This window comes from Sinohyriopsis cumingii, chromosome 5 (assembly GCF_028554795.1).
Source record: "Sinohyriopsis cumingii isolate HCF-2022 chromosome 5, ASM2855479v2, whole genome shotgun sequence".
NCBI lineage: Eukaryota > Metazoa > Mollusca > Bivalvia > Unionida > Unionidae > Sinohyriopsis > Sinohyriopsis cumingii.
In genome coordinates, this window is record NC_142965.1 from 37,585,925 (window position 1) to 37,712,738 (window position 126,814).

The following is a 126,814-nucleotide window of genomic DNA, read 5'->3' on the forward strand; positions in this document are numbered from 1 at the left end:
TGATAATTAGGATTAATTTAATGTAATGTGTCTACCTGACAATGATTAGTTTTATTCTAGGTTCAATCTTGAAAGTGTTAGTGATGATAATTACGCTTATGTTCGATCGATTTGGGTGTAAAAACTTAGGAGATCATCATGATTTATATCTTATCACATACGTTCTGTTGCTCGCAGATATATTTGAAAATGTCAGAGTTGTCAGCGCTGATAACTACGGACTCAACCGAGCTTGATACTATTCGGCATCCGGACTAAGCTGGTATCCATTACTCAAGCACAGTAAAATAAAACTAGAACTGTTAACAGACCCAGATATGTTCAACTCTATAGAACATGGAATCCAAGGCGGAATAAGCGTCATAACAAAAAATATACCCAAGCTAATAATAAATATCTACCCGACTATGATAGTACAGTTCCATCAAGTTGTATAGCGTATCTAGATGACAATAATTTATATGACTCTGGAATGTCCGACTCTATGCCATATGGTCCGTTTAGTTGGATCAGCAAAGAACAGTTTCTTAAAGAAACTGATAAAATCGTAACACACGACGATGTTAGTTATCTCACAGAAGTTTACATTTGCCATCCTTTTGAGTGTCATAATAAGCATAATGATTACCCATTTTGTTCAGATATAATGCTGATCGATTACAGTTTATTATCTGATGAACAGCGAAATTTTTCAAGTGAGTCATGAGATTAACTTTCTACCTCTTGTGAGGGTGGCCTTGGTTTCGGTTGTCCTGGGCTAGCTCGCCAAAGAACAGCTGCTTTGGGGTTTTGTTTTGATCCATGCAGATGGCATGGCCAGTCCAATGAATCTGGGCCTGGATTAGTTTGGCTTTGATGCTTGTTGTGTTGGCTCTACCAAGGACTTCCTGGTTGGTGATTCAGTCCTGCCACTTGATCTGCATGATGGATCTCAGGGAGCACTGGTGGAATTGTTCCAGCTGACTGATATGCATTCGGTAGACAGTCCAAGTCTCACAGCCATACAAGAGAGATGTGAGGACAACTGTATTGTACACTTTCATCTTTGTTGACAGGCATATGTCCTTGTACTACAAGATCTTGGTCAGGAGTCGTCCGAGTGCTTGGTTGGCTTTTTGGATCCTCGCAGTGATCATTGTCCAGGAACCATCACTGGATATTGTGCTGCCAAGGTATTTGAAACAATCCACATTCTTCAGCTGCGTGTCACCTGATGCAGGGTTGTGATGGGACAGTGTTTGGGGCGGGCTGGAAAAGGACTTCTGTCTTTCCCAAGCTAACTGTGAGTCCAAACAGACTGGAGGCTTTCGAGAACCTGTCCACGATTGTCTGTAGGCAAGTCTCTTCATGGGCCATGAGGGCACAGTCATCTGGTGTACGACTACTAGAGACTTTAAACGCAAAAAGGTGTACGAATGAGAGCTTTCATCATATTTAAAAGTGGCAGCTTAAGCTTAAAGCACTTTAAAGATGAAGCGGTCATATCATGATGTCACCCAAATGTCACCCAAAACTTGTCACAGGTGTATGGCATTGTCCAATAAAATCTGATTGTTCCACTGTAAGATGTTTCTAATATATTACAAGAAGTTTCCAAGTGTGATATTTGATAAAAGAGCAACAGATATGTTATATTTATTGTTTGTTTGTTCATATATGACTATATATAAATTATAATGTATGATCCTGATATAAGCTAGTAATTACTTCATTTATTGACTTTAATTCACATATGAATAAGCTCACTCAGACATCACCTACTAAGACAGAATCACATGACCTGAATGCAGACATATGATTTACAGTTTCGATCTTGTCTGTCTGCCACTGGTGGAAATTAGCAGTTATAAATATTGGAAGCAGGTAATAATAATTAGGTATACAAAAAGAGGAGACAAAATACAACGATAACTTTAGTCTTTCTGTTCTCTTACATTTTCTGACTCTCGTGTTAAATATTTGGATAGTGGTTTTAGATGTCCCGCTCAAAGAGTAACAATCCAAACTTCTACCTTAGGATGAGAAAGCTTAGATGAATATATAATAAATCATTCTTGACTTTTTCTCTCAAGTTTATTCGCCCTCAAAACCATGTCAGCCTCAAAAATAAGCTTCTCAAACATTTAATGCACATGATTTGCTCTATGCTTTGTTTTCCTGGACACAAATCCGTCTGTACAATAGGTATTGCAAGGTACAAGTTACTACATCTGATAATATGCATCTTTTGGGAAAATAACATACATAGTTTTCAAGGAGAAACAAAATATATCATCGATAAAGCATACCCACTGGTATGGTGTAACTTCAACTGATGCTAAAATTTAACCCTCCAGTTTTCCCATAAATATATTAGCATACAAAGAGGCCATTTTTGTACCCACTGCATGCAGTTCCATTGATTTGGAGTTAGTTTTCTTCATTAAATTTAAAGTTATTTAGTTTTAGGACAAGCTCCAGGAATTGGACTAAGATGATTTCATATCAAAGGCAAACAACTTCCATCCTTCAATAAAATTCATGGCAGAAGTCTCCATCTCAAGGCTGATTTCATATCAAAGGCAAACAACACTGCATTAGGAACACCCCATATAGCCAGGCACTGAAGATACACAGAATTTGCTCCGACAATGATACATTCCTAAAAAGGTCTGAAGAGCTATCTAAACATTTAATTTACTGAGGCTATGAACAAAACCTGATTACAGAAGCAACCCAATGGGCTAAATAAACAAACATCGATGACCTACTAAAATATGGAAAGAAGGAAAAGGCTGATAGGATACCATTTATCCTGACCTACCATCCAGACAACCCCAAAGTAGGTAAAATCATCAGGAAACACTGGCCCATCGTGGAATCGTCGGATGTACTAAAGTTAATCCTCCCAAACAAACCTGTAGTAGCCTACTAAAGCTAACGCCAATCACTAATCAAGACCATCCTAGTCAATCTGGCCCCTGTGGTGATAAAAGGTGCAAAAACCTGTCAACATATGATAGAGACTAGGACATTTTCTAGCACAGTGACTAAAGAAAAACTAAACATCCATGTTCCAAACAAAACATACAAAACAGAGAATGTAATTTATCTCATCACATGTAAGATCTGTAGCCTTCAGTATGTCAGAGAAACTCAAAAGCTGTACAAAAGGATCAACCTTGAAGTTCAATGATCTGATCGGATGACAAAGAAGCTGTACAGAATACAGAACAGCTCTCCTCCCCTGGCCACACTTTCAGTGATATAACACTTATTGAAATTGCTCACAACCCGAATTGGAATTCTGAAATCAGGAAAGAAAAGGAATCTTACTGGACACGCCACCTTAGAACATTGAAGCTAATTGGTTTAAACCAAGAAGACTAGAGAAAAAAAACAGCCATGCACAAATAAAATTATCTTTGCAGCCGACACATTTTCTTTTAAATAATTTTCTAAATTTACTTAATAACCTATAATTGCTATTATAACCATGAAATATCCAGGATATAATTTGCACTTACATAAATTTACAAAAAACAACAGATGTCATTATGGCTGACATCAATTTCTAGGTCAAAAAATATTTTCTGGCATATGCAGCAAGTTGAAATAAACTAGCTGAAACATGATCAACTAAATGGACAGCCCCTTACACAGCTCACAAAGCTTACATATTGCCTTTCTGGCATTATTTGCTTTGAGATTTGGCAACTGACAGTTTATACCATGATAAACTCAGTAAAAACAACATTAAACTCTTTCATATTTTCATGTCAGAACTTGCCAACTTGTTGCCTAGGATTGGAATGGAAAGAATAAATAGTATTTTTACCTTAGGGAAATGGGAAATGCTTTCCATGAATCTCTGATTCTTTTTCCACTCTTGCTGCCACTTTTTATGGTTGTACACTGGCTTACAATCAATAACTCTATACAACATGGCTAGATTCTCTTCTGTTACCCTACTTAAATAACGTTGTCGTTTCTCTCTATTTAAACTGCAAAGAGAACATTTTATTTTATTTGGTTATTTTCAAATTTTAATAAACTATAAATATATAAGTAGGTAATATCATGGAACAACCCAAACCAAGTTACCAATGAAAATTATATTGCTCTTTAACTTGGACAATATTTTTAAAATAAAGGAATAAATGTTTTATATTATGGATTAAACTTTGATTACCATTATTCAGCTGGACATTACATTTTCTATAAACAAATATGAAGACGTATTTATATAAGTTGCACTTTTATATCTACATGTATGTACAAGAAAAAGAAGAAGCAGAAACCCACGTCAGTAAGGGACAATTGACTGGTTTACAATGGCCTTAAATGGTTTATAGTGGTATGATCCCTGTTAAGACTTCATGAAAATTGACCCAACAGCAATTGGGGAACAGTTGTTTTAAATGTGTTTTAATTCTTCCTTAATTTCAATGGGACCATTTTTAAAATGGCAGATTAGCATCACTGATACAAATCTGAATGGCCTTCATTTTTATCAGGATGTCTATAACAGTGAATATTTGATGGCAGACATGTATGAACTGTATGAATATAGAAGGCTTTAAATGTCAGACTGGTAATAAACTGTATGGATAAAGAAGGCTTGAAATCTCAGAGTGGTATCAACTGTATGGATATAGAAGGCTTTAATTCTCCAATTGGTATCAAATGTATGGATATGGAAAGCTAGCAATCTTAGATTGGTATCAACTGTATGGATATCAAAGACTTGAAGTCTCAGACTGGTATAAACTGTGTTGATATGGAAGGCTTGCAATCTCAGATTGGTATCAACTGTATGGATATAGAAGGCTTTAATTCTCCAATTGGTATCAAATGTATGGATATGGAAAGCTAGCAATCTTAGATTGGTATCAACTGTATGGATATGAAAGGCTTTAAATCTCACATTGGTATAAACTGTATTGATATGGAAGGCTTGCAATCTCAGATTGGTATCAACTGTATAGATATGGAAGGCTTTAAATCTCCAATTGGTATCAAATGTATGGATATGGAAAGCTAGCAATCTTAGATTGGTATCAACTGTATGGATATAGAAGGCTTTAATTCTCCAATTGGTATCAAATGTATGGATATGGAAAGCTAGCAATCTTAGATTGGTATCAACTGTATGGATATCAAAGACTTGAAGTCTCAGACTGGTATAAACTGTGTTGATATGGAAGGCTTTAAATCTCAGATTGGTATAAACTGTATAGATATGGAAGGCTTTAAATCTCAGATTGGTATAAACTGTATTGATATTGAAGGCTTGCAATCTCAGATTGGTATCAACTGTATGGATATGGAAGGCTTTAAATCTCACATTGGTATAAACTGTATTGATATGGAAGGCTTGCAATCTCAGATTGGTATCAACTGTATGGATATGGAAGGCTTTAAATCTCAGATTGGTATAAACTGTATAGATATGAAAGGCTTTAAATCTCAGATTAGTATAAACTGTATTGATATGGAAGGTTTTAAATCTCAGATTGGTATCAACTGTATTGATATGGAAGGCTTGCAATCTCAGATTGGTATTAACTGTATGGATATGGAAGGCTTTAAATCTCACATTGGTATAAACTGTATTGATATGGAAGGCTTGCAATCTCAGACTGGTATCAACTGTATTGATATGGAAGGCTTGCAATCTCAGATTGGTATCAACTGTATGGATATGGAAGGCTTGCAATCTTAGATTGGTATCAACTCTATTTATATGGAAGGCTTTAAATCTCACATTGGTATAAACTGTATTGATATGGAAGGCTTGCAATCTCAGATTGGTATAAACTGTATTGATATGGAAGGATTTAAATCTCAGATTGGTATCAATTGTATGGATATGGAAGGCTTTAAATCTCTAACTGGTTTTAACTGTATGGATATGGAAAGCTGGCAATCTTAGATTGGTATCAACTTTATGGATATCGAAGACTTGAAGTTTCAAATTGGTAATAAACTGTATGGATATGGTAGGCTTTAAATCTCCAATTGGTATCAGCTGTATGGATATGGAAAGCTTTTCTCGTTAGTTTCTCACTATAATGATGTGGGAAATATACTGCATAAGTGAGATCCATTTTATTTGAAGGATGGTGCTGTTCTGGTGCATTTTATAGTGTGGATCATTATATGTAGTAGAAAATGATTTGATTTGATTTTAACCTCACTTTGTAAATCTGTAAATCTGTCAGCTACATACTATTACATCATCATTTTATACCAATTTACATCAGTTTCAACCAGACAAACATATACACACAAAAGATGATGCAAAAAAACATCGTTTCAGACAATTAAAAATCATTATAAAAATAAATTGTTGTCTCATGTAGGAATTTCTAAGGTCAAAATGCTGTTGCTTTTTGTACATTTAATTATTGTATTTTTGATAACATTTTTGATAATCCCTTGAAAAAAACTGCATTCTATTTGACGGGAAAATTCTTTTTTTCAAATGACAAACATATGTATATGTAAATTTTATACCTGAAGGAGTGTGTGTGTGTGGTTAGGATTTTAACATAGCTTTAACAATTTTTCAGTCATATTGCTACAATGTCTGCAGTGTGGCAGTTTATAGCGATGTCTAGCACTGGAGCATCATGCTGCAGACATGTAGTGTGATGTCCCCCACCCAGTCACATTATCCTGACACCAGGCTGACCAGTCCTAACACTAACCTCTTAATGCTGAGCACCAAGCGAGGCAGCTGTTAGTACCATTTTTGTAAGTCTTTGTATACCTGAAAGAATGTGTTGTTATGCATCATGGCTGACACAAATGCACACAATTCCATACACATTATATATATATATATATATATATATATATATATATATATATATATATATATATATATATATATATATATATATATATATATATATATTATATGCTCATTTTTTTTTCTCCGTTAACTTTACATTGTCAGAATCGTTCGGTATTTTACAATATTGCACACCTTCATTTTCCATTCACATGCATAAAGGAACTACTTTCTATTGTAAACAAACAATGGACGCAGATGCCAGCACTTTTGATTTGTAAACAAATCATGTACACTCGCATAGTAGGAGTTTTATGCTGTGGTTGTTTAAATTTGTTTCTGAATGAAGTAAAGCATTGTTTTGTAGATTGCCACATACCAGTTGCTTTGGCACATTCAGATGCAAGAAAGGGTCCTTACAAATAACATACAAGTGTCAAGACATAAACTGTCTTCTTTAGCTGGTGATAAGAATGGCAAAAAATACACTTACAGTTTTACATCCTGAATTTCCTCAAAATGTGCTTTCTTAGTTCTGCAAATCCGAAATACATTAGCCATGTCATAGGTTCTCAATCTTGATTACACATTTCGAAATTGTACTGTAATTTTGATGATAAGTGCAATTACATCCTCCTTACTGCACTCAAAATGAAATAAGCATTAAATTCCATAGCGTCTTTTTGATGCTTGCAATTGAAAGACTTCTTCTTTTTCCCACATTATGATTTCAAACATTCAATGACAGAAACTGAAACACATTTGCAGATGTCGACATGCTTCTCCCTCGCTTCTTCAATCCAATGTATTTCATGTGGAACTGTCACATATAAATCCAGTCCATAATCACAGAATTTCAAAGAATTAAAACAAAATATCAAACTCTATTCATTCTAGGTCAAACGGAAAAGTTGTTGCAATGTGCATTCATTCACAATATTACTCCAAATTTCAATTTTAACTAGATGTGCCATTTTCTTTTGAAAGTTATGTTGAGTGCACGACTAAGTTCAAATTTATCTGGGTGGAATTATGTGCGCAGTAATAATGTTGTTATTGTGTAATGATGAATCTGCGCTTGTGTATTTAGTTTGGAGTATGGCATACATTCAGTTATTTTGTTTCTTGTTGTGTATTTTGTTAATATAATTAAGCATTAGGTAGAATTTTAAAAAATTAGCATATAATAAAATGGTTACTGCATTTGTATAGGGAAAATATGAACTCGTTATGTCGGATGAATATACTGCACTCCCAAGGTCATGCAGTATTTACATCCGAAAAAACTCATTCATATTTTCCCATACAAATGCATATATATATATATATATATATATATATATATATATATATATATATATATATATATATATATATATATATATAGGTATTATGGGATTCTGGGGAACTTAAATACTGAAATCTGATCCATAACATAGATCCTACTAAATAGAATATCTTTGATGAACACTTGCAGTTTACCATGGTAAATGAGTAGCTGAAATTTTTTACAGATGACTGATTTACTGTATATTATAAAATAAAAACAGATAAATGACAGACCTTTTAAATTCTGTATTTTTATTGCTATTGTTCTCTCCACTTCTTGTTCTCTTAACATATGATATTTTCTCCAGTAGAATTCTGTTGTGTCTTTCTAATGTTGCCAGTCTCTCTTCTTCCAGCTAAAATGACAAAGAAATATGTTTTAATTAAATATCTTGTATCCATTTAACTAATACTTATATTATCTGACTTACTGGGTCTATAAATGTATACAATATAATTGGTTTTCACTTGTTTTTTTATTTTATTTTTGGCATAGCCCTGGAAAGACCAATGAGGGGTTGCAATTTTGTTTCTTTCTTCCTTTGTTTCCTTGTGTAATTTTGTGTTTTATTGCAATACTGGCTTATATCATCAAGATCTTGGATGGATTCAGTAATGACCAAGATCCATGCATATCAATGATGTAATCTTACATAGGATTGACTGAGCTTGTTACCATTCTGGAGGGAATATTTCTCCTCTGACTTTGATCAAACTTGGAATGTATGCTAAAATTATTATGATCTCCTACAAGCTCAGTAATGAGAAAGGACTACTCTTGATAATGGGGAGATATTGCATTTGACTGACTGAACTTGCTACCCCTTGGGAAGTAACATTTCTGATCTGATTTTCATCACACTGTTATATAAGCTTGTGTCATCAAAATCTTTGAAGAGTTAGATAATGAGTGAGATTCATGGACGAGTCTGATAATGAGTGAGATCAATGGATGAGTTAGACAAAGGGTGAGAACCAAGTTAGGATAATGAATGAGATCAATGTATTAGATAATGAGTGAGATCCATGGATGAGTTAGATAATGAGTGAGATCCTTGGATGAAAGTAGATAAAGAGTGAGATCCATGAATGAGTTTAATAATGAGTGAGATCCATGGATGAAATTAGATAAAGAGTGAGATCAATGGATGAGTTAGACAAAGGGTGAGAGCCAAGTTAGGATAATGAATGAGATCAATGTATTAGGTAATGAGTGAGATCCATGGATGAGTTAGATAATGAGTGAGATCCATGGATGAAATTAGATAAAGAGTGAGACCCATGAATGAGTTTGATAATGAGTGAGATCCACAGATAAGTTTGATAATGAATGAGATCCATAGATAAGTTTGATAATGAGTCAGATCCATGGATGAGTTAGATAATGAGTGAGATCCATTCAAATGAATGATTGTGATGATCATACACCTGATCCTGTTATCATTCTGGAGGCCATAATTCTGATTTAATTTTGTTCAAACTTGGAATATATGTGTATATCATCAAGATCTCTGATGAGATAGATTCACCATACCAAAGAGGTGGTCTTACATTTGACTGGCTGAGTTGTTATCATTCTGGAGGCCATATTTCCAATACAATTTTTATTAAACTTGGAATATATGCCCTTGTACAAGTTTGATCATGAGTGAGATGCATGCATATTAATGGAATGATCTTAAATCTGATTGGTTCAGCTTATTACCACTCTGAAAGCCATATTTTTTATATGAATTTGATCAAACTTTATATGTATATATATATATATATATATATATATATATATATATATATATATATATATATATATATATATAATTTTATATTATTTTATAGATGGGCTCAATAATGAATGAGATCAACATGTTATATCTTTAACAGGTGTGATCTCAGAGGTCAAAAGTCAGCAGGGTGAGTGAGGATTGATAGAATTCCAAATTCCTGTGGATTACCTGAAAGTGATAATGTATAAATACATACAGATTTTAAACATTTTGTAAAATTAAGCAGGGGGTATCATCCCTCATGCCAGTTTATCTTGTGACAATAATATTACTATGGCAGGAGACCCAAAAAATAGAAATTACTTTATATTTCTTTTCATTATAAGTACATGTAGAATTACATCAAAATAACCTTTTCCCTTATAACAAGATTAGAAAAAGAACATATAGTGTGATAAATGAAGTGGTTCTCATATCATTGTTTCATGGGAGCCATGAAAGTTTATCAGGATATATGCAAGGTCAGGTTACATTTTACTGATATGCATTATATTGAATAATACAAGTCTGCTAGTACAATGGGATTCATGACTGTATGCATGGCATTCCATAAACACCATTAACTGAGTAATTTACCTGCCTAGATCTGATCAAGCAACCAGATAATTTTGCATCCCCTACCTCTGTTACTTTAAAATTTTCACTGGCTAATCCCAGTTTTATGGACTATTCTGTAAAACTAAGGACTATATTATAATGATGCACTTCATCATGAGGGACCACTGTATATCATGTGTAATACATTGCTCAGGTAATTTATAATGGGGGTACTGTATATCATATATAACGTTACTCGGGTAATTTATAGTGAGGAACAACTGCATATCATGTTTGATATTTGATTTTGTAGAACATTGTAAAGAGGCTTTTCATTATGGGGGCCAATGTATATTATATTTTCTAGTGTATAACATTATTCTGAGGAACTTTGTAGTGGGGGACAACAGTACATCATATTTACTTAAGTATAACATTATCTTGAGGTGAACAGTGTAAATTCAGATCTGCCATCACACCAACACTGTCCATGTAAACACTGCATTGACCCAAATCTGCCATCACATCTACACTGTCCATGTAAACACTGCACAGACCCAGATCTGCCATCACATCTGCACTGTCCATGTAAACACTGCACAGACCCAGATCTGCCATCACATATATACTGTCCATGTACACACTGCACAGACCCAGATCTGCCATCACATCTGCACTGTCCATGTAAACACTACACAGACCCAGATTTGCCATCACATCTGCACTGTCCATGTAAACACTGCACAGACCCAGGTCTGCCATCACATATATACTGTCCATGTACACACTGCACAGACCCAGATCTGCCATCACATCTACACTGTCCATGTACACACTGCACAGACCCAGATCTGCCATCACATCTACACTGTCCATGTATACGCTGCACAGACCCAGATCTGCCATCACATCTACACTGTCCATGTACACACTGCATAGACCCAGAACTGCCATCACATCTACACTGTCCACGTAAACACTTGCATAGACCCAGATCTGCCATCACATCTACAATATCCATGTAAACACTGCACAGACCCAGATCTGCCATCATATCTACACTGTCCATGTAAACACTGCATAGACCCAGATCTGCCATCACATCTACACTGTCCATGTACACACTGCACAGACCCAGATCTGCCATCACATCTACACTGTCCATGTAAACACTGCATAGACCCAGATCTGCCATCACATCTACACTGTCCATGTAAACACTGCACAGACCCAGATCTGCCATCACATCTGCACTGTCCATGTACACACTGCATAGACCCAGATCTGCCATCACATCTACACTGTCCATGTACACACTGCACAGACCCAGATCTGCCATCACATCTACACTGTCCATGTAAACACTGCACAGACCCAGATCTGCCATCACATCTGCACTGTCCATGTACACACTGCATAGACCCAGATCTGTCAATGCATTCACACTGTCCATGTAAGCACTGCACACACCCAGATCTGCCATCACATCTACACTATCCATGTAAACACTGCATAGACCCAGATCTGCCATCACATCTACACTGTCCATGTACACACTGCACAGACCCAGATCTGCCATCACATCTACACTGTCCATGTAAACACTGCACAGACCCAGATCTGCCATCACATCTGCACTGTCCATGTACACACTGCATAGACCCAGATCTGTCAGTGCATTCACACTGTCCATGTTAAAACCATAGACCCAGATATGCCAATGCATTCACACTGTCCATGTTAACGGCACAGACCCAGATTTGCCATCACATCTACTCTACCAATTTTATTTGAAACTTCAACTTAACTATGTAAACCCCGAGCTGCCTGCAAATTGTGACAGCAATTATAGATCTAGGAATTTTATGTTGCATACAACTTTATGCCCAATATACATGTGTAAATAGACATTCAGGGTTTATTATAGAACAGAAAATTGAGGGAGTTAAATAATTTAAAATTGCTACTTGTCCCAGGAAAATAATGTAGTGTGACACTAGCTTTATTGTGTATAAACTGATACTCATCTTGTGGGATGTATGGTACTGTAATGTGACTCTAGCTTTGTGATGTTTAAATTGTGATTATTTCTTGTCTTTCTTTCTAAAGTGTATTCCATCTCTTAAAGCACCATTTACATTGTCTAAGCTATTAAATGTACTTAATATTAACTGTAACATTTGTTCTACAACTGATATCAAATATATATACTGAAGTCTCAATAAAATCAAATTACAAAAGTCTTTCTTTATGCATTAATTCTTTATGTTCAAATGACCATGCTGTGTAGCAATTAGTCTCCCTTTATGCACCAATTATTCCTGTTCATTGTCTATGCTGTGTAGTAATCAATCTCCCTTTATGCATTAATTCTTTATGTTCAAATGACTATGCTGTGTAGTAATTAGTCTCCCTTTATGCACCAATTATTCCTGTTCATCGACTATGATGTGTAGTAATCAATCTCCCTTTATGCATGAATTATTTATGTTCATATGACTATACTGTGTAGTAATTAGTCTCTCTTCATGGATTAATTCTTTATGTTTATATGACTATACTGTGTTGTAATTAGTCTCTATGCATTAATTCTTTATGTTCATAGGACTATACTGTTAAGTAATTAGTTTCCCTTTATGCATTAATTCTTTATGTTCATATGACTATGCTGTGTTGTAATTAGTCTCTCTTTATGCATTAATTCTTTATGTTCATATGACTATACTGTGTAGTAATTAGTCTCTCTTTATGCATTAATTCTTTATGTTCATATGACTATGCTGTGTTGTAATTAGTCTCTCTTCATGGATTAATTCTTTATGTTCAAATGACTATGCTGTGTTGTAATTAGTCTCTCTTTATACATTAATTCTTTATGTTCAAATGACTGCTGTGTAGTAATTAGTCTCACTTTATGCATTAATTCTTTATGTTCAAATGACTATGCTGTGTAGTAATTAGTCTCACTTTATGCATTAATTCTTTATGTTCAAATGACTATGCTGTGTTGTAATTAGTTTCCCTTTATGCATTAATTCTTTATGTTCAAATGACTATGCTGTTTAGTAATTAGTCTCTCTTTATCCATTAATTCTTTATGTTCATATGACTATCCTGTGTTCTAGCAAGTCACTATGCCTGAATTCTTCCTGTTCAAATAACTATTGTGTGCAGAATTTGGGGTCCATGGCTTTAGTTTTGGATGGAACTTGAAAATGTTCATCAATAAGGACTTTACACTGAAATCTAACAACTGAGAATAATGGACACTCAAAGACAAAGAATTGTCACTTCTGTACTTACAAGTAAACTTTGTATTTAAAAACACTCATAAATGGAAATACAACATGCACAGTGAGCAGTGTCCTGTTCAGTTAGGTTTCATGAGGCTATTTTTTACATTCTTACCTTCAGTTTTTTCAACTTTAAATGAACATGCATGTAAGTGGCAGGAGCTCTGGTATCCACCATGGGTTTCACCTCTCTCAACTGAAGCACATAAATAATCAAAATAAATAAATTATCACACCATAAGAAAAAAATTCTTAATGATGTAAATTGACCAAAACTAATCTTCAGTGCAGTGTTTCATTGATTTGAGAGAGCAATGTGTTATTGGAATACATTTTTGTTATATTGAGACACTTCATACTGCGAGACCACTAATTATGGATGTTATTATGAGACACTTTCATACTGCGAGACCACTAATCATGTAATATGGATGTTATAATGAGACACTTTCATACTGTGAGACCACTAATCATGTAATATGAATGTTATAATGAGACAATTTCATACTGTGGGACCACTGTAAACATGCAATTTGGATGTTATAATGAGACACTTTATATTGTTGGACCACTTTAATAATGTAATATTGATCTGAGCAATAGAATTATTTTGTCAGATAATAATGCCATATTGACTAATTGCTTATCCAAGTCAAGCAAGCTAAAAACCAAGGGATCCTAATCTGTCATCCCATATTGTACTAGCAAGTAGGGTCCACCGTGTTTGAAGTGATCATAAGTGAAACAAACTGATCTGTAGGTACATTAAGCAATGACAAATCCAAAGGTTGTTCTAGAACTGAAAGGTTGTGGGTGGGGATGGGTGGTATATCCCTCTAAATTTGAAAAGGTAGACATTTTCTAAAAAATAAAATGGATTTAATGAGAATGCAATTGTAAGTAATATGATTTTTCATGCATCTTTTTGGCACAATTTCTTTGTAATTTAGCACCACATACATCCTGCAGGTCTAGATCTGTGTTGTTTCCTAGAGGTACATGGTATTACCAGTATGCCATTTACCATTATACTGTTTCCAGTGGTATGTACCATGGTACTTTTTCACTGTACCATTATGTCAGTAGTTTACATCAGTAAGGAATGTATGGAAATTCTAAAAGAATCTTGTTATGACTTTGATGATATCAACAGGTGTTCTCGTTATTCATCAGAAACAGATTTTAAAATTATCTTTTGATTTACAAAGCAGTTGTATCTGTCACAAATTAATAGTAACAAAAATATTTCTATTAATGATCCATTAATCACATCTTTGACACCTGTCATATATGCCAACATGGTGGTGAAATGAATTTGTGATTCTGCAAAATCCAACTTTCAGAAAAATTTCAGATTTAAAAAGAAAATCCAAAAAAGAAAAAACCAAATGTCACATTTTAGTTGTTTATGTGAATGTGTAAATATATATTCCTTTCAAGGAATGAATTATATGCTATGATTTTCATAAGTGCACTTGTTTTCTGTCTGTCTATATGTCATTTCTCAAGTCCACTAAATATATTCTTGTTTGTTGAGTAAGTGTGTTTTATGTTTACTGGTCCTCTCTGATTAATATCTTGCCCAGGTATTGTCATCCTGGGCAAAGTTTCTCTGCCTAATAAGTAGCGTAGCTAGAAAATAATTGTAGGTTTCAGCATCAACACTTCTTATTTTTATTAATGGGCCCTCCAATGTCAGCATGATGTCTTTCACAGTATCAGCTATAGTGTAAGCTTAATCATCCCACTCTAGTTACAGGTTTTAGATGACAAATTACACACACTGAGAAATACTGCATTGTTCATGGTACCCATGGTACTGCACTGTTTGTAGCTGGGCTCATGTTATACACAAGTTGTTGTTGTTGTTGTTGTTGTTGTGGGGTTTAATGCCATTTTTCAGCACACGATAGACTATACATGGCGGCCAGTATTAATGGTGGAGGAAGAACCCGGGAAAACCTTGGAAAGAACCACCGACCCACGAGAAACTACTGGCAAGCTTTCTCACATACCCACATTGGCTGAATCTGAGACTCGAACCTGCGCAGACAGAGGTGAGATGGCAGTGATCCGTAACGGACAGCGCTTTAGACCACTCGGCCACTCGGGGCCCCTTATACACAAGTTATATGATGGTATTCAAAACTATTTTAAAAATTACATTGCTGTCATAAATTATAGAGCTGTTTTATTTCATTGACTGACATGTCATGTGATTAAGAATTACTCATGATGCAGCACTGTCTTGATGTCAAGCAGATGAAATTGTATTTTCAATGTACTTTGACAGAGTTTATAAACAATGGCCAAAATATAGTTTTTGTAATTTATAGGGATCATGAAGTCAAGACATTTAAAAATCATTTCCACAAAATGCATGAATGTCCTTTGATTGACAAGTCATTCATGCAATGTGTAATTGACTTATAAGCTTCATGGCTTTATAACTATTGTGAAATATGAATTCAATCTTAAGAATCAATTGTAATTTCACAAGTTTGCATTAAATCACATAATGTAGCAATTGTATACCTCTGTTTTGTTGAAGTTGCATGAACTTGTGAACCTCTCTTATGGACCTTTGATTTGTGTCAGTCAATATGAAGTTTAATAGTACATGAAACTTTGTATCTTCTGAAACAATGGCCTATGATTGTGTATTATTTTACAAACTTCAAATGTGTCACAAGTACAGGGTAGCAGCTGCAGTATGATACAGTAGCTAGTCATGTTGTATGTAATCCAGGGCCATTAAAACAATTTACTCAAGGTTGAGTCCCTCCTTCATGAAGCAGCAGGACTTTTGGAAATTATTGACCATTCATATCCCATTGTGCATCCATAATTTTCAAAACACGTTACGGTGTTCATGTTCATTTAATCTTCTTAGTTTCAATGTCATTCACAGCGAACTTAAATGATCTCATCAAACTGTTCCCCAAGTAGTACTCTCACTTTTCTCAATGTTAGGGATTTCTCTGAGCCTGTTTGGGGCCAAAATGTCAGCCCCATTTACATTGCCAATAACTGTCCATTTTTCATGTAAATTCCCAAAAGAATCTTTAAAACATTGGATGCAATTTGCCAAGATAATTGCTATAATGCGAGTAACAAGGGATCTAAATAAACAAAGCAACAACTTAGGCTATTGAATTATTTATATTGTCAAGAATCAGCTTTATTCTCTTGTTTCTTAGTCATTCAGAAAATTCACAAAAAATTAAGGAAAATTTAGAAATGTTACACCTCGAGCTACGAAGTCAATCACTGTGATTTTAATTTATCAAATCCAACGCAAAAATGAGTTAAATAGCAATTCAATATGAGGTTGACCCATTGCTGAAATGTCTGTAAAGGGCATGGCATAATTTATAATGTAATTTCAAGCACACTTTGAAATTTTCTATTACTGTAGTCAGCAATAAAACAGGTGCCCCCTACACAGAACTGCTTATACTCAATCCTGGCTCAGGTTAAAATGGTAAAAGGTAATTGATTACATAATGTAATTTTATCAATTACATTTATCAATTACATTTGATTCTATTATATTATTTATTCATATATATTTCTGTATCTTATACATTTTAATGTGACACCAAAAAAATACTGACAGACAAAACATCTTTTGATTCCACATCTATATCACTGAGTCTAAAATAAAAGTTTGTATTATCCCCCATTCAAAGCAAAGGTGATTTTCTTTCTTAGGACAAAAGGAAAAAATATGTGTGGTTCTTGTAAAAGTGTGAACAAAAAAAGGACAGGAAGGTTAGTGTTAAGTTTTGCTTTTGTTACTTCTTTTTTAACCAGCTCATGTTAACTCATGTCACAGTATCCAGTCTAAAGTTACCAGATCAGATGTGAAAAATGAGGTATGGTTAGTGATGAAAGTTATAGGGTCAGCCAATAAATTGGGAAGGTCAGGTTGCCAGAACAAAATGTATTTTTTCTTTGCTCATATTCAACTGTAAATACAGGTTTAATTATTTTTTCTGTGTAAATATTTGGACTTGAATCTGTGATCATCATGAGCATTTTATATCCTGTGTAAATATTAGGACTTGAATCTGTGATCATCATGAGCATTTTATATCCTGTTGAACCATATTACATAATGAAATAAAAGGTGGCAAATGAGGCCAACTGCAAAACTGAAGTTATATAAGTTGTGTCTAAATTGCCAAAAATAACAAAATATAATGAATTACTTGCCACACATGCATGTCTTTTGGTTTTGAAAGAAGTTTGTTCACGAAAGTGATGTCATGCTGCAACAAAAACTAATCTTAATTACAGGATTATTACTTTCACAGCAATAACTTAAATTATTACTTGTTAAAAATTGTGATTATTACTTGTGACTACTTCAAATACTTAGATAATTAATTACCAATGATTATGATTACTGATTACAATTACCCCAGGATCTGACATACCCATATTAAGAGATGATTATAATTACCAATTACAATTATTCCTTGTTTAAAAGAGCCAGATCTGTAGATGACTTTGGCTACTGATTACAATTACTGCAGATCTGACTGACCCAGATTTGTAGATGGTTATCATTACTGACTATAATTACCCCAAGGCTAACTGACCCAGATTTGTAGATGATTATAACTACTGATTACAATTACCCCAAGACTGACAGACCCAGGTCTGTAGATGGTTATCATTGCTGATTTAACAATTACTCCAAGACTAACAGACCCATATCTATAGATGATTATGATTCCTGATAATAATTGCCCCAAGACTGACAAACCCAGATCAGGAGATGATAATGATTACTGATTATAATCACCCCAAGACTAACAGACCCAAATCTGTAGATGGTTATCATTACTGACTATAATTACCCCAAGGCTAACAGACCCAGATTTGTTGATTACAATTACTCCAAGACTAACAGACCCATATCTGTAGATGATTATGATTCCTGATAATAATTGCCCCAAGACTGACAAACCCAGATCAGGAGATGATAATGATTACTGATTATAATCACCCCAAGACTAACAGACCCAAATCTGTAGATGGTTATCATTATTGATTATCATAACCCCAAGGCCAACAGACCCAGATCCGGAGATGATTATGGTGGTGCTCTACAGTTTTGTATTTTGCACAGGGTTAGAATTTTAAAGAAAAAGAATTTCCCCAGCTTTCCTCACTGGTTATACTGGCTATTTAAAAAAGACCTTGTATATCTTAGGTAAAATTCAAAAAACCCTTAATTCCCTTTATTTAGGTGTATGATTGATGGGTGTAATATGGGTTATAGCATATACAGCTTGGCCTTACTGCAGATGCGCACCTTTCAAAAAAGTGCAAGCTCCACTTGGTCATTTTCACTTCCTGAACTTCAGAGGTAAATTGTATAAAAATGAGCTGATAGCTTTTTTACATTTTATATATTTGTAATTCATTCATTGCACTTTCAGAATCTGGTATTGTCTAGTCTGGCAAAATTCATTTTCCCTATTTTAATAGCTGCTATGGATAGTGTAAGTTAGACTAATTCAGGCTGATTTTTTAGCACAAGTGAGCAGTCATTTTAGTTAGCAGTATGCTTAGATCATGTACAATTTCCAAAAGTATAATATCCAAAGAAATATCATCCACATTACAATAGTTTAGCATAGAAGTATGCCAACATTCTCTCCACTGTGCATGTTTTAGATGCAAACAGCTTCACCTTACATACGCCACTCTCTCAAAAGTACATAATAACTGGTGAGCGCCCCCATATGATTACTAATTAAAATTACCCCAAGACTGACAGAACCAGATCTGTAGATGATTATGACTAATGATTATAATTACCCGAAGACTGTCAGATGGTTATATGATTACTGATTACAAATACCCCAAGACTGACAAACCCAGATCAGGCAATGATCATGATTACTGATTACAATTACTCCAGGACTGACAGACCCAGATCAGGTGATGATCATGATTACTGATTACAATTACTCCAGGACTGACAGACCCAGATCAGGCAGTGATCATGATTACTGATTACAATTACTCCGGGACTGACAAACCCAGATCAGGCAGTGATCATGATTACTGATTACAATTACTCCAGGACTGACAGACCCAGATCAGGAGATGATTATAATTGTTGATTACAATTACCCCAAGACTAACAGACCCATATCTGTAGATGGTTATCATTACTGATTATAATCACCCCAAGGCTATCAGACCCAGATATGGAGATGGCTATGATTACTGATTACAATTATGCAGATCTGGAGATGACTTTGGGTACTGATTACAATTACCCAAGGTCTGATACTCCCAAATATTGGAGATGATTTTGATTACTGATTAAAATTGCTCCATATGTTAGACTTTGATCTGGAGATGATTATAATTACTGATTACTATTACCCCACTTCTGAATGACCCAGACCTACCAATGCATACTTTTATTTTCTGACAGACCCAGACCTACCAATGCATACTTTGATTTTCTCTTAGATTTGTGCATCCAATGAGCAGAAAGGGAAAAATCCTGATTGCTAATTGAATGTGATCAATGTGACATGCAGGAGATGATGTGATACATATACTTTTTCTCCCAATTACAATTTGATCAATGAAAATTGGCACCATTTTCCAATGCAATGATTTGCAATGTGAAGAAATTTTCCAGTGTATTATTTGAATAATCCAAGAAGGAATCTCTAAATAGATAGATACAATTACTCCCCTAGGATAAGCTTAAGTGTGTGGAGTCACTGGAATATCATGACATATCGTTGTCAGCTTATTCACTCAGTTTTGTACTGTATTTACACAATTTAAAAATTCATGTCATATCTGACCAGCTAAAAGTCACTAAAACAAAGTAACATGGTTGTACCTGACTTGCTTTCACACTTTGATTGCTTACTCCTCAAAGCCAGTTCTACAACTTATGGCATTATAACATTTTTTCTAGACTTAGACAGTATTTAAAAAATTAGTGCCGTGGCAGTTTCGTCTGCTGCAGGAACTGTACCCATAACTCTTTATGCCATTTTTGTTATTCTTAAATGCATGCTGCTTTTGTAGAAATATTCCCCCCCACACACACCCAAATCTTGGTAAGAATAACTTAAATCTACATTTATACTTTTTAAATAATATGTTCCATCTCGACAGAAAAAATATTTCCAGTCCTGTTGAAATCATTTAGAAAGTATTGTAGTAATAAACGTAGCCATATCTTGCACAGTGAATTCTGAAGAAAAATGTTATTGCAACACATACATGAATCAATCTTGTCGCAGTCAGCTTGACAGGTAACAATTAACTTTGATGTATGGGCTAGGCCCATGATTAATCTCTTGTCTGAGATGAATGTAATGCTCATGTTTGGGAGCACAACTGATCTTTAATTTGAATCTGCTGAGAAAACAGTCAGTGGCAGAGAGAGAAATGATGATAACTTGGGGTTAAGTGGCGGGAAACGACGACACAGAGACAGTCCACAGACAATTTTGGGCCATTTGAAATAATTGTCATAAACTGAGTCTTTCCAGAAATAATTAATAATAAAGGTGGAATATAGAGAATTATTCTAACTTCAATGGGTGTATTAGATAAAGTTAATCCTGATTGGTTAAGCTAGATGTGGGGGATGGGGTGTTTCCCAGACGAAATTCAATGCTTTAAGTAATTTCTCTCACAAAATTAGTCAGTCCATTTTCATTTAAATAAATTTATAAATATTTGTTGCATGTATTCATTTTAATTTCATACATCAAGTTTCCTTGAGTTCAAAGTTGATTGTCTGCATTCATTTGTCTTGAATGTAATATGACTCATGTATTTCAAGAATGTCATACAATATTACCTTGATATGAATTTGAGAGAATTGTTTGAATTTACTCCTATGTAATAGGAATCATGTAGTCTACGAGTTTCAAGTGTTACATATGATACTGACTGTGAGAATTGTGTGGATTTATCTGTCTTAAATTATATCAATCATGTATTCTATGAACTGACTTTAATATATCTGTAAATGTTATGTCAATGAATTACTTGTTATCAAGTAATGTAGTTAGGACAAGACGTGAAGTCCATTAATTCATTCTGCATATGCTGACCGACACCTATTCCAGTTAGTCCATTATCTCCACACAGAAAAGTTGGACAAATTACAGTTACACCAACAGCATGACTGCCATACTATGTAAAGTATGAAAATTGATGTAAACTATATGCATTTGATAGTAATAAGTATAAATAATAAAATAATAATGTATAAAATAAGAAAACATACTTACTACACAGGTAGACGTAGGACAGTTTATTGTGTCTGCATTATGTCATAGTCATTTAGAAATGCAGGAATGACATTAATTTAATGGTAATAAGGTTGTGTATCAGCTTCACGTCACAAACTGATGCATATAAGTATTAGTTTTGTTGAATTACGATAAGACGATGTATTAGCCTTTGTTGTGTTGAATTACGATAATATGATATGTGGCGTAACAAGGATGGGGATTATTGTTCGACCCCAGAAGAAAATAAATAAAAACCCTGACAAATATTTAGGTTGCATATTTATGTATTTATTTTAAAGGGGAAAATAGATCCATATATGCACCACGCAGTGGCAAAATTCAGCAGACAACCAAGCTATGGTTGGTGACTCAAAGGGGCTGGAGTGATATAGAGAGGAGGAAAAAGGAACTCCGACCTGTCACCAACAATGAATTTGGAAGGACTGGAGGCAACCCAGGTATGCTGAACAAACGAGTCCGGTCATTCACTCGATTTCATGATAAAAATTTGTTTTATCTGTATAACAGAACACGTAATTTCATATCTTATAAATTTTGTAATTCTGTTTCTAAGAGAAAGTGTATCATTCAACTGTCACGTTCATTTTCATTTTGTTTATGTGATTGATTAACGCTTTAACACCCTTACATCGTGCATAGCATGACTAGATCCTTTAAACATTATCAGCGTGCCAACATTGTCTGATGCCCCCACGACACTATTCTCTCTGGTCACTCCAACGGGTGTTCATAGCTACATAGGTTTACAATCTATTTTTGGGCAGACTAAGTAAATAAAATCGTTTCACCCTAATTTCACCCTGAGTGTCTGACCAGTGTTTAGTGTCAACATAAATGGTTCTACAAACCTTTTCCTTGTGTTCCTTGCAACATTTCTGGTCCCATTTCACCCGCAGTGGTTTATTGTAGTTTGGTAAAGTTGCGTTGTCCGGCCTTGTATCTACTGAACTGGTCATCGCGAAGAGTTGGCCTAGCCTCCGTCACTTATACCTTGTTGAAATTGAAAGTGAAACTGAATTACTGAGTATTGGAGTGCATGCCGGCAACACTAGTCACGTGATCAAACGGTATCGCCATAACAACACCAGGCTTATAAATGGACAGGTAATAGGCAGAATGAAGATGTTTATACGATATGTCATATATTTTTTTATCATCCTTTCCCACCCAAATTTTACTGTTATCCCTGTATTTCATTAATAATTAATTTATGTAATAATATTTTATATATACATATCTTCCAATGCTAAATTGGGTTTTCATTTAGACTTCTAACATAGTTTAAAATATTCGTGATATTTTTTTACATCTCATGTTCTGTATATTTATCCCTCCCTCTTCTTTACTCCTTCATGTATTCAGTAGGCAGATAGTGGAAGTGTATCATTCTATAAACAATTGATAAGTAGCTTATCTACTGTGTTCGGCCATTTATTCTCTCTCTCTCTCTCTCTCTCTCTCTCTCTCTCTCTCTCTCTCTCTCTATATATATATATATATGCCACATGGGTTCGCTCGATAATGCTAAGTGGCGTAAGTGCCCAGATTGTTATGTTCTCTTCTATCTTTTATTTTTTTCTTCATATTTTTGTAGTTTTCTACTGCTGTATCTTTGCCAAAGGTAATACCTAAGGCTTTAACCGTCTCTTTAATTAGATGTGGGTAAGTCCCGGGTGATATCCTCGCCAGTTTTTTATTAGTAAGCTTTCTGTTTTGTCATGATTACTCCTGAACCTTGAAGTTTTCCCAAATTTTCAAATTCCCTTTTGTAAATGATTAAAGGAGTTTGAATCGGTTATAAAATTTGTACAGTCGTTATCATGTTGGAGCATTTTTAGTTCCTGTTTCGAATTCGGTATCCGAAATACTTGTGATATTTGTATTGTTTCTTATTTTGGAGCTCAGTACTTCTGTAGCTGTTATGTATAATAGCATGGACGGTGGGCAGCATTGCCTCACTGACCGTTCTGTATCGAATTCTTGAGTTTTCGCTCCATTTACACGTACTCTCGGAAAGATTTGAATGTACAGTATTTTGGTCCATTTTTGGAAATCGTGCCTGAAACCAACTTTTTCTAATACTCCATCTTGGTAGTCATGTTCAAGTCTGTCAAAAGTTTTCTCGCTTTCCGTTTTCTTTTGTCGTTTTCCGAGGTGCTTATTCTCGCAAGTTCCCCTTTATTTTCATTCGGTTTCTTTTTCCTTTCTTATCCTGAAATATATTTGTGTTATTGTTTTTAAATCTTGAATTTGAATTCCTCCCATTCTTTCCTTATGTTTCGATGCTACTTTTCCATAAAGTTGTTCAAGTCCGCTTCATTATTTCTTCATATCCTATATTAAGATGTTACTGTTCGGCTTCCACGTGCCGCCCCCCCCCCCCCTTTTTTTTCCCCCGCTATTTTCCATAGTCAGATTTCAAACTATCAATGTATGGTCTGAAACGTTACAAATGATTCTTTTACGTTTTATACATATGCCATCCCATTGTCGGATATGGAAAATTTGTCTGTTGACCTGGTTATCTCCATAATGTAAGTATATTCTCTTCACATAAAAGTTTGTTTCCTATAACCGTCAGTCAGTTTATTTTTCTTTGTGAGATTTTTCATAATCTTATTTAGTAAACTGGCATTGACTGTTGAATCAGTTTTTCTGTATATTTCATCTTCTACTCAGTTCAAATCTCATATTAGAAAATTTTCCATTGTGAAGTTTTGAATGTGCACCATTATTTTTGTATAAAATATGCCAGTCGTTAATTTTGACACAGAGTAACCTTCCTCTGAAGAAGTCCCCGACTTCCATCGAGTCCCACTGCATTGGGGTGTTTGATAATTCTATAATAATTGCAACTCCTACTTTACTCACCCCCTGTTGTCATTAGTTAATACTACTGCTTTTAGTCCTTCTTCAATTAGAATTTTCATTTCATTATTCATATTATGTGTTTCTTGGAGCAGTATTAGGTCATAGTGTCGTTTTTTTAATATTAATTTGATCAATTTTACCCTCGCTTATATCATTAACATTTATGCTAGCCATAAGTAAGTTCGGTCCTTCTGTTTCTATGGTTATTGGGTGTAGTCGCGCAAAGTTTTGCTATATATTACCGTATCTGCTTATGTTTTGTCTAAATCCAATTTATATTTGTGACTCAGCCGCAACCGGCCGTGACAGTCTTTGTTACTCAGATCTGACTCCTCTGTGTCTCATCTATCAGAACTATCTGTCGAGCGTTCCACATACGTAAAAATTGTCCCATGTTCATTAGTATGGTCTTGTCTGTCGTCTTTGTTTATCGTTTCCGTGTCATCCATGTTCTGTCTTCGTAATGTTCGTTTCCATGCTCATGTTTTTGTCATCATTTGCCTGCCCCTGTTCTTTTCCCTGCTGCTCTATGCTTAATAAAGCAAAGGATTGATATGGTGGGGGAGGTATCTGTTTTTTTAGGCTTTACTTTCTCGCGGGCTGTATCACTCTTGCACCCATTCTCAAGAGTTTGACTATTTCCGTTTTCTGTCTTTGTGGATAGGAGTTGACGTCAAGAGATTCATCCCTATTAATTCTGCTGACACATCTTCAATCGTTATTTCACACTCGGTCGAGTCTTTCCTCGTCTGAGGATGAATTTTCTATATATGGTGACATATCCTGCAGAATGTAGTATTTGTTCAGCAGGAGCAGTTTTTTTTCTATCTCTGTTGGACTTAGTCCTTCTGCTTTACTTCAGCAGCAGATTTGTCACCCGCCTCGTCAAGCACAATTAGTGCTTGAATGTCATATGTTTGTTCCACCACCCCCCACCCCTTGGGGTGTCTACCAGCATTGGTTCTATACTTACTGCACTTATTGCGGGCTGTCTTATTATATCTTGAATCTTTCTTGGTTTGGAGTTTCATTTTGTCTCCTCACTTACCCATTTCCATTGCTTGTCAATTCACCCTCTTACATATCAATCTCTAATATTTCCTGTTCGGTATTCGCCTTGATAAACTTGCTGACGAATGATTGGCGTATGATGGTTTAGTTATGGGATTTGGGCAATACCTTGGTGCATGACCAGTTTCCTGGCACCTAGAGCAATTTCGTTTGTTTTCATATCGCCTATGCAATGTCTTTACAAGTAAAACTGTCGCATATAAAAAAGCAGGATATTCAACGAGTATCTTCTTTGAGTACGGTAATTATCCGTAACCGGGCTTAATGGTCTGGAACCCATATTGTCGATGAACACTGTTGCCTGACCTGAATTTATAGTTTCGTTTCCATTTTGTATGAAATCTCTTGAGTGTCAATTTCCATGAGGAGGCCAGATATACGGATATCACTTATTTTGGCCTCAACCTCTCTAATAATCGAGAGTGGGTGCTAAATGTGGAGGGCAGTGGCTCTCATTTATCACAATGGAAACGCCTGACCATCGACCTTACACTTTGTGGGAACGCGAAGGTTAGAGTTCTACGACGGTGTTGTCTGGAAGATCATCCCGATGGCCACGGCTGCCGTGTAGGTCATCGGCGGTGGAAAGGCAATAAGCAAAGGATCCCAAGATCGTGGAGCAGCTACTACTGACGGATGGCCAGTGCTACAGAAACCAAGAATATAATCAAGCGAAACCGGAAGCCAAAGTCACCAGAGAAGCCTCCACTGGTACAAAATGATGACCCCAGTGGCAGTCCACTGGACACTTTTTGATGATGACCAGTTGGGATTCGAAAAGCACCTCTCGATTCGTCAACCGACTGCAAAAAAAGTTATTTCCTACTGCTTTGATTGCCAAGAAGCCGATAAGGATCTGGTTGCCGGCTGGTCCCTGACACAAGGAAGTTGGACTATATGATGCGCACCAGCAACGAGACCAATGTACTGCTCAGTTATAACAGGGCCCCGCTGTCATTACAAACGACGAAAGCTTTTAGCCGCAGAATCCGCACCATCAGGCGCACATGCTAAGATACACGATCATCAGCTTTATCAACACGCTTCAAACATTTCCAACGAGGTTTTGTGGGCTGCAATCGACTATATCTTTATTAAACACGTGGACCTGACCCACCTGGAGGGAATCGAAGCCACCAGCAACGAGACCGATGTACTGCTCAGTTATAACAGGGCCCCGCTGTCATTACAAACGACAAAAGCTTTTAGCCGCAGAATCCGCACCATCAGGCGCACACGCTAAGATACACGAGCATCAGCTTTATCAACATGCTTCAAACATTTCCAACGAGGTTTTGTGGGCTGCAACCGACTATATCTCTTTTAAGCACGTGGACTTGACCCACCTGGAGGGAATCGAAGCCAAAACTGCTGGGAAGCCATTCTTCTCCGACTGTGCCTTTAATCAATGTATGTAAGGTTCAAGAAAACAATCTACGACTACTTACAACTTTTTTAGATCTGTCATGCTCTTTCAGTAACCTCTCGGGCTAAAGTATGTTGTCGCGAACTTTGTACCCATCAAAATTTCGACGTGCCTTCCTGACCCATGGAATGTCTGGTCTTTCGTCGACTCATGTCGATAAAGAGAGCAAATCAGTTCATCTAGAAGGCGCCAATATCAAATTACTGCAGTTTTGCGTCCTTGATAGACTCTCTCGCCATTGCTTTTAAAACCTGCTTACACTGCAACCTGGACCAACCTCAATGATCACCGTCATGTTGCTAACTAAGGCGTGTAGAAATGCTCATTATCTTGTGTGAAATATGTGCTCCCTGGTGGATCCTTGCAGAACAATACCAGCACCATCATGCTTTTCGCCGGCGTGTTTAGGTTTGTGTTAAACACGATGTCTTTCCAGTCCACCTCTATCTGGCCTTCGTTGCGTCGCTCTGCCCCGATTCTGGTATTGAACTACGCCTTGTAAAACGTAAAATATGCAAAGTCGTTTTAATCAGTTCGTTCTGTTTGATATATTCAACGTACCATGCTAATACGGTTGTAAGTCCCATAACAAAATAGTATGTACTAAGTCCCAAGAAGCATGGCATAAATATATATCTTGTCTTGGAAGTTGTTTAGGCCATGATACTTATGCTAGTCCGTGAATTAATCCCCATTTAATTCGTTACAGAAGCCCCGTAGGTAACGATGCCAAAGTATTCAACTGTTTGGCCTTGAAGGGAACACCACACCCGAAAGAGAAATATTGTTCATTTGGTAATCATGGAAAGTTCCAGCTGCAAAGAGCTCTTCGAGATTACTAACAAGCTAATGTCAAGGAACAAATCAACACCACTTCCAACTACCTTCTCTCCAGTTGACCTTCCGGACATGTTTGCAAATTTCTTCCGTGACAAAGTACAGACCATTAGACATAAGCTTGACACCACAATTTCAATTGACTCGTCGTCACCATACAGTTGTGATACAGAATTTGAGCGGCAACCATTAGCAGCATTTGAACGTGTCTCTATGGATTTCGTACGTACAATCCTGATGAAGAGTGCACCAAAGTCATGTGAACTTGATCCAATTCCAACATCACTGCTGCTTGAGTGCTTAGATCCAGTATTGCCTTCACTAACTGATGTTATTAATACCTCTCTCTCATCCGGGGAATTCCCATCATTCTTCAAAACTGCCATTTGTAAAGCCTCTGCTGAAGAAACCAACACTAGACCATGACAATTTAAAGAACTACCGTCCAGTTTCTAATCTCCTATTCATATAAAAAATCTTAGAAAAGGTTGTTCTATCCCAGCTTGTATCTCATCTAAATTCAAACAGTCTTTTTAGCAATGTACAATCTGCATATCGCCCTTGCCACAGTACTGAAACTACTCTTCTAAAAGTAGTTAAAGACATTCTCTCTGCGTTGGATAGCGGAAAGATTACAGTCCTCACCCTCCTTGATTTGTCTACAGCATTTGACACAATAGACCATGATATATTAATTCACCGTCTCCAGCATGTGTTTGGCATTCATGATACAGCCTTATTGTGGTTCAAGTCCTGCTTGGTCAACAGGACACAAATTGTATCTGCAAATGGAATACACTCCAGCCCAGTTGATCTATGTTGTGGTGTTCCACAGGGGTCTGTTCTTGGACCTGTTCTCTTCATTCTGTAAACTCAGTCGCTCTCAAGTGTCATAGATCATCATCCAGTGTCTCACCAATTGTACGCTGATGACACCCAAATATACAAATCTAGCCACCCAGCTGAAGTTAATGCTACCATCCAAGGTGTAGAGAGGTGCATTTCTGATGTGAAATCATGGATGACATGTAACAAGCTGCAGATGAATGATGATAAAACTGAGGCCATTCTGATCACAGCACAAAGACTTTCTCATTCACATACTTTACCTCAAACAATAAATATCAGTACGAAACCTAGCTGTTACTCTGGACAGTACCCTCACATTGTACCAACATGTCATGGACATACGCAAGGCTACATATCTTGAGCTGAGACGCATCAGCTTAATTCGCAAATATCTTTCAGGTGATGCCACTAAAACACTTGTGTGTTTATTAGTACTTTCAAGACTGGACTATTTTAACCCAGTTCTGTCTGGTTCATCTCAATATCTATCCAGAAACTTCAAAAAGTTCAAAACACAGCTGCTCGGATCATACTTAGAGTACCACGATCAGAGCACACCTTCCCCTCTGCTCTGTACCCTATACTGGCTATCCATTCGATCCAGAATCAAACACAAAATTTGGTCTCTGTGCTACGTTTCACTGTCGGACTCTAGTCCAACATACCTATCCGATCTCACCCATGTGTCCACACCAGCAAGATACTTACGCTCCTCTTCTGACAATCGTATGCTCATTATTCCCATTATGAAAACAAAGTCATATGGACAGCGTTCTTTTGCATACCAGGGCCCAGCAACGTGGAATGAATTACCCACTGAACTTAGACACAATGACACAGTGATCACCTTCAAGAGGGCTCTCAAAACTCACTTATTTCGACTGCAAGAACAAACTTAAAATCCTAATAATGTTTCCTACCTGAAATATTCTCAGCATGTTTTTATTTTTCAATGTTTTTCTAATGTCATGGTGTTTGTTTTTGTAATAATATTATTATGTTTTTTATCTTATAGGTGTTGTCTAATGTTGTAAAGCGCTTAGAGCTTCTAAAGATTAGGCGCTATACAAAGTCCTCATTATTATTATTATTATTATTATTATTATTAAGCATGGCACCTATAAAAACTGCGCTGTATCTTTTTAAAAAATCATAATAAGCTGTGTTTTGGCCATCGAACAACACGAATCACTAAAGCAACAAAACTGTTGATACAATATCCTCTTGACTCAATGCCTACCCCTGGCGCATCTCCACCAAATGATGCCATCTATTAATAATGGGAATGGAAAAGTAGGTTTTTAAGCACATCTGAAAGAATGGTTGTCGCCTCAATTTGTGTAACATTTTTAAAGGCTCTGCACCGGACATGTCCTGTGATGTTCTCCAGAAACTGCAAATACATCGGTAGCGATATTGGTAATATCCAGTAATCTCTTAAGAATGCTAAGGAATTCGGCTAGGTACAGCTGAACACTTTTGTGAAGCAAAGACTCGTTGTCTCTAATGATGGGCATACACCCATAAAGCTAAAAGATCCCCTACAAAATTCACTGACACAGACCTTTTCATCCTTCAATGCAGCCAAAAGAGATGCCGAGGGAAAGGAATGCATTATGAAGGCAGACAGGAATACACCTTAGCACCTCATCACTGTTTGCCAGGTTGGTATGAAGGCAGACAAGAATATACTTCCATGCTTCATCACTGTTTGCCAGCTTGGTGTGAAGGCAGACAGGAATATATTTCAGCGCCTCATCACTGCTTGCCAGGTTGTTATGAAGGCAGACAGGAATATACTTCAGCGCCTCATCACTGTTAGCCAGGTTGGTATGAATGTGGATCTACACAAGATATTACAAGATGAGCTGAAGACTGTGCCAGTTGCCCTTGCAAATACAAATGACGGTTTAAGGACTGACAACCAAGCCATTTCAGCCGATGTGATGACTAAGGTGTGCCCTGTCCACAGAAGCTACCCTTGATAGAAAATGGTGCATGGTCAGGAGGGTAGTAGTTAATAGGTCTGTGCCAGTTCCCAACAACTGGACTGACTTTCTGTCCGTGCCTGCTAACAAGGCAGACATAGCACGGTTTCTCTCCAGCCATCTAACCACAAATGATCCTACACACAAAACACACTCATAGCTGTTGGTGGATTCCAAGCACAGAACGAAGTTCAGACATCCGACCCCGACTTGCACATTCAACAAGTACCAGACTATATCGTCGCTCCAAATCCTGAGTTGTGCAAGGATTGTGCATCATGTGGATGCACGAACAGATATACAACCAACAATTGCACCTGCATGGAATTGATATACCTGTTTATATTCACTCAATAATTCAAGGATCAGCAGCATATTACATCATTTTCCATAACTGTTATCAGCTGCACCTTTCTTCATAATAGTTTTCACTCATTTTAATTATTACAGCTGTATTTTGATGTGTCCAGCGTGTTATACAGCACTTTCCAGGGCCGGTGGGGGTGTGTGGTAGGGTGTCCTGGAATTCATGAACCCCGCCCACCCACCCCGCTAAAGAAACGTACACACACATAAACGTGCAATCACTTGTCATTTGAAATTTGACCATCCTTTATTCTTGTGCACGTTTATTTTATATTATGCACACTTTGAATAAATAGACACATAGGCTTTAGCTTTGGTTCATTTCGAGGAAAGTCAAGGCTCTTTTTTAAATTTTGGACACCCCCTTCCCCCGCAAACACTTGAACTGATCCAGTTTCGTTTCCATAACAGTAATATTCCTTTTTGACGCTTTTCACATTTTACTATATCTTCTTCAGTTCTGAAATGTATGACCTAAATGTTGAAGGTGTATTATCTATATTTTAGTCAGGCTTGGAGAACTGGACATAATTTATACATCATTGCAACAATTTTGGCATTGTTTAGTTTGGAAGACACCAAAAAGGATCTTAACGTATCACAGCCATTATAGCCACTCGCCGGAAACACGAATAAAAAGTTCGGAAGCAATAAGCCTAGAGAGAACCATTAAAAGTACAATTCCGATAATTCTGATGTTGTTTCATTATTTTGTACAATAAAATCACGTGGAATGTTATGCGTTAATTTTGGAATAAATAAGTATGAGATATTGTATGATCGAAATAGTTTGAACCTTCAAGAGTTGTATCTCTATTGTACTGTCAATACAGGCATGCCTATGTAAGTGACTTGTTGGTTTGGTACTGAGGAACGTTGATGCTATACTTTCTCCTGGCTTGCAAATCATATTACCATATATTCACGCTTATAAGTCAAGTCAAACTGGAAATTGCATAGACCCTCATCTTCCGTCTCATAATGCACTTACGCATCTAGGTGTACGCAGTTTGTTACGAGTAATCAACAAAAAAAAAAAAAATCATAGACCCTTATCCGCCAGCACATTATGGAACAGCAGATCAGGGTTTATGTCGTTTGCAGTTGAATTCGACTTTTAAGGAAGTACATACGATAACATGCATATACTTTACCCAAAAATATTTACTGTAACAGAGGTAGTTAGTCAATATTGTGGTAAAGTATTAGGTAGAAGTTGAAGACTACATAGAACCAGTCATCTTCAGCAAAAGTATCTTATATGAACACTATGCATTATTTTATAATTGTAGGCAAAGGTATGTGTGACAATGAAATCATTATTTTATGTATACATTATTTTGTTTGAATTAATCAAGTGTCTTGGTTTCTTCATTTCTTATGTAAAATAATTATATTTATTTGAGTGAGTTTGTATCATGTACTGTCAAAAGTTGGATATCTCATCATAGCCCAAGGACACAAGTTTAAAGGGTCGTCAAAGGCGGAGTTATTCTCACATGTATCGGTATTTAGTCTGAGTTTTATTTGTGAACATTAAATATCTTTGCACAGTATTTATATTTTCCCCATTTTAAAAATTCTATATTTCACTACTAGAGGTGCCGAATTTTAAAGAGAATTTTTGCCGTGTATTAATTTTGAATTTGTCCTTGATAGCTGGATACGTTTGGACATGTACATATCTGGATACAACTGGACATGTTCGTTTACATTGAAGTTTTGGTTAAAAACAAACTATTCTGATTCGGATAGTTCATGCAAGCAATACACAATGGAAGAAGTTGAATCTGAATTTGATTGGTCGGCTCGACTACCATAAATATGATTCAGCAAAAAGTACTATTTAAAAAATAAAACAACAAAATCTTAAAATTACAACGGTCTTCAAAACCATAACTATTTCAAAAGCCATTATCGCGTTAATTTTCTTTACCTTGGACACGAAAGACAAATTCATCAGTTTTCTTTCCCTGTTTCACTGTCTGCGTGTTTTCGTTAATTTCTAGAGAGTTGCTGCTCTCATGCCATTTTGTGTCAAAACTATCACTTTCAAACTTTATAAAGATTTTATGTTAATAGCACTATTGAGTCTGGGACGATACTATTTCATTTAGTTCATGCAATTTGTGTTTATTTCAAAAAAATAATTGAATTTGTAGCATCACAAAGAATCGTATTGCTACTCTTTATTTCTCATCACATAACTATTCTAAATATCACTTTAATTTGTGCTACTTAGCATATAAATACTAATCTAGATCTGTGCAGGGGCTTTGTGGAGTGTTAATGAGAAAGGGCTATTATATTTAGGCATATTAAGGGCTTTGTGGAGTGTTAATGAGAAAGGGCTATCATATTTAGACCTATTAAGTGCTTTGTGGAGTGTTAATGAGAAAGGGCTATCATATTTAGACATATTAAGGGCTTTGTGGAGTGTTAATGAGAAAGGGATATCATATTTAGACATATTAAGGGCTTTGTGGAGTGTTAATGAGAAAGGGCTATCATATTTACGCATATTCAGGGTTTTGTGGATTGTTACTGAGAAAGGTCTATCATATTTAAGCCTATTCAGGGCTTTGTGGAGTGTTAATGAGAAAGAGCTTTCAAATTTAGACCTGTTAAGGCTTTGTGGAGGGTTACTGAGAAAGGGCTATCATATTTAAGCCTATTCAGGGTTTTGTGGAGTGTTAATAAGAAAGGGATATCATATTTAGCCCTATTCAGGGCTTTGTGGAGTGTTAATGAAAAAAGGCTATCGTATTTAGGCCTATTCAGGGTTTTGTAGAGTGTTAATGAGAAAGGGCTATCATATGTAGGGCTTTGTAGAGTGGTAATGACAGAGGCCATCAGACCAAGTAACAAGACATTCTTAAATCCTACATGAAATAGTATAACCTGACTGCAATTCACTTAAAGCGGTCCTTTACTGTTACCATTCGTCACTGAATTAAATACCAAAATACATAATTCCTAAAAGCCGTATCACGGAAACATTATCCTTTCGAATTCTTATGGAGGAGTGCTGATACTTGGCAAATTTTCTCTTATGTCCCTGTTCCAGTCTAGCTGTCCATTGCATTGTCTTTTCTAACAAAATCACATGTTCGGTACCTCCTGATCACAGATGCCTCTTGCTCAATTCTTTTGTGTCTCACCGCTTCTCGCAAAGTCGATGCCGTTTGGACCAGTTTCTTTCTCCTGGCTGTGTGTGTGTGTGTGTGTGTGTGTGTGTGTGTGTGTGTGTGTGCAAACAGATTAATGTATCTGTAACGTCGCCTTCTTAGTAAGAGGGGTGGTTAATTGGATTTGGCTGGCGTTATCTAGAGGATGAGCTCCCTCGATGTTATAGCCCGGTGGGAGTGAAAAGGAATAGAATTTTAACACAGAGAACCGAGCAAGAATATTGGGAAGAAATAAAACAATAGGAGCCCCCTTAGACAAGAAAAATAACAAATTTAATCAAAACAAATTAATAACGGCAATTCAAATTCAATTTAAATTATTTCAACAAATTGAATAGTGTCCAATTTGGATTTGTTCCATCATAATAACGAGTGGTGAAAAGAGCTCAATGTCCGCGACCGATTTGCATCACCTGCAATTACGTGGGAAATTAAAATTGCGTACCTAAATGTTGCTCTCTTGCAGAGCGTTGCGTCCTAGCACTAAACCCTGTCTTTTCTCACAAGACCGCCATCTGGTCCCTTTCTTGTTTATCGAAGAAAGCGCTATTCTCTTTAGGCTTCCCCCGTGTCAAAACTACTCCTCTCTCAGGAAATTAAGACTAAAGAATTCCGAGTAAGGTCGTCACTTTAAATTCACATTGCTTGTAAAGTGTACGCCTTAATTTATTCTGCCCAATCATGGGCAGTGGTTCCTAAATTTTCCCCAAGATAATAATTTCTTCCACCAGATTTAGACAGCATAGAACCTGTGAACTACGGGTTATATCATTTCACTTTGAAAATGATAATTTGACAAGGGTTCCTATCAAGAGGTTATGGTTGGTAGCTCAAATGTTTACATTCTCAGGTCATCGTAGCAATGCTTTTGGTCAAATCTCACTCAGTCAAAAAATTTATCCCTTAAAGTTTTAACACTAACACGGAAGGTGGGAGAAAAGAAGAAAGGTCAAAGTGACCCTTCACAAAGACTTTTCTGGCTTAAATGGGATAACATTTTAATACTTAACGCATTCAACTTTAAGGTTCAACACAATTCAAAATTCGACACTTCGCGGTATCTCAATATGGTGATCATGACCAATAAATAATGTTTTAGTAAATGAAAACCTATCGCTATGCAAAGTATTTCAACACACCTAGTGAAATAGTATTGAAATTATGAAAATAATCAACCACACAATATTGACACTATTTTCAGTCAAAGAACTATTTTATTTGCGTAAATTCAGCAATTTTCATCGCTCGCTATGTTTGAGGTACTAGCACTTCTGTTTCATGAAAAATGGTGGGTGGGGGCGAACTACTGTAATCAGATTCCTGTTTCATAGAGGGGGTAGTACTCCGGTCTTCACAGATGAAGCTTTCTTCCAAAATCCTTAAGTGTCGGATTTTTTTAAGTGATCACTAAATTATGTCAATTGTCTTTCAATGACAGAATTTGAATTCACATAATTTGGACATTATATACATGTATAGTGCCCTTCCTTTCGTGATTTAGATTTCTCTAATTTGTTAGTAATATTGGATAATTGTCATTTTTATTTCTATGTTTTTTATCTGTGCATTTGTTTATGGTCTAATGAACTTTTCAATCATAAAAGTATTTAATTTTCGTTTTGAATTTATTTTTAATGAGATAATGTAAACAGGTATGGCATTGAGTTTAAATTGATAGTTCGGAAAAAAAAAGCAGTTAAAGCACCTCTGTGCCAATATTTAACCTAATTGTTTACTGGAGTTCAATTTCTAAAACATTAGCATAATACTTGGCAAATAACACAAGTAAATTAGTATGCCCTATGTTTGTACTCAAAGGCAAAATATCCCCTACACAAAGTTATGTCTCAAACCCCTCTTCTTTTTGGGTCTTCAGTTAGGCCATCACAACATATGCACCTGTTGTCACAGCAGCCTTACAAAGACGAAATTAATTTATAGCGTTTTAAATGAAACTGTAATTTATTCAGCACTCTTTGCATTCACAAAATAAACAGAAACAGATATGTTACACTCAAAACATAACAGTACCATATCACCCTTATAAACTATATACACTAGATTCAGTTAATTCCGGCAGAATGTTACCGCGTGATCAAAATTAATTGCATTTATTTCAGTACGAACAGTGAGGAGAACTACTTTTCCAACAATACCCACGTCTAAAAATAGAGTCAAGTGTACAGCAGAAGATGAACATTGCCAGTGAACGCAGACACGAAATAAGCATTTGAAGAAAAAAAAACATTATTAGAATATTTTTAAAATAAAATACTTGAATAAATTGAATCTGAGATAATAAAGCAACAGACATTTCTCATCTTTTATGAATAAAATCATTCCTTCTTTGTCGAAATTGTGAAAAATATTGGCATTTTGGCATCAGTTTTAAACGTTTTAATGGGCTAACAAATGCCTTGATTTTTGGACAATAAAATAATCTCGGTTACTACGTAACATCAGTAAGAACATATAGCATGTTTTGTGTACATGTATATACATTGTTAAGTTCAATTTATGATACGATTTGCTACGGTATAAGATACAATTCACCATGGTATAAAATGCTTCAATTTAATAATGATCATTTCTTGGTCGATTTTAAAATTGTATCATAAGGTTCAAGCAATACCACGTGGAACATGTTTCATAATTTGATCTGTTTTTGTTATTTGGAGTTTCCGAAAGAGGCATCTACATTCTTGACAAAACTAGATAATGGAAAATCTGTTTTAGGTATTAACTGTCACTATTGGGAAGCAAATAAGAAAAAAGGACAAATGAATTATCAATCCCGTGGACGAAAAAAATTTTCGACAATAAACCAACATTAGAGTCGGATCGGGAGGGTGGGGTCAGGGATTGTCGGACCCTCCTGAGGCTAATAGAGACGAACACACACACGAAGGTACAGTCACTTGCCATTTTAATTTGACAATCATTTTATTACTGAGTATGCCTTTTAGGTATTGTGCATGCTTTGAGTAAAAAAAAACATAGACTTTTGCTTTGGTGTCCTTTAGAGGAAAGTCAGGGCCCGTTTGAAAGTTTGGACCCCACCCTCAACACATGACATGATCCGGTCCCGAATATATATAGTAAATTATTGGAATAAGATATAACAGAAAAATATAAATAAAAAAGGACTCAAAAAGTTTAAATAAAAGTTGATGGCATTATTGGTACGCCTGTAGTAAACCGTATCCTTAGAATATATACTGTACATGTAAACATTGTAAATAACTATTGCATTGCATATCGTATTTCACATTTTTATACACAGAATGTTTACAATGGTAATTCCCTGTAATCTAATGAATATAGTTAGAATCAAAATATCAATTATATAAGCCAGACTTATTTATATTCAAGGAATACTTGACTTGGACCCCCCCCCCCCATAAAAAAAAAAATATTTGGTATCTCTGTCGGAAATGTCTATGATGTAGTTGACTTATCATTGGGACCTGGTCGCTTTGGACAGACTGATATTGAGACTTTACGGACGTCCATCCTAAATCTTACGTAAAAGTACAGAACTGTCGATACAATTTTATTGCCCATAAAATATTCTATAAATAAAAAGGTGAAAATTAAATAAATATGAATTTATTTGTTTGTTATCAAAAAGGCCAATACAATTCAGTCTATCACCTGATGTCTTAAGTCAAATGTACATGTTTATATATGGTGAGTTTAGGATAATATATACATTTATTGATAGGTAGATGCGATGGTCTGCTTGCTTTTTTAAGAGTTTAGATGCCAGAACCCTAAATATATTTACATTTGTGTTTTTCTGTACGAATTCAGACATTTTCTGTTATTTATCGCCTTCCTTGCTGAATGAAATACGTTTAAAACAAAAATCTATTTGCCTCTTCTTTCTATCCATACAAAATAGAAGAATTACTTCCTGTCATCCATCAAACCGTTTTAACCGAATCTCTAGTATACAGTTTATAAAGAGTGGATACGTTAACAAAAGTGTCTGTAGACATAGAAAGATGCTGGCAACTCTTGTAATAACCTTGACATGAGGTCGTTATTCCACAGCACTTTCAGGCCGACGCTTGTCACACACAAGCCTTCCAGCAACGAAGACAGCCACAATATTTCTATCATCACCTGAAATAGTATGTACAAATATCGATGACATTCATTTATGATAATATTTTGTCAAATGTTTGATGAACACGTTTACTATCCACATCAGAATATAATCTTAGTAAGTAATTGAAATCAAGTGATTATAATCCGATTTCAATAAACTGAAACGCTTTTCAACATGGGCTGCTAATCTTAAAGTGTTATCATTTCTGGACAGATTGACCTCCCTGCCTCTGTCGCCTAAGCGGTATTTCTGTCAGGGATAGTAATTTTCAGATATTGTCATATAGGACCACCTTTTTGACTCTATATTCTAAGCGACCACTCCTGTTGCCTACGTGTTTAGAGCGACGCCTCGGATGTGTGAGGGCGCTGGTTTGAACCCCAGTCGAGTCATACAAAAGACTTATAAAAAGGGTACCAACAGCTGCCTTAGTGGTAAAGGGGGATACTTTGGCGACAATGGAAATCCCAGTCAAAAAGGTCGTGGGAACGTTTGGCGACAAGGGAAATTTAACACGGGGAAATTTAACATGGGTGGGACTATAGAGCGACATAAAAGTATTGGGACTGTCTAGCGACAAGGGTAAAATGGAACAGGTGAGGTGACATCACGGTACTAGACATTGGCAACAATGTGGCAAGCGGCTGATCTGAATACGTGATATCTTAAGTAAACACATATATAATATTCTTCTTGTTGTTGTTGTTGTTGTGGGGTTTAACGCCATTTTTCAGCACACGATAGGCTATACATGGCGGCCAGTATTAATGGTGGAGGAAGAACCCGGGAAAACCCTAGAAAGAACCACCGACCAACCAGAAGCTACTGGCAAGCTTTCTCGCATACCCACATTGGCTGAATCCGAGACTCGAACCCACGCAGACAGAGGTGAGATGGCAGTGATCCGTAACGGAGAGCCACTTAGGGCCCCTCATATATAAGAAAACAAATCTTTTCGAGGCAATGGAGTGGCACTGAAAAGAGTCTTTGGCTTTCTTCTTCATCTTCTAGTTTCTTCTTTTCCTCATCTTCTTATTTTTGTTATCGCTGTTGTCTTCTTCTTTTATCATTTTGTCCTCTTGTTTTTCCTTCTCCTCCTCTTTCTACCTTTTATTGTATTCTTCCTTTTCTATTTTATTATTGCATTCTCTCATCCTCTTTTTGTTCTCTTCATCCCCCTTCTCCTTTTCTTGTTTAATGATATATGTTAACATATCCTTACACTTTCTCAAGGTGTTTATCTCCATCTTAACTCGATGGGGACTTTAATAATAATAATAATAATAATAATAATAAAAACCATCGCTTTGTTTTGTTAACATTTCCTCTATCATCCACAAATTGTCTCGAATGTCTTGTAACTTCTGCATCTTTTTAATGAAGTTAGTTGTTGAATGGCGCAAACACAACCCAAATATACTATCCACACACGGGAAGAGAAAAAAAACAAACACAAATCCACACACCTGACGAAAAAAAAGAAAATCTACTATCCACACAACGTACGCGCACGCATACAAACCCCAAATCTACTATCCACAAACGGGAAGGAGAAAAAAAAAAACCCAAAATATACTATCCACACACGGGAAGGAGGAAAAACAAACCCCAAATATACTATCGACACACGGGAAGAGGAAAAAACAAACCCCAAATATACTATCCACACAGGGGAAGAGGAAAAAAAATATATACTATCCATACACGAGAAGAGGAAAAAACAAGCCACAAAAATACTATCCACACAGCGGAAGAGGAAAATACAAACCCTAAAATATACTATCCACATAGGTGAAGGAGAAAAAAACACAACTCCAAATATATTATCCACACAGGGGAAAAGAAAAAAAAAACAAATATACTATCCACACAGGGGAAGAGGAAACAACAAGGAGATCCCAAATCTACTATCCACATACGGGAAGGAGAAAAACCAAACCCCAAAATATATTATCCACACACGGGAAGGAGGAAAAACAAACCCCAAATATACTATCCACACAACCTTTATATGGCCTTTCCACCCATCACACAACGGTACGGGTATGACGCTACCTTAGAGATCGCAGTACCGTTGTCCAGGAAGACTTCCAAAACAGGGCATAAAAAGGAACTATGTACAAGCTCGAGACTTCATTATGAATAGTATTATAAAGGTCAACGTCCAAGGCCGAAAGTTCATTGTAACTACAAAGACCAAGCTACAAGGATGAATACTTTTAAACAGACATCATTCAAGTTCGGGATTCTCAAGCGGAGTGCGATGCTGTACCTTGCGAATGCATGGATGCCGTACACTGTGACCTCAGCGATTCAGTACCACAGCACGGCAATTTTGCTATGACCACTAGTACCACTACTACTGTACCTACCAGGGAAAGTGATGATGTGCGTGTCAAACCTGACGGATACGAAAGAGATGCTTCTCGTTATCGTAGACTCTTTACTGGTTTTCATGGTGGGTGTCAACCTCCACGCGAGACCATGCGTCTACCACCCTACGGACGTCATCCAACCCTGAGCAAACTCCTGCGGATTTCACCGTACCCACATCGAAATGAGCATGTGAAAGACGAATATTTGTTCCCTGTGCGTTTGCTTGAATACTACGACATTGAAAGTCGTTTTCAAACGTTCCAAGGAAAGTGGCCTAAATATCTGGAAGGAACTACCCCTGAAGAATGAGGTTAAGCCGGATTTTTGTACTTGGACAATGGGGATAAAGTCAAGTGCCTCCGTTGCGGTGTGTTACTTGCTAGTGGAAGCAGAAAGAATCGGCTTACCTGGAACATGCTCGATGGCCTCCGCATTGTCACTACCTACCGTTAGTGGGACCCTAGTAATTCAAGTGGTATGCCATGTCGTTTAAGAAACCAGCTTGGCTAGGAGTTAAATCTATGACAGCAACTAGACAAGTATTTAAACCCAATTTATAAAATAATATTCAACAAGGATTACCAAACGAATTGTAAGAGAAGATTTACAAGAAAGTTTGGTAGGGACTTGCCAGAGCAAAATCTCATTTGGTGACTGAGGAACTTTTGTGTCGAGACATTCACAAGAGGAAATTGACAAAAGTCAACCAACTTGTCATATTGTTCTGGATCAAGTTCATCCTATTATTCCACTTTAGACCGATGTATGTTTATTGAGAAGATTTTACTACCATTCTTGACCGTTACCCTGAATAGCAGTGGACAGAAATTACTCAGTATGTCCATTACTTTTCCGCTAGGAGAAGATTTTAAATAAAATAAGGACAATTAGAAGTGACCCCAACATGGGTATAAATATGACTGACATGATCATGGAAACGTTACAAGAGAACATTCGTGGTTTGCCTCTTGAGTTGAATTGGTCAAAGTTCAACGCAAAGAACAATTGCATCCGTTATGTAACCGATGTTTAAATCAATGGTACCTGAATGATATAAGAGGACTTATTCAGATGAAACTGTTCCAGTGGTCAGACATTGATCAACTACTCACGGACAAGAATGGTTGGATTGTTAGTGATTTTATTTTACTACGACGTAGACATACTGCAACGAATTCCGAAATAGTTAGAGGATTACCAAACTCTTTTACACAACGTAACCTTAGTTCAAGAAGCAACTTCTGAATGGCGTGTGATGTGCATGTTATTGACTGAACCATTTAGATTTTCCACTCGAGTACGATCATCTCTGTGCAGAAAGTACATTTATTGCTTCTGAAAAAGAGCGTATAAAAACGTCCTACCATGCCACCACCTTTATCAGCTGTGATACAACAGATTCCGTGGAAGGTAAGCAATGAATGAGAGCATACAAACTCTGGAAGATTATCAACACTTATTAAGAGAACAATGTCCCACGAATTGGGGTCGACGTGTGGTGTATGTCTTAGTGACTTCCTTTCTGGGATTTCGTTTACAGCCAATTCCTTGTAGACTCTTCACGAACAGTACCTACCACCAAATAAAACATGAAAGCAGTCCCTTTAAATATCCACGAGAGATTCATTCTGTTAAAAGTCTGCGCTTTCATCTAGATACTTCTCGACCTCTACGGGAAAAAAAGATTCGTCAACTTTTAGCAACTGAAAATGTGGACGACGATGTGTGTAGCTTGTGACTTAGATCCTCACTGGACAAATGTGTGGGTATGTGAGAAAGCTTGCCAGTAGCTTCTCGTGGGTCGGTGGTTCTTCCCGGGGTTTTCCCGGGTTCTTCCTCCAGCATTAATACTGGCCGCCATGCATAGCCTATCGTGTGCTGAAAAATGGCGTTAAACCCCACAACAACAACAACAACTGGACATATGTACGTGACTGGAAAAGTTTGGGTTTAGAGGCTTGGACCAAATAAGTGGCCAATTATGCCCAAGAGTTGTGATCCTACATTCAAACATTCAGTGAAAAAGCACAATTTAAACCTGTGTTAGTGACAGTGTCAAAAGAACCCGTCACCGAGGACAACCACTCCCTTCGGGACAGAATTGTGATGGACATTCTCAAAAGGCCATTCTGGAAGGACAGCGGTGTGACTGTACCCAATGTAAAGACTGTAAGACCATTACATACTGTCCCTAGGACACCTTTGTTACCAAAAACGTGTTGTACAGTCATTTGTTTCTATTCCACTTTGATCGCTTTAATGTGTATTAAATCGCTGTACTTAACCATTTGGCTTTATGTATTTTTGTCTTTCGTGTTGTTCCATTTTTAAGAAACAACAATAAACGTGTCCTGAAAAAGTATAAAAATTCTTGTATTGTCTGTATTCGTGTAAAAAGTAACATTCTCTACAATGGCAACCTCTGCTGTCTCTGCTCCCTCTTCCTCTACTTTCAAAGTCATCGACGAAAACTTAGATCGTGCCAGTTGGGAAGCCTTGTACCTTCGCCATCCGTTAAACATGTTAATACTGGACCTAGCGGTTCAGGCAAAACCAAATTTGTCAAATGTTTGATCAAACATAAACATCATTTGTTCGATCGTCCACCTCAATGGACCGTATGGTGTTACAAAGTATGGCAATCGGAGAACAGTCTCTGGTTAGAAAGTCTAAGCGATTCCATCGTGGTTGTGGAAGGCATTCCTGGTGAAAATGACGGTATCGTGTCTGACCACAGTCATACCCATCTGGTGATCTTCGACGACATGTTAGGAAAAGACGAAGAAGAAATTAAACTGTGGTTTACGCGCAAAGGGCATCATCGTAATTCCAGTGTCATTTCAATCACTCAAAAGTTTGTTTCAACAAATTAAAGCCCATCGCACCATCAGTGTCAATGCTCATTATGTGGTCTTGTTTAAAAGCCCTAGAGATAAATTGCAAATGTAAGTCTTAGCCAAACAGTTAGGAACGCCTTGGATGACTCATTCGTACGACGATGCCACTCAAACCCCACACGCCAATTTACTCACGAAAACAATCCAAAAATATGTGCTCGTGTCTTAGAAGCCAGTCTCAAAGAAGTCCTACGATGGCTTGTGTTGACAGCACGTCAATTACTGCAAGACATCATTCACATTCTTCATCAAACCAAACGCTTTTTTGAGAAAAACAAAGTAGCCTTGACGCAACCTGTTGATCTCCCATCGACGCTCAAGCCAAAAAACAAAGCATTTTGAAACCTGTAAGGTAGCGGTTCTCTAGGATTTATCATCATTCGATCCCTCTTAAAATGGGACCCAATTCCCCAAAGTTCTCCCCAAGAAAAAAGCCACTCCCCCCAAAAAAAACAATCGGACCCAGAAGATAAAGAGCAGTGGTGTCAAGACCTGGTCACAGCCACATAAAAAGAAAAGCCCACAGAAAAAGAAAAAGAAAATCCCACATAAAAGACCACATAAAACAGCTTGTTTCCGCAAAAGGTCACGACCTACAGCGACGGTGACCGCGTCTCCTGTAGCCTCAGGTTCTTCCACTTCTCCGTTGCTGGTGATGCCAGCCAAACCCGATTTGACGCCCGTTCTGCCTCATTTGATGAAGCAATAGAAACCCGCGTCTCCAAGAACGTCTCCTCCAGTGATGACACCCTCCTCCTCTTTAGCTGCAATCACAAAGTACCTGCCCCAAAAATCAAAGTCAAAGAGAGACCGCGCATGTTACAGAGTTTAATGGATTGTTCCAAGGAAGAATTTACCGATATATCATCAAGTTGATATGACGTAAAGACAATCAGTGGCGACGCTTTCCAGTATAAAATAGACCTGCGGTACAGGATGGGGATCAGTTATTTTGAGCCCCTGAACGCCCAAAGATGTCCCCCCAAAGACACACCGTTATCACCATCGTTGTTCTACTGTCCTAAAAGGAAAAAAAATGGAGTCTCGTCATCCGAAAAAAATATTTAAACATCTAAGCATCGACGTCTACCCATGAAAAGACGCAGTCGTCCAAAGAAAAAGAGGAGCAACCAAAACAGAGGATTTATTCCAACATTTTCAGTCAAAAAAGATAAACGGACGCATGTCAAGCGATGGACATCAGTGTATTGTTTGCTCCTGAACAAAAATTCACTGAATTTGAAATCAAAGGACGGCCCGATGATTACATCGATCTGAATATCAGCTACTTGTACTTGAAAGTCAAAGTGAACGATACGGATGATACCAAACTAGAAGACGATGACAAAGTAGCTCCATCAACAATTTCATGCATTCTTTGTTCAGCTCAGTGGAATTGTACTTGAATAACAAATTTATCAGTAGTAGCATGGATAGGAACCCTTATCGAGCGTACCTGGAAAATCTAATGACGTACTGAAAAGAGACCAAGAACACTCATATGGATGCCTGGGTGGTATGGAAACCTGACACACTAGGCAAGTTTAAAAGCCTTGATGACCACAATAATGAGTTTAAAGACCGCAAAAAGAAAAGAAAAGCAAGCAGTAGTTTAGAACTGATGGATCGTTTGCATTTAGACATGTGGTTGCAAGAGAAGTATTTGCTGAACGGCGTGGATGTCTGTCTGAGACTGAGTCGCAGAAGTACCGCTTTCCACTTGATGTTTGAAGCTGCTGTTACCAATTACAAAACCATCATCCAAGAAGCCAGACATTACGTGCGACGCGTGGAAGTGTTACCTAAAGTGGGAAACGAAATCAGTCACACTTTGAGCAGAACGACTGCCAAGTATCCGATACGACGCGTAGAAGTTAAAACTTTCACCATACCCGCTGGACAGCCATCCATGATTGAAGATCATCTGTTGCAAGGACAGTTACACAAACGTTTATTAATTTGCATCGTCAAGAATTCATCCATCAATGGAGCCTACGAGGAAATTCTCTTCGAGTTTAATCACTCCGACGTGTCCAAGATCGAAGTCAGTCGCTATGGCAATATACTGTGTACCAGACCCTTCGAACCTGACTTTGACAAGAAAAATTACTCGAGATCGCACTTGTCCCTGTACGAAGCCATCGGACAGTTAGGGACCAACACCAGGCTCTGCATTACGTATGCTTTGTGGGCTTTTGATTTCACTCCAAACCAAGGCAGCGACGAGGGAAATCTCCATCCTATAAAATCCGGCCAGATTCGTGTGGAACTTCAGTTTAAAGCACAACTGAAAGTGACAGTGAACGTCATCCTGTATGCCGAATTTGATAATTACGATAGAAATCAACAGTTTGAGAGAAGTCATTCTAGACTATTAGAAGCAACGGAAGCCCAAATGGCCAGAACAAGAATAACTTTTAGTCTCTTGTTTTGCCTAACACCTGGCGGATACAATTAAGGAATTGATCAAGAAAGATTGCTATGGATGTCAAAAGGATCGTCCCAAATTCAACACGATAAATGTCTGATGCTGAGTCAAGAAGAAAACTTGGACGAGAATCTGACTTCAGAAGAAGCAGTGCTGCATCAGTGGTATAAAGACTAGCGTGATCATTCCTCTTCTCCACTGACTGCTCTAGAGATCCATCACATCGAAGATCTCTTGGCTCAGGGTGCGGAGACGAATAGAAGAAACGGTTACTTGTCAGAGGTTTTTAAGCAAAATGTTCGGACTGAATTGATGCTTTATCATTACCTGTTAAACAAAGCAAGAAAAAACAACAACACAAAAAATAGATACCTGGGAACTTTATTACCTTTTGAACAACAGTTCGTATATCTCTTCTTGGAATCCTGTCGTGTGTGCTAAAGATGAACTGCCTCATCGCAAACTTCACGACCATCAAGCTTATGTCATCAACACGGACGACAGTCATCTCCCAGGAACCAAATGCATAGCCGTCTACTTTACCCGTGATCGTTCTGTGGAGTATTTTGATTCGTATGGCCTGCTTTGGAAGACGATATCGTCGACTTTATGAGAAGAAATGCCCAGACGACACGATTCAATAATGTGAAATTAGAAGGCACAGATTCCATGGTGGTGGACAATATTGTGTGTATTTTCTTCATCGACGCAGTCTTGATATTCTTTAGAACATTTAGTGACTTATTTTGATCGTTACTCTTCCTTCTAGAAACGATGACAAAGTAGATCGATGGTTTTATGACCGTTATGGCTATATTTTGTCTTTAGCTAGGAAACTTAGTGTACTTCAATGGCCCACCTAATGACTTGCATTCGTGGAAATTTCACTTCACTTTGCAATGTTGTAAACCTTGTCAAAAATAATATGTTTGCTTGTTTTATTGTTAATTGTTGGTTGTTAGTTATTTTAATAAAAATGTTGAATTTTGTAAACAATTGTGTCTGTCGTTTGGTATTAAAATTGTATCAATATACATGGTCTTTGACTTCTCTATATCCCTTTCCCGACGATTAACTCTAATAATGTTCATACCCAACGAAACCATAGGGGTGTTTCCTATCGCGTCCGCGCTTGAGCCATATAAAGCAAGGCAGTATCAAGTCTGACCATATATTGTTGACTCATCTTCCAATGAAGATGTGTTCAAGACTAGCCAAGCTGAATGAAGCTTACGTGAATTTATATCGTGTCAGGCAAAACCTGATACCGAAGCCTAAAGAGACAGAGAATGCCAGAATGTTGCAAGTGACCGATGACCTGATAGAAGAGCTCTTCAGAGAGGAAATCAAGAAAGAACAAGAAGAGTGGACGGAGAAGTACAGACTTCAAAAGCACAGAAAGCAGAATGAACAGCAGCAACAGCAGGAACCATACAGAGGATTTGTTGACTGCCATGTAGACAAGAAAGAGTTCTCCTTCTCTTTCCGAAGAAGCAGACCTTTTCCTATGGGAAAGCCTGCCGCCAGACGGGGACGCAATCTCAGACGATAAAAGATTGCCATAACTCCCCGTCAACAAAAACAAAACGTTGTGTGTCTGCGCTTCACAAATATAAAGGGAAGCGTTCGTCAGTCTGGCTACACATCGTTGAATCATCAACTTTTAGAAAAAAAATAGCAGAATTGCAAAATTGATAGAACTTCAGATGCATCTGGAGTATGCCAGGCGGCTACTGGATGAGCTGGTCATGGAGGCATTACAGGAGGAACCCAAGCAAATGAAGCTAACGTTTAACATTGCAAATGAAGTCAGCGTTTAACATTGCAAATGAAGTCAACGTTTAACAATGCATGCAAATGAAGTCAACGTTTAACAACGCAAATGAAGTCAACGTTAAACAATCTAAATGCATTCAGGACACACGGTACTAATAATATGGAAAAATGGAAACCAGGCTGGAAATGGGTGAACTATATAGTATATATGGGTTTGGCTGACCAGGATTGGTTAATACTGTAAGTTATATTTTAGGAAAAAAACTCTTTTGAGAGCTTACCCTAGCTGTAAGTGAAAAAAATAGTGACATTGTTTTATTGATTGAATTTCAGTCCTTTAACAGTCTTGACTTTGGAACACTCATTACTGAAATTAGCACCTGACTCTTTGGTGCGGAATTGAAAGCACATTTTTCAAACACATGCAGGTCCAGAAAATGCCACGGCTCATATCCTTTCCTCAACAAAGAAGCTGACATCCAGGTTTTATCTATACTGATAAATATATGCTTGATCATAAGCACTCAAAAAAATCGTGGTGTTTGCATAGGTTTACTATGGGAACTTAATTAGTACCGTGAGTCCTTCAAGAACATGCACAATTTATGAGCCACAATCATCACTGATTCAAATGTTCATATTTCTTTTCGATGTCAATTTTCGATTAAATATATGTTCGTGCACATTGTGTATTCTGTGTGTTGTAAAATTGGAAAATATAAGATTTGGACGATGCATTTTGATCTTTCGCTGTTTTCCGGTGTTGTCTGTAAGATCAATTTCTAAAACACATATCAATGACATATTAAATATAATCAATGTCCTAAATCAGATAGAACTTTAGGTGACATAGTTTGTGTTAGCATTTACACAAATTTCTCACACACAGATGTACATTCCTGAAACAAATATGCTGCGTCTCTCTGATCATATGGCAAAAAATATTTTGCAGTTTAGCATGATTTGCCTTTAATAATAATAATAATAATAACAAGCATCATCGTCATCGTCATCATCATACGTAGACATACCTAAGTACATGAATTTTTCCACCATATCCTCAAATGTATCTTCTTTAAATACATCTAATGGTGATCCAACAACTTTGGCATCTATTAGCACTGCATCAAATTCCTTCCCAACCTCAAAATTGCCAACTTTGTCTTCTAAACCAAGAGCTAGAGCATAAAAATAAACCAATATAAAAATTTAACAAAAAAAGGTTCAGGTGATTATTCAATCCTTTTATTTCCTTATGCCAGTTTATCTATTGTTTGTGGCAAAGTCTACAGTATTTTCGTTCTTATATGTGTTACTTGAATCCCAATTCGACCATAAGATGACCCATCTGCAAATTCACAGTGAGACAAAATATGAGTTACGTCCCTTCACATAAATCCTACATTCTTCGAAAGAATTATAGTACTAAATTCAAGTACCAGCTAAAACAATCTAAATCAGATTTGATAACTGGAGTACAGATAGATATTTGAAACTGAACTTTCTAGTAGAAGAAATGCAGTAATGAAAACTAAAATGAACGTTCAATGTTTGTCATTATAAGTGTACTCAATGTACATTTGAGGAATGTAAAAATGTTCCGACTTATAGATATTGCCTGAGTTTTAGATTACAAATTAAGAATATAAGACCAACCCATTGCTTTTTAGATTGAATTCCATTATCGAAAATGGGACCACCGAGACGCATTCATACGTCTTTCAAGACACAATCCACAAAACGTGACGATTACAAGTGTACAAATATGCCGTATTCTTTTTTAATCAGTGACATACTGATGGTAAATGGCGTCCGGTGCGACTATGAAAGCCCATAAGGTTTTGGCGCCTCAAGAGACCTCTTGCGCTCGTGGTTTTGGCGCCCCAAGACCTCTGGCGCCAAGGGAAACCGCCCCGTCTGCCCCCTGCTCCGTTAGTACGCTGGTGGTAAACTATGATTTTCCAAATGACTTTTAGGCATGCCAGTACACTAAGGAACATAACATTAGGTGTATTTATTCTTAGGAATGGATCTACTTGTAAAATATTGATCTTGCAATCAATTTCATTTGGCATGTCTAAAACTCAAACCAGATAGCATAACATTTAAGCAGGAAATCTACAAGGAGTGTGTCCTATAAATAGTGGTTAATCATTTGGCAATATTATCGAGCACGATTTAACCCTGACCTTTGACCTTGAAATAATTTCTGCAGTTTTTCTAATCTCCAACAAGTATTAAAAGTGGCCTTGTGGCCTTCTAACTTAACAATCTCCAAAGCTGTAGAATGTCTGAAATGAACTATTATTTGCATATATTTCATAAGCAAACAAAGAAACAAAAAAAAAAAAAAAAAAAAAAAAAGCAAAAAAAACAACAATCCTACTGTCTAGTTTATGCTGTTTAAAAACTACAAAGACTAAACTCATCCAAAATATGAGATTGTAATAGCAAACAAAATATAAGCATTACTATTTGCTCGTGCATTATGCAGCAGAGGTACATGGTTGTTACTGGTATACCAGTTTACCACGGTATTTTTTTTCGGTGGTACATACCACGGTCCTTTTTTACTGTACAGAAACTTCGGTAGCTTCCGACAGTAAGGAAAATTGCAAAAATTCCCCAAAAATCATGTTACAGATTTAAGGATATTAACAGCATGCTACTGTTGTATATAACAAAATCATTCATAAAAGTATTAATTTTGTTTTACAACACAGTTGAAATTGTCACAAATTAATGTTAAATATTACAAATAAAAATATATATATATATATCAGTCAAAGCGCATTATTCACGTGAAACCTGTGCGCTGAATAGTGCAGTATTAGAATCTATATCGAGCTGATCACCCCCATTTCACGGCCAGTCCATGTTTTGTTGACAGAAATGTTTTCTTATGTACGCTACACGTACGTGCCATTAGATCTGTGTTATATGCAGCAGACATAACTTCCATGATGACAAAATTATTAAGACAAAAATTAAATGCTTGCCTTCGCCTCCTCCGAGTGTCGCCATCATGAATGCTTCGTTGTGGCCGATTTCTCTATACGAATCGCCGTTCTGAATTCCAAGAGTCCTGGAGACATGAATCGCGCTGCGCATTGCGTCCAGCATAGAAGTGCTATACCCACCCGAGACATCTACAAAAAGAAACGGTACTCAACTTACATGACAAAGCAACACTGATATTATCTTCATTTTCTCTCTCCGTCTTTTTAGTTATTGAGTTAGCTTTGATATACTTTTCATGTTTGACCTCAGGAAGAAGTTAAAACATTATCAGGCAGAATGGCAATAAAATGGTTAGCTATGACAGAACGAGCTGGAGAAGGCTTATAAATCTCGAAACTGTAAAACTTTTTAGGTTATCATAATGTCAGATTACTAGACTTAATTATTATTTCAGCTCATTAGAAATTTGTCAAACTATTGATTTTGATACATTCTAGCAAAAAATCTTCTAATTCACACAACATCTATATTATTCTACAACTATGGTACTATTCAATCACGAATTGATGATAATATCAAATGGAAGAGTATATTATGTTGTTTGTGGTGTTTGTATTTTAGTCTGTTTACTATTGATATTCAGCTACATAAGAATTGTAATATTTGTAATCCTTATTGATTGGTAAAGTGAAAAACGAATGAGCTCAGCTCGTCATGAAGGTTTATATGCAATCATTTCACGCGCCATCTCGTGCACATTGAGCAGCAGAGATCATATTTGACAGAAACGCTATTTAGACCCGCCCCCGCCAGCAGCAACTACTTTGGAATACACCACATCGGTAAATTCCCAAAAGTCAGATTATGAGGACAATTGCGAATGTTATATGACACAAATTAGAAAATGCAAAAGACTTTTCGAATAAATCACGAAGTCATGGATACTTTACAGAAACTAGCAAAAGATGCGATGCACAAAAACATTTGCAAAAAACACATAAATACTGTCAGGTCATTGTACATTATTCCCAACCATTTGCAAATACACATGGACCGCGTGATTTATATGACGTACCATCGATGTTGTGTTATTTGTCTAGTTATGTACTCAATACTATTATTACAAAATAAAGCAACAATTGTATGAATAATAAAACATAATTGATCGAAAATTCAACACGTTGTATAAAACGCTGCATATTAAAAGAACATTTACAAAGCACGTTTAAAAGGTCAGACTTTAGCATACGTTATATAGTTGTTGGTTTAAATTTTGAATGATCTCATCTTAATTTACTGAATATTTCATAATTTACGCAACTATCTCTAAATTCGTTGTGTATTGATTATTTCTTTCTTTAAATAATAGAAGAAATCTATGTTTATTCCTTTGTTTATTAACTTTAACTACATGTTTACTGTATCGAACAAGTGAGCCTTTTTCTTGTATTATTTAAAACCAGTTTTCTCTACTAAAAACATGTTTCTTCAATAATATTTACCCGAACATAATAACTTAGGTGAACTACAAGTACCTCGCAAATCCAACCCTCCCAGACTAACATTTTAGTTAAAGATCTAAAGGTTATCTGCCCACATATGTGGCAATTTTACAGAGTGATCTCCTCTTGATACAGGGATTGGCGCCAATTCACATGAATACTGCAGTTACTAAAAGTGTGGAAGATACGCTCTCTGTATGGATGTAACTGCGGAGAGGTTGGGTAGGTGTGTGTATATTGTGAACGAGTAAGCATTATCAAGAAAACGTATTTTACTAGGGAAAAAAATGGTTTATTCTTCAGATAGGTTACCCCGTCATAATACCTTAGAAGAATAGGCAAGAGGTGGAGGGGGTTGCATCCCCTTACCCCAGGGATGCCATCTCTTGTCCACTAAGGTATGTGCGACAGCTTCTAAATACGTCGACAGAAGAAAATACTCCATGTGATAATGAGCAACTTCGAAAGAGATTTTGTCCCTTCCAAAAATACAACGGACGTCGTGAAGCCGGGTCTTTATGAAACTGTCGAGCCACCCGCGGAATCTTAACCTACATTGCCACAGCAAACAGGTCTCGCCAGTTTGAGCTTAACCATTTGAGGTGAAATATTTAATTTTAATGCTGAATAAAGTGACCATAGTCACCGTCCGACGGCATGGATAATGTACGTTAGTGAACAGTTTCTGCTCTTGGCAACTGCCGTAACTTTGAGTGGAAATGCGTAGCAAATTCATTTGATCTGTTAGGAATTAATTTCCCAATTTGCCGGATGAATAACCCAAAGTGTCGGTGCTGGTGTGTAATCGTTTTACTCTGTGAGGGCTAAGAAAAGGCGTGATCTAACTCAAAGCACCGGCTCCGACGTTCAAAAGTTCCACTTTAGAGCTTACACTTGATCTTGTAGACAGCCACTAAGTTGAAGAGATTTCACTACAAAAGTCTGATTCCCTTTGAACGGGAGCCTGTTCTTGGCAATGAAAGCAGGGGCCGTCATGAATGATATTGATCCACTCTGGGCATAAATCTAACGCCTTTGGACTTGTGAACTCGAAATGTCGGATATCGTGAAACGTTAGCTTTTTATGATTGGCCCCTAACTGTTTCTTGTCAATGAGCCAAAGCTTTTTGTGCTTTGGCTCATTGTAGTATTGATGCGTTCAATTGCACAATGTGTTTACGCTCACACGATTCTACGAAAATTCTTCATTTCACTCGTACGCGTCAAGTAGACAGTCGTCTCTCTGGAGAGCTTCTCTCCACCACTTGATGAGAGAATTGTTCTTAAGGACGAGCAGTTTCAACAACTCTAGATTGGGATGGAAGGCCTGATGTCGAGGTTGCTCGAGCAGATGATGAAATATCTCTATTTTCCTGAACATTTCCGTCTCTAGATTGATGAGGTGTAGTTGAGCCAGAACTTTTTCCCGTTTGTGAGCGACAAAACAGGATGAGACGGCGCTCATATTCTCTTGCTTTTTGTATTATGTTCAAAAACAGGTTTGTTGAAGGGTGAGCGAATGGGAAAAGCTTTGACTGAGACCCTCGGATCCGGGACTGACGAAATCATGGTTCGGAGATTTGCACTTTCCTTCACGCCAATAGATCCACCAGTGGCTGATCCTAGTGGGCACATACACTAGTGAAAACCGAAGGATGAAGCAACCAGTCTGCTTATATTAGTTGATTCTTCTGTGACAGCTAGTCTCATAATATTTGTATTCGGAATGGAATATAGCAAACTTGTCGACGCCGTTGCATTGTTGGCAGACTGCATGAAGCATGTTGATAAACGAAAGCAGGCCCATAATTAAATATAATAGGCATTATCGGCTTCGTTACTGATCTCATACAGCCCGAGTCTGATAGCGACGGAACGGGGGATAATTGCATTACCCATAACCTTGTCAAATTTTTCATTTTGGAGCTGGATATATGATATTTATCCACGAATGACGCTCGGAAGACAGTGTCCTCTTTTTAGTGAGATCTAGCCAAGACGACGGAGTATACTTCGTCGTCTCTAGGTGAACAGGGTGACGATGACGGATTCAGTAAAATCTGGGATGAAACTGATAAAGATGGTGCAGCCCACCACCATGCTCAAAAATCTACCTGACTGGGGATACAATCACTTCGCAAACGTTCCAAAATCATAAGAAGACAGGGAATCCACATCCTTTGTGTATTGGGGCACTAAACAGGGTACCAGAAGCAGCAATGAATAACCTGTGGCTGATCCATGAGTGGGTTTAGTGGCGTAAAGTAGGTAAATTAAACAAAGACCTCCCGTCGTTTGGTTTAAATGGCTAGATCGACTGTGAAAGCGGCTTGTTACTATCTAAGACAAATTTCGTTTTATACGTACAGTACCATTTTTATATTGCATGATATATATTGTGCCGTTATTTTTGTTAAGATAAATTAGAGGATATTTGATACAAAAACCCGGTCCACACAGTTGATTTTCGCGATAATATCTACTTAGACTTGTTTAATCTTGATCTCGCTCCAATATAGTCGATAAAGGCGTTCTGTCTTGTGTTTCAATGTACAATAGGCTGTGGTGGTGAGATACGATGACTTCTAAAAGAGGGATAAATAAAGGCCCCCAGTTAGTAGCATAGACTTGAGAACAAAGTGAAGCGCCATCCCTTGGTTACAGAAGCTGACAATCCTTTTCAGTGAGTGTCTTATAGCACTACGCCGGTTAGACCGATCCACACGAGTGCCTATAAGGCTTGGCTTCGGCAAACTTCTGGTGACTAACAATGGACGGTCGAATGTGGTATTGACTCGTTGCGATCAGAACATATGGTTGAGACCGGTCGAGACGGAACAGTGACATCATAGTTGGCATGACGTTTTCTAGTGCATTAGGTTAGGACAAGGTACGAGATTTTTTTTATATACGTAGCCTGTCCCTACGTTTGAAGTACAGTAACTTATGTCGTTTGTTTTTTTTGTTTTTCTTATCTTGATCGTGCTCAATGGCAAGTGATGAAGGTTACTGAGCGCCGAACCCAAGTAATAACAGACCTATTGATTCTTCGGTGAGGGAAGAGTCGGAGCTGTCACTGACCGTTATAGTTTGGATCAATTTGTGGTTGATGAACTGTGTTGAGTATACTGATGAGTCTTCATTAATCAAGGTGCGCTTCTGCGCCTTCCCCTTTAGCAACCCTAGTACTGCAGCTCACTGACATTCGATCCACGCAGTGCACGTCTGACATACATGCGTAGACTGGCAACCGGAACAAGCTACACATGTAGAGTGGTTATAAGGACCGTATTTCTAATATTTCCATTGCTTCCACTGGTTCTAAATCTTTAAGACTAAATGGACCAGTCAATACATACAGGTATAGCGCGGCGAGCATCCTATGAACTTGGAGTGTGTGTAAAGAGCTAAACGCTGTGATAATTTACCTGTCAATTGGTGCGCGTGGCACCTGCTATGTGTGTCCATATTATTAATATTATTTTCATAATACTGATTTTAGTAAGGGTCATTTAGTTAATGACATTTTAATGCTAATATTCTATAGATAGATTGTCGCGTAAAGTGTGATGTACGATTTTATTCATAAAATTCCAAGGTCGATTTACTATATCAGTGTAAGTAAACATTACGTTATCCAACAAGGACATTGGAACTTGTAAAAGGATCAGACCGACCTAGCTCCTGATTAGCTAGAAGAAACTACATGACCCTTGTTGACTAAAATGATTGATTTCGAAATGCGTAAAATGATTCACTTAAGTCTTGAGTTGCAATTTCAAGCAATAGCGTGTTAGCTTACTATATTATGCGAATCATTGTGCGGACTTATTTATTCTTCATATTAATACTCTAGGAAGAGATACATTGAGTGGATGTATTTATTAAATATATTATATGTTGTAACTGCAGTGCGTTAACATTTGTTCAAAATCATTTGGATATGTAAGTACAATACAGGCTTTATTCAGAATACCTTTGGAACAGTTATCATTCAAAATACCTTTGGAACGTATTAGGATTACTTGGAACTGTTATATGTGATATAATAATGAGGATTGTTAGGAATTCATTAACAACTTAATGTATTTTAAAATCTTTCACTTTGAATATTAGAAAAATGAATTCTATTTTAAATTATTTAAAACATGCTTCTGATGATGCACCTGTCGTTCAGTATTTCGTGAAATAGCAACTTAAGTAAAAGAACAAATAGGTGTACGAAGTGCGATGTTAACTTTAAATGTGAACTCTTACCAAGAGTTAAAATGTCCCATCCTTTTCATACAATTATCATAAGAGAATTAATCTGTCAGGTTAGAGGAAGTATCACCCATCGGTTTAAACCCGAGCAGCTTATGAAAGTTAGATGGTTTACAAGCCTTGCCTTTATATTTGCGTGCGTTATCCGCAATAGGTACACTCGTTGCTTACAATAGTTTTTCAGGTCTGAATACGGAATCTGAACAGAGATCTTGTGTGAGGACTAATCGCAACAGAAATTACAATAGCTAGAATTATAAACAGACATAGAGATAGACGAACGAAGAAGGTCATAACACTTTGTTCACGCTTGTAAATAATATTATTTTAATCAACAAACGTACTTACCTGTTCCCAGTCCGAGTTTAATACCAAGGTCCAATAGTTCTCGTACGTCTAAAAGTCCACTTTTTATTCTAAAAGTGAAGAAAGAAAAAACAGGTGAAAGTATTACTATGTTATATGAGCGGTGTTTAGAAAGGTCTGTATATCAATACGCTCTACAACATAAGTTCTGTATTAGTTCTGTATTAGTTATCTATTAGTGAACAGTGGAATAGCACAACCCTCTGTCCAACGATGCAATAACCACAATAGATAGAATTTCATTCTGTGCAAAATTACATCGCCTCTCCTCCTATCGAGCATGATATCAAAAGAAAAATCAAAGATAACACTGATCAGATTAACAGTTACTTGAACCTGAAAGTCAAAGAGCTCAAAAGCGACAAATCCAGTACATGCGTTAATGTCAGAGTGGCTTCCCTCAACAACTGCCTGTTCTTTTGTTTTTGTTCAGCGAAGTGAATTTGTACTTGAAGAACAAACTGTTCAGCATGAGCATGGATACTTCACTTTACCGAGCTGACCTTGAGAACCTCATGATGTACGGAAAGGAAGTCAAGAACTCACTTATCGTTGCATCATTGGTGTGGAGACCGGCACACCATGAATGTAACCGGCACAGAGTTGACAGAAAAGATGATCCTCACAATAATGTATTTACAACCCCTCCTCCCAAAAAAGCAAGATCAATCAAAGACGAAATTTCGAAATGATGGATCGCTACACATGGCCATGTGGTTGCACGACAGGTGTGGATGTACTGCTGACATTGATGGCAAATGCTAACGAGTACAAAATCAACATTGAAGAAGCAAGAATTTACGCGCGTCTCAGAACAAGAGAGTGTTGAGGTACATTTAATTAGTTCAGTTTGAAGACGCCCTGAAGCATTGAATGACCTTTTTCATTTCTTTAGATTCGTTGGTGTGTGGATAATGTTGTATATGCATTTTCTGTCATCAACATAGTGTCGGATTCTCATTAAAATATGTACTGTCTTCAATATGATTTTTCATGAAACGATACAATAAAATAAATGTTTATTGATCACTATGGATATCTGTTTTCTTCAGCTCAGAAACGTAGTATAAATAGATGGCAAAATGACACTGTACTTGATGGAAGAAACTCTTGGTCTTCTCTTAAAATTGTAAAAACGTTCTTGTTAAACGTGGCTTTTCTTTTGTATTTATCAGTTCTTCATGGAGAGGGAGGGACTGGACCAAATCTTTACTTGTTTATAATTGAGTTAGCTGGTATTATTATTCTTGGTCAATTTTTCTTAACAAACTTTGCTTTTGACTTCTTTACTTTCTTTAACTGTCCAACTTTGAATTTGTTTTTAATAGGATGTTTTATTCATGTCCGTATCTACACATTCAAGAATATTTACTTCACGTCCGTGGTTAAAGAATATAAAGTGGTACATCCATCGGTCTTGATATTCAGCATGTACTCGTCGAGGAAAATGAGAGAGAACCAGCAAAAATAGGCAACTTAAGTGAAGCTATGTGCTTGTTTAACAGAGTACAGCACCTCCTGGGAACAACATTCTCAACTCCTCACTCAACGATGGGAGACGGTACAGTAGCGGTTGATACAGAGATGGTGAAGTAGAAGAAAGCAGAGACGAGAAGAACAGAGGGAGGAATTTTCAGTCCCCATAACATACGATTGGGAAACGGAGGCAGATGTGACTATTTTAGGATGTCAGTCTCCGGCAACTAACATGTCCAGATGTACCCCTAATGTCGAACCTGGTATGGAAGATGCAGTTACCCTGGGTATTGATAACATACGACATCCGGGATAAAATCCAACGACCCTGTTGTTTTTAGAAACAGAGATAATACTCAAGTATTGATAATGATTGGAATTTTTTTAAATGTTATACGTGTCTTTCACAGCTTAAACTTAAATCCACGCTCCATTATTATCTCTTGTGATGATAGTGTGATAATTTGTTTGAGTCTATAGTGTGTGAGACCATATACCCTTTTTATGGGTGATGCTATGTTTTTGTGTGAGCATTCTTACCCCACCCATGGATGGCAGTGTGTGCATTTGTGAGTACACCTACCCTTTCCGTTAGTTAATAAGTGTGGATACTGATCATTTAGGCGGCGTATTGGATAGTAGGTATGCCTGTGTGAACTTTCCTACCTTTCTCAGGGGTGATAGTATGCTTGTGTGTAATTGTACTCCTTTGCTTTTCGTCTGTTAGGATGTGCGGGTGCTGGTCAGTAGAGTAGATAACAGTGTAATGATCAGTGAAAATGATGTGGTGGTTAATCAGTGTTGTTTTAACATCACATGTTCCCTTATATCCAGATGCCATGTTTTACTGAAGATCAAAAAACCATTTGTATATACAAAGGGAAATGTCACATTCAATTTTAACAATACATTTCCGCTTGTACCGCAGGCGCCTTATTAATGTTGAACCTGTATAGTTTTAACATTACGAAAGCGCCGTTGAACCTATGTACATTTCTTTTAACATTACCGTTCTCTCATATTCTTTTAATCAGTGTCAGACTGTTAGTCAGACAGATTATTGTTAAATTCCCCTTGTGCCCAGACTCCCACTGTAATGGTGCAAACGTTCGTAGAAATAAATTAACTGTCCATTCTGTCGCAATCAGCGTGACATGTAACCATTAGGTTTTATGTATGGGCTGGACTCTCAATCTTTTGCTGACTGCAAGGTATGGAACTGGCTCTGTTTGGGGAATGAACTGACTTTTAATTAGGGTCCGTTAGATAATGGTCAGAGACATGGAAGACGTCAGTGTCAACGCAAGTTCAATAGCGGAAAATGGCAACTGTTGAGACAAATCAAGAAATATTTTAGGAAGTTTGGCGATTTGAATAAGTGTTAAAAAATGATATTTTCCAGCAAAGTTATTAATACGGCGGAATAGAGGATTATACTGACTTCAATGGGAGTTATACAATTGCTGGCGGGTAAAGAAAAAGTAATTCTGATTGGCTAATCTAAACGAGATTATGTTTTCCCAGACGGAGTTCAGGCTTTTAAGAAATTCTCCCGGAGAAAGTAGTCAGTCTAAGTTCTGAGGTAAACCAGAATTTAAGCTCCGGAAAATAATAATTATTTTTCGTTAGATTGTCTAGGGGAGGCGAGTTGGAAAGTGAGGGATACGAAAAGAGAGAGGTTCGGCTTCATAAAAAGTGTGCGAGCCTCGATAACGCATAAGGTTTGTCTCAATTGCATACAATATATGTCCATTGATATAAGTTTGTAATTATTCGTTGAATTATCCATTTAAAATGATAAATCAATGTTTTTCTTTGAGTTCAAAAGTAATTGTTTGCAAATTCAAATGTTATATGTACGACTCATTCATTATATGAATGAGTTCGGATATAGTTGTTTTGTATGTAATGGAAATCATGTATCATAAAGGTTTCATGCATTGCTGGTGAGAAGTAAATTGTATCTCTTAAATGATTTATATAATGTATGCTGAGAATTGATTTTTCTATGTCAGGAAACGTATGTCAATTTATCGCTAATTAGTAAAGTAACGTAGTTATGATAAGGAGTGAAGTCCATTGATTCGTTGTGTAATTAAGTTGTGAATTCTTTCAAACCGGGAATCGAGGTTGTAAACATTAGGAGTGTGTATCGACATGCATAGCTCAGCTGGTACTTTTTAGCTACCGCGGGATAGTACTGGTTACCCGAGAGTTCTAATTATGTCGTAGTTCCAATTAAGAATGCAATGAGCGGCTGGAAAAGTTATAAATTCACATTAACATGTTTGTGCGTGTGTGTGTGTATTATGTTGCAAACTGACCATAGCTTAGTTCTGTTGAATTACGATAGAAGATATCTGACGTAAAGAGTATGAATATTGTTGATCAAAGGAAGAGGAAAAACCCGACACGTATTTAGGTTGGGTATTATATTTTATATTTGAAGCGAAAATAGCTTCATAATGTATTGCACGGTCGAAAAGAATACAGTCTAAAGAAATGGCAGTTGGTGACCCGAAGAGGCGAGAGAGAGAGAGAGAGAGAGAGAGAGAGAGAGAAGAAGAAGAAGAAGAAGATGATGATGATGATGATGATGAAATACGGCAAGGCCGACCTATCACCACTGGGATTTGGAAAAGATAGGAAGCACCAGGCGATGCTGACATGCCCGCAATTTCAGTTCGATCAGTCATTCGAATATATGATGAAATTTCTTCTATCAGTATAACATAACGGCTAATTGAATTTCGCATAAATGTTTTAACTCTCTTTCTAAGAGAAAGGTAGTCAGTCACATGTCATATTCAATTTCATTTTGCTAATGTAATTAATAAAATTGTTACATTTCAAATACTGGGCCTAATGTTATTCTATTCTATATCTCTGCTCAGATCTCTGTTATTCCATTCATTAATTTCATATTCTAATGTATTGCTTACTCCATCTAGCCAATAACACCGTGGTCGATCATCTCATAGATTACGATAGCCAAAACCCATAAGGAATGGGTGATATCACACATTATCATTATACCCCCGACACCAACTCACATGTTAAATCTGTGGGCATTTCGACATAGAATTTCCGCTGGACCCTGATTCTCATCATTCCAAGATGTTTGCCCAATGTTAGTTTCCCTTGTACCGATACTCATCTTTTTCGTACCCTTAGTAATTCTCTTAACTTCAGCGGTTCGCCTTCTCCGACATTTTTACATCACTGTCATTTCCCTATGTTAGGTCAAACACATTTCTCTTCTGGTGTGCGGTTTGCTGCACGTGCAACTGCAGATAGTTTTAGAGAGGTATTTTGGCTTTCAATCGGCATTAGATTTATTGATAGGATGAAAGAAACAAAACAGCTATACAAATAGTAAGAACTTTTCAAATACTCATCGAATCCTACATTAAACACCATTGCAACTAGAATTTATGACTGAGCTGCACTCGCAATTTCAAATGCGTACAAAATGTAATATTATATTTATCAAATAGCAGATATTCAATGAAACCGTGTAACACTGCAGCGAAGTACATTCGGATGTCTTCGATGTTATGCTTTATTGCCTTTAACTCGTCCTTTTGTCCTTCCCTATGCTCATGGGAATGTTCTTCCACGTGGTTAGTATGTAAACAATATATGTGTTTATTTAGCTTAAAAAGACAGTAGCAAAGTGAGAAAAAATACTTTCTAGTTCAGATCTAAAGTAATGGGGATTTTTTTCTCAAATTGCAATTATTTTTCACTTAATTAACGTTGCACTCAAATGATCAAAGTAATATGACTGATTACAATTTTTGTGTTGGTAATTCTGGTACGATATTTTTGTTGCATGTTATGTTAATGTATAGTGCACAAGTATTTGCGAAACGTAGAGACCCTTACACGGCAAATATAGTATGCAGTATTATTATGTGTGTGAGTGTGTGGGTTTTGGATTGTCAACGTAGTTGTAACAGTTTTTCAGTCATATCGCTACGATGTCTGCAGGGTGGCAGTTTATAGTGATGTCTAGCACTGGGGCGTACTGCTGCAGACATGTAGCATCATGTCCCGCCCATTCATATGATCCTGACACCAGGCCGACCAGTCCTAACACAAACTCCTTAATGCTGAGCGCCTAGCGAGGCAGCTGTTAGAACCATTTTTATAAGTCTTTGATATGACTTGGCCGGGGTTCGAACCAGCGACCACTCTAACCACTAGACCATCGAGTCTCTCTCTCTCTCTCTCTCTCTCTCTCTCTCTCTCTATTTGATTGCAGAACTCGCATGCTTCTATTGCAGTCACGGACAAGTACCAGTTCCCCAACCTCCTAACTACCGGTATTTATAATTAAAAATTGCGCGAATCTTTACATGGCAAAATAATACTACCAGGCAAGAACGACACAGACAGACGAACAGACACACAATACCAATTTAAGATGCTCCCGCTGCGATTTCATAGGGAATTTGTTATGGAATTGATATTCTTGTCACTGCTATCAAAGGCTTTCAGTTTGTTATGGAATTGATATTCTTGCCATTGCTATCAAATTCTTTCAGTTTATTATGGAATTGAAATTCTTGCCATTGTTATCAAAGCTTTCAGTTTGTTATGGAATTGATATTCTTGCCATTGTTATCAAAGGCTTTCAGTTTGTTATGGATTTGATATTCTTGCCATTGCTATCAAAGGCTTTCAGTTTGTTATGGAATTGATATTTTTGCCATTGCTATCAAATGCCTTCAGTTTATTATGAAATTGAAATTCTTGCCATTGTTATCAAAGGCTTTCAGTTTTTTATGGAATTGATAGTCTTGCCATTGCTATCGAAGGCTTTCAGTTTGTTATGGAATTGATAGTCTTGCCATTGCTATCAAAGGCTTTCAGTTTGTTATGGAATTGATAGTCTTGCCATTGCTATCGAAGGCTTTCAGTTTGTTATGGAATTGGTATTCTTGCCATTACTATCAAAGGCTTTCAGTTTGTTATGCAATTGATATTCTTGCCATTACTATTAAAGGCTTTCAGTTGGTTATGGAATTGATATTTTTGCCATTGCTATCAAAGGTTTTCCGTTTTGAGTTTTGAAATTCTTGCCATTGTTATCGAAGGCTATCAGTTTGTTATGGAACTGATATTCTTGCCATTGCTATCAAAGGCTTTCAGTTTGTTATGGAATTGATATTCTTGCCATTACTATCAAAGGCTTTCAGTTTGTTATGGAATTTATATTCTTGCCATTACTATCAAAGGCTTTCAGTTTGTTATGGAATTGATATTCTTGCCATTGCTATCAAAGGCTTTCAGTTTGTTATGGAATTGATATTCTTGCCAATGCTATCAAAGGCTTTCAATCAAAAGCTGAGGTTTTGTTTACCTTAGAGATGATATGACATAAAGCTACGTGAAAGGTTAGAGATATGGAAAATGAGATGAACAAATGTCACGTGAAAGAGTCAGTGATGAGGAAAATTACATGAACTAAGGTCATGTGATTAAGTCAAATATAGGGAAAATTACATGAATTAAGGTCGAGCGAAAGAGTCAGAGATGATGCAAATTATATGAATTAAGCTGAAGTGAAAGAATCAGAGCTGTGACAATAGAGACTTACGAAATATTCGAATTGGGACAGTGCGACAACGAAGTTCCCATGGCTTTGATCAAAGAAAGTTCTTCTAAGGATAAGAATACGCCATGCGCCAAAACAGTCTGAAACAGATAAGTATATATAAGTATGTAGTGTGTCTGTGCGTGTGTGGGTGTGGGTGTGTGTGTGTGTGTGTGTGCGCGAGAGACAGAGAGAGGGAGAGCAAAGTTAAGAATACAATCCAAGTTCTTGTTGTCGTCCTCGTCCTCGTTCCTCTCGCCTTTCAAAACAATTTAAAAACATATCTTAAAACAAGTGATTCAAAATATGATTATACAATACGCTATGTATATTTTACAGTTTCGTGAATATTGCCAACAATTCAAGTCCATAGCCTCTCTTTAAACCAGTTTCTTGAATACTGACACCAGGCCGACCAGTCCTAACACTAACCTCTTAATGCTAAGCGCCAAGCGAGGCAGCTGGTAGTACCATTTTTATAAGCCTTTGGTATGACTCTGCCGGTGTTCAAAGTTGCGACCTCCCGCATCCGAGGCGGACACTCTAAGCACTAGGCTACCAGAGTGGTCAGCTCTATGAGTATAGGAAAACAAAGACATTTTGTGTTTAAGATAAACAAATAGGATCATATATTAGTGTCTGGAAAAAATAATAAAACTAGGATTATATATTTAATTAAATCCTTAACGACGAGTTATGATGCGCTCCTTTCTCTCCGAACGATCAATTAATGTACTAATTTGTACTTTAAAGTACACAAGCAGTACGCATCAACACATGCGCATTATACATATAGTGTAAAGAACTTACTCTGTTTGTTAGAAGTCCGGCAGTATAGTAGGTGTCGGTGTAGTTTTTGCTTTCCGGAAAAAGTTCATGTACAAGTTCAACTTCCCTTTTATTCTCACTTATGTGCGTCTGAAATAATAATAATAATAATAATAATAATAATAATGCAAATATTATTTTTTTCAAGAATAAAGTATGACCAATAACTATAGGTTACTGCATTTGTATGGGAAAATACGATCTTGGGAGTGCAGTATATCCATCCAATAAAACGAGTTCATATTTTGCCCATACAAATGCAATAACCTTTTATTTATATGCTCATTTTCTTATTCTACCTAAGGCTTAATTATACCAACAAAAATACACTACAAGAAACAAAGTAACTGAATGTATGCCGTATTCCAAACTAAATACACACGCGCAAATTCATCATTACACAACAACAACAACATTATTAATGCGCACATAATTCCGCCCAGATAAATTTGAATTTAGTCGCGCGCTAGACATAAGGTTCGAAAGAAAATTGCGTTTTGGTCTACTTCAAATTTAAATTTGAAGTCATATTGTGAATAAATGCGCATTGCAACAACTTTTCCATTTGATCTGGAATGAATAGATTTTGGTACTGTTGTCGTTTCTACAAAAATCTGTGATTATGCACTGGTTGTATCTATACCAATTCTACATGAAGTACATCGGATTTAAGCGGCGACGGAGCAGCGTGTTGACATCTGCAAGTGTGTTTCTGTTCTGTCATTGAATGTTAAAATCATAATATGGGGAAAATATGAAGTCTTTCAATTGCAATTATCAAAAGGACGCTATAGAATATAATTTTTATTCCATTTTTAGTGCAGTAAGGAGGATGTAATTTCACTTGGAATAAAGTCGAAATTACAATACAAATTTGAAATGTGTAATCAAGCTTGAGAACCCATGACATGGCTCATGTAATTCGGATTTGCAGAGCTAAGAGAATACTTTTTGAGGAAATTCAGGTTGTAAAACTGTAAGTATATTTTATGCCATTCTTATTATCAGCTAAAAAAGACAGTTTATGCCTTGTCACTTGCATGTTATTTGTAGGAACCCAGCAATTTTATGAAATCTGGCGTCTATCGCCCGCCTAAATCCGAAACATTGCATCAAAAGGTAACGCGGAATGTAGCAAAGCAGCTGCTATGTGGCAATCCACGAATCATCTGCTTTAGTTCATTCAGAAACAAATCTGATCAACCAAAAATGTAAACCGCCAGGTACGAGAGTATACATGATTTGTTTAGAAATAAAAAGTGCTAGCGTCTGCGTCAATTGTTTGTTTAGAATAGAAAGTATTTTCTTTATGAGTGCAATATGAAGTTGAGCGCGAGTTCAGTATCGTACAATACTGACCGATTCTGACAATGCAATGTTAACGGAGAAAACAAATGAGCATATAATAATAGCGTCTAACTATATATTGAACTATCTCTCTGTCTACTTAGCTAGAGAATTACCTATAGGTCTGTCTCTCTCCCTGCACACACACACACACACACACACACACACACACACACACACACACTGATGTTCATTACAAAATTAAGCCACATTAATCATGCTGTGCACACGCATATGTGTGTTTTGTGTGTATGAAAAAAAGTCTACCTACCTGTATAGGCACCTTGTATTTTTTCGCCAAGTCTCCCAACTGCTTAAGTAGTTTGCTGTCACAAGAAACGCTGAATCGAGGGGTGATTACTGGCGTTATCAGTGGATACTACAAATAAATGAAGCAACTACTAAATATTTCAGAACTTTTATTTCTTTTAGAACTGTAAAAATATTTGTGAGTCATGCTTTATCATCATACGTTACAACCAGTATCTTCGGTCGAGTTTGCACATGTTAGTGCACACAAACACAAAGTCATGTGCCGTATATTTGCAAGCTTATGCCGAGATGAAATAGTTCCGATGTTCGGCTGCATGAGTTTGCTTCACTATCAATAAATTAAGATGTAGAGCCAATAAATGTATTATATATCCTGACATGCAGAATGTGTCATCCGATATATTGGTGAACCAGCTGTTTTTAGAAAAAGAATAAAACACCACAGAAGTCAAATTCGCAATAAAATCAACTCGCCAACCACCAATATTTAAGTGGTACATTCAGCATAGTCCCTTGAGATGCTACCGATAGAGTGTGACTCACGGTAGACGACACAGAATGCATACGTCAGGGAACGTCACTAAATGCAGCAACAAAGAACTTGTGGTGAAACGAGATATTCCAAATGCAGTCTTTTAAAAAAAATCATTTAGGTGTCAGATTATGACTCGTATGCAGGTATTTACGACAATATTTACATACGTAAGTATTCGTTAACTTATTACATGCATTTATATTATTATTATTATTATTATTATTATTATTATTATTATTATTATTATTATTTGTTTTTCGGTATTCCGCTACAATATTTTCATGACAGATTCCCTTTACCACCATCTCGAAGCCTAGCATTACTTGGATGCATAACCTTTGGTACGTAACCTTTGGTACATTACCGTTGGTACATTACCACTGGTACATAACCTTTGATATATATTTCAGTACCTGGTCTTCCGTTTTTTATCCATAGCCTCGATTCAGGTCCAAATAATTTGGTACTCCGCCAAATTTGCAAATACAATTTTATTATTTTCAAAACGAAACACAATATAGATAATTTGTTGACTCATTTTCAAACAGTTTTCATCTTTTTTGTTGCTGTTTTTGCCTCATCGATTAAATCTCTTTTGTCTATATTCCCTTTTTCATTTAAATGTGTAACACGCCTTCCTCTCGGTTTTTGTGTGAAGTGTCTTCATTGATGCAAGTTGTTTCCCCCCTAACGAAGAGCTCTGTTAACTCTAATCATTGGGATAAACACAAGTAACTGTGTCGTCCAATATTCCTCAGTAAGGTTCTATATATAGAAATATATAATAAATCAAAGGTAATATATAGTGTATGTAATTTTCGTTGATCGCTATATGGATTTCATTGATCGCTATATGGATTTCATTGATCGCTATATGGATTTCATTGATCGCTATATGGATTTCATTGATCGCTATATGGATTTCATTGATCGCTATATGGATTTCATTGATCGCTATATGGATTTCATTTTCAGGAAAACATCCGTTTTTGGCTACCAGATGCTCACTTCAGAAGTAAAACAGGCTGTCTGATTTTAAAAAAATTCAAGAGGAAGAAATTAAAACTTCGAAAAATCACATACAACTAAAAGAGACCAGATACAGACGCGAGACATGCCAATTTTCGCAAGGACATGTAAGTACGCACATACCGACAGACGCAGTTATGAGGATGCATCCAACATTTTGCCGACATGTCTCTGATTATTTGCTTATAAAACAAAAATTTTCTCCTTTCTCCACATAATGACGAGTTTATTTATTACGAACATGAAATCCTTGATCATTAAAAAAATGACAATACCCTCCAGTTCCTTCCCATAATAAGTCCTTACTAATACAATGTGTTTCTGTATAAAACTTGATTGTAGTACCTTCTTTTCCAGGACACTTTCTATATAGCTGGAAAAAGAAGAACAGGAAAGGCAAGTTACAAAGTTAGGAAACAATAAAACATGGGCTAAAACCAGCATTTCTTTGATTAAAAACACCGTTTTTTATTACATAATATGAAATCTGAAAGATATCACATAAAATACCCATTTACAGGAAATAAACTAATATAGTCAAAACGTATTGCTCCTTAGATGTTTATATAATTCATGCTAATTCGATTAATATAATATAATGTTCTTTTGTTAATTTTTACTGTTTATCTGTTTAAGTTGAAATTCAAAAGAATTTCAAATTGAGTTTACAAAAAAAAGATAATATCTATTTATCTATCTATCACTTGGATTCATTCACTTATTCCTTCATTTACCGTTCTGTTTCCTGTATGGATTCTTCTGCGTTTTCTCTGTAGAAGTCAGGGGAATTCCTGTTCATATTCACCTTTCCAACCAGTGCTCGTTGACCAGTCTTGTCTGTGTGTAAAGACCCAAATGTCAATATATATATATATATATATATATATATATATATATATATATATATATATATATATATATATATATATATATAAATAAGTATGCTATCATCGAAGATATTTCGTATTCCTCATTTCATTTTGTAAACTGTTTAGAATCATATTGTTTAGGCAACATATCTATTTAGAAATAAATTGGATAGACTAGAGATCTGTTTTCGTATTGTGTGCATTGCAACGAAATAAAAGGCAGTCCTTGTCAGTGGAAGTCAATAGTTTTTTCTTCTTTCTAAGTAGGTGTAAAACTTGCACTAATATAGGAAAGGAATGGTTTGACATTTACTGTTTGTAAAACTTCGACAGCATTTATATATTATTTAAACAAAAATCCTTAAGCGGTTTAAAATCTGATTTCCGGCGTTTCATTTATGAACTTATATATGTATCAGGTTTATTCCACATATCGCCTCGATACTGTATTGTAAAAATATCAAGACAATAAATTAACGACAGTAAATTAAACCGATTACCTGTAATCTAAAATGGTTGTCAGGGTGAAAATAATATGCATTTTTTCAGAGTAAAAAATGAATTATTAAATTGTCTAAGAGGCGTCACAGTTTAAAAGTAGTGGATGTATGGAGTGCGCGGGAGGGATGTACAATTGTTTGAAACATTTTGTTGTTCAGACAAGTACTTACGAATGATGTCACACAGAAGAAGTGTTGCGTCGGTGTGTATTGTGGCGAAATAACAGGCAGTCGTTGTCCCATTTTGTATCACTCTGTCCTAGAAAGTAAACATAATTAGCACAAGGTTTCAAGTAAGTAGACATCACCTTTACTTAAAGTCTATCAGATCTGGTATGCTAATTCGTTTATTCTATAAGATATATTCACGTGTTTGTCAAATGTGTAATTCTGTACATCATGCCTACAAATATTGTGACACGAGTTACAAGATAATCTAACTTAATTACTGTCCGTTTAAAGGAGTCACGGTACTAATTCAACTGCCATAGTAAACATATGGAAACACTATCATATTCAAAATTCAATAACTTAAAATTTCTGGGTGCTGATGATCAGACTTATATTTCTCCATGCACAACTACCCTTGGTGCAAGCTTCTGTGTGGAGAACACCATATGACCCGCAGCATTTTCTTAATCTACATGTGCATGAAACACATGTTATTGATTCTGCACCAATAAATCGGGTGCTACTTTCATTAATGAGTACTCCTAAGTCAAGCCTGTAAAAATACTAAAATTGCATCAATAGAATTTTGTCTATATTTTTTTTTAAATTACAGATAGGATAAGCTCTCAAAAGATATTATTACCAAAAATTTCCATTTTCATTATTAACCAATTATGGACCACCAAACCCGTATATACTCTATTATTTGTTCACCCATTTCTAGACTGGTTTACAGTTCTTCCTTATGATTAGTAAAGTGTGTCCTAAAGAGAAGGAGGTAACCCTTGAAGACCCTTGGCTGCATCCTTTCTATTTATTTAATACAAATGAAACTTTTAATATTTGAGTAAATATCGATTAGGTATGTATGATCTTTTCTATAAAACTAGTCAAAACCTCTCTTGTCAAAGACAAACATCAAGGGAAACTAACTGAACTTGTTGGTTGTATAGCTTGATAAAAACATCGCAATTACATAATACTTATCATAATTATTTTTCTGTTGAAACTTCATCATATTTGTTAAACAAATTTCAAAGATTACACCAAAATGGTAATTTCTCCACCTCCCCAAACCCCATTTTTAAATTTAGCTGCTAGAGTCATTGTCTGTGAAGAGGGTCAGTGACCCCCAATAAGGACTCCTTTAATAATAATAATAATAATATTAATAATAATACTAATAATGAGGACTTTAACATTAAACAACACCTATAAGATAAAAAACATATAATAATATTATTACAAAAACAAACACAATGAAATCAGAAAAACATTAAAAAATAAAAAACATGCTGAGAATATTTCAGTTAGGAAACATTATTAGGTTTTTAAGTTTGTTCTTGCAGTCGAAATAAGTGAGTTTTGAGAGCCCTCTTGAATGTGATCACTGTCTTTGTGTCTAAGTTCAGTAGGCAATTCATTCCACGTTGCTGGGCTCTGGTATGCAAAAGAACGCTGTCCATATGACTTTGTTTTCATAGTGGGAATAATGAGTATACGATTGTCAGAAGAGGAGCGTAAGTATCTTGCTGGTGTGCACACATGGGTGAGATCGGGTAGGCATGTTGGACTAGAGTCCGACAGTGAAAAGTAGCACAGAGAACAAATTTTATGTTTGATTCTGGATCAAATGGATAGCCAGTGTAGGGTACAGAGCAGCGGGGAGGTGTGCTCTGATCGTGGTACTATAAGTATGATCCGAGCAGCTGTGTTTTGAATTTTTTGAAGTTTCTGGAGTAGATATTGAGATGAACCAGACAGAATTGAGTTACAATAGTCCAGTCTTGAAAGTACTAATGAACACACAAGTGTTTTAGTGGCATCAACTGAAAGATATTTGCGAATTGAGCTGATGCGTCTCAGCTCAAGATATGTAGCTTTGGATATGTTCATAACATGTTGGTGCAATGTGAGAGTACTGTCCAGAGTAACACCTAGGTTTCGTACTGATTGTGTGAATTTAATGTTGGTGTTGCTGATATTTATTGTTTGAGGTAAAGGATGTGAATGAGAAAGTCTTTGTGTTGTGATCAGAATGGCCTCAGTTTTATCATCATTCATCTGCAGCTTGTTACATATCATCCATGATTTCACATCAGTAATGCACCTCTCTACACCTCGGATGGTAGCATCAACTTAAGTTGGGTGGCTAGATTTGTATATTTGGGTGTCATCAGCGTACAATTGGTGAGACACTGGATGATGATCTATGACACTTGAGAGCGACTGAGTGTACAGAATGAAGAGAACAGGTCCAAGAACAGACCCCTGTGGAACATCACAAATAGATTAACTGTATTCCATTTGCAGATACAATTTGTGTCCTGTTGACCAAGTAGGACTTGAACCACAGTAAGGCTGTATCATGAATGCCAAATACATGCTGGAGACGGTGAAGTAATATATCATGGTCTATTGTGTCAAATGCTGCAGACAAATCAAGGAGGGAGAGGGCTGTAATCTTTCCGCTATCCAACGCAGAGAGAATGTCATTAACTACTTTTAGAAGAGTAGTTTCAGTATTGTGGCAAGGGCGATATGCAGATTGTACATTGCTTAAAAGACTGTTTGAATTTAGGTGAGATACAAGTTGGGATAGAACAACCTTTCCTAAGATTTTTTATATGAATGGGAGATTCGAAACTGGGCGGTAGTTCTTTAAATCGTTATGGTCTAGTGTTGGTTTCTTCAGCAGAGGTTTTACAAAGGCAGTTTTGAAAAATGATAGGAATTCCCCGGATGAGAGAGAGGTATTAATAACATCAGTTAGTGAAGGCAATACTGGATCTAAGCACTCAAGCAACAGTGATGTTGGAATTGGATCAAGTTCACATGACTTTGGTGCACTCTTCATCAGGATTGTACGTACGAAATCCATAGAGACAGGTTCAAATGCTGCTAATGGTTGCCGCTCAAATTCTGTATTCCAACTGTATGGTGACGACGAGTCAATTGAAATTGTGGTGTCAAGCTTATCTCTAATGGTTTGTACTTTGTCATGGAAGAAATTTGCAAACATGTCCGGAAGGTCGACTGGAGATAAGGTAGTTGGAAGTGGTGTTGATTTGTTTCTTGACATTAGCTTGTTAGTAATCTCGAAGAGCTCTTTGCAGCTGGAACTTTCCATGATCTTAGTAGTGTAGTGGGCTGATTTCGTTGCATGGACTATATCTGTGACATTCTTCTTAGCGGCTTCATAGATTTGCTTATGAATAGTGAGTCTGATGGAAAGCCAGAGCCTCTCAGCTTTACGGCGGTCTCTTTTAGCAGTGCGAAGCTGGTCCCTAACACTGCTATACCATGGAGAACACTTTTGAATTGATACTCTGCACTTGGTAGCTCGGGCATGTTTGTCAAGCAATGAACGCAGACAGTTATCGAGTTGTTCTGCGGTAGGAGGTAAGCAAGTTGTTATGTTAGCTTGGATATCGTGCATTAGTAGTTTGGTTCTATTTATCATACGGAGGTTTCTCTTAGTAGCAGATAAAGGTGGAGGGTTAGGGACTGATACGTCCAGATGGCATATAATGCAGAGGGGATCTGATGCAAGGTCATGGGATACCAGGGAGGACCGTAGAATGTTATCATCAGGTCTATGAAGAATCCAGTCTAAAATGTGACCATGTTTATTGGTGGATTGGTTAACTGACTGTTAGAGGATGAAAACATTAATGGAATCTATGAGTTTTGATGTATCTGAGTTTCCGGGACAGTCAAAGTGAAAGTTGAAATCTCCAAGAATAATCAGGTTGCCACCTATCGAATTTCCAAGGTCCAAGAAATTCGGAAACTGCTCCAAAAAGAGAGAGTCAGCCAGCTTGTTTTTTCTACTAGGAGGAGGGCAGTATAGGCAGAAAAAAATGGACTGACCTTTGCTCCAGTGTGAGTGTGGTTTGGACTAGTTCAAACGATGTGTGGTCGAAATTGAATGTTGTGGTGTAGTTAAGACGTTTTATCATGGAGTTCTTTGTGATGACAGCAATTCCACCTCCGCGAGAATTACGGGGGAACGACTTGATGGAGTAACCAGTGGGTGTTAGATCCGCACACTTGGGCTCATCGCCTGATGTTTTTAGCCATGTTTCTATCAGGAAAAATATGTCAACATTTTGGTCGTCGATAAAATTAACTATTTCTGTGTGCTTTTCCGGTGGTCCTACTGACTGGACATTGAATAATGCAATGCGCATAGGTATTTCTTGGACAGTTGACACAAAGGTTGACGAATTAATAGGGATTTGAATTAGGTTATCTAAATTAACGGTCGAATTTTTTTTTTACTGGTTGTGCCGAAATAAGGGAGATAACTGGGATTCTTCTTCCTGTTCTACGCCGGCCAGCTTTGAAACAACGTTTAAATCATCAACTTTGTACGGGTAAGAACCCTACTTTCGATTTGTTACAATTTCGGTTTTCGGAAAATATACCCACCGTCGCTAATTAAATTAAAACCCGTCATCATTATCTGAATTATATGGGATATATTTTTAAAGGGATGCCAAATGTATTTAAACACATTATGATCTATATTTCTTGATGAACTGATGAAGGACACCTGTTTAAAACTAGTCATTATCATTCATGTCAAAAAGCCAATTAGGAAATAAAAAGAGAGTAAACCACCTCTTTTCACGAACTAATTACGTAATTTGTATATTAAATTATGAATTATTGAGATAAGTACGTGCCAAGACAGTTTGATTAAATCAGATCTCCAAAAACCTACGTTATATATAGAAAGAGGCTGACATAAGAGGTTATGATCTGATTACAGCTCGTGAACCAATTACTTACATAACATAGAAGTATACTGACCATTTGGAAAGTCTTTTCATCGGCTTTAGCCCTTGTTATTTGGTTTACGGGGAAACCTACACCGATTGACAATATGTTGTTGAATACCTAGAATGACATTCTGAATCTTGAAAGCTTCAGGGTTATTGACCATAAGGTCATTATAATATGACTCCTGATAGGGACGGTAAGATCTTCCAATAACATTGGTCCGAGGAGATCCAACTGTAATCAGATTTGGGTGAGAATACACTTATCTATGTTAATAAATAATTTCTATCATTTCCCTGGCTATGCAGCTGATATGCAATGGCGGCCGTTATTTTCTTTAAGACTGCTCTTAAGTATACAAAATAAGGAGGTTTAACTTGAAATTAGTGTTCTCAGAATTATGGAAATACACCTTTCATCTTAGACTGATCTGATATGCGTTGCTCTGATTTGAAATTAGAGACCTGAACAAAAGCTGTAGTAAAGAACCCCGAGGGCTTACCACGACTATGTCGTAGGCGTTGTTGGCAAAAGTCAGATCCTTGTAACGAGCCTCCGTTGGAAACGTGTATTTCTCTAACCAGTCTAGGAGCTGAAGGTCAAGGCCCTTTCCAGCATTAGGGTATTGGGATGCATGTATATGGGTATCTACGAAGCCAGGAAGTATGAATTGCCTGGGGGGAAAATATCAGTTGTATCATAGCTAGCTAACTGAATAGACTATAGACTACATATATATATATATATATATATATATATATATATATATATATATATATATATATATATATATATATACGTACGTATGTATGTATCTATCGATCTGTCTAAAGTATCAAATAAACCTTTTACGCAGTATATTACATCTGCCAAGACTTAAATTTATCATAAAGATTGGTTGGGTTGTTGCTTTTTAAGTAAATAATTGATCTAGAGATATTCAGGTTAATCTGTTATGATCTGTCGGGTTTGGAGCTAGATTGCAAAACCATTCCGGCCGATCGATTAATGACATTTGCTCATAAGTATGTCCGGTGTCAAGACTTAAAGTTTATGTTTAGGTCATTTTTTTAATGGTAAATAGGGGTTTTTGTTGTGGGTTTAATGGCATTTTCCAGCACATGATAGGCTATACACGGCGGAGGAAGAACCCAGAAAAATCCACGGAAGAACCAATGACCCAATGGAAGCAAAACTTTCTCATATACAAATGTTGGCTGAGCCTGAGACTCGTATCTATGCAGAGATGAGACATCTGTAATCTGTAAGGGCGAGTGCCTTAGACCACTCGGCCGCCTGGGCCCCTTTACAGTAAGTAATGACTACAAATATGTATTGTGGCGAGTAAAAGGAGCGTGCACTTCTCTTAAATGTAACCTCCTCTGAGTTGCATTAAAGATAAAACGAAGTGTAGATAAAACCTATATTATACGAGCTGCCTGGACTGTTCATATTTTATTACTTCAAGATATTATGTAACTTACATAGTCTGTATCACATTTGTTTTATTACACGGTTCTTTATCCACGGCTAAATCGTACGTTTTCGTTTAATTCTGGCGAACGTGGGTGACATCATTGGTGCCAAAATGCAACGTTTAATCATGGTATATTATTGCTGCAATAAAGGTCACCAGTCCAGTATGATCGATTCAGTTATTCTAATCGACTCAGGAAGTAAGGAGAAATCTTGTTAACTTTCTTCATTTTGTTTGGAGGCGGGGAGGGGAATGGGGTTTGAGAAAGGCGTGAATTGTGCTATGTATAAGTGATTTGGAGAGCATTTCGTACAATCCAAGTATTCAAACTAGTAACTCAGTAACCCCTACATTCTTTCTCGGCCTATTCAGATTTCAGTCGAGGCCAAATTATCGTAGCTATATATGTGCCAGGTTGTCGAGAACCTTTGGAGGGTAAATTCCCATTTCTGCATCCTGCCTGACATCGGTAATTTTTCCCTAGATATTTAAATTGGCATGTCATTTTATATTAGAATTTACTCGTGTAAACTGAATTTCTTTATGGCACATGGAGATTTCAGATTAGATTGAATCGTTGCTGGCCTAAACAAGTTTTTAAATAATTAGTAATATAATCAAGTACGTATGTATGTATGTATGTATGTATGTCCTCATTCTGTCATTTTCAGATGATCGTAATGTAAAACGAAAACTTTAATTGCGTCTTAAACTAACCATGTCAGTAAACACGTATAAATATATACTGACTCAACAGACATCCGCATTTAAAATCAAAGATCATATTTTTCAGTCTAGATTTATTTTGCATGATACCCAGTATGTACCAAACATGGATATGCTGGAGTATTTGTTTGATCTTAAAAATATTTTTAAGAACATGCAAGAATTTTTATATAAATTTACCGCATACTATAAAATATACAGAGCATAAAATGTCGTTAACATATTGATTACTACTTACGATTTGTAAGAATGCTGGGTAATGTCTAAATGTGTACTTACTCGTGGTCATTTTCAGTGTGAACCCGTATTTGAGTGCAGAACTCGGTCATTGTATATAACATGTAACGTCTCATTCAAGCTAACTCTTGCATAACATCAAAGAAGGGTTTAGAATGTATTGAAACAAGAACGTACACTGTTTGAGAAGAAAAAAAACTAATCTAGCCAAAGCAAATTATATTTAAAAAAACAGCAAACATTTATTGACCAATGGAACGACGTGATTGTCAGGCAATCACATTAACTTGATGTACGAGATGAAAGTCGATAATGGAGACTTCGTAATATCAGAGAATCTGAAGAGGGAAAAATTGTGTTTAACGCAAAATGAAAATGTATATTCTAATTCTCCATTTCATTCATGTACAAAATAAAATAGTTTTACTTTAATATAAAGAATAATATCCTTTATATTCAAATATAGTTTTCTAGACGTACTACACATTCCGAAGCACGCTACTAAAAAGTTGTATAAGAAGGTGTGTGTGTGTGTGTGTGTGATCTGGATTTTTAATGTAGCTTTAACAATTTTTCAGTCATATCGCTATGATGTCTGCAGTGTGGCAGTTTATAGTGATGTCGAGCACTGGGGCATCATGCCACAGGCATGTAGCAAGATGTCCCACCCAGTCACATTATCCTGACACCAGGACGACCGGTCCTAACACCAACTTCTTAATGCTGAGCGCCTAACAAGGCAGCTATTAGTATCATTGTTGTAAGACTTTGGTATGACTCGGCCGGGGATCGAACCCATGACCAACCGCATCCGAGGCGGACGCTCCAACCACTAGGCCACCGGAGCGGTCGCCTAAGAAGGATATTACCGATCTGCATAAAATACATTTTTCTTACTAAGCCCAAAACAAATATTACAAACTAGAGCAAACATGCTCTCCTTTGTATGCTAGTGTAAAATGCATTTTCAAAGAGTGAGAAAATACCAAGTATAGAGAATTACAAAATTTTAATGAGATAGACTCAGCTTCTAGACAGCAAACTGATAGCAATGAACGACCTAGATAAATAGATGTAATAACATACGACAATCTCTTGTCGATTACTACTACTACTATCTATCTATCTGTGTCTGTGTGTGTTTATTCACTAGAAAATAACAGAGAACGACTCTGTTGTGCAGACAAATTTCGTGTTAAGTTACTGCTTAACAAAACGACAATAAAATGGGTTTAACACAACAAAACAAGTAAGTGTTGCATCGATATATTTTCAAAACTTCTTTTTGTCGCCTAATTGGCCAAAATGACCAACCATTTTTTTCCAAACCGTGTATTTCAATGCAAAGGACTAAATGGCAAAGGTTGAATGTATGCCCAGATTTTAAAGTATGTAAGTTCATAGCGTTCTATTTGCATTTGATGTCCTGCAAGTAAGTTGACATTAAAGTATAATAGTATAGGTTGAGATAAGAAGGGTAAAGTACTTAGTAAAGAGTGGTATCAACGACGTAACGTTAAAGTATAATAGTATAGGTTGAGATAAGAAGGGTAAAGTACTTAGTAAAGAGTGGTATCAACGACGTAACGTTAAAATGTAATAGCATAGGTTGAGATAAGAAGGGTAAAGTACTTAGTAAAGAGTGGTACCAATGACGTAACGTTAAAATGTAATAGTATAGGTTGAGATAAGAAGGGTAAAGTACTTAGTAAAGAGTGGTATCAACGACGTAACGTTAAAATATAATAGTATAGGTTGAGATAAGAAGGGTAAAGTACTTAGTAAAGAGTGGTATCAACGACGTAACGTTAAAATATAATAGTATAGGTTGAGATAAGAAGGGTAAAGTACTTAGTAAAGAGTGGTACCAATGACGTAACGTTAAAATGTAATAGTATAGGTTGAGATAAGAAGGGTAAAGTACTTAGTAAAGAGTGGTACCAACGACGTAACGTTAAAGTATAATAGTATAGGTTGAGATAAGAAGGGTAAAGTACTTAGTAAAGAGTGGTATCAACGACGTAACGTTAAAATATAATAGTATAGGTTGAGATAAGAAGGGTAAAATACGTAGTAAAGAGTGGTGCCAATGACGTAACGTTAAAGTATAATAGTATAGGTTGAGATAAGAAGGGTAAAGTACTTAGTAAAGAGTGGTATCAACGACGTAACGTTAAAATATAATAGTATAGGTTGAGATAAGAAGGATAAAGTACTTAGTAAAGAGTGGTACCAACGACGTAACGTTCAGAAAGTAACTCCACTTACATTTACCGAAAGTCACTTGTCTTTTCTTCGTGGAGTAGGAGGTAGCTATTTAAAACCGCAATTTTTGGTTTAATAAACCAAACAACCAATTGGATTTGTTTAATAAGATAATTTGAATGGTACTTTATCGCAGACTTTATTTTCCTAAAATATGACATTTAAGTTTTACGATATTTAAATGCAAATAACTCGTTATGAATACGTATCATTTAGAGTATTAAAGTGTTGGACAGATTTAGGTTACCGTTACCGATGCTTCACACTCAGTGACATGCTTCATAATTAAAATTTATCTCAGTTTCTCAGACACTACTGCCTGTAGAATTACGTACTTTGATATGTATATGCTTCATGTAAAGTACTACACTGTCGAACAATTAGGTCACTGTTACTTTGTCTGTCAGTACGATACGGTTTGTTTTTCCTAGAATATACTGTTTACAAAGTCATCCTGTTTGATATATGTTTCATAAAGAACATTACAATGTTCAGGTAATATTTGTCGAAGGAAATTGATATAAAACGCTTTGTGTATATATTTGTGATAGACTTAATTTCTTAATGCTTTGAAATTTGGACAATCTACATGTAACCCGTTTTTGTAATGTTCCTTCGGACGTAGCTGAAGCATTTTGACTGGAGAAATCCATGTCCTATAAAGATAGGTCTCGTTATTGTGGTTGTTGTTTCTGTCACCTGTTACATATATCTGATTTAATTCATATTTATTTTAATTTAATTGTATGTCAATTTTAAATTTTTTATTGTATTATATGCTATTATAATGTAAATTTATTCATGGAGATGATATTTTTCCAGAAAATCAGTTGACCTGCATAATTTTTTTTTTTTTTTTTTTGTAAACACCAGGTGTTTATCTAAATCCTGACCTTGTTTCAGGATTTGCAGCAACTTTCGTAAACAAGTTCTATTTTATTTTAAAATGATTGGTTTTCATCAGGGTCATTTTTGGAATACGTGACATAAACACGACCTCTCCCTTTCGATTTCGCATATCCGGTTTTTCCATTACTGCGCATTTGTTAGTTTTAATAGAGATTGTAGAGAGAGAGAGAGATTTCTCAGTTTTGGGCTTTTTACACTGCTGTCAGGTTATTTTGTTGTAGCCAGATTCTGAGTTATAATTTTCTTCAGATCAGTTGGATTTCAAAATGGATTAATTCTTTTTTCTCTGGAAATATTTTGAGGAGTGCTCACACAGAAATCTTGGAAAGACATTGCTTACAAATTTAATTTGGATTTCCAACACTGGAGTGTCATTATTTGTATTTCTACAAGGAATTGTAGACTTCAACAATACAGATTGTAGCATATGTCATCGTCTTCCATCTTGGATTCTTCGTCGAGATTCGAACGTGAAATCAGTAGAACATTTTGTTATTAGGACTACTAAAGTTTTATTATCGGACTATTTTTGAATCCTTTTTGGATTTGATTCTATAAAACCGTAAGTTCATATTGTTTTTTATTTTTATAGAATTTTGCCAGGAAAATAAATTATTTGTTAAATTTTAAAAAGGTTGTTGTTTTCACTCTTTCTGTGTTACTGTTTATTCGAGCCTAAAAACGTCGGAATACGTATTGCTGTTGTTATGAGCACGACCACACGTACTGATTTTCTTCACGTTGCGTGATTTTAGTTATTGATTTAGATCTCCGAATGGATAATGCAAAAACACGGAATTATTTTTTTGAAACATAAAATTAACTCTGTTAATCGGGCCCCATTCTTGTTAACTCCTACCATTGGTTGGTTTTCATTTTTATTGGCTGTGTTATTAGAATATTTTATAGGCTTGGTAGATGATATCATTAAAGTGATCTATGCCTCTTGTTTGGCTGGTTTTGTTTTTAAAATAGAGATCTGGGTTCATGTGTACAATGCCATCGCAAGCCCAAGTCGGCTGCATGCCTTCATTTGGCATGGGGGAAAAAACTATTCTCCAGTTTCCTACATATGATTAAGCAGAGATAGGTTAAAAGCGCCCTCTTAAAATCACATATCCATCTAACCAACCAAATTTAAATGTTGATTTTATTACTTAGTTCTGGCTATGTTTTAAATGAAAAGAATGTTGTAATAATCCACGTGGTCACTCTGCGTCGCTCTTTTTCTCTAAGCTGGCACGTGCATTGGCATTTTTATATTTTTAAAAAACTGCCACTTAGATGAATGACTAAGTTAGTAATTATAAAAGGAGCGTCCGTTTATCTATTAACTACTCAATCAAAACAGTCATGTTTCATTATTCAGCTTTATGACTGTGCCCAAAATGACTGATATTTCAGTACCACATGCGAAGTAGAGTTAATAGGGTTGAAACAAATCTTTTATTTTCCTTTATCACTGTAACGCTATTGTTGACAATAAAATATGTTTAAAAGCAAACACTGGCATAAATGGGTCAACGTGTGTTTTAATTTAGGAGCACTGTTTTACCACTCTACCACTTGGTCGTTTTGTATAACTGGTTGGTTGGTTCGTGCGATAAATGTTTGATTGATTGTGTGTGTGTGGGGGGGGTGGTTTGGATTTTTAACGTAGTTTTAAAATTTTTTCAGTCATATCGCTACGGTGTCTGCAGTGTGACAGTTTATAGTGATGTCTAGCACTGGGGCATCATGCCGCAGACATGTAGCATGATGTCCCACCCAGTCACATTATTCTGACACCAGGCCGACCAGTCCTAACACTAACCTCTTAATGCTGAGCGCCAAGCGAGGCAGCTGCTGTTAGTACCATTTTTGTAAGTCTTTGGTATGACTCGGCCGGGGATCGAACCCACGACCTCCCGCATCCAAGGCGGACGCTCTAACCACTACGCCACCGGAGCGGTTAATGGTTGATTATAGAGATATCAAAATTTTATCCATATGTTTAATTTCAGAGACATTGATTTTGTGAGAAATCGGTCTCCTGATAATCTACCTTTCATCCAGTAAACAACTATTTGGAATACGTCACTGGACTACTCCAGGAACGAGTGCATTTTTTTCCTTCATAATATTCAGTTACATTATAGACGTAATTTTCGCACATTACACATTTCTCGCTCATGATTACATTTCTACTTCACTGTGAGTTCAATCTATTATTGGATGTGCCAAGTGTAATCCCCTAGATTATCAAACAATTAATTTAAAGGTGTCAACCACGTTAATTTTCAATTCCAATACCTATTTATGTGGGGGCCCCGAGTGGCTGAGTGGTCTAAAGTACTCACCAATACGAATTGCTGCCATCTCACCTCTGCGTGGGTTTGAGTCTCGGGTTCGGCCAATGCGGGTATGTGAGACAGCTTGCCAGTGGCTTCTCGTGGGTCGGTGGTTCTTTCCGGCGTTTTCCCGCGTTCTTCCTCCACCACTAATACTTTCTGCCATGTATAGCCTATCATGTGCTGAAAATGGCCTTAAACCCTACCACAACAAGTTCAACAACCTATTTATGTATTCTTATGGGTCACCGCATTCATGATAGGAACAGTCGTAAAACTAACTCATTAAATAATGTTAATTCGTAAAGAAACATAACCAAGTTTAGGCCAACGTGCAAGTCTCTAAAGTTGTCCTTTCATAAAAGTTCTAATTATTTCCCCCAATATTCGGAGAATCACATAGAAATCTAGAGAGACCACTTTGTCCAAACAGAAATGAAAATGGAATTGGGATTTCCTGTAAATTACCCTTCCTTTAGATTGGTCACATTTTCCTTTGGTATCAAGAATTCTTCTAATCTGGCCTCGAGTGTCTCCATCTTCTCAAAGAAAACGATCTGAATCAAAACATATATGATTTGTTGGAATATGTGACGTTTATTGTCTAATCATGTGATGTTTGATATACACTGTACAATACATGTCCTAAATATACAATGCACAACACGTTTCCTAAATATATCACGTACAACACGTTGTCTAAATAAACACTGTACAAATAAAAATATACAACGTACAACACATTTTCTAATTATACATTGTACATGTCTTAAATATACAATATATAACACGTTTTCTAAATGTACACTATATATGTTCTAAACATAGTATGTACATGTTTTCTAATTACACACAGTACAATACATGTCCTAAACATACAATGCACAACACGTTTTCTTTAATATACATTTTGCAATAAGTGTCTTAAATGATTGTCTCCACTCGAATTAAGAAAATGCGAGTATCACCTAGCAGTCCTTACTTACGTAAGAGGTTGTGGGAAAGCACATTATCATGCAACCTTTTCATGTTTGGACTGCAGATGTTTAGACACAGTTTGGGAAACCCGGTATGTTAGCATAACCATGCAAGTAACATGATTTTTACACTCCACTACTCGACTACAGGATGTGTGTGTGTTGTGATTTTGATTTTTAACGTAGCTTTAACAATTTTTCAGTCATATCGCTACGATGTCTGCAATGTGGCAGTTTATAGTGATGTCTAGCACTGGGGCATCATGCCGCAGACATGTAGCATGAAGTCCCACCCATTCACATTATCCTGACACCGGACCGACCAGTCCTAACACTAACCTCTTAATGCTGAGCGCCAAGCGAGGCAGCTGTTAGTACCATTTTTGTAAGTCTTTGGTATGACTCGGCCGGGGATCGAACCGACGACCTCCCGCATCCGAGGCGGACGCTCTAACCACTAGGCCACCGGAGCGGTCGACTACAGGAACAAATCTATTCGATAATTTTGTTGAGAAATTTTGAGGTACTAAAAATTGCCTTGTTTCGTATATTCATGTATCCAAACATATAATTTGAGTTCCGTTTATAAAAGATTTCCTGTTTACACATCTCAATCTCTCTCTCTCTCTCTCTCTCTCTCTCTCTCTCAACCATTAACAATATACGACAATCAAGGAATTCATACGTGCATGTAAGTAAAAGTCCCTGGAAAATCAATACAACATAAAAGCAACACAATGTATCTACATTACCTTGCCATCCACAACTCCAAGACAAAATTTCTCTAGAATAACCAAAGGTACCTCTTTAGTTGCATGGACAAAATTTCCACAAAATGCAAGTCTATTTTGACCTTCCCCGCGACAATCCATGATCGGAATAATTTTACCTTTCTATGCCTATACGGTATATGGATCATAGCCCTACCGCTTTGGAACCCACACACCATACATATACATACGATTCTTAGGCTTATGTCAACGGTCAAATGAAGGTCAACTTCGAATTAAACTAGTGGTATGATTAGGCCACATACTAGTATATCGGTCACATGCAAGAAACTCATACATATTTTGTCCAATCGTATCATTAGCGCACCTTCACGTTGTTATTTCCCGTGATTAATCTTTGGGCGAGAAGACATGACATCACCGTATACAATAAAATATACAGAGCATAAAATGTCGTTATCACATTGATTACTGCTTTAGATTTGTAAGAATACTGGGTAATATCTAACTGTGTGACTTTTCGTGGTCATTTTTAGTGTGAACCCGTATTTTATGGAAGGGGATTACCGCCATAAATGTATGCATGTATTTTCTATTTTTCCTCGATGCATTATCGTACATGACTGCTTGCAAGTGCTACTTTCATAATTCTATCCATGTATATTGTATTCTTCATTGGTGCAAACTGTATGTGACAGTTTACAAATGCTACTTTCCTTCTGCATTATTGTAAATGGCTGCTTGCAATATATTGTATTCTTCACACAGGGGCTCGCATCGTTGCTTACAATCGACCGGTCATACATGTACTATATAATAAATACAAGGCAGGACACTTCTCTCCTTTCTCGCGCAACCTATTTAAGAATAAACGCTGTTATTTCAAGCCACATTTCGCGTAGCGTAATAAATTTGGTACCGATATTTAGCTCGCTTAACATTCAAGAATAACGCGCTGAATGGAATACTGCACTCTCATTGGCCAACCGAATATAACGCATGATGGCTTAGATTTTTAATTTTAATTTTTTGATTGGCTGAAATAAATTGACATATGGCGGGTGTTTTCACTGGGATCGTAGTGTTGCTGATGCTGGCACGCGTTTGCATGATGGAAGATATCGTACACGCCGCAATTTCAGGTCACAATATCATGATATTAGGGCAGGCTGGCATTGGTAAAAGCTTCCTAGTTAACAATTTTAGCAAAAGACTGAAAGAAATGGGAAAAACAGTTTACTTGACAGCCAGTACAGGTATAGCTGCCTCTCAGTTGCACGGAATGACAATACACAAGTTTTCGGGCATTCAGGACGGTCGTTTCCCCGATGATTTTTTGATAGATAAGATTAAAAATGATGATGATATGATAGATATTAAAAGAAGAATTTATGAATGTTGACACGCTTTTTATTGATGAAATCTCCATGCTATCTCTGAAATTCTTTCTGCAAATAGAGAAGGTGTTCAGAACAGTAATTGAAAGCAATTTCCCATTTGGTGTCATTCAGATCATTGTTTCTGGTGATTTCTTTCAACTGAAGCCTGTGCCAGATGATGTGTACCATGATAGAGGAGAACTCATTTATGAAAAGATTCACAGCCTGATTCCACATCATTATGTTCTGTCACAAGTACACAGACTGTCACAAGTACACAGACTGTCACAAGTACACAGACAAACAGAAGGTAATTTAAACATTATATTTTAATAACAATAGACCTCGTGTGAAAAAAGACGAAAAGATAAAACAAAACAATCTTCCTTCTCTTTGAAAATCTTTTATTTCTGTCTTTCTATCATTTTCACCAATATTTGGATGTATATGTGTAAAAAGTTAAACACACACACATACACACACACACACACACACATAGAGAGACAGACAGACAGACAGACAGACAGAGACAGAGAGAGGAGCTACCTAAACATACTAAGTTCTCAGACAGTAATACATGTAGTCCTGAAATCCCTAAATTTGTAACATTTTGCATCATGTTGGGCAGTCAATGAATAGTCATGATCACTCGGTTTTTCTTTGAGATACCATCCATAGGAATGATATTATCAGTTTATCACCAGTGACAATACCATTTTTCTTTGAACACATTGGTAACAATAAACTATAAAAAAGAATTTATATGCACACTCCTGTTTAAAGATACTTGGAATAGACAACACAAGTTTTTATCAGTAATTTCATCTTTATTTCATACCATACTTTTACTTTCTCTGATTTTCACACCAGGAATTCAGTGTCTTACACCAAGATATCCACAACTCAGACACAGTTCAGAAGAGAACTTATACATGTGTGTGAGTGTGAGAGAGACAGAGAGAGGGGATGGATGCAAATTAATATATATGCATAAACATTCACACATATTATGATTTATGTAGTTGGTTACAGATATGATCAAAATGGGTTAGTACAGATTTGCATAAGAGGTGTCATATATAATGCTTATTATACAAACCTCATCATGACAATGAAATCCACATCATATAACCATATATAGAATTTATGGCCATTTAGAGACAAATAAAAACATGCAGATGACTTGTACGAATAGGTCAGTGTCTATACCCAAGGATCATATCCCTTATGTCAGAACTTATAAACTATTGAGATTCACACTATGTTACCGTATATAAAATGACTGATCATTGAGAACAAATGTATGCATGCAATGAAATTGACCAAGGGGTTACATTCTTATTCTACCCCCCATAATATCTTAATAACTGTTAAGATCACACACACACACACACACACACACACACACACACACACATATATATGGGCATGCCAAGATGAAGTCACACATCCAGCTCTTTATCCTTTAAGGACCTGCTCAAGAGGCAGTAGGTTCAAACTTGGGACTTTGGGATGAAGGTCAGAGCAGTTAAGCATGGGAACACATGCATACAAACACAACCTTTTCTAAATACATTTGCAGCAAAATTTTCACATTGCTATTTTTACACAGGTGACATGTTTAAATTTGCCTGTGAAATAAATAAACAAAATATTTGTGAAATAAATAAACAAACAAAATACAGAGTTCACACATACTTGTTTTCTAAACACCTTACAGGAGACTTAATCAAAGCTGTACATGAACTAAGTGAGGGTGTACCGTTATCTAAAGACACAGAAAGTCTGCTACAAAGATTGGAACATCCACTACCACCTGGTGATCAGCCCATCAAATTGTTTGCCCTAAATTATGATGTTGAAAAAGTGCAACTCAGACAGTTTACTGGACATGGAAGGTAAATGCAGATCCCTTATTAACTTGCAATGTCAATTGCTCGTAGTAACTTTTTATCGTCCCCGTCATAAATTTCAACTTTTTGGAAAGACTGCTGCCATACATGGACTGTTCCGTAAATATGCTTTTCTCTATATCTATTTATGGACTCCAACTTTCCATATGCCACTGAAATCAGGTCTGAGTAACACTAAATTCTTCGTTAAGTTCTCAATTAAAGTCAGGCCACTGCTGTTATACTATCACTGTAGCATCAAGAATAATTTCTTGAAAATGTTTTCTACATCAGTCTTGACTGCTCCAGTGGCCTAGTGGATAGAGCATCTGCCTCAGAAGTGGTAGGTTGCTGGTTCGAACCCTGACTGAGTCATACCAAAGACTTATAAAAATGGTACTTACATCTTTCTCACTCAGCGCTCTGCATTAAGAGATCAGTGTTAGGACTAGTCAACCTGGTGTCAGGATAATGCGACTGGGTGAGACTTAATATGTACTACATGTCTGCGGTGTGATGCCCCAGTGCTAGATATCACTATAAACTGGTATTTTCTAGCAGTTCTATTGTACTGTTAAGGTGTGATCCATCCGGTAAGCTTGCCTGATAACTCTTCATCAGGAACAGAGCATTAGAATCCAACATTTCTTCTGCCAGATGATTTCGCATCTTCTCTGCTGAATTTGGGTACAAGTGAGCATCTGAAACTTTATGATGTATTGGTCTGCTGTGGACCTCCCAATCCCAGTGAACTGCACTGATCCAGTGTTTCCACAAAATGTACTTTCCATTCAGTTTCAGCTTCCTTGTATGAAGACCCTTTATGTCACCACTTTTCATTACACCATTTCTGATTTTTTTCATATTATGCGAAAAGTCCTGGGACATTGCAACTGATTTAGTTGGAGTCACTAAGTTTACAGCCATGTATTTACTGTCTAATGGATTCCTATTGAAATGAGATTTTATAAATTGCCTGTTTTCTTCACCACCATCCTGTAAGATGTAAACTACAGAAAATCCCCAATCCTGCAACCTAGCAATGACATCCCATATCATGATGTGCAGTTCAGAAGCTTTCACCCTACATGTTGGATAATGATAAACTGGGAATCTGAAGCCAGTGTATCCCAAGAAATATATCTATATTACAGTGTTTCCCTTTACACACATTTGTGCGTCAGGGACGCACGCTGGAGAAAATTGACGCACACATTTTGTTACCGTGCGTTTTTTTGACGCAAAGGATTTTCATAATATGATCAGGATTTATTTAATACCCAATGCATTGGACGATGGATGGCATTGTATATACTTCGCATATAGGCATTGACTGGTTCCCCGCTTTGTTTCCTCCCTGCCTTGCGCTCCTATTCATATAGCAAAGTGCAATGCAGGGAACATATAAAACAATGAACCAGACTAGCATAGGCAATGTTATGACGGAGTAGCTTCCCCTAATATCGCGAGCTTCTCGCGATTTCCATCAAGCTCAGCAAACTGTTCTAGATATTTAACATCAAAGCTCATTGCACTAGAAAGTGATCGCCAGATTAAAACGTCATGCACTAAAAAGCATTAGCGAAGAAAGTGAACGAAGCAGAACACAAAAGAGTAACTGTGGATCTGACTTTAATGAAAAATGGAGAAAATTATTCCCTTGACTGGAATATTCATTTTGATTACCAGTGTGACTTCTGATCGTGTGATTGCAAAGACTGCAAAAGTGAATAATCCTTTCCTGACAGGAATTTAGAATTTTAAAAAATAGGCCCTGGTTCGCCATAAGATATCTGGAGAACACATTATAACCTAAGACATTATTCCACAACATAGAAATCAGTAAACTTGCAGAGACAAATGCGTTATTTGGATTACAAAGTCAGCGGGTCATTGCAGATTTTGTTGGTTTTTAACTTTTACTGTAATAAAAGAAAGATCTTAAAGTTCAAGTGTAACTTATTAGAAAGAAGATGAGTCAGTATCCTCCTTGATATTTGGATAAATGTGTTCTAGGACAAAGTACAATGAAACCTTTGATAGTACACATTTGATGAAAGGCAGTAAATTAACTCCCATTTGGTTAAAAAGATTTATTTGGCTTTTTGTATTGGCTTATATGTAATGTGTTGGGCTATAATATTGTTGAGGAGACTGTTAAAAGTACAACTTTAAAATAAAAAGTGAGTTTATAAAATTATTCTTTGAATGGACAATGCATTTGTTTGTTAATTGTGCATGTTGGTGTATTTGTATGTTTAGAGAAAAACAGAGAGAGAGAGAGAAAGAGTATGTTGTGCAAGTTGCAGTATCCTATTTCAAGCTGAAAAAGTCGTATGAAAATTTCTCAGTACATTTTTGACCCCCACATTTTTTATTTGACCCCCAGTTTTGACACCTGGGGTTTTTTGTACCCTCAATTGTACACCCCTGGGGGATACACTGGTATTACTGATGTTGCTAGCTTTTGTTCAACTTTTTTCCCTGTTCTACAGTTCTCAGATCATTGCCTTCATCCCCAGTGTCAACCCATCCAACTAAATGAGGTTTGCCACCTCTCATATCCAGTACAAGATCCTGTTGAATTTTTGTTTCATCATGAATCAAACCACTAGCCCATCCCTCTTCAGGAACATTTGCATCTTTTGCAGCCTGGTACATCCACAGAAAAACTTCATCCTGTGGTCCTGCTTCTTGTGGAACTCTGTTTTTGTACCTTCTTAAATGCCGACCTGTTGGAAGGATCATCATGGTACTGTCTACTATATCCTGGTATGTTCGTGGGCTCCTTACCCATAGTGCCAGGCAAATGCTAATCACTCTCTTATTCCATCATCTTCCATTTGGAATATTTGCCTTTAGAGCAGCAGATTGAGACTTAAGTAAAAGTTTCATATCCTCAGGTGCATTGGGAAAGCACTGTTTTAAACATTTCTCAAGGTCTTTGCTATCTTCATCACTTTGTTCATCTGTCTCCCCTTTGTCATTATCATGTGTGCTTGGCTCTTTCAGTGTGCTGTGACTCTGACAGCGTCGACAATATTTGGTTAATCCCCACGGAACAATCTGATGACAAAATCTGAAATGCAGCACCCATATATAATTATCTGAATTGTGCTGTTTCACCTTTTCAGTTACTGTCAGTGAAGTTTCCGGTATAGAGGAGTCCAGTTTTGACACACCACTGCATACAGACATCTTCTTGACAATGTCTATGATCCTCTGCAGACATCTTTGTGTACATGAAAATTCATTGCTAATACCTAATTTACTCAGGTCAACAGTTTTGTTTCTTACAGTAAGTGTCCACCTTGTTTCTGATATATTGATTGTTTTCATCGTAATGCTGCCATTGACATTAACTGAAGATACGACATCAGTTATCAAATCTTTCATTGAGGGTAGAATTGTCACATCTCTAGGAATACAGGTTCTTAGTTTATCAAAAGTTATCTTCACATCATTCGGATAATTCTCTTTTGAGATGTAAGAAAGTCCCTCATAAAATACTTCCTTCTTGCCTGAATTGCGTCATTTGACCTTCTTTATATGAGGGAAAAGTTTTAATAAAAGTGTTGAAAGTGCCTTTGATGTTACACCTTTACAGTCTTTCATTAGGTCACTAAATATTATAGTCCCCTCTTGATCTTCTTGGAGTCTTTCTATCAACCTACAGTAAGAAGAATGTCCTGACATACATGAGTGATATAAACCAGAATATCTTTAAATAAGTGGACATACATCCAAAAATTGTGTATTACCCCAAAAATAATGGATCACTTGAATAATTCCAATGAATATTTCTGATAAATAATTCCTCTTTGATTATATTATTTGATTAGAACAACACAACTGTAAAATCGGATTATTAAAATAAATTCCTTTATATACTGATTATTAGAAAAGAATGAGTTGGTGTTTACCATTTAACGAACTACCTATATATAAACACAATCACCTGATAATATTCTAAAAAGAAAATGCATACTTGACATGTCAGTAATTCTAATGGAAAAACCACTCTAATTGTAAATAAAAGCAACCCTGACATCCAATTGTATGTAAACTAATTGTATACAGTTACAAATTATAGTTATGGATAAAAGTTAGGCATGTTTTCCAAAAAATTTTAAGCATGACTTGTACATAACACTGTTATTAAATATATATTTATATACATTTCAGTCTTCATATAGTGTAAGTGGAAAATGTCTTTTCAGATACAGTAAAACATTCTTTAAAGTATGTACATAATATCAAAGTGTGTGTATGTCAAAACTTTTCTTCTTTTATCCAGGTGAAGTCAAGGTATATCACAGTGCAAATGAAGGTGATACAGCAGCATTATTGTCTTGTCGAACTGTGAAGCATTTGTACCTTAAAGTAGGAGCTCCTATAATTCTGAATGTGAATTTGTCAGATGAACTTGTAAATGGACTCAAAGGAATTGTTGTTGAGATGCATAAGGACAGTGCTACAGTGAAGTTTCATAGATTTGATAAGACAACTGAAATACAATGATACATTTTTACAGTCTATAAACCCGAGGAAGGAAAAACTATTGCCTGTAGGAAACAGTTGCCTCTTCAGCTTGCATTTGCATTAACAGTGCATAAAGCACAAGGAATGACAATAGATAGACTTGAAATTGATTGCAGAAACATGACAATGCCTGGACAAATTGGGGTGGCTGTTGGCAGGGCAAAATCAACGAAGGGACTGAGAGTGAAGAACTTCAGATTCTGTCTAGTCAGAAGTCAACCTCAGTTTATTAAGAAATTTTATGAGTCTCGATTTTGTCCAGTTGATGAAACATGCTGTAGTAAGCTTATTTCTGTAGACCATTCAAACTGTCCTGAGAATAAACAGGAGTGTACCAGAGATGCTGACAACAGTGATGATACAGATGATGTGGAAGAGAAAGATATTGAAAATGACAGTGATGAAGATGAAGAGGTGATAAAAACAATGGATATACTTGAAAGTACTTTCAAACAAACTTCTGATAGTCCAATGCCTGCAGCAATAAATATAGATGAACTGCTAGATATGATTACTTATAAGATCCCACGTCCTCAGGAACAGAATGACTTGAATACAGAAATACATGGTATTAAAGCCAACAAGCATGTCTCTGAGTCTTTTGCCAGAAATATTTACTTCAAGCTCAAATGCTTATTTCAAGACACTGTGTCAGAAGGTAACATCAGGAACCAAACATTGACTTCATTTTAAGCTGCAGTCACAAAGTTTATCAGTACAGAAGAGTACAGAAGTTATGTAAGGCAGCTTTTTTGTGCAGATCTCAGATGTATCCATTATAAAGTTGCTTTTAAGATATTAATGAAGCTGAGAGCAAAACTTGTGGCTGATATCTCTGATCCATTAAAAGCAAAAGCAATAGAACAGTCACAGAAAGAAGGAAAAGTCTTTGAAGATACAAGCAGTGGAAGAGCAAAATTGAGATATATAGCAGGTTGGTGTGTTGCATCACTCAGACATAGAAAAAGAAGTGCTGTGAGAAAAAACTTGTACAGCAATAATTCCAGAGATTATGTGAACCAGTTGTACTACCAAGCAACAATGTTAGATACACTCATCCAATATGAAAGTGACCTAATGGAAACATCAGAAGATAAGGTTTCCATGATTGAGATACAGAGAAAGCAAAATGTAAGGAGTGGTCTGTGCTGTGTAAGTGATAAAACCTTTCATTTCTTCCAAGAGTTAGACAAAGTCATCAGAAAACTTGAAACAGTACAAATTGTAAATTTGTATGGCAAAAGCTTTTATAACTTTGTAACATCAAGGGTTCTGCTAAATGAGACACTGAACCAACAATATTTCTCTGTACAAGTTCAGAAGTTAAAAGAGGAGGTAGTAAGTATTTGTTAATGTCATCAGCACAGTTTAGACGAGAATTCAAGAGAAAAGTTAAGACTGGGAAGGAAGAAGCACACAGGAAGCAAATTCAAATGAGAAGAGACAGTAAAGTAAAAGCGTCTTCTTCAGAAGCACAAGTAAGCTCTAAGCAAAGCCAATTGAGGAAAGACAGATCAGATGATTCTTCCACCTCCGAACCGCAAGGAAGCCTGGATAAACTAGTAAAAAGGAAAGCAGTAAAGAAAAAGATGGGAAAGGGAAAAGGGAAACGATCAAAGACAGCTAAGTGGCCATGTGGAAGATGTCAGGAGGACTGTATAGTTGATAGTGTTTGTTACGACATGTGTCATACATGGCATCATTATAAGTGCATTGGTTTGCTCAGAGATGAACAGGAGCTTCAGGAGGAGGAATGGATATGTCCAGACTGTAGACTTTCAGGCGACGTCATAAAGGAATAATATTGGCAATGTCATTATTTATTAGTTCCAGTACTACCAATAAGTGCACTAGAATTTTCAATATTTCTCATAATTGCCAATCCCTGTGCTTCCCAGCTATCTCAGTGGGAGTAACTTCATGCTATGGAAATATGTATATAGTGTTTGGATCAGTGTTATATTTATGACCTACATGCATTCAGTATCTTACAGTATGGAGTTAATTAGAACTTGCAACATTATGAATGTAGGAGAAAAATGTATTTGCACATTGTTCATGGTCCAATGGATTTATCCTAAAATCCATTATATAGGTAATATAATGGCTCTCAATTATGATGCATACAAATTTGAAGATACTGAAAAACAGTGTCTTATCCACTTTTCTCCACATAAGAGATAATATCAAATTCTAAAACTTTTATGAACATTTCTGATGAACATCAATCATATTCGATAGTGTCATGCCATTATATTCAGCAGTGTTAGAGGATATTCAGTACATTTATTAATAGAATGATGGATTGACAGAATGGTACATGGGCTGTGACAGTATCTTCTCCCCCTGTGTAATCTTTAAAAAAAAAACTATAATAATATATTTTCTTCAAAACAGAGATTGAGTTGTGATCATGCACCCAAGACCCTCATGAAATGCCTCAGTGACAATTGAACTTTGGCAATCTAGTGTACTAAGGGAATAATTTATAAACAATGTAAAGATATTATGCTTAAAATCCTAACATTTTAGACATGCAGTTAGTAGGAAAGCATTTCTAACACTGCCCCAGTCAAGCTGGAATACATATAGGAAATGCTAAATTTCTCAAACAGATTAACCACCCTACATTTGGTACCAAATAATTACAATCTTAGAAATCTGTAAAATACATGTTGTAAATGTTCTCATATAATTAGTTAATGATATATTGAAGCCCAACACTGCAGTATCTGTTTCAGAATGCATGGATATTTTTGTTGCATTCTGCAAACAAATGCTGAAAACATTCACATAATTTATAACAGAAATGATTAGGACTAAACTGATGCATGTCACTGTATTTAGAGGAAAGGAAGGGTATTCTCATGATGAATTTTCATATACAATGATACATGTATCAATGCATGCTTTAAATCTCAAGTCTGAAAGGGTGCTTTAGGCAAGCTGCAGAGATTTTTCAGAAATGGAGAGGTTTTCTTTTATTTACATTTTCTATTATTGACAGATATTTATGACAACAATCATATATCACTTTCATGAGGATTATATATATATATATATATATATATATATATATATATATATATATATATATATATATATATATATATATATTTGCAAACAGTTATGATGTTTATTGTTTAATAAATTTAAAGCAAAAGATGATCTTCACATTTTGATCATTCTTACCATGAAACAATGTGTGATTCCGTCATGTGTTTTTTTTTTGGTCTGCTTCTTCTGGACAATTGAGCCATTTAAATCTCCCGGAATAACTTATAAATAGGCGCGTACGTCATTTTCGGTTGGCCAATGAGAGTGCAGTATTCCATTCAGCGCGTTATTCTTGAATATTAAGCGGGTGCGATCAGGTACATGTCGAGCGGTACCGTGGGAAAATGATTTGGCATTCCTTAAAGGTATGATATTTAGTCAAACTTTTGAAGGGATACACAGTCGAATGCCTGAGCTAAATATCGGTACCAAATTTATTACGCTACGCGAAATGTGGCTTGAAATAACAGCGTTTATTCTTAAATGGGTTGCGCGAGAAAGGAATGAAGTGTCCTCCCTTGTATTTATTATATAGTACATGTATAACTGGTCGATTGTAAGCAACGATACGAGCCCCTGTGCTGTATATGCTGCTAGCCAAACAAAATTAGTGCCGTAAAGCAATCTAACTTCCCGTGAGGAGCATTCATTATTTCATTGAGGAAAAAATATGGAAATTTAGAGCGCCATCTGTTGTCATGAAGCCATGCTAATACTGTAGTATCCCATTATGACAACAGATGGCGATACGAGTTGGACAAGAAAGACGATACTGACAAAATTAGATTGTCGCAAGGCCAAATCTAAATGAAATCAGGAGTTGGAATGGTGTAATTTGTAATATGGCACGTTTATCAACAGAATATAAAACTTGTAATAACTGACATAACATTTGCCATTCGACAAATTACAGAACGAATTCAGCGTTTAGCAAAAAGCAAGATACAATGACGTAGAAGGAGAGTAGATCTAAGCACTTGCAACTAGCCCTTTACAGTTTGCACCAATGAAGAATACAATATACATGGATAGAATTAAGAATGTAGCACTTGCAAGCAGCCATTTACAATAATGCAGAAGGAAAGTAGCACTTGCAAACTGCCACAAACAGTTTGCACTAATGAAGAATACAATATACATGGATAGAATTATGAAAGTAGCACTTGCAAGCAGTCATTTACAATAATGCATCAAGGAAAAACAGAAAATACATGCAAAGAATTATGGCGGTAATAGACCTCCATAGTATTTGAGTGCAGAACTCGGTCATTGTATATAAGATGTAACGTCTCATTCAAGCTAATTCTTGCATAACATCAAAGGATTTAGAATGTATTGAAACAAGAACGCATACTGTTTGAAAAAGAAAGTAATCCAGCCAAAGCAAATTATATAAAAGAACAGCAAACATTTATTAACCAATGGAACGACGTGATTGTCAGTCTATTACTTTAACCTGAGATACAAGATGGAAGTCGATAATGAAGACTTCGTTAAGTTATTCAATAGCAGAGTATCTGAAGAGAAAAAATACCCATGTGTTTAACGCAAAATGAAAATTTATTTACTAATTCTCTAATTCATTCATGTACAAAATAAAATAATTTTAGTTTAATATCAAGACTAGTATTCTTTATATTCAAAAATAGTTTTCTAAACGTACTATACATTCCAAGGCACACTATATTCCGAGTTTCCTCTGAACCATGCCACCACATTTTTGATATTTGGACATTTATGTTGGGGTGTAGGGTCAGAATTCCCTATCGAAACGTTGGAATTCGCCGACAACATTTGGTGTCGGCATGGGGTAGCCGCTTACTAGCCGGCCCAATAAACTTGAAAGACCTTTCATCAAGAGATACCTGCATGAAATCGATAGGAATATGATTTATTTTCTTAGAAATTGTGATCATAGATTTCGTCATGTCCTTAATCCGCTGACAGTCGAGAAGAAAGTACATCGTTTCTGAAATTTTACCTGGATCTGGCCCTTTGCATTCCTAGTCGCGTGACTACACAACTCTTGCAACCAACATGTCAGTGACATCAGAGGTCATACAGTCGCGTGATGTCAACAATAGACCATTTCTAGTGTTACTGCATGAAAACAAATGGAACAAATAAATAAAAGGCGCGTAATTTTTATATAAAAATGAAAAAAAAAACTTATCAAAATATTTTTTCTGAAAAAAAACGGCCGAAATTCTGTAAATGTTGCAGCAACTTGAAGAAAACCAGATTCACTATGCAGAGAACACATGTCAATGTGGTAGTCAAGTGACACCAACAAAAACATTACTGACACGTGCTCGGTACTGCTTTAAAACGGTTATCTCTGCCCTGCTGCGATACCGACAGGTTTCTGGTCGTTGTTCTCAGATTAAATATGTTGATAATTAAGTGTGCATTATATTTATTTACAAACATTAAGTGACCTATATAATATGTCCAAATTCTAAGTACAACAACTTTGGAAATTTGTTTGTTGTTGATATCACGTGACTATTTGACCTCTGATGTCAATAGACATGTAGAATGCAAGATTAGTATAGTCATGTGACTCAAAATGCAAATGGTTAGATCCAGGTTTTTCCATATCGGGGATCCACAACGCCTCAAGAAATTTTCTTCTTAAACAGATTTGCCAGTTTTTGGCAACTTCTATCAATTTTCGTCTGTTGTCGTCTTCATCATGCTTGTCCTGTAAGGTAGGAGGCAAGAATAAGCAGCAGCAGAGAGGACGAACAGCCTCTAATTGATTTACCCTGGAATTGTAAAAAAAAAAGGGATCGGTGATTGGGTGCCAAATTGGAGCTGCCTTTCTCTGCTGCTTAACTGACTTACCCTGGAATTGGGATCGCGGTGATTGTGTACCAAATTGGAGGTGGCCCTCTCTGCTGCTGTAAATTAAATCATTATGTTATATCAAAATAATGGCAAATATCGGAGAAGCATATACCACTAGATTAGCTCGAGAGCGACTAGAAGCAATAAAGAAATTTCTTCCCGTACGAGATAGTGTCAGACAAAAATTACAAGCGCAAGAATCTCAGGTTGAATTTAGAGAGGGTACAGAACAATTATTTAAACCAATTGTTGAACCAACCAAAGAAATTGCTGCAGCTACAACAACATCACAGAAGGTTATCACGGAATTACCAAAACAAATTACTGAAGCCATGGAGTCTGCTGACAAACACGTGCTGAAATCGGGGATGTTAAAAATATTGTCGAGTATTTATCTAAACCAGAATTAAAAACTAAATATTTTACTCAGCAGGGTTATGCAGAAGTTATGGCTGATCCTGTTAAGGTTGCTGCAGCGGGATATCAAATTCGACATCAGTTTCTAAAGCCAGAATTTTATAACACTCCAGAACACGAGTGGAATGCTAAAGTATTTCGTGAATACAATGGTATTTCACAAATCAGTAAAAAATATAGCGCGAATATGAAGATTTTGTTGAAAAAGTTAATGAAATAAAAAAGGGTGTTTCAACGCCAACAAAGCGTCGATTTCGACCACGGAGACAACCATCACCTGAAGGTGTAACCGGAAGTGGTTTTACTGGAAATGGTCTTATCACTTGTCCTGATAATATTCTCAATGATGTATCACGGTTAGAAGTTCTCATGGGAGGAAAACGAGCTGGAAATAACTCACCAGAAATAACCAATGAAGCAGCTGATATCTGTCGACGATTATTTCAAGGCGGTATCATGGACATTAATGTTTATCGGGGGTTCATTGATGAACTCGTTGATGATTACAGTGATCAGTTGTTAAATAAATAAATAATTATATAAAATGATCGTACACAGTTCTCATCGTGGACCCGTACCGGTCAGGGTGATAAACTCGCGATTACCAGTATAGAAAGTAACTTATGGAGATGGATTTGGTGATACTGTTCAAGGATTATTTACAAGATTATCTCAAAAAGTAACACCTATTGCAAAACGATTATCGATGAAAGCAGTAGATATTATTCGCGATAAAGCTCCTGCTGCTATTGGTAACGTTGCCAGTAAAATGTTCTTATCAATCAAGGACAGATTAGCACGATTAATACGCAGACCGCAACAACCAGTAAAATTACCAAGTACTGAAGTGATGCCCGCGGATGTCAGTAAAGTAATAAATCAAGCAGCAAATCAAAAATTAGCAACGATGATGAATCAAGGAGATGAACAAATAAATACAAGTCTGATATCGGGAAGTAGTCTTCGTTTTAGGAGATAACAATTTATAATAAAATGTTTCAAAGTACATCTGACCCAGCGTTTGACATGGATGTACCAGTACTCAAGGATGAGTCCGTGCGTGATTATCAATATTATTCTTATGAAGCGATATCGCCAAATCAACGTGGACGAATTGAATTACGAGTTCAAGATACAAGTAGATATTTCTTACCCGCTGAAGCATTTATCGAAGTCGCAGGCAAACTTCTAAAAGCAGATAATATAGCATATGGAGCTAATGAAAATGCTGGTTTTGTTAATAATGGTATCATGGCGTTATTCAAAAGTGCCGCATATATGATTGATGGAAGAGAAATTGAGACAATCCAGAATGATGTTGACGTTGCTACAACGATTATAGGCCTAGCAAGATATTCAGATGATTATACAAGATCAGCTGGTCCATCAATGATGTTCGCTAAAGATAATACTGTCCATCCTGATGTGAGACAGTATACTATAAGACGACCAAGAAATAATGCCAATAACGCTGACGCAGATATGGAATCGGTGGTTATTAATGCTAATCCAAATTTTAATTTCGGATTTAGAACACGTAAAATGATGGTAACTGATGATGGATTATTTTCATGTGCAATTCCACAATCTGATATTTTTGGATTTTGTAGAAATGTCAGAAAGGTTATTTTTGGAGCCAAACATACAGTTGTTCTTCATCGAAAGGAAGATAATGATGCTATCTGGCGAGAAAATGGTGTTGCTGCTGGTAAAGTAATATTATCTAAACTATCATTGTGGATGCCGGTAATGACTCCATCGCTCGCTGAAGAACAACGGTTACTTTATTTTATGGACACAGGCGGTAAATCAATATTATCATGGTTAACAGTAACCACAGATAGCACTGAAAATACCGTCGATAAAATATTTACTTGGCATATAGCATCGCAGCAAGGTGTTTCTGCACCAAGACATATCTTCGTTGCTTTTCAAAATTCTGCACGATTAAGCAATCAAGAAAGAAATCCAATGGTATTTGACCAATTTGATGTTACTGAAGTATATTTAAGAATAAACGGACATCAAGAACCAACCGAGGATATATCTTGAAATTTGGTGAATATAATGTAGCACGTGCATATCATCGTTTGATGACATTTATGGGACGTGATCAAAATATTGATACTGGTTTTCAAATATCACAGTTAGATTTTATATCGTTGTATCCAATCTATTTTCGTTGGAACATCTTGATTTAGTTAAGCAATCTGTTGTTGATATACACTTTCGAGCTAGCATGAATACAAATATTCGTTTCAAAGCAATTGCTGTTATACTCAGCAATAAATCAATGTTACTTGAAGATGTTGGTGGACGAATGAGGGTCATTGATGCACCAGTATAAAAACATGTAGATAATTAGACCAACCTTGTTATTATAAGAATGTCATACAATCACGTTAATGCTACTCTGACTCCTGGTCAGGTGAAAAAAATTACAATCGAAAAAAGCGAGCGCATGCGGGACAAAAATAACACTAAAGAGAGATCAAATTGCTAGTGGTGGTCCAAACAAATTATCGTTGACTAAAACTCAACTAAAACATTTCAATAAAGCGCAGCAAGCAAAAACCGGAGTTCAACTTGATTTCGCTCCAAGTGCCATCAAAGACATGATTAAAACAGGTGGTATATTTCCACTTCTCGCAGCAATACCAGCGTTAATAGCTACTGCTTGTCCAGCTGTCGCAAAATCAGCCGCGTTAGGCGCTGTTGGAACCGCTGCTGGAATGGCATTAAAGAATACAACTGGGAAGGAAATTTTACACAAGGAAAACCTAAAAAAAGATCATCACGGATACAAAAACCAACAAGGCGTCCAAAAAAATAAAATATGCCTCAGCCGGGTCGTCTAAGATTACCAGTGGAACAATACGGAAAAGGTCTAAGATTATCAGGAACTCCACCCTCATGGTACCCAAAACGGTTTTGAAAACACAAAGTGTTTTACCGATGTCAAATTTTGATTTGCTGGACGCTGCTAAACAACTAAAAATAAAATCCTTCAGAATTTTTTTTATGCCAGATCAGGTACCGGGTGAACCGAATAATCCAGAAACTGGAATTATTAATCTTGATAATAGCGATGGTCCAGGGACTCACTGGGTTGCTTACGCGATTGATCCACGTGGAATTATTTATTTCGATTCGTATGGGTTAGCACCGCCAGTTGAATTTCTAAAATATGTATATAACACTTCCATTCCAGTTTGGTATTCAACGTTACCAACACAAACATTAAGTGATCCTCCGATATGTGGCCGTGAAGTAATTAATGTACTTGACGCGTTATCAAAATCAACCAAACCACCTCACAAAGTCGTGCACGAGTATACCGCGGATAAATTAAATAAATCCCTTCTGTGTATAATGTTTGATATTTACGGAAGATCTCTCAGCACGAGTAAATGTAAAAAAAAAAAACGCGACGATGTGGATTTATCAAAATATGCAACCAAAGATGAAATCGATAATTTTTTAACGTTGTCCGGGATAGACCCAGATGACTTTGTTATTTTTCAGGACCGATACAGAAAACTAAAAACTAGTGATATCAGATGGTATCAAATAATTCGTAGGGTTATTGGAGCTATTCCGGGTAACATTCCTGTTTTCACTGACAGCGGAAAAATCAGAGACTCAAGTATATCGTTTACAACCATCAGAGATGAAATTGCAGCAAGTGCTGCTAATCGTTTGAGAAATACCGGCGACACAATGACGGGAGAACTCAGCATGAACGGGAATAAGATAGTAGTTTTCAGAGATCCAACATCCGACGAAGATGCTGCAACGAAAAAATACGTTGACGTTAACTACAACACCGTAGATGGTAAACTATCCACGTTGCGGGACGAGTATGATAATCACGTAAACGAGTTTATGAATCTCCGCAGAAACTTTAGACAAAATAACGATACCGCAAAGGAATTCTTTGGTGATCCGCTCACCGTTGACATAAAACTCGTTGATATCAAAACTAACATCGACACGATCAAACAAACACAAAAAACATCGACACAATCAAGAAAATACAAGAAAACATCGTAGCGGGAATTCCTGAGATCGTCAACAAAGTTGGTCTGATTAAAATTCCACCCGAAGTAACTCCCGGTCATATTACCAACATCGTATACATATTATCATCTGGATTTGCAACATGGTCAAAGCAAAATAAAACTATCAAATATACCGCAACAGTCACTGGCGTGTACAGGCTGTCTGTGTTCAGTACTGCACAATTTGAGATATTTACAACGTATCCATGGCGTCATTCCACCGACAAGTTTTCCGTGGCTGTGACTGTCATATTAAATAAAGGAACCAAAGAAATATTTATTTTGGAAGCAACCGATGAGAAATTAACCGCGGCATCTTACTGGTGGTGTTTGGAGTTTGTAGCTGAAACACCTCAATTGTTTACTGCGTAAAATAATAATGTCAACAGATGTCCAGCATGATGTTGTAACACAACATTACAGATACAATCAAGTACGTGAATGGCAGTCAGAGCTAAAAGTCATCATCGACAAATACACAACAAAAGTAAAAAAATACCGGCGACGAACAGTTGTTCTTGACGTTGCAATACACTCAGTATCTGCGTTAGTTGTATCCACTGGAGTAGTATTATCAGCGCTGACACCAGTAACAACGGCAATCACAGTAACAATATGTGTTTCATCATCAGCGGCACTTGCAAGTATTTTTAATATAATCGTGAAAAAATATCAACGTGCACGAACACAAAACTCAACGATTATGTCACGCTGCTAAACACAGCCACGAACGTGTATTCGAAATTATCGTGGCTGATATCATCAAGCCTCAACGACGAAACAATATCAGATTCCGAATTCGCGTCAATGGTTGAGACATACAAACAAATTCACGTTTTAAAGGAAAATAAAATAAATAACAATGACAGAGCTACTTAAGCAGATAGCCGCAAATACAACTCCAGCACGAACCACAATGACAACTGTGAGCTCAACCAAACCTGAATTCAATATTAATTTTCCAACTGCGATTCCGGTAAGCGAGATCGCGCTGGCACAGCTACGAGTATATCACAGATGGCCCAATATCAGATCAAAATCATTTGGTGGATTACCAGCAAATAATTCGTTTGTGTTTGCAAATAAAAACCAACCCGATGCTACACCCGACTGGAACGTTGTTGGAATACCAACCGGGTCTTATGAAATCGAAGAAATCAATGAGGGATTACAACGTCGAATAAAAAATATCACCGGAAAAGAATCTAAAATAACAAGAACAGTCCATGAACCAACGCTGTCTTCTGCAATCGAGATAAACTCTCCCGACTACGCCGTAGATATATATCAGAGTTCGATCAGAACAGTGTTAGGATGGCCTGAAATTGCTCCAGATGCGCCTCCACCGTTACCAGAACCAAAAAAGTCTGATTATGTCACGGACAAACAATCATATCATGATGTTGAACCATCATACAAACAACATTTACTTGAGATAAAAAGCGCAACGTTGGGTAGTAATTTTATCTTTGACTATATTCGGTGGATTTTTGTTGTTGATATAATTCCCGAAGGAAGATAAGGAAAAATGAGGAGAAAAGTTACAGCTATTTATTTAAGTCAAATTATTGAATATTTTAGAGAAATTAATAAAGAACATAAAACACATCTATATCGACTACGGCAGCACTTCCAGGAACATCTTTTTGACATAACTTTACGCAGAGAAATCATCAAACACATTAAAATACTAAATCAGCTCGTATTCAACATGGAATATATTAAACAGCGGTTAATTCAGGTAATAAATATTGAAAAGTCAGACAACAAACAAAAGTTTTTAACAGAATACAAAATAACAGAAGCATCGCTGCCAAATTATAAATTTTCGGGATATAGTGCATCCGAATTAAAAGAATCAGTCAATGATTTAATCAATGAAAACTTCTCTAAAATACTTGCACAGTACAAAGAAACACTTCCACCGGCAACTATCCTCAGACATAATGATGATCCAGCAGGGCAAGGACGACATGTATCTCCGGAAATCGTAAATGTAACCCCTTGTGTGTGATGTAATCGATAACAGCTACAGCACGGACACAACAATATCAAATCAAGCTCAGCAATGATTTATTCTTTATTCGTTCACGCCAAAAGAACCACCTGGATTTTTGATTGTGCAAGAGCCGATCAATCCGATCTATCTACGATGTCATAATCGTCTATTATCAAGAATAAATTTCAAACTAACAGACCAATTAGGCCACTTATTGGATTTGAGAAATGACACGATAAATATTAATTTACTTGTAAAATTCTAAGGATTTTTAATCGTGAAACTGTTTTAAATCTACGATTCAAGAAAAATAATTTTCCTGAGAGTCAAGGTGAATATTTTTTTTTACTGACTGACTGTCGCTCAGATTTCAGTAAAATATTATAAAAAATGTATTTTTTACTGAAAATCTGTCAAATTTCTTAATTCTGATAGGTATTTACTAGTAAAAATCGTGTGCGACGACTGATTTCTCAATTCTGATAGGGTGTTTACTAGTAAAATCGTGCAAATCATTCGATTTGCTAATTCTAATAGGGTATTTACTAGTAAAAATCATACAAATCCAATATTTTTCAGTGAAAAACAAAAAAAATATAATATTTTCAGTGAAAATTTTAAAAAATATTGTAATCAGAAATTTATTTTTTACTTTCAATTTTATTTCCACGTACTTACTTGATAAAATCAACGAGTTTAACGTTCGATTTCAATCGCTTCACAATCTGACATAATTTTTCTTAGTTGTCTCACACGAGTATTAATTTTTTCCTTCATATTCGTGAGATAATTCCGACCTAATTTTTTCGATTGCACGAGAGTGACTGACAAATTCTTTCATCCGTGTTTGTTCTACCGCGATAGACACATAGCCGTCTGAATCTTCTTTATAAATCTGTATTCAGTTGGCAGAATATATCTCCCTTCATGTTTAGCTTCTTGCAATGTTTCAAAATCAGAAATGATTTTTTCAGGATTTAATTCATCAGCTATATTTATACCGTCATTTTTTAATTTTTTAATAGCAACAATTACATCATTGATATTTTCATGGTTCATTATATAGTATATACCGAATATTATATATTTAAAAGAAAAATAAGTAGGGTCATTGCTGACCCTTTTTAGTTTTGAAGCACATTTTACAGCATTGTAGAAGCATATTTACAGCATTGTAGCAGCATGTTTACAGCATTGTAGAAGCATATTTACAGCATTGTATTTACATATTTACAAGTATTTACATATTTACAATTATTTGATTGTAATACATTTTCTTCCCAACGTTGAACATTAGATAACCAGTACTGACAACAATACCAACTGGTCTTTTCAACCGACAGTTTCTAATCACACCATCACGATTTGGTTCGTAATTCTTGATGATAGGATGTCTGACAAACTCCATTTGATGCATTTTATTATAATATCATTTGTCTAAATCATAATTTGCCTAAATCATAATTTGTCTGAGAACTTATTTAGATAGTCCTCTACGGATTTTATAGCTCCATCCACAGGGTCATTGACATTATTTTTTTATCATAATATCTTTTAAGTTCTCGATATTTTTTTCACTGTCACGTGCACACAACTGTGTTTATCCTCGTACTCCAACACCACATCGCAGGCAAGGTGTTGGTCCTAGACTTCCACCAGGAATGTTTTGCATGTGTTGTCCGCAGAATTCCTTTTACAAAGGTTTATTAGAATGAACTAATGAACCGATCATCAACCATTTACATTGAGATATTGTATACATAGTATTCTAATTTAAAGATTTGTCTTAATTATAATATGGACGGATTCTCCAACAAGCCTTTATTCGATCTTGATAATATAGCTCCAACAACTGAGACACACGATCAAGATCAGATTGATATTATCAAAGATGCCAAAAAAGAATTTCGTGATGATGGAGCATCTCACGTATGGTCTACATTTAAAATTATACACGATGACTCTGTCAATGACTCTGTCATTGATGCTTCAATGAATGATACACGAGCGAAAGTTATTATCAATTATGTTCATCAGAAATACGTTTTCAGAATAAAATACACTGTGCAAGCAGGAGATTCCGATACGTGGACTATCCGTAACAAACGTGATCCTGTACTTGCTAATGGAAAAACTGCTGTATTAAGTAAAGATTCCAAGCCAGGAATGTTAACCGGGATTGACAGACCATATTAAGCTCGATCGTATCCTGTAACTGCGGTTGTTTATGGAATTTACCAACTAAATGATAAACCCAGCATCAATGATCTTACCCCGGTGAAATTTTCATCGTTGAGTTGTGTAGCCAAACGAGTAATGGAATATTTTACAAATGCGAAGCGTGGAAATGGTTTAACCGATCTACGACGTGAAAACATAGCGAAATGGGCTGAATCGGTCAAGGATACAGGAGCGTCAATAAACGATGTTGCTGAGTTATCAAGTAAATTAAAATTTCCAGTGGTAGTAAACACATTATCGGAAGAGGTTTTATATGAATCAGTGAATAAATCGAAAGGGACACCAATTGAAATTACTGATCATAATGCCCACGCGTGGACCTCCGAGGTAACAATATTTCCACGAGATCGTGTTGTGAGATTTTATGATGATAATATATTTGATTTTATTAAACAGATAAGTAAAACGATCCCGTGTCAGTATGGTTGTTTAAGAGCTCAGAAGATGAAGAATATGATCAATTTGTAAGACCTAACGGTGATTTATACCGTAAAGAATCCCTACACGGAGAAACGAAAAAACTCGCAGAGAGATATTCAGAAAATACTGAGCAATTATTAACTAATTGTTTTACAGTTCCGTCAGTTGCTGATCACGCCACGAGAGAGAAATATTCATGGAAACCAACACGTGCTGAATTCCTCGAAGATATTCAGGCGAGTTGTATTGAATATGGACATGGTGGTTTGTGGAATACTAAGTAAAATTACAACGAGATGATATCCATAGATATGGTCGCGTGTTGTCCAGGAAGTTTTCTTGGAATGGGCCAGTGTGCTGGATACTTTACACGGTTTGGACATCCTACAAACGAAATGACACGAGTGACGATTAATGGAACATTACCCGATTTTGACCTGACAGGATTTGCTAGTGTAGTGTCGTTTGAATTTGCTAGGAATCTTCATCCGTGCTGTTATGTTTGGTTTGATAGACATTTCTCGGAGCGACGCTGGGTACCAATAGTATTTTTACGATATGTGATTGACAATCGCGTATTAATATCGTTGACGGTTAGTGAAGCAATTATATTATATCATGCACAAACTTCGGTTTGGTTACCAACACCAGAGCGTATCAACATAGATGAGGTTATTGAGGAATACGCGCGGGAATGTCCAAACACTCCTGTTGATATCATCGTCGATGATGCTCCTAATATTCTCAGGATTAAACTCAACAACAGTCAAAAAACCGCAAAAGATCTCGGTAGAAAAATAATCGGTAAATTTACTCAGGGTGGTGCATATGATCATAAACGATATTATTCACGATTGATTATCGATGATGTTGAATTAGATTTTATAATTGCTGATACCGCTGCGAGAAATATATTTTGTAGTCGGGAAAACATTTGTCTGACGGAAAAAAATTAGGCACAATTGTTAGTTACATTGATGGAGATTCCCCTCAGTATACACATTTAAGATCTTCAATGCTCGCTTATGTTTCAATAAATTTACTATCGATGATAAATAGATTTCCTGAAACAGCAGTTAGAGTTGCAACGGATTCATTTTATATCGATAAAAAATATTCAGAATTACTGGTTCGTTTTACAAGCACTGATGAATCATGGGGTTCGTGGAGAATAAAAAAGGAAATATTACATTGTTATTGCGAATCCGCGGATGTTGCGGTTAAGGATAATTATTATCGCGATCAGATATCAGAATTATCGTCGGAGCCATACGTATATGATCCAGTATCCAGACACAGAATGGTTTATTTGAACGGACCGGGAAGTTCTGGTAAGACAACTCGGGTAATCGAACTATTTCAGAATTCAGATATGGTTATGTTAACACCAACACACAGACTCGCGCGAGAGATGAAACAACGAGGGGTTAATTCCTGTACTTATCACGGATTTTTCAAATACAGCGGTGGCACATGGACTCCATATCGAATGGGAGAGAAATATATTCCGAGGATCATTATTTGGGATGAAATATGTACAGTGTCGTTGGAAACATTAAAAACATTTCTTGATTGGTTATTAACAAGAAATACTGCTGTGATAATGTGCGGCGATCATGGTCAACCACCACCTATAGTTGGACCATCTCCACATGATTGGCTGAGAAATTCCGTTGATTATTACGAAGAAATAAATGATGATTATAGAGCATTTGATGAAGAATTAAAGGAATTTAAAAAATTAATCAGACTACAACCAAATAAAATTCAATGTGAAATTATACGCAAGGTGATTTTGGAAACTTCAATGAACGTTTTATTGGAAACGTGGAGACCAAACGATTTGATTGTGGCATGTAGAAAGATAGTTCGTGATACACTTCAGCAGCGGTTGTTTCAATTACAACGAGAAACGTTTCCAACGTTGCCAGTTCCGTTATGTTATCGACCAGCAGATACACGGCAGCAGAATATTGACGTTGATATACCAGGCAGACCGAGAAACAAAATATTGTATTGAATGATATTGTTTTGGTTGATATCAGTGTTGTTGAGGATGTGTTATCGTTGGATAGATCACCATGGACGCTAGGATATGCAATGACGATCCATTCATCTCAGGGATTAACTATTGCTGATACTCGAGTTTGGATCGTTGATGATCGTATCGAATGGTCAAACTTAGTTTATCTTGCAGTATCCAGAGTCAGAAGAATATCTCAGCTACGAAGAATCATCATGGATTCGTCAGTGATCAATGATGATATTGATAATGATACGATAAGAAAAAAATTAGCTGGTTATAAACGAAATGACAACAACAAAAAAAAACGCGATTTTGATCTTGACGTTGAATTTATCAATACATTGAAACAACAGCAGAATAATCATTGTGTAAGTTATAATTGTATAATGTTATGGAAGTATTCGAGTAATAATCCAAGACAATTTACCGTAGATAGAAAAGATAATCGTCGCGGTCATACACGAGAAAATGTGATGTTGACCTGTCTTGAGTGTAATCGATGCAGAGGTGCTAGTTAAGTGATTTAGGTGGTAATTGTGTATCCTCGGGAATTATTTGTAATTGTTCACGTGTAAATCCACGTTGAGGAGCAGTTGAATCCAGTCTGTAGATTGCAGGTCTACCCGAAGATCTTGTTATGGTAGATATCTTTTGTGTCGTAATACTCCAAATAGGATCAGTCGCTCTTTTTTTACCACCTTCAGGTTCACCGGGTTCATATAAATATCTCACAGTAGCATTACCTAGCACTGGCTGTGTTGAATCACGTCGTTGTATTGGTATATGTTTTTTTGTAATTGCATTAATGGGTTCATGTTGATTGTTCGAGTAATCTCATTATTTAATGCGGATATCACACTTGGTAATCTTGATACCCATTCGCGTGATCTTTCATCTTGAATAAATTCCCTCGCGTATTGATATCCAAATAACCGCTCAGCAAGTGTTCGATTAAATCGTTCAGCAATTGCCTGATCACGATGAATTGCAGTATGTCCACGTCGTATTTTGACATTATGTCGCTTCATCAACGATGATACTGGACCAAGAAATTCTTTGCCAGGATCAACCTGTAATAGTTGTGGCCATCGCAGACCACTTCGTCGATAAATTCGTTCAAACACATCTGCTACTTCAGTTGCTGTCTTTGTTGATAATGGTTCTGCTTCTTTATATCTACTTGCAACATCAACAACTGTTAGCGCGTACTTGTATGTTATTTGACGTCTTTGGATTTTAACGGTATAATGTGGTAAAAATAATATATCAGCTTGATGAATTTCATTATGAACACTAACATCGAAATTCGAGTACTGAATTCGTTTCGGTGATGGTAGATAAATTTGCCATATCGCTTGCTTGGATAACCATTTTTTAGCAGTGACACGTGTAACTGATGCTGCATCAGCGAGTTTACTAATTGCTGTTTTACCCCTCCAGTATCCTCTTGGAGAATAATAAATCGATTCCATTTATATATTACCAGCCCCTAGTGCTAATTTACTTTTCATCGCGGATCTTATTAACCAGTTAGCCAATGATTCCTTGAAGGATTTATTTTTTATGGAATTTAACGCATGAATCAACTTCACATCTGCAATATGTCTGTCTTGTAGGTTTTTGCTTTTATATGCTATTTCATGAACATGGCAAGCTTTATCAATAGCGTTTATCGGATACTCACCTGGTTTTGCATGGTCTTGGTTGTCAAGTCTGATATCAAGTCGGGTTCCAGGACAACAGTAATTATATCCTGGAAGATGTTTTTCTCCTGGGTACTTGGCCCACGGAGTCCCTGGTAATTTTCCTAATTTTGCTGTAATATCACCTCCTCGTTTTTTTTTTTAACGCTGACTTTGTCACCGACTTATCACCCGGAATAAATTTAATAGTTTTTGTACCGCATCGTTCACACTTACCCGTAACCGCTGATCTGTTATTTTTTGTTGTAACCGTTAATAGATCACCTGTTGGGGTAATTGTCCTGCATTTCACACAATATAGATCCATGTATTTATATAATATGGATATAATTGATTTCTCAGCGGCAAGAAAACGAGAACCAGTCAAGCATCATCCCGCGTTACCGAATTCCATCAGAATGATAACAATAGGGCCATCTGGAAGCGGAAAGACACAGTTGTTGCTTAATTTGATAACTAGATGGTTAAAATGGGATAAGTTGTATCTGGTAGCACCATCAGTTGATGATCAACGATGTTATGATGTACTTAAAGATTTTAATGAAAACGCAAGATTGTTGAATGACGATGTTATCGAGTTTATAACCGATATTAATGAAGCAACGTCAGTTGATTCCATAGACGGATTTATTAATAATTTAGTTGTATACGATGATGTGATGCTAGACAAATAATCAAATCCAGCTAGAATATTTTCTCGAGGTAGACATAAAAACACTGATGTGATCTATGTTACTCAACGATACACACAAATACCAAAAGTAATCAGAGACAACTGTAATATTTTAGTTGTGTTTAATGGAGTCGATACTCATACGTTGCGAAATATTCATCAAACTTGGTGTGGTGGTGACATGGATATAATTAAATTTAGAAACTTCTTTTCACGAGCGCAAGATACTCCACATGGATTTAAAACAATAAATCTACATGATCCTAGAACAAGATATCGTGTGGGGCTTGGTAAAATATTCGGTTAAATTCATAGCAGCAGAGAGGGCGCGACTCCAATTTGGCACCGACACGATCGTGTATTTTCCTTCGATATATCACGATCAGCGATAGGCGGGTAAATCAATTTATCGTTGACAAGGATCTATTTTGACGAAATACGGCGGTTTTTTTTTTTGTTGTGATTTTCCAGAAGGGTCTATTTTGACGAAATACGGGTGGACCAATTAGAGACTGTTCGCCCTCTCTGCTGCTTAAGCTTTTCTCCCATCTCTGGCACATCTCCCAATCTCTTGCCAATAGCTCAGAATGCTCTTTGGGCATCCCCAGTGCATAACGATATCTACATCGCTGATTTGGATCTCCATTCCGAATGTTACCGTAGCAACGAGACAGCGAATTATGCTTTCGGTTCTTCGAAATTCAACACCAATATAAATCGAGGTTGGGGAAGAGCAGAGTATAACTATAACGATTAGAAACATGCAGCCAGTCTAAACAAGAACACAAAAGGTTTATAGCAAATACAGAACAGTATACCAACACACACCTATAGCACACATTGGACAATAGATCCACGGCAAGGATCACTAGAAATATTACTTTCAAACATGGCAAGGAAACCAGCCGAAAGGTGTAATACCTAAGGAGGGGAGTACTAGCCAAAATAAAACAACTTTAAGTATGCAATTATCAAAAAAGAAAAAAATCAACCGTAATCAAAAACAAAACAAATAAATTTTCTTCAAATTCTTTTTGAATTTTAATGCAATACTCACAACAACAGGCGATGGTGGAAAAGTTACAGATATAAAATCCTTTAATTTTAGAACAAAAGGAGTTGGTTCAAAGGCCTCTTAGCTTAACGTAGCTAGAAGTCCCCGAGACGATCACATATAAGAGAGAGAGAGAGAGAGAGAGAGAGAGAGAGAGAGAGAGAGAGAGATGGGGGAGGGTAAATATCTATCTGGTGAAACTGCGATTGTGATTGTTCTACTTGGGGAGAACAAAAGATACTTAAAAATATCTTCTTTCACTTTTGAGATAGCTGTAGCTGTGAGTGCAATCCAAGGACAATCAGTGAAACTTCTCAGGACTGAAATCTCTCGAAATTCTGGTCTGAAATTTTCACGGCTACAATGATGACAAGTGTTTTTAGCCGCGAAATGATAAGATATGAATTTATATACTACGTATATGTGTGTGTGTGTGTGTGTGTGAGAGAGAGAGAGAGAGAGAGAGAGAGAGAGAGAGAGAGAGAGATACAATTGGTGATGTAACGAATACTTGCAATAATCGAAGATCGGTTGAAAGGAGAACACTAGCAAAAAACAAAACAAAAAGAAACAAAAACAACAGCAACAGCACTCAACATGAACAGCAACAATACCAAAAAGCATTATCCAATGTGTTCTTAAAAACGAATTAACTATAAGATATGTATACATGTAGCATCAGCAAATTTTGCCACAACGTGACACCTACATACATACATGCATGCATACATGCATACATACATACATACATACATACATGCATGCATGCCTGCATGCATGCATGCATACATACATACATACATACATACACACACACACACATACATACATACATACATACATACATACATACATACATACATACATACATATATACATAAAAAGAGAGACAGACAGACTGACATACAGAAATTGAGAGAAACAAATGGAATTATCATAGATAAAATGTATCAGTCAATAACTTCCATCGACTTCTAAATAAATCTATATTCCTTTTTGTCTTTATATTTAGGTATTATTTAAGGCCGACAAACCACAGTATTCTAGCAGCAATCATAACACTGAACTTTCAAAGTTTACCCGCCACCATAACGGCAAAATTTAGGCAAACTCAGCGATATTGTAACCTTGTACTGAATTGTTCTGGCACATCTCTTCATAAGCATATATTCAATTCTCATTGATATATTCGTCATTCCATTATAATATTCATATTTTTGTGTTTCTTTGGCTATATGACATTCCATCCTTTTTAACAAACTTAGGATCTTTTATTGATGAATGAGAAATCATCTGGTGATTGCGTGCGCCTCTACAGCGATAAAGAAGTGACCTATTTTGTTGATCAATATGGATGGATAAAACAATATACATACAAGTAAAGCCGGCTCTAGAGATTTCATTAAACGTACAAGTAAGTACCTTTGGAAAAATTCAGTTCTTCTTTGCAATATCATATTTGCTTTCGTAAAATACTGTTAAAGAAGCCGTAGCCGCAGCAGTAACTTTCCAGGAGTCGCCATCGTCGAGAAGAGTTTTTTTAATTCTAAAAAATAGGTTCTTCATGTGTATGTATTTCCTAAGCCCCTTGAAAGATTCCCCGTATAGCTGATATGGCAGATTATGAAGCTTAGACAATTAACTCTTTGACACGCGTGCTAGCCCATTTCAATTTGGAATTATCGACGGCACGATCATATAAAATAAACATTCAAGGTAAGGGGGGGGGGGGCGGAGTCAGCCACTTATTTAGGCTTCTTCCCAAGATTTGGATTTGAATATATTTGCTTAACATTATTATACATGACGCGAATCATTATGAAGCTAGGTAAGACAATGTATTCAATAACACTTGTGCTTACTCAGTTCCCCTTGGGATAGAAACCACACACACAGAAAATATACATTAAAGGTCATACATGGATAGATGACGAAATCAACAGTAATCATGTTCAAAGTGAAGAAACTGAAACGAATGAAGCTGATACACCAAGGGTTACAGCTAAATCGAGCCGGAAAATCGTAACTATTACTGGAAAAAAAATACGAAAATACGTTGCATTACAACTCAGAATCGAGATCTCGGCGTATTTTCTGACTCTTATGTTATTTAAGCCACTAAGAGAAAATAAATACACCAGATCCCAATTTTTAGAAGAGAAGTAAACTGAACTTTTTTCAAAGTGACCATGGGTTCCCATAAATACACCAGTTCCCAATTGTCGAAAAAATAAACTGCAGTTCTGTGCAATGGACTATGGGTTCCCATCCCCTTTTAAATATAACCCTTTTTATTCTATTCTAAGACATTGTTTGCTGTGTCATACTTTTATATATATATATATATATATATATATATATATATATATATATATATATATATATATATGGTCTCTCTAACGTTCATAACACACCTTGAGACAATACAAAAAATGTACACACACACACACACACACACACACATCAGAGTGGTTAGTTCATCAGTGCTATAGCTGTTTCACATGATTTCTACGTAGCGTATGATTACACTCATAATAATGTCACGTTGTATGAGAAAATTTGCTAACAATTTCTGCCTCATGTTTACATGTCTTCTGATAGAACTCGTAATTCAAAGTACTTTGGCTAAGGTCAATACGTGTTATATAATACTACGACTTCAGACCGAATCTGAAACAAAGAAACTACCTGTCCACGACTTAGCTATTACGTCACAGTCAAGTTCACGGTTAATTCAAAGAGAACCTTGCCTCGTATGTGAGAGACTGTTTTGCAATCAGCTATCGATGTCACCAATCGGCTTAGGCTTAGAATCCGGAAAACCCGACATTATAAAATATCAGTGCTACTACCCCAGACAGTTTCAATGAGACCACTGGTATCCAGTCAGAACTAAGATAGCTAAAATTTTGGGACGGTTTCTCACGCAGCCATACGTTGTCCTGTTACATTCATTTTCGAGGATTAGTACATGTTTAACGTGACTTAATAGAATAGTATTCCGAGAGCATATTGTGCACTCGTAAAAAAGAGCGGGAAAAATGAGTTCTAGAAAATTCGGACAAGATTTGAAACAAAGGCTTCGGAGGTAAGATATCCTGGCCCGAATCTGTCTCACTTTCCTAACTAGGTGTCGTAAGATTTATGCGTTATGATGATCTCATTTAGTAATATAGCGTATTAATATTCACGATTAATGTATGTAGTAATTATGATAGGGTCGAAGTGGATGGTGTGATCTGCTAGGATGTTGCATCGTGGTGCATAACTAAATTTAATAGTGAGTAGTGTTAGAATTTGTACTTGTTTACATTTGAATATATAGTGTGGATTATGCAGAGTTATACATTGTTGGCCTTGTGTACGTATAATTAGTCACTTTATATTTGTATGTGTCTTTATAATTTGAACATAGGAAATATAGTAGGAATATTGTTGATGTTTATAGTTTACTATATCGAGAATTAAGGATATGTGTGTATACATCAGAAGTCGTGTTATTTTTGTTGTTGTTATAGTCTTAATAATAGAACAAGCGTGTATGGAACATTTAGATGTGAGTGTATGTGTTGACCTAATGATTTGATTGCCGTTTTGCTGATGAAAGATCCGTGAGAGTGTGTTAATTCTCGTGTTTTGAAGCAAGGAGACAAAATTGTACGACCCTTCTAATCCACAGGAAGCTTTCTGTGTGTGATAAGGCGCCACCAGAAGATTAGTTAGAGAAGAGAAGGTGGAGAGCACGGAGAATACGCAGTTGTGGAATGCGCAGGGCCGGGATAATAAGCAATTGTGTGAAGGCGCAGTGCCAGGAGCATATGCGGTTGTAAGAAAGCGCAGTGCCGGAGAACGGAAACAAGGGTACCGGAAGTACCGAATCCGGATGCAAGGCGGAAGTCGCAGATGAGTAACGTAGAAGGGACACGGGAAGGAAACCCTCTCACCTTTAATTTCGCGTGATAACTGGCATTTGGAATAGGTCTTTGTAATGATTGAAAGAAAACAATTCCTGTATTTTTTTAATACCGTGATATTGTTTATCAAATTGTTATACCTTTCACCTTACTATTTTTATTCTTTTTAGACCTAGACCGTCGGCTTTGCTGAATGGGGGTCTCGAAGCTTTTTAATTTTTTAATTGTCCTTCCTTCTCCGGTATTGGTAACTATTCCGTAGGGGGCACGTGAGAAATAGTAACACTTGACTTATTTCCAGGATAGAAAATAATATATTTCCAAGAACGTAATGAAATAGAATTCTACTCACAGTGCTACACACTTATAACTGTTTACCCAATATTGTACTGTACATATGTACCGTTGAATACCATAGCACATATTCCAAATTAGAACCGATAAAATTTGAAATTTAATATTATAAAATATATTAATTACGTATTTTTTTATATGACAGCCATCGACTAAATGTAATAATACAAGAATAATATGTTTTTATTGTAATAAATTTGGAGTATGCGCATTTGTTTATAACGTTATGTTTTAGAGATTTCTTAGATGTTTGTGATTACTTGTTTAATTATGGGAAGTCGGTACTGAGAATATATTCCTCAACCTAAAATAATTAGCCATTTACTAGGAGCAAACGTCAGTGAGTGAAGTGTTAGTGAGTTACCATAATGCCACGAAATGCTGACGGTACGTTACGGAAAGTTAATGAAGAGAAACGATGCAGATGTGCGGTTGATAGACAATTGGGAAGTTATGATAACTGTGGTCTTGTATTAATTAGAGTATAATTATTTATAGAATGGACACGTTGGGGTTTCTAGTTCACAAAAGTAGTTGTTTGGAAGTCTTTGGAATTATGTGAAACTTCTGACTGACTTCTAGCGGAATCGCACCAGGGTTTGACTCGCACGGTCAAGAACAAGTAAAACCCCTGGATTGTTACACTATTTGCTCATGCTTGTACAGGTCACCCCATTGCCCTCATTAATATATTTATATTAATGTGCGGTATTTATAAACATAGTATATTGTTATAATTGCTCACTTTGTAATACTTCAACGTATAACAATTTTATCTTTTTCTTTATTTATTTCGTATTTTCTAAGATCAGTGTATTTAGCCTGATTCTACTTAGATAATGATTAATATTTTCATAATTTTCATAAAAGAGTACAAGACCTGATGACTTTTATATAAAGTTGGAGGTATTAATAGTACCTCATGAATATGTGTTTAACTATATTTAAAAATGCAGCGTTATTTTAATTTAATTTAAAGAATTGGGCGAGAAAAATAATCTATGTCCCAATCGCGGAGTTGCAATATTTGTCTCCAGCACGATGCCCTGCCGGGTGGGGAGAAATTACTGTAGTTCCTTGATTGGGATTTCATTGTCTCTGTGAAAACCCCAACATAGATTAGTGACGGTTGTCGTGTTCTTGAATGGCATCACACATAACAGCAAAGGATCTTTACTCAAATGGAGGAGGTAATTGCAGACCGTAATTTTTGACGACTATTACACTTCATTAATTTTACAAGTATATTCATGTAATTAGACTGGAGTAAATCTGACTGTTAACTTTAAATTCTAACAAATCTTGTATAATATGTTTGATTTATAGTTTTGTTTAATGTTTTTTTTTTTTTTCTTTTTCATTTGCTTATATTTCCCAAACTTCTTTATGGATTTCGTCCATTCTTGGACTGAATCATAATAAAGCTAAGACAATTTAATCTGTGATCTGTATGCATGCCCGTTTGACTTTGGATTCCATGTAACAATCAGAATTTGCTAAGGTATCGGTTTAAGCTTTTTTAATTGTTTTTATGTTTTATGCCGCTGGATGGGTTTTCCGTATATGGCTGGATGACCTAAATTCACTAATGAGGCACAAATCAACGTCGCTGGCACGTTAAGTTATTATATACGTTTCTTTCTTTAATGCATACCTTTTTGCTATATCAATATAAGTCTATCATTCCCAAAAAATGAATGCAAACAATAAATAAAGCTTGTATCTGAAAATATCGCAACTTACTGTCGCTAGTGTAATTATGAGATAAAGATGAAAAATAAAAATGAAGATTGAATTAAAAATTTATTTCCTTGGAAGAAACAAGGTAAAAATGAAAACAAATGGAACTTAGGGTTTTAAGAATATATTCCTAAAATAATTCAAGAATAATCCAAGAATTAAAAATTAGAAGTCCTAATAATATAATGTTCTAGAGAAATTTGAGTATAGGGCTGTTGAGTCTACAGTCTTTGTTACTCCACGTACAATAATATTCCGGTGTTTGAATTCAGAATAAAATTCAAAGAAGTGTTTTGGTCCAAGAATTTTGTATGAGCACTAAAATATTTCCAGGAAAACGAATTACTCTTTTAGAATCCAAATAATATGAATAAAAATTAAAATGTAACTCCAAACTGGTCACAACAAACCGAACACCTTGACATCAAATGTTTTAAAGCCCAAACTCACTAAATTCTCTATAAACATCGGTATTAAACATGACTAATGCGCAATTCAGGTAAAACCAGAATTTCGAAATAGAGGCTGTTTATATCTAAAGTCACGTATTCCCAGTATAGCCTTAAAAAAGCCAATCATTTTACTCTAAGAATAAGATAAAAATAGAAAGTTGTTTACTTGACTCAGTGGTTTCTGAATCAAGGTCAGGAACTGGATCAGCTTTAGGTGTTTACGAAATAACATTTAGGTCATACTAATTTCTGGAAAATGCAAAATTCCATTAAACCAAATTACATTACTTTAACATGTAATAATTGTTTTTAAAACTTACAGACAATTTCAATTAAATCATATATAAATTAAAGCAAATATACATAACACTTGTTTATTTTAGAATGGCCAAAACAAGAAAGGAAATACAAAAGGTCTACAGGGAACGCCAGAAGACTAAAGGTCCAGAGTTCCTCCAAAAAGAGAGAGCTAGGCAAAGGCAATATTATGTGCCTTCGTCACAAGTAAGTAAGAAGAAAAAGGAGGAGACAAATATGAAAAATAAATTAAGAAACAGACTTTCACGGCTGAGAAAAAAGAAAGAGAAGATAGCAACGAAAACATAAGTGAACATACTAGTGGATATGACAGTGATATTGTACCAAGAATGAAGAGCTGAATGATCACCTGATAGTAAGGATGCCATTTATTACTAAAAGTAACACAGGAAATGGTTTGCAGATGATCAAGCGTTGGGCTCTTTCGCGTTCCCACAAAAAAATAGGCATTCTGAAATCTGACGTTTCAAACCTGAGACGTAAGATAAAGACAAATAAAAATGAGAAAATTGAGCGACTAAGTAAAACCTCAGGCTGTTGACAGCACCTAAGGAATTGACACAAAGTAAACAAGCCGTTGCAGATGTTGAAAATTTATCTGACCCCAAGGAGATGGAATCTTGTAAGAAGAAAACTCCTTGTATGCAATGCAGTTTTGTCTGAAATAAAGGCGTCAAAACAGTTGTTTGAACTTTAAAATATTTCCATGATTTACACTACAACACATACGTTACCATTCTACCTCACAATTGTTTTTATAAAATACATTGTTTTGTTTTATGTAAAAACAAGCGTGAATTCACTATATTATGCATAAAAATTTGAATCATTTTATCTTCCTATAAATTATAAAATAAACCATAATGATTATATCAGATCTATGATCATGCGAATAATGATGATGTAATTATTATTATTATTATTATTATTATTATTATTATTATTAAATATTTTCGTCAAAGTGACATGCATGTACAAAGAAGCCAATTAATATATCTTTCATCTCACCTCGCAATGATACTTATCTATTCTATTATATTCTACTATGATGTACTTTCATGACCCCAGATTTCAAGTGCATGTTTCCGGACCCCAATTTCGGGTACGAGAAGTTATCACCTGATCAATGACTTCCGTGTTTTTCAGTTTCCAGGGTTACTGTCAAGATTATGAGGAATAACTATATCATAAAGTACAAATAGTGTCTTTAAAGTAAAGTGTATCTAATCTCAGAAGGCCAGTTTTTGTAACATTTGACAGCATTTTGCAGACATCACAATCAGACACATGGGACTTCAGTTTCAGCTATTTTTTTTTACAAAGACCCCACCTTGACATTAAACACGTGTGTGTGTGTGTGTGTGTGTGTGTCCCTTTTCATGCCTGATAGTACGTTAGTATGTGCTTTAGGATTCCTACTCTTCTTTGGTTAGGAGGTGTGGGTGTTGGTGCTATCACTTGATTCCTTTAGAAGAATGCTTGATAATAGTAGGCAGAATTAATATTTTAATACAAATAAAACAAGTTCAAGAATTTTTAATTCGTACTCTACGGAAATTCGAATCCAGGTCCGCAGGCAAACGGCACCCATCGCCTTGCCTGCACACACGAGCCCATATATATATGTGTGTGTGTGTGTGTGTGTGTGTGTGTGTGTATATATATATATATATATATATATATATATATATATATATATATATATATATATATATGTGTGTGTGTGTGTGTGTGTCTATATATGTGTATATACTTATATATGTGTACATATATGTGTATGTGTACATATATGTCTATATATATGTGTGTGTATGTATAAATATGTGTATATATGTGTGTGTATAAATATGTGTATATATCTGTGTATATATATGTGCGTATATATGCGTATATATGTGTGTGTGTATATATATATATATATATATATATATATATATATATATATATATATATATGTGTGTGTGTGTGTGTGTGTGTGTGTGTGTGTATATGTGTGGAGTGTGTATATATATATGTATATAATGTATATATGCGTGCATATATGTGTATAATATATGTGTTTGTTTTATGCTAAGCAGTGAATTACTCGATTTTCTAATTAAAATAATATTGATATTTCACTGCAGTGAAAACAACAATATTTTTTCACTACAGGAACTCCTTTTTTTGGTCAGAACATACTTACCTCCCTTTGATTTTCTGTCAGTGAACTACTTTTAACTTATGTACATGTCATTGTCATTATTAATAATCCCTGTCTGTTATCCTTGAAACTTGTAGTTTGTTAGTCTGGAAATATCAGTTAATTTTTATCACTCTGATGTAGAACTAATTTTGTGCGCAGGTACACATAGCACAGCAGAACATGTACGGTAAACAGCTGACATTACCGTAAGAAATCTGCTAATTTACTATGTCACAAACTTTAGGTAGCCAACTTACGTGAGCATAAAATAAAAAGAATATTTGCTTGAAACGAGTGAATAACGGATACATTTCATCTCGTGGGTGAAAAACTCTAGTATTTTCACTCGTGGCTTCGCCACTCGTGAAAATACTGAGTTTTTCATCCACTCGATGAAATATATCCGTTATTCACTCGTTTCAAGCAAATAACCTCTCTGTATATATGGTAATATAGATCTATATATATAAATATGTGCGCATACATATGTATGCATGTATATATATATATATATATATATATATATATATATATATATATATATATATATATATATATATATATACATGCATGTGTTGGGGTAGTTTTCGTTGTGTGTGATTTGTTATGCTAGCTTTATTCATTTGATTTTTGCAAAAGACCCATCTTTGCTATAAAAGACACCAACATTTCGACTACGATAACACTTTAGTGTGAGTTTCCTTTGTGCAGTATTGTGAATGTTAGCGTCTGTCATGTACATTTAATTTTTAACCGTTTGTTGGCTTTTCTCCATGATTATGTGTTATGTGTGTCTATTTTGTAAATGACCTCTGTTCAAAATCGATTTAAGGCTCTACCTGAATTTGTCATTTTTTTGTGAACAACATAATACATATCTAATATCTCTTTGATTATAGATTAAATTTGTAAATCATTATTAATGGAGTTAAGTATGTGAACTTGCATCTGAGCGTAAGACAACAGTTTTTCTCTTTGTAATTCCTAATCTTGTTCACAACTTAGGAAAATATGTCATTTATTCGGAACACCACGGTAATTTATTTAGAATTTTATACATTAGAACTTGTGAAATAAAATTTAGGACTATTTGGGATTTAATACGCAATACTGTAAGTACTTTTAAAATTTTCGCGTTGTATTCTAAGGAAATAAATTATTTGTTGAATTTTATAAAACTTGTTGGTTTTCACTCTTTTGGAATCGTACCGCTTCAGAGAAGCGCGCTGTGTAATCGTTTGTTATCTTCTGGTCATATTTGTTATAATTTGTGTCATGTATGATTGTACTTATGACAATAAGCTTACATCCATACATTTTTTTAAAAATCATTTGGTCCTTGATATTTATTCTTAGATATTGACGTTCAAAGTTACTTTCTAATTGAACTAAAAGATAGGATTCGTTGTCTAAGTGCCTAGGGGTTTTGCAGTTAATTAGGTCTTTCGATAATTCGCATCTGGCCTGTAATTCTCAGGTGTGTCAAACTGGTTGATGGAGAAGCGGTAAGGTGAATTAGAACAGAGCTAGATCTTTATACATATTTGAGTCATATTTAGTGGGCCAGCTTTGAAGGCACTGCAGAAAATGTTCTAGCATACTTAAGGAACGTGTAAAAGTTACAAATATGTCTAATATTACATCAGTGAAAGTACGGTTAATTTCTTGACTGAGAAATAATTTAAACTAGAATATGAATAATCCTCCAACGAAACTCACCAGTACTGCAACCGATAGGGATAGTTTCAATATAGTATGAGACACCAGTACTGCAAGTGAAACCGATAGGGATAGTTTCAGTATAGTATGAGACACCAGAACTGCTGTATACGAAGTCCCATCACAGAAACGCTGTAGTTGACAGACTCGTCAGATTGATACCTGTGTTTAACGTAAAAGCGGGTTTTGATATAAAATCATTGCTTAGATGAAAGTATGAAAGGCCGTAGGATAATGAGATATCACAAAAAAGTTGAAACAAAAATTGCAGAAAATATAGTGAAGATTGAAGAACGACGCTTTTACACAAGGTGCACATGGTTATACATGTAATCAATTCAAAATAATTGTAACGGATGGATAATCTGTTAAATTGCATCAATAATATGTTATGTAGAATACTTGATTCGAGCATTCGCATTGTTAAATATGGGAAATGTAAACGTAGTTGTTTTTAAGAGGGCTGTAAAAGTTGTGAAAGAGTGTCTTCCAGGGTGCAGTGCTATAGTTATCGAATATTAAAATGCAGTGTGTAACAATATATTTATTATTATGCTGGGCCTGCAAAAGATATTTTGATAAGACTACTCCTTAAATTAAAGTAGAGAACTTCGAAATGAAAAGGTTTATCTCAGAATAGATATAATCAATTCAATTGTCAAATTCCAGTAATTATGGCTATAATTATATCATTCTGATGTCAATATGCAGAAATGTATGAATTTGCCAGTTGGTGCAATTTCTTAGATGTGACGGTGATAATATTATGAGCCAGTTAAAAGACACGCGGGTCAAAGCTAGAAGTGGAAGGTACGAACGGATTTTGTTCGATATGAAGCAAGCAGTCACGATAGCTGCTGACCATATAATAATAATAATGAGGACTTTGTATAGCGCATAATCTTTAGAAGCTTTAAGTGCTTTACAACATTAAACAACACCTATAACATAAAAAACATATATAATGATATGATCACAAAAACAAACACCATGAAATTAGAAAACATTAAAAAAACATACTGAGAATATTTAAGGTAGGAAACATTATTAGGTCTTTAAGTTTGTTCTTGCAGTCGAAATGAGTTTGAAGAGCACTCTTGAATGGGATCACTGTGTCTTTGTGTCTAAGTTCAGTGGGCAATTCATTCCACGTTGCTGGGCCCTGGTATGCAAAAGAACGCTGTCCATATGATTTTGTTTTCATAGCGGGAATAATGAGTATACGATTGTCAGAAGAGGGGCGTAAGTATCTTGCTGGTGTGTACACATGGGTGAGGTCGGATAGGTATGTTGTACTGTATAACATCAGAAACTTAAAATTTGGTCATTGAACTCAAACTACCTATGGAACGCTTCACATTTCAGCCAGACAACACATATGTAAATGGGTATGACATGGAAAAAACTCTTTCATTGGTTATCGCGAACCGCAGAAATGGATATTGTCATGTACCCTGGCATTTACTTTCGTCACAAGTAGTGTAATAAGGAAACCAATTAATAGAAGTATATTTTACCTGTAAGCCTCATGACATTGATTTATACAATTTTCTAACGTTTTCGTCATGAAATTTGTGTATACATCTGAAAATTGCTTAAGCAGCTTTATTGCTGACGGTAACACTGTTTCATCACATGGCAGCGGGTGATGTGATGTCATCGTCATTCATATTCCATTGTAGCTTTTAACAACAATAGCTAGATACAATTATGATAAATATTAGAAGCATGACTTACATGATCCTTTCTCTTTGCTTAAATTCCTTGGTCCCTCTACACTTTTACGGGTTAGTAATGATATTGGAAAGCTTAAACATATGAGAAAGCACATCTTATGCGATAGTATCTTATCAGCCTATAAAATGGCCACCTTTTACGCGCTGTTAGCTTTCACCATATGTTTTATTCTTGATGAAGTTTGTTGTATCCTAAAAGGACAAACCTTTGAGCTGTATAAGTAACAGGTTTGTCCGTAATGGACTTCAAACTCCTGGAACGCATCATTGTCATATTTTTCTGGGTTGAAGGTTTTCCTCCTATAGAAAAAAGCATTGGGAGTTGGAAAGATACCCTTTCCAGTGTCTGGACACAGCAGTAAGGTACGATATTCCTTCCTAAAAGGAGGATCCAGAATTCCATTTTACCGTATCAAAGAACTGCAATTACACTCTCATACCAAAACTGTAAACTATCAGAAAAGTTGTTATGTACATGCAATTTAATTGTTTGTTTGTTAGATTTGAATTCATTTTTATTACCATTACATGCTAATGTAATGTAATATTGTTTACTGAATTTGATCTTGTCCAGAATAGAGTTCAGTTCTGTTTAACCTGACGGACGTTTTATTTTTATTTTCGATGTCAACAACTAATAATGGAACATTGTATCTAGTTGCTGACCTTATTCCAAACTCAGTGACAGTTTTAGTAAACAACGTTTTTTTTTATATCTGTCTCTGAGTAAGAATCTTTGAGTTGAGTCAAGGTCATACGTGGTCCACGTGACGTTAAGCATACTTCAATTGACAAACTTCTTTTTTTCCCCAAAAGGATGAACTCTTGACCCTCATCCGGGAATCTGTTTTGCGTTTCAGTTAGTCTTATAACTGCTGTTATGAAAAAAATTATTAATCAGTTATGCCTTAACACTTGAGACGTCAAGTTGCTTTATGCTGTGTCCAGTTTGAGCTGAATCTTTATTTCCTTCAAATTATTGAATTGCAAGTGACTATTTTACGGTTCCCTGGTAATTATACAGAATTCAAAAACTGGGATAGTATTTTCTGTGATTCAACAAGAGAATGTTGACACATCAGTACAACTCTGACTATTACAGACGTCATCGCCTTCCATTTTGGATTTTCATCAAGATTTGAACTGTAATTCACTTCGGGCTTTTCATTGATAGGACTTGTGTTTTTAAATTCTTAGATTAGTTTTGGATTTAATTAGTAAAACCGTAAATTCTTTTTTTTTTTGGTTACTTTTCACTTTTATTCTAAGGAAATAAATTATCTGTTAAATTTTACAAAGCTTGTTGTCTTCACTCTTTTCTGTTACATTTTTAAGACCATAGACTCGTAACAAAATCAAGTGCTCTACTTGTCCCAAAACGGATATGTGAAACACAAGATTTTGTCGTATTTCTGATTTCAGAAAGAGAATTATATCAAGCAAATTGACAGGATCAGAAAGATATATGAGTTGGGAAGACTCCCTAATTGTAAGGCACCATATAGCCAATATGGATATCTAACTAGCAATAATGCAGAAGTAGCGGCATATTATGTTTATCGCTATCTTTGCAAATCTGAACCTGATAATCTGAAATGTGCCCATGTCAATCTCATTAATGCTATGTTCAGAGTTAAATCCCAATCTGCCCTCCTGCTAAAGGCTTTGGAACATAGGCATGTCTTCAAACA

At 36.2% G+C, this 126,814-nt stretch overlaps 3 protein-coding genes across 3 annotated transcripts in view; 1 reads left to right on the forward strand and 2 right to left on the reverse strand.

Annotated features, from left to right (window-relative positions):
• The window catches only part of LOC149798958 (uncharacterized protein CFAP97D2-like), a 23,345-nt gene extending 157 nt beyond the window's left edge, over positions 1–23,188 (reverse strand). Inside the window, exons 1-5 of the mRNA XM_089957876.1 lie at positions 22,891–23,188; positions 13,837–13,917; positions 8,342–8,463; positions 3,818–3,983; positions 1–3,286 (exon numbers count right to left, since the gene is read on the reverse strand). The exon at positions 1–3,286 is cut by the window's left edge and continues 157 nt beyond it. Coding sequence (XP_089814002.1) covers positions 3,254–3,286; positions 3,818–3,983; positions 8,342–8,463; positions 13,837–13,917; positions 22,891–22,998 — 510 coding nt within the window. The 5' untranslated portion in view covers positions 22,999–23,188 and the 3' untranslated portion in view covers positions 1–3,253. The remainder of the gene's footprint in view (positions 3,287–3,817; positions 3,984–8,341; positions 8,464–13,836; positions 13,918–22,890) is intronic.
• Positions 23,189–37,601: 14,413 nt separating this feature from the next.
• On the reverse strand, positions 37,602–84,718 carry LOC149798959 (guanine deaminase-like). Its single transcript, XM_089958109.1, has 13 exons — positions 84,413–84,718; positions 83,152–83,240; positions 75,242–75,413; positions 69,952–70,039; positions 69,146–69,248; positions 68,757–68,784; positions 66,846–66,953; positions 65,210–65,317; positions 64,403–64,500; positions 57,304–57,371; positions 51,229–51,378; positions 49,261–49,407; positions 37,602–38,766 (listed from the first exon to the last, which is right to left on the reverse strand). The coding sequence occupies exons 1-13, from the start codon at positions 84,530–84,532 to the stop codon at positions 38,684–38,686; spliced, it is 1,362 nt and encodes a 453-aa protein (XP_089814235.1). The 5' UTR covers positions 84,533–84,718; the 3' UTR covers positions 37,602–38,683.
• Positions 84,719–89,179: 4,461 nt separating this feature from the next.
• On the forward strand, positions 89,180–95,239 carry LOC149798960 (uncharacterized). Its single transcript, XM_089957877.1, has 2 exons — positions 89,180–89,388; positions 91,960–95,239. The coding sequence occupies exon 2, from the start codon at positions 92,289–92,291 to the stop codon at positions 92,895–92,897; it is 609 nt and encodes a 202-aa protein (XP_089814003.1). The 5' UTR covers positions 89,180–89,388; positions 91,960–92,288; the 3' UTR covers positions 92,898–95,239.
• Positions 95,240–126,814: the final 31,575 nt, after the last annotated feature.

Excerpts from the sequence above, each read along its gene's own strand:
- LOC149798959 (XM_089958109.1), bottom strand. The coding sequence starts at position 84,532 with ATGGATTGTCGCGGGGAAGGTCAAAATAGACTTGCATTTTGTGGAAAT. Across the intron at positions 70,040-75,241 it reads ACGCCTACGACATAGTCGTG|GACAGAGTGATACAAAATGG; the intron begins GTAAGCCCTCGG and ends TTTACTTTCTAG. Across the intron at positions 66,954-68,756 it reads AAAGTGTCCTGGAAAAGAAG|TATCCACTGATAACGCCAGT; the intron begins GTACTACAATCA and ends ATTTATTTGTAG.
- LOC149798960 (XM_089957877.1), top strand. The coding sequence starts at position 92,289 with ATGACAATAGATAGACTTGAAATTGATTGCAGAAACATGACAATGCCT.